A 112,835-nucleotide genomic window follows, 5' to 3' on the forward strand; every position below is an offset into this window, starting at 1 on the left:
CACAACGATCCCTGTTTTCTGAGTCTTCCCCATCCTCCCACTGCTCCACATATGATTCAAGACTTCCACTAACCCATACCTAATGCATTCCCAATAAACTCTATAAAAATCATTCGGTATTCCATCAATGCCCGGCGTCTTACCCTGACTCATCCCGTAAACCGCCTCCCCCACCTCCTCCTCACTAATACTACCCTCCAGCATTTCCCGTTCCTCTTGTCCCAATACAATAGTATTCTGCATAACCCCAAATACCTCCTCACTGACAACTTCCTTGTTCCTCCTCCATTTCTCCCTAAACCAATAATCAGTATAACCACTAATATCATCTGTATCAGTAAGACCTTGACCCACCACATATCCTCCCCCCCCATCAGCGACCACTAGATGCACTATGGTAGTCACCATCTGCCTTTCCCTAAATTTTCTCAGGACATAACCTGATGGTCGATCACCCTTTAACACCTCCTCTAATCCTGCCCTAACTCTAATCGCATTAAACCTTTCATTATGCAATCCTTCAATCCTACTCCTTAAACCATCCACCTCACCTCGCACATCTTCCCTTCCCCCCCCCGTCGTAAACAGCATTTAGCTGTCCCTCCAGGTAGTTTTGCAAACCATATCTCCACCTTGCCTGTTCCTTTCCACGTATCCTAAAAAACTCTGCTATTGCTGTCTTTGCCCGCATCTCCCACCAGTCAAGCAAATCCATCCCACCATCCCTACCCTCCCAGCAATGTCTCCACCATTCCTCAAAGGATGAGCCTTCATCCCTCTCCTGCAGAAGCCTCACATTCAATTTCCAATACCCAGCATATATGCGTACTATACCATCCACCCGCAGATCAGCTATCACCGCCCTGTGATCCGAAAAACCGACATCAAAAGCCCTCACTCTCTCCACACCAATCCCCTGCATCACATATATCCTATCTAACCTCGCCCCATAATTCCCACGAATGAACGTGTGCTCCACCCCATACTCCCCCCTACCCACCACATCTACAACTCCCACATCCCTTAACACATCCCTTAGCACACCTAAAACACATCCTGCCCCCCTCGGCGTCACATCACCATACCTAATCACACAGTTCCAGTCACCTCCAAGTACAGTTATAGAAGGTAAACCTCGCAAATAATACATCAAAACATCACGTACAAAATCAACTTTGACTCTAACATTGTTACATGCCGGCATATATACACCAATGAAACATACTCTCCCCACCCCCCAGTGCCCATCTACCCTTACATTTTTATCCTTTTTTCTAACCTGTCCACCAGCCCCTCCTTGCCCCCCCCCACTGATCTTCCCCGGTACACCCCCTCCCCTGCTTGCCTTTTCCCCTACCACTACCCATGACTTCTTCCCGGGTCTCTGCCCAGGTGTTAAAACCTCATCTAGGTCAAAAGCACCCGCAGTTCTTTTTCGTGAGCTCTCACTCACACACAAATCTACATCCTGCACGTCCTCCTGATGGACTTCCACCACCACTTCCATGTCCTCTCTGTCATTCCTCGGACCCTTCACCTGTCCCTGCTGCTCAGCCATCAGCTGCATCTCACATGACTTCTCAGGACCATCCTCCCCGGCCACCTTCTCTTCGAAAAACTCCTGCAGAACCGCTTCCAGCAGCTTCTCCTGGGTAGACTCTTCCACGTCCACCCGTCCCTCAGGCGATGGGGGCCCCTCCCCTGTCACCTCCGGGAGGGTAACACAGGTACCGACCGTCGATACTTCCCGTTCTACTTCTTCGCTCCATCTACCACTCGTCACTGCTTCCTCCTCTCGCAACTCAGGCATCAACTCACATGGTCTCTGCTCCACTGCCAACGTACCAGGAGCCCTGGTAGGCTGCTTTCTAGGACACTGTGCTGCCATATGTTCATATGAGCTACAGAGTCGACAGGTCTTTCTCTGGCCGGCATAGTGTACAAAGACTTGCGTCCTGGACTCCACCAGCATGACATAGGACGGTATAGGCCTAGCCAACGTCATTTTGAGGGTATAAGAACCCTCAGGTCTTCCCTTATATGGCCCCTCTGTCCATACTCCCATCGTTGCCGAATGGACTTTTCCGTAGTTATGGAATACCTCCTGTATACTATACGCCGTCGCCTCGAAAGGGACATTTCTCACCTTCACCCATGTGTAGTACCTGGATACATCATGCAGAACAACCTCCACTGCCGAGTTCACTGTCACCTTCCTCTCCTGGTACTCGTCAACAAGTCTGTCGTAGACGCCGGTATGATTCAGTTTCAGGAAAACTCTGTTCATCCCATTTAAGGCAACACCATAAACTTCCTCATTGGGGACACCATAGGCGTCCCTGATGATAGCAGGCAGCAATGTATGCATCGTAGTTCCAGTAAGTGTGCCACGTATCAGCTGTATACAAACAGTGTTAATCCTCTGTCCCACTCGGTACGCCATTTTGTCTTCTAGTTGCTAAAGGTCACCACCAGAGGGCAGGTGTAGCTACTAGGCGTGCGTCCTCTCTCCCCGGAGGTCGAGAGACGAATGTTCTTATTATTAATCACTTATACGTCCTTGTAAATACGTGTGATATTCTTTGGATTATATAGGTAGTATTTATGAATTTATTAAATCCACCTGTATGTTCGGGTGTGGGTTGCCTTCGTGTAGAACGTGGAATTGTTGTTTCATTTTTAATGGATAACATGTCTTAGTTTATGTAACGTATGCATAGCATACATTTAAATATGTATTGTGTTTTCTAAATAAAATATAAAAAAAAAAAAAAAAAAAAAACTGTGTTAGTTATGAGTGGGGAGGCTTTACGTAGGGTGGGAGAGGTCATTAGGAGCTTTGGGAATGTTTCAGGAATGGTAGTTAATTTAGCAAAGTCTAGGTTATTGGAAGTAGGAACATGGGTTGGGGGGAGATTGGGGGAGGAGATGGGATGGAGGGTTTGTGATAGAATTAAGGTGTGTGGGATATGGTATATGAAGCAATTGCAGGAATGTAGGAGGATTAACTCAGAAGCAGTCACGAGTAGGGTTATAGGCAAGTTAAAAGGTTTGAGGGCCAGTGAAGTGGCGTTACAGCAGAGGGTGTTGGTAATTAATTCGGTGGTGTATAGCAAGGTCTGGGGTGTAGCGGAGGTGTTCCCTTTGAGGGTGCAGGATATACAGGAAATACAGAGGAGGGTGTTGAGGTTTGTGTGGGGGTTTGGGAGGGCCTGGTTGTCCAAAGATGTGGTCATGACGGAGGTGAAAAGGGGGGGTCTAGGTTTGTTGGACTTAGGGCCTAGGGTAATGGTATTATATATTAAGCAGAGGTATTTAAGGGTGGGGGGGAGAGGGGTGTTAGGGTGGATAGGGTGATGAGGGATGCTAGAAACTGGTGGAGTGGTAGGGATTTGAGAAAGTGTGAAGATGTAATAAGATTCATGTTGGCAGTGGGGCAAGTAAAAAGGTTGAAGGTAAAAGCAGTGGTGGGTGTGGTGTGGGGAAGGGGTGCATTGCAGGGGGTCACAGTATACCCCATGTATAACTGGAGGGTCATATGGAGGGAGTTCAGGACGCTTCGGATACCAGCAAGGGTTAGGGAGTTGGTGTATCGTTTTCTAATGGGTGTGGTGGCATCTAAGTATATGTTGCATAAGATGGGGTTTGTTAGAGAGGCAACATGTTTATTCTGTGGGGAGGAGGAGACGGCATATCATGTGGTATATTTTTGTTCATCTTTGGAAGTGGTGAGAGTCTGGATGGCGGGGGTTATTAGGCTGTTGGTGGGGGGGGGGAGTTGGTCTTTTCTTAGATCGTTGTCAATGGATGTTAGTGGGGTAGCAAGTGAGGTGGGTAGGGCTTTGATGTATGTCATGGCAGATTATTTGCATGTTTCTTGGGGTATGAGGCAGGTTGTAGGGCAGTTGAGGATAAAAGCGTTAGCAGCGAGGTTTTATAGGACAAGGTGTAGGAATAGGTTAATATATGGGGGGAGATGGGATTCAAGTTTTTCGATAGGTTATCGTAATTTTTCTGTAGCACAGCTTCTAAGGGAACAGGGGGGGGGGCAAGGGTAGAGTCTTTTTTTGTGAGGGGGGGGTGTCAGGTTAGGATAGCAGTGTGGAAGGTGGTGTGAGGGTGAGATAGTGAGGGCATATATTTATGAAATGGTTATGTTCCAGTAGAGATATTTGATGTTGGCGATCAGTACCTTGGATACATAGTCATAATTGGAATGCCTTGCATTACATATTGGTTGGGTATATTATTGCACTCACTATCGAGGAGAGGTGGTTTAAGTGGCTGTTATGGCTTTTTAGGCCAAGTAGTACTGAACACGTGAAAAAATGATTTACCAGTGAATTATAGTATGTGTTTTTTATTAACGTTGAGAAGGGGTTTTAAAATATAAAATAAAGCAAGTAAAAACTGTAGTCAAGTTTTTAGTAGTTTTAACGTGTAGCTGCAAGTACTTTCCATATTACCCTTGATTAGTTTTTCTTTAGATAATTAGTATACAAGTATTTCCTTTATAACGGTACTTCTTTATAAAAGAAGGATTGTAATACCTTGGCACAAGAGAATGTGAAGAATATGACTTAGTCAAGGAGGTTTAATTGTGTTTCAGATAGGGAGATTAGAATTTTGTTTAGTCATTAACAAGTTTGCCCCGTCCTTGTGAGAACCCATTTGATATGGTTTATATTAAATATGTACATAGGTTGTTTAAAGAAGTGTATCCTCTAATTTATGTGTAAAATACATGTTATACAATGATGTTCTGATTTTCATGGTTGTTGTTTTTTATTATTGATATGGTATATTGTGATGTATATTCTTCCAATTATACAAGTGTGTCCATGTAGTAACATAATGTACATATCTGTGTTCTTATGTATTTTGATTGTTAGGTTACTTGAGGTTTTGTTTTTGTCAAAACGGTGCATGAAAATATTTTTTGTATGCACTGGTTTATTAATTTGTTAAAAAGGGGTTTGTAAATGGTGGTAATTCACCTAAGGGTAAAGTGTTATTTAAGTTCTGGAATGTGTGGTAGAGGAATTTTGATAATATCCAGTATAGTTCTTTTTATTAATCACTTATACGTTCTTGTATTCGTTGTTAAAATGAGGGGGTAGGGAACCGATTATATGGGTATGACTTTGTATATAGCCTTTTATGTATAATGTACTATGTGTGATTTTCTTTGGATTATATAGTCTTTTGTGAGTAAGAAACTGTATTTGAATTTATTAAACCATACTGTATGTTTGGGTGTGGGTTGCCTTTTGTGTAGTCACATGTATGATTGAATTTTTGGGAATGGCAATCATGTTAAATTGTAGTATGACTATTAAGTATAGGTTAAGAGCTGGGATAGGGAATGTGGAATTGTTGTTTCATATTTAATGGATAACATGTCTTAGTTTATGTAATGTATGCATAGTATACATATGAATATGTATTGTGCTTTTTAAATAAAATATAAAAAAAAAAAATTTTTACATTAGAAAGTTATATAAGATGTCTCCCTAATTGGGGGCGATGATTTTTTCAGTATACATAGAAGGGTTCTGGTGGTACCCAATCCTCTTCATCAGGGAGGTTGCTCAATATCATGGGTCGTGGGTAATCATCTTTATGAATAAAGCGACAGATCCTTTGTGGGAGAGTCATTCTTTGAGTCCTGTGAGGAGGAGTAGTGATGGTATAATCCATGGTATTAACCACTTGTATAGGATGTTCTCTATCTGGCATGTATAGTTCTTGCATTATATAAAGTTGTTTCTTTTTTAGAGTGTCAAGGCGTACATTTATGGCAGTAATATCTTGTTGTATGTGTAAATCTGCCATTTTAACTCTGTCTCTCCTCCTGGTATCGGTGATGAAGCGAAGAGCTCTATTCTGGACCCTTTGTAACCGGAGCATGTTGGTCTTTGTTGTTAGTGACATTGGGACACAAGGGTATTCGAGTATTGGTCTTATTATCATTTTATACAGATGTTTTTTGACATGTTGAGGGGCTTGATTAAATCGAAAGAGTCTGCTAAGACCGGCTTTGGCTATGTTGATCTTTTTAGTTACATGAGATGTTGAATGGAGCAGCCTGTCGATTTCATATCCCAAAATCTTGTTAGGGTTTCTAATGGCTACAGGTGTACCTCTGATGGAGATACCTCCTTTATCTTCAATTGTTGATGCAAAACATCCTATCGTGCTAACAAGGACCTTGTCAGGATTAGTTGTAATTCTCCATTTCTTTTCCCAATTAGATGTTCGACGAAGTTCAATATTCATTTTCTCTATGACTCTCTCATACTTGTATTTTCCTGTTACCGGAGTTGATGAGACGACATGAATAACATCATCTGCAAACTGTGTCACAATTGTGTCATTAAACTCTGGTTGAGGAAGGTCATTCACATAAATGTTGAACAGGAGTGGACTGAGACAAGATCCTTGTGGGACACCAGCTGTCGGTATAAAAGGCTCTGTCGACCTGCCATGAAAGGTGGGAATGATTTTTCTTTGAGTTAAGAATTATATATTAATCTGAGAAAAGTCCAGTTATGGTCTGGTAGGTCAATGAGTTTGTATATAAGGCCATCATGCCATAAGCTATCAAAAGCTTTATGAACATCTCTGGTGGCAATTAAGGCAAGATTGCCCTGATGTTTTAGACTTGCTACAGTATCGAAAATAACATTTATTGCATGATTGGTACCTCTATGTGTTCTAAAGCCAAATTGTTTTTCAGTAAAAAAGTGATTAAACTCCATATAGTAATTCAATCTGTTGGAAATGACTTTCTCAAGAACTTTTCCAGTGACTTCAAGTAAAGATATAGGTCTATAGTTCCCAGGTTGGTGGATGTCTTTATTGGGCTTAGCAAGAAAGATCATCGTAGCAGTCTTAAAAACAACTGGAAAATGTCCTGAGGCCAAGATGGCATTAAAGATATTGACCAAAGACTGTTTACAATTTCTAGGTAGGTACTTTATTTGTTTCATTGTTATTCCAGAGAGGCCAGGGGCTCTATTTCTCATTCTTCCAATAATCTGACTTATCTCTAGTAATGTAATAGGTCTAGTAAGCGGGTGGGTATCTTCAAGAGTTGAAGTATCGATGGAAGGTAGTGGTTGTAGATCGTCCAAGTTCTCATCTCTCCATTCATTTACTAACTGATAATGATTATTGTTAAATTGACGACTGTTATTATGGGAGAGAATTTTCTCCCATACATCACCCATCAAATTAGCCTGGTCCTGTGGATCGTCAAGTTTAATTTCAACATCTTCATCATCCTCATCAGTGAAGGTATGAACTAGGTAGTTAGGAGCCTTGTGCTTTCCCCCTAAAAGTTGTCGGATCTTACTCCAAAATTTTGCTGGTTCACGTTTATATTGATTAGCTTGAAGAACTAGAAGTTTCCATATGTCCCGTTTGTGATGACTAATCATGTTAATTAATTCGTGCCTTAATCGGTGCAGTGTAGCTGCTGGTGGTTGTCGCGTTTGAAGATGCCTTCGACATTCTGCTTGATAATTTCTTAAATTGTCTCTAATTTCCCTAGTAGGTTTATATTGTTGGTATATCTTTGTGGAAGCTAATTGACAAGTTGCATTAGTTGCTTCAATTATTCGATTGTGCAGGGACCTGATTGCATCATCAATTGCATTGGAAGGTAGATTTTCCAATGACACAATTTCATCATCACCCAGAAATGCCCTGAAGGGGTCAAATCCTAGGGTGTTAAGATTGGGTTTAGGAGTTACAGGTATTCTAAATGGAGAAGTTTGTAGTTGTATTATAACAGGGATATGGTCAGATCCTACATTTCCACCAGGAGATATACGACAGTGAAAGATGTCAGTCCCTGTTTGTCAGTACTATATCTGGTGTCCCTGGATGAGGTCCAATGTACGATTTAAAGAATGGGTCTTGAAATGACAAGTTTCTAGCTGTCATGATATTAAAGAGTTGTTTTCCTTTTAAGTCACCCAGTGGAATACCAGCTCCACAGTTAAAGAGGGCAGGGTGATGAGCATTAAAATCTCCCGCTAGAATTGTTGGAATATTCCTACTTAATATCCTATGTAGAGGAATTGACTCTATATATTGTTGTCTCGGGGGAAAATATCCAGTTACTATCACTAGTTGTCCATGAGACGTTGTCATTTCTATTGCAAGAATGTTATCTTCATCAACATGAACATTTTTAAATGTATAGCCTAATTTAACTAAGGTGGCTACTCCACTAAATGGTTCTCTCGATTTCTCCACAGTAGAGTAACCACGTAATTTAATATGTTGATGAACTCTTGCAGCTGTCTCATTCAGAAGTATAACATCGGGATTGTAATTATGTAGTTCACATTCGTCGCTCAACCTTTGGGACGAGCGGACGTGAGCTGAGCCTGCCCTCTGCTGTCAGCCGGTGACAACTTGGTTTTCTCAAAATGGCGCAGCCGGCAAGAAGAAGGGTAAACACTGTCGGCATAGAAGTGGTGCGTGGGGCTGTGCATGCCCACTCAGCTCAAGTTTTATTACCTGCCATCATCAGGGACACATACGGCATTGCCAACGAAGAGCTGTATGGTGTAGCCTTGAACGGGGCATATAGAATTTTTGTGAAATTTCTCAATGCAAGTGTATATGAGGACATAGTCGCCAGGTTCCAAGATCTTTGTGTACCAGTGAATCCTGCAGTGACGGTAAGGCTACATGATGTGTCCCGCCATTATACGTGGGTGAAGATAAGAAATGTACCCTTTGAGGCTAATGAGGCAGACCTACGTGCCGTCTTCGAGAAGTTTGGGACTGTTCATATGGCGACATTGGGGAAATGGAAGGAAGGATCATATTCTGGGATGCCTGAAGGAAGTTTTTCCTTAAAAATGACATTGAGGCATCCTATTCCTTCCTATATTTTCCTAGAAGACTTCAGGACTCAAGTAATGGTGACTTACGCAGGGCAACAACGTACCTGTCGATTATGTGGTGCATATGATCACATTGCTGCGCAGTGTGTTAAGCAACAGGGTACACAGGCGAAGGAGCAGCATAAGGAGGCATCAGAGGACCTTGGGACGTTGGATTTGGCACGACCTGAGTCGGTTTCCTTGAACAAGGCTTGGAGTGTGGAGGTCGAGGAGGCCTTGAGGGAGGAAGAGTGTGTAACTCTTCCGAGAGAGACATGCACTGCCGGGCAGGCACCGGCGACCAAAGATGTGGTGTCACTGGGTGAGGACAGGGCCGTGGAGGCTACCATTGATTCAGTCCTCCACGACCTGTTAGGGACCCCAGGAGAGGTCACAGTTGAGGGGCTTGTGGGTGCCCTGGATGCTGCTGGGGTTCCAGGTGGTGAGAGGGGGGGAGGCATGTCAGAGACCCAGGTTGAGGCTGGGTTGCAAATTGGCACAGTGGTGGCGGAAGTGCACGGGGATGGCTTCCAGGTGGAGGCGGGAAGAAAGGCTCGAGTGTCACGGAAGAGAGCGGCAGTGCCCTCGGACGTGGACGATGTGGATGTGCTCACTCCGGCACAGCGTTCGGGCAAAAAGGTTTGGGCTGAAGTGGTTGAGCATGGACCTGGGGGGTCCAGGGGCAAGGGGCATGTGAAAGCAGATCACAGAATGGTGATTGAAGATCAAGGGCGTATAAAGGGGAAGGGGGATAAAGGTGGTGCAATACGTAAAGGAAAACCTCCATTGACAAATTCAAGAGTCTCTCTATAAATGTTAATGGTCTGAAAAATTCTAGGAAGTGTGAATGGTTTCATGAGATGCTCATTAGGTATGGTGTAGATGTAGTGTTTGTGCAAGAGCACAACCACAAGCCGGGTTGTATGTTGATGATTGAGGGGTATACTGTATATGCGGCACACTCAACGAGATTGAAAGGAGGAGTGGCTATTTTGGTGAGGGAGGCTAGCCCGTTTACTGTACATCATTGTGAGGAGGGGGGTGAGGGGAGGGTTATAAGAGTGGATGGGACATGGGGAAGAGATAAGATGTCTTTTGTGTGTGTTTATGGTCCGGCGGAGGGGGACAGTCGAGTGAAGAATGAGTTTGTACGTGAAGTGTTGGTGTATCACTTAAGGTCGCTTCCAGCATTAGCTGTGGTGGGAGGGGACTGGAATTGCGTTATACGCCGCAAGGATGTGGAACCTAGGGGAGCAGGATATTGTTCTGGCGTTCTGAGGGACCTGTTAACAGGGGTGGGGTTGGTGGATGTAGAGGGGGGGGCGGCGTGGGAGGTGCAGCACACCTTTGTGAGGCAGGGGTATGCTGCACGGCTGGACAGGATATACGTGACAAGGAAAGCTGTGGTGCGGAGTGTAAGGGTTTTGGATGTCTTTTTTTCTGATCATAGAGGTGTTTTGGTGGATTTGGGATGGGAGGGTCGGCCGAACAGGTATAAGAGTTATTGGAAATTGAATGTTCGGTTGCTTCAAGATGTTGAGGGGAGGGTCCTATTTGCACAATGGTGGAAAGGCTTATGGGAAGGGATGGAAGTCAATGGGGATGTGTTGAGATGGTGGGATGTGACGGCGAAGACGAGGATTCGAGAGTTCTATGTCCGACAGGGAAGGCACGAGAATCAGTTGGCTTATGGGCTTATTAGGTATCTTGAGGGGCAGTTAAGGGAGTATTATGAGAGAGGAAGGGGGGGGATGGGAGCCCCTGTGGCTGACATACAAGGAGTGAAGGAACGCCTAATGGAAGTGCAAAATGAGAGGTTTGATGCGGCAAGGGTTTTAGGGGGGTTGGAGGAGGTCATGTGGGGTGATAGACCATCGGCGTGTGTCCTGCGAGGGCAGGGGCGCCGGCGCGTTGCAATGGAAATGGTGGGTTTGAGAGTTCTTGAGGACATCGAGGGGTATAGGGAGGGACAAGATTTGGTGACAACGGAGGGGATGGGAGGGTATGTTGATTCTTGGCTTAGTGCACATATGAGGAGTGTGGGTGTGAGAGAGGGGGCTTTAAGAGAGACAGGGGGATGGGTGCGGAGTGTGCTGGACAGGGACGACAGGGAACAGTTACAGGGGCCTATTGTGGAGGAAGAGGTGTGGACGGCTTTAATGAGTATGAGCAGGGGTAAGGCACCGGGGATAGATGGGCTGCCTGCGGAGTTTTACATACAGCATTGGGGAGTATTAAAAGATTTTTTGGTGCAATTATTTAATATCATAAAAGAGAGGGGTGCGTTGGGACCTTTGCAGGCGACAGCACTAGTAGTTTTGGTGCCAAAGGGTGAAAGTCAGTGCACAGTGAGAGATTACCGGATGATATCACTCATGTGTGCAGACTACAAACTTTTTGCAAAAATTTTGGGAAATCGTATAAAAAAGGTCATTGGAAAGGTAATAGTGAGGGGTCAATATGGGATTCCGGGGAGATCAATGTATGAGGGGCATGGGGTTATTAGAAGGTTTATTGAGGGTCCACAAGAGGGGGAACGTGGGGTATTGGCGTTGGATTGGAGAACGGCATATGACAGTGTCGAGAGGGAGGCTCTGTGGAGAATCATGGAGTGGCAAGGGTTCGGGGAGGACATTGTGAATTGGGCACGTACTTTATATCGGGGAGCTGGGATGTGTGTACAGATAAATGGGAGGGTGGGGTTGCATGTGAAAATGGGCAGGGGATTGAGGCAAGGTTGCCCGTTGTCACAAATATTATTTGCATGTTTACAGAATCCGTTTTATAGGGCAGTGGAAAGGTGCATACAGGAGGGGGTAAGGGAGGACATACGAGGTGGGAGTCCCAGTATCATAGGTTACGTTGATGACACAACTGTCCTAGTGAGTGGGAGGGAGGGATTGGAGGGTCTGGAGAGAGTTATAGATGTTTTTGGGATGGCAACAGGTATGGCAGTGAATGTGCATAAATCAAAGCTCATGATATTGGGTGAATGGGATGGGCAGGAGGGCGGGGGTGGGGGGGTGAGGTGGAGTGTCGTGGACCGGGTGAAAATTTGTGGAGTTGTGTATATGGGTAATGCTCAGATGGCGAGGGAGAATAATTCAAAGGGTGTGGTAGATAGGGTATTGGGAAGATTGTCAGGATTGAGGCCGACACATCTTACGCTACACCAGAGGGTCATTGTGGTCAATGTGCTTTTGTACAGTAAAATATGGCATGTGGCAGCTTTGTACCCTTTGGTGTATGGGGATGTCCGGAGATTGTTGAGCAGAGTTTTCCGTTTTATCTGGGGTTCAGGATGCGATTGGTTGAAAAGAGAGGTGGTAACACTTCCGGTGGCCTTGGGAGGGCTGGGGTTAATTCATTTGGAAAGAAGGTTGAAGTGTGTATATGTGAAACATGGGTTGCTAAGGGCTCGGGGGGAAGGGAGTGGAGGGTTGGGGATGCTGCAGGGAGATCTTCGGAGATGGTGGAAGGGACAAGATTTGAGAGATGGTGAGGAGTTGTTGCGTCTATTGATGATGGTCAGAGAGCCGAGAAACATGCGGGTAGGGTCCATGGAGAGGAAGATATGGCCTAGGGTGGTAGTGGCAACGGAAGGAGTGTACCCGATGTACGCATGGGAAGACATTTGGGGCCGATTAAAAGGGTTACGCATCCGGCCACGCGTGAGGGAGGTAATGTATAGGTTTCTTCACGGAATATTGCCGTCTGGGGTTGTTTTACGAAATAGGCGAATAAGGGAGGGTGGGATGTGTCAGGTTTGTGGGGTAGATGAATCAGCTTTTCATGTAGTTTATTTTTGTGAAAGCCTAGGGATTGTGCGGGAATGGTTAGGGAAAGTAATCCGGTATGTGGGGGGGAAAGGGTTGTCGGTTTTGAGAGCGCTTAGTTTAGATGTAGGTGGGGTTGGGGTAAAGGTTCAAAGGGCAGTGGCTTACTTAATGGTTGATTTTGTGTATATATCATGGGCAATGAGAGACAAAGGGGCGGAGGAACGTAGGATGGCCATAGCAGCATCCTTTTATAGAACAAAGTGTCGCAACAGGGAAATATATGGTAGGAGGTGGGAGAGGGATTTCTCGGAGGGCTACAGGGACTTTCTTTTGAGGGATTTATGGTCTTTATAAGCGGTCAGGGGAATGAACGGGCTGGCCTTCCCAGGGGGGCGGGGGGTTGCAGAGGACGATTGTGTGAGTGTGTGTGGAATTGTGTGAGGAAGGATGTTGAGGTGATATTCAATGTGATATTCAATGTAATGTCTTGGTGTTATTGTGAACACCGATGATTATAATTTATCTAAGGATTCCTTCATGTTTTGTAAGGATGTACATAAGCATGTTAGTATATAAGCATATTTTAACCTGTAATTATACATGTCTACCTATATATGAGCAATGTAACTTGTCATAATAATGAGGTTTCATACCTGTTTTTTAACTAGTGGAACGTTTTGGTATTGTATATAATGTAAGATCTTGCCTGGGGTGTTTTTGCTTATATATTGTTACAGATGTTTTTTTTTCACATTTTCATTATATATGTTCAAGTGAATGAGTTTTTGATCTTGTGTATAGCCAGGTGAAACTGGTCAGTTTTTCACTTGGGGGGGAGGTGGGTAGGAGTTTAAGTAATCTCTGCAATAGCAGGTCATGTGATACACATGTCATATTATTTTAGATGTCTAATGTTGTCCATTCTCTGTAGGATGTGATGTATAGATTATCTCCGACAGTGTAAATAATCTGTCTGCTGGAGGGAATAATGTGTAAATTTATTTATTATTGTGGTAGGTTTATGTGTGTAGCGTGTTTTTAGGGTGATATATTATAAGATGCTAATTACTATCAAGGACTGTTGGTGGTTATGAGTGGTGACGGCAGACACAGTTACTAGGCATGTGGGGGGGGGGGGTGTCAGCGGTAGTGTCTTAAACCCAAGTGTGCACGATATTAATTATTACCATAGGGTATATGAGGGTAGGGTGGATTGTGTTCTATGGTGGATGTGAGCCATCAGGTTCAGACATTCCTTGTATTATAGTGTCAGCCGTTTAGCTGGCTGGATTGTGTTTATATATATATTGTCATTGAAGTTTTTAATGCTTTTACAAATGTGTATGTATAAGAGATTTGTCACTGTGTATCTAAGGTGAAAGTGGCACGTTTTCATGGGGGGGGGGGAGTGTAAGCTTTACTGGGTGGGTTTGTATGTATGTATGTATATGTATATATATGTATGTATATATATATATATATATATATATATATATATATATATATATATATATATATATCTATATATATATATATCTATATATATATATATATATATATATCTATATATATGTATGTATATATATGTATATATATATGTATATATATAATATATATGTATGTGTGTATATGTATATATATACAGATATATATGTATATTTATGTATGACCACCTTTTCATGTGAAGCACAGTACGTACAAGCGGTGTTTGATTTGAGTGCAGCAGCCAGTTCTGTCATTATATATGTGCTTCTTCAGTACTGTGTAGTCACAGTTGATTATTGTTCACTGCCTGTATCTTGTTACATATTGATTATGTACCCATATATTTTGTACCTGAGTTTTAAATAAAATATAAAAAAAAAAACATTAGAATCGGTAGAGTCATCATCAGAAAACTGAGGTGTGTTATTCCCTGTTACAGGAAGCAGAGGCTCGTGAGAGTTAATGGGAGACTGTGGAGGCTCCAAGGGAAAAGTAGGCAGGCAAGGTGAGTCACCCTGGGAAAGTTCCTGTTCTACAGGATCAACTTCAATAGCGGGATAGTAGGCACCACTTTCTGGGGCATTGTTATGTTCAGGTGTTGACTTATCGGGTTGAGGGGAGTTGACAACCTGGGTTTGTGAGGTGGGCGATCCCTGAGCCAGGGATGACTTAGGCTTATTTTTAGATGCAGAGTAGGAAACATACTTCTTGTTATGAGAAGGCTGGGTCATAATAGCCTTCACATTTTCTGGGATAGTGATGGGAGTAATCCCATTAGCCATTAACAGATCATTTAAAACCTGAGAGCAGAGTTGAATGTCACCACCTGCTATGTCTTTGGCCATCATGTACATTAGTTGTGCTCTCGTCATATCCCCGGCTGTGGATACCTGAGACATAGGAGATGATACTGAACCTTGTTGTTGCGTTTGTGTATGGTGTAAGTGAGGGTTAGATTGGGGCGTTCCAAGAGGGGCAGAATTCCAAACATTGGAACCATTGGTAGAGACCTGAGGAGTCCCACTTGATCCAGGCAGAGCTGGGAAGGAAGTTTGGGACATCGTTGGCGGTGCCTGGGGAGTGGTCTCCTTAGAAGTGGACAGTTTTTTGGCTTCAAGAATTTTCTGCATTTCCTTTTTCCTTTCAGGACAAATAGCAGAAACAGCATGATGTTTTCCATTACAGAGGACACATTTAGGTGTATTTTTGTTGGTACAATCTCCATACGAATGTTGGCCAGACTACATCATAGTTACATAGTGTGGAACACCAACAGTGTTGCCAGACTACATCATAGTTACATAGTGGGAACACCAACAGTGTTGCCAGACTACATCATAGTTACATAGTGGGAACACCAACAGTGTTGCCAGACTACATCATAGTTACATAGTGTGGAACACCAACAGTGTTGCCAGACTACATCATAGTTACATAGTGGGAACACCAACAGTGTTGCCAGACTACATCATAGTTACATAGTGTAGAACACCAACAGTGTTGCCAGACTACATCATAGTTACATAGTGGGAACACCAACAGTGTTGCCAGACTACATCATAGTTACATAGTGGGAACACCAACAGTGTTGCCAGACTACATCATAGTTACATAGTGGGAACACCAACAGTGTTGCCAGACTACATCATAGTTACATAGTGGGAACACCAACAGTGTTGCCAGACTACATCATAGTTACATAGTGGGAACACCAACAGTGTTGCCAGACTACATCATAGTTACATAGTGGGAACACCAACAGTGTTGCCAGACTACATCATAGTTACATAGTGGGAACACCAACAGTGTTGCCAGACTACATCATAGTTACATAGTGGGAACACCAACAGTGTTGCCAGACTACATCATAGTTACATAGTGTAGAACACCAACAGTGTTGCCAGACTACATCATAGTTACATAGTGGGAACACCAACAGTGTTGCCAGACTACATCATAGTTACATAGTGGGAACACCAACAGTGTTGCCAGACTACATCATAGTTACATAGTGGGAACACCAACAGTGTTGCCAGACTACATCATAGTTACATAGTGGGAACACCAACAGTGTTGCCAGACTACATCATAGTTACATAGTGGGAACACCAACAGTGTTGCCAGACTACATCATAGTTACATAGTGGGAACACCAACAGTGTTGCCAGACTACATCATAGTTACATAGTGGGAACACCAACAGTGTTGCCAGACTACATCATAGTTACATAGTGGGAACACCAACAGTGTTGCCAGACTACATCATAGTTACATAGTGGGAACACCAACAGTGTTGCCAGACTACATCATAGTTACATAGTGGGAACACCAACAGTGTTGCCAGACTACATCATAGTTACATAGTGGGAACACCAACAGTGTTGCCAGACTACATCATAGTTACATAGTGGGAACACCAACAGTGTTGCCAGACTACATCATAGTTACATAGTGGGAACACCAACAGTGTTGCCAGACTACATCATAGTTACATAGTGGGAACACCAACAGTGTTGCCAGACTACATCATAGTTACATAGTGGGAACACCAACAGTGTTGCCAGACTACATCATAGTTACATAGTGGGAACACCAACAGTGTTGCCAGACTACATCATAGTTACATAGTGGGAACACCAACAGTGTTGCCAGACTACATCATAGTTACATAGTGGGAACACCAACAGTGTTGCCAGACTACATCATAGTTACATAGTGGGAACACCAACAGTGTTGCCAGACTACATCATAGTTACATAGTGGGAACACCAACAGTGTTGCCAGACTACATCATAGTTACATAGTGGGAACACCAACAGTGTTGCCAGACTACATCATAGTTACATAGTGGGAACACCAACAGTGTTGCCAGACTACATCATAGTTACATAGTGGGAACACCAACAGTGTTGCCAGACTACATCATAGTTACATAGTGGGAACACCAACAGTGTTGCCAGACTACATCATAGTTACATAGTGGGAACACCAACAGTGTTGCCAGACTACATCATAGTTACATAGTGGGAACACCAACAGTGTTGCCAGACTACATCATAGTTACATAGTGGGAACACCAACAGTGTTGCCAGACTACATCATAGTTACATAGTGGGAACACCAACAGTGTTGCCAGACTACATCATAGTTACATAGTGGGAACACCAACAGTGTTGCCAGACTACATCATAGTTACATAGTGGGAACACCAACAGTGTTGCCAGACTACATCATAGTTACATAGTGGGAACACCAACAGTGTTGCCAGACTACATCATAGTTACATAGTGGGAACACCAACAGTGTTGCCAGACTACATCATAGTTACATAGTGGGAACACCAACAGTGTTGCCAGACTACATCATAGTTACATAGTGGGAACACCAACAGTGTTGCCAGACTACATCATAGTTACATAGTGGGAACACCAACAGTGTTGCCAGACTACATCATAGTTACATAGTGGGAACACCAACAGTGTTGCCAGACTACATCATAGTTACATAGTGGGAACACCAACAGTGTTGCCAGACTACATCATAGTTACATAGTGGGAACACCAACAGTGTTGCCAGACTACATCATAGTTACATAGTGGGAACACCAACAGTGTTGCCAGACTACATCATAGTTACATAGTGGGAACACCAACAGTGTTGCCAGACTACATCATAGTTACATAGTGGGAACACCAACAGTGTTGCCAGACTACATCATAGTTACATAGTGGGAACACCAACAGTGTTGCCAGACTACATCATAGTTACATAGTGGGAACACCAACAGTGTTGCCAGACTACATCATAGTTACATAGTGGGAACACCAACAGTGTTGCCAGACTACATCATAGTTACATAGTGGGAACACCAACAGTGTTGCCAGACTACATCATAGTTACATAGTGGGAACACCAACAGTGTTGCCAGACTACATCATAGTTACATAGTGTGGAACACCAACAGTGTTGCCAGACTACATCATAGTTACATAGTGTGGAACACCAACAGTGTTGCCAGACTACATCATAGTTACATAGTGGGAACACCAACAGTGTTGCCAGACTACATCATAGTTACATAGTGGGAACACCAACAGTGTTGCCAGACTACATCATAGTTACATAGTGGGAACACCAACAGTGTTGCCAGACTACATCATAGTTACATAGTGGGAACACCAACAGTGTTGCCAGACTACATCATAGTTACATAGTGGGAACACCAACAGTGTTGCCAGACTACATCATAGTTACATAGTGGGAACACCAACAGTGTTGCCAGACTACATCATAGTTACATAGTGGGAACACCAACAGTGTTGCCAGACTACATCATAGTTACATAGTGGGAACACCAACAGTGTTGCCAGACTACATCATAGTTACATAGTGGGAACACCAACAGTGTTGCCAGACTACATCATAGTTACATAGTGGGAACACCAACAGTGTTGCCAGACTACATCATAGTTACATAGTGTGGAACACCAACAGTGTTGCCAGACTACATCATAGTTACATAGTGTGGAACACCAACAGTGTTGCCAGACTACATCATAGTTACATAGTGGGAACACCAACAGTGTTGCCAGACTACATCATAGTTACATAGTGGGAACACCAACAGTGTTGCCAGACTACATCATAGTTACATAGTGGGAACACCAACAGTGTTGCCAGACATCATAGTTACATAGTGTGGAACACCAGCAGTGTTGCCAGACTACATCATAGTTACATAGTGTGGAACACCAACAGTGTTGCCAGACTACATCATAGTTACATAGTCGGAACACCAACAGTGTTGCCAGACTACATCATAGTTACATAGTGGGAACACCAACAGTGTTGCCACACTACATCATAGTTACATAGTGTGGAACACCAGCAGTGTTGCCGGACTACATCATAGTTACATAGTGTGGAACACCAACAGTGTTGCCAGACTACATCATAGTTACATAGTGTGGAACACCAACAGTGTTGCCAGACTACATCATAGTTACATAGTGGGAACACCAACAGTGTTGCCAGACTACATCATAGTTACATAGTGGGAACACCAACAGTGTTGCCAGACTACATCATAGTTACATAGTGGGAACACCAACAGTGTTGCCAGACTACATCATAGTTACATAGTGGGAACACCAACAGTGTTGCCAGACTACATCATAGTTACATAGTGGGAACACCAACAGTGTTGCCAGACATCATAGTTACATAGTGTGGAACACCAGCAGTGTTGCCAGACTACATCATAGTTACATAGTGTGGAACACCAACAGTGTTGCCAGACTACATCATAGTTACAGAGTCGGAACGCCAACAGTGTTGCCAGACTACATCATAGTTACATAGTGGGAACACCAACAGTGTTGCCACACTACATCATAGTTACATAGTGTGGAACACCAGCAGTGTTGCCGGACTACATCATAGTTACATTGTGTGGAACACCAACAGTGTTGCCAGACTACATCATAGTTACATAGTGTGGAACACCAACAGTGTTGCCAGACTACATCATAGTTACATAGTGGGAACACCAACAGTGTTGCCAGACTACATCATAGTTACATAGTGGGAACACCAACAGTGTTGCCAGACTACATCATAGTTACATAGTGGGAACACCAACAGTGTTGCCAGACTACATCATAGTTACATAGTGGGAACACCAACAGTGTTGCCAGACTACATCATAGTTACATAGTGGGAACACCAACAGTGTTGCCAGACATCATAGTTACATAGTGTGGAACACCACAGTGTTGCCAGACTACATCATATTTACATAGTGTGGAACACCAACAGTGTTGCCAGACTACATCATAGTTACATAGTCGGAACACCAACAGTGTTGCCAGACTACATCATAGTTACATAGTGGGAACACCAACAGTGTTGCCACACTACATCATAGTTACATAGTGTGGAACACCAGCAGTGTTGCCGGACTACATCATAGTTACATAGTGTGGAACACCAACAGTGTTGCCAGACTACATCATAGTTACATAGTGGGAACACCAACAGTGTTGCCAGACTACATCATAGTTACATAGTGGGAACACCAACGGTGTTGCCAGACTACATCATAGTTACATAGTGTGGAACACCAACAGTGTTGCCAGACAACATCATAGTTACGTAGTGGGAACACCAACAGTGTTGCCAGACTACATCATAGTTACATAGTGGGAACACCAACAGTGTTGCCAGACTACATCATAGTTACATAGTGGGAACACCAACAGTGTTGCCAGACTACATCATAATTACATAGTGGGAACACCAACAGTGTTGCCAGACTACATCATAGTTACATAGTGGGAACACCAACAGTGTTGCCAGACTACATCATAGTTACATAGTGTGGAACACCAACAGTGTTGCCAGACTACATCATAGTTACATAGTGTGGAACACCAACAGTGTTGCCAGACTACATCATAGTTACATAGTGGGAACACCAACAGTGTTGCCAGACTACATCATAGTTACATAGTGTGGAACACCAACAGTGTTGCCAGACTACATCATAGTTACATAGTGGGAACACCAACAGTGTTGCCAGACTACATCATAGTTACATAGTGGGAACACCAAGAGTGTTGCCAGACTACATCATAGTTACATAGTGGGAACACCAACAGTGTTGCCAGACTACATCATAGTTACATAGTGTGGAACACCAACAGTGTTGCCAGACTACATCATAGTTACATAGTGTGGAACACCAACAGTGTTGCCAGACTACATCATAGTTACATAGTGGGAACACCAACAGTGTTGCCAGACTACATCATAGTTACATAGTGTGGAACACCAACAGTGTTGCCAGACTACATCATAGTTACATAGTGGGAACACCAACAGTGTTGCCAGACTACATCATAGTTACATAGTGGGAACACCAACAGTGTTGCCAGACTACATCATAGTTACATAGTGGGAACACCAACAGTGTTGCCAGACTACATCATAGTTACATAGTGGGAACACCAACAGTGTTGCCAGACTACATCATAGTTACATAGTGTGGAACACCAAGTGTTGCCAGACTACATCATAGTTACATAGTGTGGAACACCAACAGTGTTGCCAGACTACATCATAGTTACATAGTGGGAACACCAACAGTGTTGCCAGACTACATCATAGTTACATAGTGTGGAACACCAACAGTGTTGCCAGACTACATCATAGTTACATAGTGTGGAACACCAACAGTGTTGCCAGACTGCATCGTAGTTACATAGTGGGAACACCAACAGTGTTGCCAGACTACATCGTAGTTACATAGTGGGAGCACCAACAGTGTTGCCAGACTACATCATAGTTACATAGTGTGGAACACCAACAGTGTTGCCAGACTACATCATAGTTACATAGTGTGGAACACCAACAGTGTTGCCAGACTACATCATAGCTACATAGCGGGAACACCAACAGTGTTGCCAGACTATATCATAGTTACATAGTGGGAACACCAACAGTGTTGCCAGACTACATCATAGTTACATAGTGGGAACACCAACAGTGTTGCCAGACTACATCATAGTTACATAGTGGGAACACGAACAGTGTTGCCAGACTACATCATAGTTACATAGTGTGGAACACCAACAGTGTTGCCAGACTACATCATAGTTACATAGTGGGAACACCAACAGTGTTGCCAGACTCCATCATAGTTACATAGTGGGAACACCAACAGTGTTGCCAGACTACATCAGTTACATAGTGTGGAACACCAACAGTGTTGCCAGACTACATCAGTTACATAGTGGGAACACCAACAGTGTTGCCAGACTACATCATAGTTACATTGTGTGGAACACCAACAGTGTTGCCAGACTACATCATAGGTACATGGTGGGAACACCAACAGTGTTGCCAGACTACATCATAGTTACATAGTGTGGAACACCAACAGTGTTGCCAGACTACATCATAGTTACATAGTGGGAACACCAACAGTGTTGCCAGACTACATCATAGTTACATAGTGTGCAACACCAACAGTGTTGCCAGACTACATCATAGTTACATAGTGGGAACACCAACAGTGTTGCCAGACTACATCATAGTTACATAGTGTGGAACACCAACAGTGTTGCCAGACTACATCATAGTTACATAGTGGGAACACCAACAGTGTTGCCAGACTACATCATAGTTACATAGTGGGAACACCAACAGTGTTGCCAGACTACATCATAGTTACATAGTGGGAACACCAACAGTGTTGCCAGACTACATCATAGTTACATAGTGGGAACACCAACAGTGTTGCCAGACTACATCATAGTTACATAGTGGGAACACCAACAGTGTTGCCAGACTACATCATAGTTACATAGTGGGAACACCAACAGTGTTGCCAGACTACATCATAGTTACATAGTGGGAACACCAACAGTGTTGCCAGACTACATCATAGTTACATAGTGGGAACACCAACAGTGTTGCCAGACTACATCATAGTTACATAGTGTAGAACACCAACAGTGTTGCCAGACTACATCATAGTTACATAGTGTGGAACACCAACAGTGTTGCCAGACTACATCATAGTTACATAGTGGGAACACCAACAGTGTTGCCAGACTACATCATAGTTACATAGTGTGGAACACCAACAGTGTTGCCAGACTACATCATAGTTACATAGTGTGGAACACCAACAGTGTTGCCAGACTACATCATAGTTACATAGTGGGAACACCAACAGTGTTGCCAGACTACATCATAGTTACATAGTGTGGAACACCAACAGTGTTGCCAGACTACATCATAGTTACATAGTGGGAACACCAACAGTGTTGCCAGACTCCATCATAGTTACATAGTGGGAACACCAACAGTGTTGCCAGACTACATCAGTTACATAGTGTGGACCAACAGTGTTGCCAGACTACATCAGTTACATAGTGGGAACACCAACAGTGTTGCCAGACTACATCATAGTTACATTGTGTGGAACACCAACAGTGTTGCCAGACTACATCATAGCTACATGGTGGGAACACCAACAGTGTTGCCAGACTACATCATAGTTACATAGTGTGGAACACCAACAGTGTTGCCAGACTACATCATTGTTACATAGTGGGAACACCAACAGTGTTGCCAGACTACATCATAGTTACATAGTGTGCAACACCAACAGTGTTGCCAGACTACATCATAGTTACATAGTGGGAACACCAACAGTGTTGCCAGACTACATCATAGTTACATAGTGTGGAACACCAACAGTGTTGCCAGACTACATCATAGTTACATAGTGGGAACACCAACAGTGTTGCCAGACTACATCATAGTTACATAGTGGGAACACCAACAGTGTTGCCAGACTACATCATAGTTACATAGTGGGAACACCAACAGTGTTGCCAGACTACATCATAGTAACATAGTGGGAACACCAACAGTGTTGCCAGACTACATCATAGTTACATAGTGGGAACACCAACAGTGTTGCCAGACTACATCATAGTTACATAGTGGGAACACCAACAGTGTTGCCAGACTACATCATAGTTACATAGTGGGAACACCAACAGTGTTGCCAGACTACATCATAGTTACATAGTGGGAACACCAACAGTGTTGCCAGACTACATCATAGTTACATAGTGTAGAACACCAACAGTGTTGCCAGACTACATCATAGTTACATAGTGTGGAACACCAACAGTGTTGCCAGACTACATCATAGTTACATAGTGGGAACACCAACAGTGTTGCCAGACTACATCATAGTTACATAGTGTGGAACACCAACAGTGTTGCCAGACTACATCATAGTTACATAGTGTGGAACACCAACAGTGTTGCCAGACTACATCATAGTTACATAGTGGGAACACCAACAGTGTTGCCAGACTACATCATAGTTACATAGTGGGAGCACCAACAGTGTTGCCAGACTACATCATAGTTACATAGTGTGGAAAACCAACAGTGTTGCCAGACTACATCATAGTTAGTGTGGAACACCAACAGTGTTGCCAGACTACATCATAGTTACATAGTGGGAACACCAACAGTGTTGCCAGACTACATCATAGTTACATAGTGGGAACACCAACAGTGTTGCCAGTACATCATAGTTACATAGTGGGAACACCAACAGTGTTGCAAGACTACATCATAGTTACATAGTGGGAACACCAACAGTGTTGCCAGACTACATCATAGTTACATAGTGGGAACACCAACAGTGTTGCCAGACTACATCATAGTTACATAGTGGGAACACCAACAGTGTTGCCAGACTACATCATAGTTACAACTTGGCAGCGGCAGCGGCAGCAGCGACTTCCAAGCTCCGTACTTTTCTCCAACTACCAGAGCTACCAATGCTCCTATGATGACCTAGTTACAAGCAAAACTGCACTACCCAACGTAGCACCCAGAATGACCAAAGATTACCAACAGTGAAACCTACAAATCGAAAATAAGAGAAATCAAAGGAAGACTGCACACAAACCGAAAGCAACACCCCGCTGCCAGCCGAACAACGTAACCCTAAGCTTTGTATACTACAACTTCTTCTTAACAACAACAATTCCTGTAGTATTATGAGGCGGAATCTAAGAGGAAACAGCACCAAGGCCAGCAAGAAAACACCGAAAAATCAACTATTCAACAAGTGTAGTCAGGAGGACGCCGGCCCAGCAACCACCCCTCTCACCACAACTCAAGTTAGTTAGTTAGTTTAATATGTTTATTATGCACCCCATACCCATCCTGTGGGCGGTAGTCAAAAGATTACAGAGGTACATAATTGGTCCAGGGACTGGACTCCAAAGTTTTGATAGCTGAGCAAGTTACAGAGGTAACGAACTCACAATTTACAAAGGTAATGAACTCACAATTTACAAAGGTAATGAACTCACAATTTACAAAGGTAATGAACTCCAGGTAAGTCTGGTCACAATCATGACAAGTTACAAAGGTATTTACAGATTACAGAGGTACGTAATGGGTCCAGGGACTGGGCCCCCAAAGTTTTGATAGCTGAACTAGGTACAAAGGTAATGAGCTCACAAGTTACAAAGGTAATGAATTCTGTAGAATGGTTACTTACGTTTATACTTTGGCGACACCAAAGTATAAACGTAAGTAACCATTCTACAGAATTCATTACCTTTGTAACTTGTGAGCTCATTACCTTTGTACCTAGTTCAGCTATCAAAACTTTGGGGGCCCAGTCCCTGGACCCATTACGTACCTCTGTAATCTGTAAATACCTTTGTAGCTTGTCATGATTGTGACCAGACTTACCTGGAGTTCATTACCTTTGTAAATTGTGAGTTCATTACCTTTGTAAATTGTGAGTTCGTTGCCTCTGTGACTTGCTCAGCTATCAAAACTTTGGAGTCCAGTCCCTGGACCAATTATGTACCTCTGTAATCTCTTGACTACCGCCCACAGGATGGGTATGGGGTGCATAATAAACATATTAAACTAACTAAACACCAGCCCATCCTCCCCTCTCTTCCCCGGATTCAACCTACCAAGTAGTCTCTCAGGTATGACCAACGATCCAGATACCCTAAAGTCATGCATCTCCACCTTAGTTATTGAAAATATGAATCTTCGAGAGACGCTAACAAAACAAGACACCAGGATGACAACTCGAGAACAAAATCCTCAGTCTTGAACAAAAGTTATCAACACCAGGAATGACTAACTATTGCAAAACCATCCAAACAGTCATAGATAGCCATACAGAACAAATAAAATCTCTTAATACAAAGGTTGAAGAAGCAGTAAAAGAATGGAAGAACAACTTAGATAAACAGTTTAGTGATTACTTTGCTCTCCAAAAAGATAAAACTGAGCAAGATAAACTATCTGACGCAGTAATAGTTAACAGTTCACTTTTTCCCAGTGATATGAACCAAATGAATAGTAAAGAAATTACTCTCCAGATCATAAAGGACCAAACAAAAGTTACAGTACCAGAGTCAGAAATAAAGGAAGCCAGGTTGCTAGGATCCCATGGTAGAAAAAGTGTTATGCTTAGATTCCACTCACATGACAGGAAAAAAGACTTAATAATTGCATCTATTAAAGTAAAGAAAGGGGTATACATAAACGAGTGTCTTACCAAAAAACGCCAGAACCTCCTGTATAGAGTCAGACAACTTAAGCTGGAAAATAATGACAATACACCAATGCTTCACACGGGATGGGAAAATTCTAGTTAGGAAAACAAATGTAGGTCAACTGTACACAATCACGAACGAGAATGATCTATCACGATTTTTCAGGGATACTAATCTTACAGAGAATAACTAAACAATGTCCAACCTAAAAGCCTACTTAGTGTAGTGTATGTTTTGCTCCATTATTGTTCAAATTTCACAGTACAATCTCTAAGTAATTAAATAATCAACTACCTCATTATGTGATTTTACTTTTTTTTATATTTTATTTAAAACCAATACAGTTCAACATAAAAATAAAGAAACAGTATGGATCTCAATCAAATTAACTAACAAACAGATTGCACTTATATGCTCACAAGATATTGCTGCAAAACATACAATAAGAACTTACCGCAAGAACATAGCTAAAAAAAGAATTACTTTCATAGGGTCGTGAATTGACATATATACACATTCATTGATGCAAAACCTTACATATATATAAATTGTACATATAACATGACATCTGACAAAGGCTCAATACACTAGAACATAAAATATACAAAGAAGTTATATCAGTTAAATCCCATCCTTCACATTAATCAAAAAACCAAAACCTAACATCATAATCTTACTAGAACATCTACATATGTATCCCTAACAATACAGCTTTACATATACCAACATACGAATAAACATACAACATACGAATAAACAGAAAAAGAATACAGCTTAGAACTCAAAAACTGAAGCGCAATACTGTTACAATAAACCCATATACAAAATCTCTTACACAAATGGACTACGTCACTAAACTGTCTAGCTATATCTGTATACCATACAGACTAAAACTTAACATCAAGAACTTAGCAATGACACCAAACCGGTATCAGGGTACAGACCATAATTATAAACTTTAAAAAGAATCGAATCATACATATATAAAGTATTACATAACGTCTGACCCATGACAAAGGCTCAATACAATAGAAAGGGATATATATATATACATACATACACACACACACACACACACACACACACACACATACACACAAAAAGTTTCACAAAATCACATTAATCAGATGCACTGTATGCACAAAGAAAAACAGTATATAAGTATATCTCATCATGCAAAAACCCAGCACGTAACATAAATACAAACTATAACACACTTCATGTTGCAAAAAACTTATTACTCAAGAATAGTGTCATACAAGACAGATACACATCAAAATTATACATAAAAAAACCTACTATATTATACCTACATTCTGAAAAGTGTTATATCTATCATAACGAGACCTTGAGCTCTACTTCCACACTTGGATGCCATAAAGTCTCAATGAAAACCAGGAAACCATTCCAAACCCATATTCACAACACTCTCACGACCCCCCCAAGGGAGGCGAGACCGCTGTGACCCCCTGACTCCCTCCAACCTATGAAAACCCCTTCACTCACTCATTATCAATCACAGATTTACGAGAATCCCTAACATTAGCACTCTATACCCCTCTGAGAAAGCCTGATCCCACCTCCTCCCATACAAATCTCTGTTACGACACATCGTACGATAGAACGTTACCGCAAGAACCTTCCTTTCTCTTCGCTATCCCCTCTCCCCCTCATCACCCACGACATATATATATAATCTACCATGATATAATCTAAAGCTCTTATGACACCCTCGTCTAACCCACCCATATCTAGACTTAAAGCACGCAAAACCGACACCCCACGGCCCCCCACCCTCTGTACCAACCTACTTAACCAGCACCTAACCTCCTCTAGCCCTTCACAAAAGTAAACTACATGGAACGCTGTCTCATCCCCTCCACAGATACCACACCCCCCACCCTCTACAACCTGTCTGTTTCGTAATATCTCACCAGACGGAAGGATCCCATGCAGAAAACGAAACATCACCTCACGCGCCCGAGGTTTTAACTTCATTTTACTAAATCTAAACCAAATACTCTTCCACGCATACATGGGGAACAAACCCTCAACTGGGACAACGCACCTACCTACAAGTAACCTACACAAAACCCTTATACGAACCTTTCTCAGTTCCCTAACCAACATCACAGCCCTCAAAACTATTTCACATTCCCTCAACTCCATTCCTCGATACCACATACCCAGCCTGTCGTGTATCCTTCCCAACTGCCCCGCGTTCACACCCTCACGCAACACTTCCCATTTAATAAACACACATTTAGCCCTCCGTCTCAAATCCAACAACCCCAACCCACCCTGACTTACAGGTAACATTACAACCTCCCTCCGTAACCAATCACAACGTGAACCCCATAAAAATTTGTACACCCGTCTTTATCCCCGCAATCGCTGTCCCTGTAATTGGGAACACAGCTGCAACATACCAAACCTTACTATACAATAAAATGTTCACGACTATCACTCGCTGTATCAGAGTTAGGTGCTGGGGTCTCAGAACACCTCGCCCCACGATCCTTTCCAATAACCTATCTGAATTTTCCTCCCGCGCCGCAACCATGTCATCCCTATAAATAATACCACAAATCTTTAAAGACACCGCCCATTCTTTAACAACATTACATCTCCCCCCCACACCCCCCACCCAAGAACCCAACCCCATGCACCTTGACTTCGCACTATTTACCTGCATACCCGTGGCACTTCCAAATAATTGCACCACCTCGTCCAACACTCCCATTGACATCCCTGCACGAATGAGAACAGTGGTGTCGTCAACATATCCAATTAACCCCGGCCAGGCCCTCCCACCCCCACACTTCCCTCACATGGCGTACATAAGCTACGGTCAACCATTCTATAAAAGGGGTCCTGGAAACACGCAAACAATATTTGGGACATGGGGCATCCCTGTCTAAGGCCTCTTCCCATTGCAATTTCCCTCCCCATACACCCATTAATCTGTATCCTCATTTTCGCCCCCTTGTACAACGTATTTACCCACTCGACTATTTCCTCCCCGTAACCCTGTCTCCTAAGTATAACCTGCAAAGCTCCCCTTTCCACTCTATCATATGCTCCCTGCCAATCTAGAGCCAACAAAGCCGCCCCTCCACCCCCACCTTTATCTTCCACAAAACTTCTCAGTATCCCATGTCCTTCAATCATCGACCTTCCCGGCAACCCAAACTGAGATTTTGACACCACCCTCTCCACTACACATTTGAACCTATTACCTAAAATTTTTGCAAACACCTTATAGTCTGCACACATCAGTGATATGGCTCGGTACTCCCGAAGGGTGGGCTGCCCCTTGACCTTCGGGACCAACACTACAACTGCTGTTACCTGCTTCTCCCCCAACTTACCCTTCTCCTTCATACGATTAAATAACCTAACTATAAATTCCTTTATCAACGTCCAATGTTGTAAATAAAATTCTACCGGGAGACCAGTCAATACCGGGAGCTTTCCCCTTCCTCATTCCCCTTAACGCATTCTCTATTTCCTCTGCCGTAATCGTCCCACCTAAAGCCTTTCGATCACTATTTCCTAAATTACACGTCACATACGTACACACCTTGTCCAACCCATGTCACCCACCCCCCCACTGTTCCAGTACTTCTCGTACCAAGCCTCCGCATACGCACACATCCCCTTCGTGGTTCGTATCTCCTGCCCTACTCTATAATTCCCAACCATCTCCGTTACCTCTAAACATGGTATAGATGTCAGCGCCTGCCTTTGCTTTTGATGCCGCAAAACACACGCTGACGGCTTGTCGCCCCAAAGCACTTCCTCCACCCCTGCCTGCATCCTTACAGCTTGAAACCTTTCATTTTGCAACACCCTCAACCTCCCCTTTATTTCAGCTATTTCATCCATAGGAAAATTATTCCCACCCACCCCCCTCCCATAGCAACCTCTTAACCTATCCTCTAAATAGTTAGCCAGTCCATATTTTAAATTATTAATACGTTTTCCTTCTCTCACATAAAACTTTCTAATCCTTTCCTTTGCGACACTATCCCACCATGTCACAATGTCATCCACTCCCTGTTCTTCCACACTAAGCTCCCTCCATAGGACTGAAAACCCCTCCAACCCCTCCTCATCACCTAACACACTTATATTTAATTTCCAATAACTTCTATATATGTCCGCGAGCGTCCCCCACCCAACCTCCACCACCACTGCCCTATGATCTGACATTGTAGCCTCAACAGTACTGAAAGATTTCACGTCCACTCCCTGAGAAAGGTACACTCTATCTAGTCTCGCAGCATAACCACTCCTAACAAACGTATATTCAGTCTCCCACACCGCCCCCCCAAAGGCATCACGTAACCTAACATCCCTTAATAAATCCCTAAGAGCCACAGACATATATCCAGCCCCTCTTGGGTCCACATCAGCCACCCTGATTACACTATTCCAGTCCCCACCAACTATCGCCACCTCTGGCAGTGCACTTAAGAAAAACACAAGATCCTCACACACAAAATCATTCTTTACCTTTATGTTATTTTCTGCCGGCGCATACACACTCACAAAAGACACACGCTTACCCATCCACCACCCATCCACACGCAACACCCTCCCTCCCCCTCCTCCCTCGCTTCTCTGCAAAACAAACGGGCTCGTCTCCCTTATTAAAATTCCCACACCACCTTTTAGACGGGGAGATGGCAGGGTAACTACTCGAAATCCTGCCACCTCCAACACCCTACCCTCTTTAAAATTGTGCTCCTGCAGGAACACAACATCCACTCTAGATTTATTCAGAAAATTACGAAACCAATCTCTCTTCATACCGCTACATAACCCATTAACATTTACAGACATACACCTAAGGCCTATTAAAGTTTCCACCCCTGCTTCCTCTCATCACTCTTTACAACTCCAGAGCTTGAATTTACGTTTGACACCTTCAGAGTGCTCTCTTTCCCTCCCCCCTTCTTCCGGTGCCTCCTATCATGGCTACCACCACCTACACCACTACCTTCACACTTCACCTCAGTCTGTTTCCCAGGCCTTTGTGCAGGCGTAAGGACGTCATCAGAATCTGATGTAGCCGCCCTCTTTCTCGTGACAGTCATGTTACACATATCTTGGTCAGATGTTACCTCTCGATGAACCTCCACCTCCACCTGAGAATGGTTTAATGAGTCAATGGACGACTCCAAACCACCATCACGTCCCAAATTATCATGTCTCAGACTTTCTGGAAGCGACGATTCTCCAATGACACCACGCTCAGATGTAACATCCCTCTCTGGTGGTGACAACGTCTTCAACACCTCCACCAATTCCTCCTCAATCTCAAGAACCTTCTCTTGTACTTGCTGCTCCTCCTTATCCACAGGAGACGACACCTGATCAGGCAGTTGGGGGCGGGACTCCAACTCACCACCAGTCCTGTGTGCCCGATCCACTATCTCGCTCCACAAAACACCACGCCCTCCATCCGATGTTTGTTCCTCACCTGCCACCTTTGAAGCAGGGGCTGCGACGTCCACCACAGGTCCAGGCACATGTCTTCGCTTGTCACAGGTCGCCGCTATGTGATCATACTCACCACATAGGCGGCATGTACGTCGTTGTCCTGGGTACATTACCATTACCTGCGTCCTGAAATCTTGTAGGTACACATAGGATGGTATTGGGTGCCTCAAAGTCATTTTGAGGTTGAAAGAACCCTCTGGAAAACCAGCATAGGCTCCTGCCGCCCACGTACCATGTTGAGCATAATGCACCGTCCCATACTTCTCAAAAACTTTCCTTATATCCGCCTCGTCCGCCTCAAAGGGAACGTTGCGTAACTTGATCCACGTATAATACCGTGAAACATCTATCATTCTTACAGTGACAGCTGGTGTGACGTTAAGACTCACGTCCTGAAACCTGGTGATTAACGATTCATAAACCGTTGCTGATAGCAGTTTGACGAAAATTCGTTGTCCTCCGTTCAATGCTACACCATACAAGTCACTATCTTGTACTCCATAAGTCTCCCGTATGATCTTTGGCAATAAGACTTGCGCAGAACTGGTCGTTATCGTTCCTTTAAGTAGCTCGATGCCTACAGTATTTATCCTTCGTCTCAGACTAACCGCCATCTTGACGATCACAGTGCACCTAAAATTTAACAATAATTAATAATGCCAGTGCATACAAAAAATATATGCATGCACCGTTTTGAGAAAAAACCCTTAAGTAACCTAACAATCACGGTATGCCCTTACCTCATTAAACCTTAATGAGAATTACAGAATTTGGTTATGCATAAAACACAACAAAAATATAAAAGTACATAGCAACCCAGATATGTACATTATGTTACCATACACACACACTTGTATAATTGGAAGAATATACACCCACAATATCTAATATCAATAATAATAAAACAACAACAAAGAAATTCAAACTGTCAGAACATCATTGTATGACATGGATTTTACACATAAATTAAAGAATACACTTCATGTTACCTCAACTTTAAACAACCTATGTAAATATTTAATATAAACCAAACTAGAATTATCATTGAAACATATCAAATGGGTTCTCCCCTCACAAGGACGGGGCAAATAATAAAAAGAAACCCCTTCATGAAATACCAAACAGGTACACCCCTACCACTAACTAACTCCTAGCTTAAGATCAAACTTGTTAAGGACTGAACACAAAATCCTAATCTCCCTATCTGAAACACAATTAAACATCCTTGACAGTCATATTCGTCACATTAACGTGTGCAAAGGTATTACAATCCTTCTTCTATAAAGAAGTACCGTTATAAAGGAAATACTTGTATACTAATTATATCTAAAGAAAAGCTAATCCACAAGGGCAATATGGAAAGTACTTGCAGCTACATGTTAAAACTACAAAATAAGCATCATTCTATACTAACGTACTTGACTACAGTGTTTCCTTGCTTTATTTTATATTTTAAAACCCTTCTCAATGTTAATAAAAAGAATTACTACTATTCACTGGCAATATCATTTTTGCACGTGTTCAGTACTACTTGACCTAAAAAGCCGTAACAGCCACTTAAGCCACCTCTCCTCGATAGTGAGTGCAATAATATACCCAACCAAAATATGGAATGCAAGGCATTCCATGTATGACTATGTATCCAAGGTACTGATCGCCAATATCAAATATCTCTGCAGGAACATAACCATTTCATAAATATATGCTCTCACTATCTCACCCTCACACCACCTTCCACACTGCTAGCCTAACCTTACACTCCCCCCCTCACAATAAAAGAGACCTACCCTTGCCCCCCCCCCCTGTTCCCTTAGAAGCTGTGCTACAGTAAAATTACGATAACCTATCGAAAAACTTGATTCCCATTTCCCCCCATATATTAACCTATTCCTACACCTTGTCCTATAAAACCTCGCTGCTAACGCTTTTATCCTCAACTGCCCTGAAATCTGCCTCATACCCCAAGAAACATGCAAATAATCTGCCATAACATACATCAAAGCCCTGCCCACTTCACTTGCTACCCCACTAACATCCATCGACAACGATCTAAGAAAAGACCAACTCCCCCCCCCTCCAACAGCCTAATAACCCCCGCCATCCAGACTCTCACCACTTCCAAAGATGAACAAAAATATACCACATGATATGCCGTCTCCTCCTCCCCACAGAATAAACATGTTGCCTCTCTAACCAACCCCATCTTATGCAACATATACTTAGATGCCACCACACCCATTAGAAAACGGTACACCAACTCCCTAACCCTTGCTGGTATCCTAAGCGTCCTGAACTCCCTCCATATGACCCTCCAGTTATACATGGGGTATACTGCGGCCCCCTGCAATACACCCCTTCCCCACACCACACCCACCACTGCGTTTACCTTCAACCTTTTTACCTGCCCCACTGCCAACATGAATCTTATTACATCTTCACACTTTCTCAAATCCCTACCACTCCACCAGTTTCTAGCATCCCTCATCACCCTATCCACCCTAACTCCCCCTCTCCCCCCCCACCCTTAGATACCTCTGCTTAATATATAATACCATTACCCTAGGCCCTAAGGCCAACAAACCTAGTCCCCCCCTTTTCACCTCCGTCATGACCACATCTTTGGACAACCAGGCCCTCCCAAACCCCCACACAAACCTCAACACCCTCCTCTGTATTTCCTGTATATCCTGCACCCCCAAAGGGAACACCTCCGCTACACCCCAGACCTTACTATACACCACCGAGTTAATTACCAACGCCCTCTGCTGTAACGCCACTTCACTGGCCCTCAAACCTTTTAACTTGCCTATAACCCTACTCGTGACTGCTTCTGAGTTAATCCTCCTACATTCCTGCAATTGCTTCATATACCATATCCCACACACCCTAATTCTGTCACAAACCGTCCATCCCATTTCCTCCCCCAATCTCCCCCCAACCCATGTTCCTACTTCCAATAACCTAGACTTTGCTAAATTAACTACCATTCCTGAAACATTCCCAAAACTCCTAATGACCTCTCCCACCCTTCGTAAAGCCTCCCCACTCGTAACTAACACAGTTGTATCATCCACATAACCTACTATGCCCCCCATACTTCCCCCCCCACCTCCCGCAATTCGTCGTCCACAGCCTCAAAGAAAGGATGTTGCACGCATGCAAAGAGCAACTGTGACAGCGGGCAACCCTGCCTTAATCCCTGTTCCATCATCACCGCCCCCCCCAGCTTACCATTAACCTGCACCCTCATGACAGCCCCCTCATACAGAATGCGCACCCACCTCACGACCCCCCCTCCAAAACCCAATTTTTCCAAACAGCCCCACAAAAAGTCCCTCTTCACGCAGTCATATGCCTGAGCCCAATCCAAACCAAGGACGCCCCCTCCCTGACAGTTCTCTATAAAATCCCTTATCACACTGTGCCCATTCTTCATAGTCCGTCCCGGAATCCCATACTGACCCCCATGTACGCTACTCCCAATTACCTTCTTTAACCTGTTCCCCAATACCTTCGCAAAAATTTTGTAATCCGTACACATTAACGACAACGGACGATAATCTCCCAAACCCTTCTCCTCTCCTCCCTTCTTTGGCACCAAGACAACGACCCCAGTTCTCTGTGTTTGCGCCATTCTGCCCCATTTCAACATATAATTCAGAACCGCCACTAGGCATTCCCTCAGTACCTCCCAATGTGCTTTGTAAAAATCATTAGATAACCCATCTATTCCCGGTGCCTTCCCCTGACTCAACCCATTCACCACTTCCCCCACCTCTTCCCCCGTAATGCCTCCCTCCAACTCCCGATCCCCCTGCCCCATACCCTGCGAAACCCTTATCCCTCTAAATGTTTCTAACCCTCCCACCCCTCCCCTTCTCTTCCATGTCTCCGTAAACCAATAATCAGCATACCTACTGATAGAATCTGTGTCAGTGAGGCCCTGTCCCCTCACATAACCCTCCCCACCCTCCACAACAATATGCGCCACGGTATTCCTCAACTGTCTGTCCTTGAATTTTCTGAGAACATACCCGGTTGGCTTATCACCTTTTAGTACGTCCTCCAATCCTGCCCTGACCCTGAGTGCATCAAAACGTTCATTATGCATCTCTACTAAACGACTCCTAAGTTCCCCCATATCTCCTTCCACTCCCTCCCTACCCCCCCCCCCCCCGCATAACAATCATTCAACTGACCCTCTAAATAATTCTGCAATCCAAACCTCCAGCGTGCCCGTTCCCTGCCCCTCTTCCTAAAAAATTCTACAATTTTCACCTTTGCCTGCAACTCCCACCAATCTAGCAAATCCACCTCCTCATCCCTAGCCTCCCAAAAGCCTTTCCACCATGACTGAAAAGACCGACCTTGATCCTCCTCCTGTAAAAGCCTCACATTTAATTTCCAATAGCTCTGATATATTCTCGGAATACCATCCACCCTAAGGTCAGCCAACACTGCTCTGTGGTCTGATAAACCCACGTCTACTGTTCTAACTCTCTCCACTCCTATCCCCTGCCTCACATAAATCCTATCCAACCTTGCCTCATAACTCCCCTGTACATAGGTATGCTCAACCTGATACCCCCCCCTGCCAACCACATCTACCACCCCGACATCGCACAAAGCATCCCTTAAGACACCCAACACGCACCCCGCCCCCCTAGGTACTACGTCTACATGCCTAATCACACAATTCCAATCACCTCCAATTATCGCTATGGCAGGTAAACCCCTGAGATAATATAACAAAACGTCACGAACAAAATCTGATTTTATCCTTACATTACCAATCGCAGGCATATAAACTCCCACAAAACATACCCTACTCTCCCCCCACCACCCATCCACCCGAACAACCCTCCCCCCACCCCCCTCCTCCCACCCCATGACTCGCAATGGACTGGTCTCCTTTACTAAAACAGCCACTCCGCCCTTTAAAAGCGTTGCCATGCTTACAAACAACTTATATCCTCTCAATCTCAACTCACTACCTGACTTATAGTTATGCTCCTGTAGGAAACAAACATCAACGTCGTACCTTTTGAGGAACCACTCCAACCAGACCCTTTTTACCTCAGTTTTTAGGCCATTAGCATTTATCGTTACACACCTGAATGGTCAGGGAGAGGCGGCTTACCTCTGTGCCGCTGTGGCTTGCTCACACTTCCCTTCAAGCTGCTCACACTTTCCTTATTACTCTTTTTAATAGGACCCCCTACCCCCCCTTGTCTCTCCCCCGATTTTCCCTGTACTCCCCCCCCTGTAGGGGATTTGCGGACCACCTCTGCCCATGCCTTCTTACCTGGTCTTTGCCCAGGTGTTAAAACATCATCTAATTCAGTCAACCCCACTGGCCTCTTCCTAGAGCTGCCTACCAAAGCCACCTCTTCCTCAGGTACATCCTCCCTGTGTACCTCTGCCACTACAAGTATATCCTTTCCAGTATTCCCTGCTACTTCCGACTTCTCACTCAGCCCTTGCAATTGCTGCTTTTCACTGGTCCGTCCATCCATGTCCTCTCCTACCAAGGCCTCCTCCAAGAATTCCTGGAGCACTGACTCCAAGGACACCTCCTGTGTCGACTCCACCACTTCCTCCACCACCACAGGCGTTGGAGTAGGAACTCCCTCCTCCACCGGGAGTGTGACACACGTCCCCATCTGTTCACCCTCCTTCTCCACCTCCTCACTCCATAGAGGAGTCCCAGTCTTCGCCGCCGCCACCACACTCGTTTGCTGGACGTCCTCCACCGGGGCTGACACCCCCGGGGCAACTCTACGTGCACATTGCGCCGCTATATGATCATAAGAGCCGCAAAGACGACACGTTCTCCTTTGCCCCACATACGACACATATACCTGATTTCTGGTGCCTGTCAACATGACATACGAAGGTATAGGCGTCTTTAGGGTCATCTTGATGTTGTATGACCCTTCCGGGAGGCCCTCATATGGTCCATCCCGCCATACCCCACCTCTGGCTTCATGAATGACTCCATACTTGCTAAAAACTTCCATTATACCAAACTTAGTTGCCTCAAAGGGTACATTCCTCACTCGTACCCACGTATAGTAAGTAGACACGTCATGCAAGCACACATCCATCGTCGAGTTGAGGCACATTCGGCGTTCCTGGTACTCCTCCACCACACTGCTGTAGTAGCTAGTCCTCAGGAACTTCACAAATACTCGTTTCATCCCATTAAGGGCCACACCATACAGTTCCTCGTTAGGGATACCATATAAATCCCTAATAATTGCAGGAAGAACGACGTTCATCGTAGCAGGGCTCAGAGAACCCCTCAACAGCTCAATGCAGACTGTGTTAATCCTCCTGCCGGTGTACTCCGCCATGTCTGAACAGTGAAAACTGCGCAGAAACCAGGATTAGTGGGAGCTACTGCGCAGTGCGTCCGCACGTCCCAACAGCGATGCGAACAATGACCAGGTGCTAAAGTAGAATAAGTTCACATTTTTGCCATTATATTCCAAAGCTCATTTATTTGATTACCATTTTATTGTTCACCACAACCTATATTAGTCCCTTTTTATTATAATTTTAAACTATAATTCTAACTTTAAAAAATTACCTTTATAGTACTACCTACTATCATATTCCCAAGCTCTATTATATGATCATTACTTTATTTGTGTTAGTCCCTTAGCTCATTATTTTACATTTGTTAAATAATTCAGGTGCTCTTTTTTAGCTTAAGACTATTTACTTTGTTTTATACTTAATTCTAACCATAAATTCACTACAAATCTTATGATTACAAGCATTGATCCTGATACCAACCTCTTATTTAATGACTTAAATGAATCAAACAGTTACTGTAATTACTACACTGCAGAACAATCAAAGGCACTTCTCAGTGCCAATAACAACATAACTATCTTTAACTACAATATCAGATCTTTAAGCAAGCATTATGATGACCTCATAGCATTACTAAATTCCTTACATGCCAATATGTCCATCATTACACTAACTGAAACCTGGCTAAAGCCTGATAGTACAGATGTCTATGCCATTCCTGGTTACACAGGCATACACAACTGTAGGCCAGACCAACAAGGGGGTGGCACAGCCATATACTACTCAGACCAACTAGAATGTATCACTAATACTTGCACAAGGGATGAACATGGGGAATATATAATAGCTAAATTCAAATCCAAATACCTACAAAAACCTCTCACATTGATAAACATCTACAGAGTTCCACAGTCAAACATTAGCCAATTTAGTCAAAATCTAGGAAGTATGATAACTGATGGACACATGAACAAAGATCACTTACTACTCTCAGGTGACTTCAATATAAATCTCCTGCAAGACCAGGACCCACACGTTACTGAATTCACAAACACAATGAGTAACTGTATGTTACTACCAACAGTAACAAAACCTACAAGAGTTACAGAGACTAGTGTTTCCCTACTTGACCACATCTGGACCAACACCATATCCCCTTTAAAATCAGGCATAATTACAGATAATACCACAGACCACTACCCTACTTTCCTCATAACAACTCTTGGTAAACTACCCCAAGACACTACTAAAGTCACCTTCAGACTTCACAATGAGGCAGCCATTAATAACTTCACAACAGCATTAGCAAACATTGATTGGCACACTGAGCTAGAAATCTATACAGATATTGACGAATGTATTAATAATTTTCTAAAAAAGACCCAATACCTCTATAACAAGCACTGCCCTAAAAAAACTAAACAGATGACAGCAAAGAGACTGAACAGTCCCTGGCTAACACCCAGCATTCTCAAATCCATAAATACAAAACACCAATACGAAAAACAGTACAGAATGGGTCACATAACCAGAGACCAAACAAAACGTTACTCGTCAATCCTAACCAGCCTGATAAGAAGGGCAAAAAAATTGTATTATGAGAACAGATTATCCAACTTACGAGGTGATATAAAAAAGACCTGGAAAACCCTATCAGAAATTCTGGGAACAAAAAAGATATCACGAAATAGCGAAATAAAATTAGCAAAATCAGATGAACCCAAACTCCCACCAACAGAAACAGCAAACAGACTCAATGATTTCTTCTCCACTATAGGACAAAACCTTGCCAATAAAATCCCAAGCTCAGATACCCCACCAAATGACTACCTCACCGGCAACTACCCGAACACACTGTTCCTAGCTCCGACTAACCCATACGAAGTCTCCCTTATTATCAATGCACTAAAAAACAAGGCAGGAGATTCAAGTACCTTACCACCCTTTATATACAAAAAAGTGTCACAAGTGCTATCTCCAATCATTGCAACACTCTTTAACAAATCCATTGAATCCTCCACCTTCCCTACAGTACTCAAAATAGCAAGGGTCACCCCGATCCACAAAGGAGGAGACCAAACAGAGTTGAATAACTATAGGCCAATATCCAACTTACACCCTCTCTCAAAAATCTTCGAAAAATTAATTCATAAACGAATCTACTCCTACCTTATCTCCCAAAACATACTAAACCCCTGCCAATTTGGATTCAGGCCTAATAAAAATACTAATGATGCTATTATACACATGCTTGAACATATATACACTGCAATAGAGAAAAAAGAAGTCCCACTGGGGATCTTCATTGACTTACGTAAAGCTTTTGATACAGTTGACCATGACTTGCTCCACGTAAAATTGTCACACTATGGTATAAGAGGGCACTCCCTCAACTACCTCAAGTCATACCTCAGCAACAGAAGCCAATATGTGTATGCAAATGGGGCAAACTCTTCTGCGCAACCAATTACAGTTGGTGTCCCACAGGGAAGTGTCCTTGGCCCTCTTCTCTTTCTCCTATACATAAATGACCTTCCAAATGCTTCGCAATTACTCAAACCCACACTATTTGCAGATGACACTACATACGTCTTCTCTCACCCGAGCCCAGTCACACTAGCCAATACTGTAAATACCGAATTACAGAAAATATCTACCTGGATGAGGACTAACAAACTTACACTAAACATTGACAAAACCTACTTCATTCAGTTTGGTAACAGAGCTACAGATGTCCCTCTTAACATAATGATAAACGGATCACCGATCACAAAGCTAACTGAGGGAAAATTCTTAGGAATCCACCTTGATAATAGACTCAAATTTCATACACATATACAACAAATTTCTAAGAAAATTTCCAAGACTGTAGGCATACTATCGAAGATACGGTACTATGTTCCACAGTCAGCCTTCCTGGCCCTATATCACTCTCTTATTTACCCCTATCTCACCTATGGAATTTGTGCATGGGGCTCAACAACAATTAACCATCTCAGACCACTAATTACCCAACAAAAGGCTGCAGTTAGAATGATAACTAATTCTCACTACAGGCAGCACACTCCACCAATATTCAATACACTAAACCTACTCACCATACAAAACATCCATACTTATTACTGCACCTATTACATACATAGAACACTTAACTCTGATATTAACCCTCCCCTCAAACATCTCCTTGCCAACCTCAACAGAACACATGACCATAACACAAGGCACAGATCACTCTTTGATGTTCCTCGTGTCCATCTCACACTATGCAAAAACTCAATGCACATAAAAGGCCCTAAAATCTGGAATTCATTACCTGTAAATATAAAAGAAACACTACCTGTTTATAAATTCAAGTCTCTACTCAAAGATCACTTACTCACCCAAACCTAATAAATACTGAATAACTGAACCTTATAAATTGTAAATCTTAAATGTTTCTCACAATTATATCACATAAATGTTAAACCTAAAACCGAATCTAACTTTATTATTTTTTAAATACACTACCTAACAGAATCCTTCATATGACTGAATGCAACCATATGACCTGTCTTTGTAATACTCACTTGTGCTTTATAGTAATCTGTTTACATTAATGTTTTATCACTGATTTCATCATTGCTTAGTTAATCTTAAGTTAATTTTAAGCCAGCCCGTAATGCTATGCATAGTATAAGTGGCTTTGGCATGCTGCTCTTATCTGTATTTTTTTGTACCTCTGTATGTGTGCTCAAATTAATAAATAAATAAATAGTGGGAACACCAACAGTGTTGCCAGACTACATCATAGTTACATAGTGGGAACACCAACAGTGTTGCCAGACTACATCATAGTTACATAGTGGGAACACCAACAGTGTTGCCAGACTACATCATAGTTACATAGTGTGGAACACCAACAGTGTTGCCAGACTACATCATAGTTACATAGTGGGAACACCAACAGTGTTGCCAGACTACATCATAGTTACATAGTGGGAACACCAACAGTGTTGCCAGACTACATCATAGTTACATAGTGGGAACACCAACAGTGTTGCCAGACTACATCATAGTTACATAGTGTGGAACACCAACAGTGTTGCCAGACTACATCATAGTTACATAGTGGGAACACCAACAGTGTTGCCAGACTACATCATAGTTACATAGTGGGACTACATCATAACACCAACAGTGTTGCCAGACTACATCATAGTTACATAGTGGGAACACCAACAGTGTTGCCAGACTACATCATAGTTACATAGTGTGGAACACCAACAGTGTTGCCAGACTACATCATAGTTACATAGTAGTGTTGCCAGACTACATCATAGTTACATAGTGGGAACACCAACAGTGTTGCCAGACTACATCATAGTTACATAGTGGGAACACCAACAGTGTTGCCAGACTACATCATAGTTACATAGTGGGAACACCAACAGTGTTGCCAGACTACATCATAGTTACATAGTGGGAACACCAACAGTGTTGCCAGACTACATCATAGTTACATAGTGTGGAACACCAACAGTGTTGCCAGACTACATCATAGTTACATAGTGGGAACACCAACAGTGTTGCCAGACTACATCATAGTTACATAGTGGGAACACCAACAGTGTTGCCAGACTACATCATAGTTACATAGTGGGAACACCAACAGTGTTGCCAGACTACATCATAGTTACATAGTGGGAACACCAACAGTGTTGCCAGACTACATCATAGTTACATAGTGGGAACACCAACAGTGTTGCCAGACTACATCATAGTTACATAGTGGGAACACCAACAGTGTTGCCAGACTACATCATAGTTACATAGTGGGAACACCAACAGTGTTGCCAGACTACATCATAGTTACATAGTGGGAACACCAACAGTGTTGCCAGACTACATCATAGTTACATAGTGTGGAACACCAACAGTGTTGCCAGACTACATCATAGTTACATAGTGGGAACACCAACAGTGTTGCCAGACTACATCATAGTTACATAGTGGGAACACCAACAGTGTTGCCAGACTACATCATAGTTACATAGTGGGAACACCAACAGTGTTGCCAGACTACATCATAGTTACATAGTGGGAACACCAACAGTGTTGCCAGACTACATCATAGTTACATAGTGGGAACACCAACAGTGTTGCCAGACTACATCATAGTTACATAGTGGGAACACCAACAGTGTTGCCAGACTACATCATAGTTACATAGTGGGAACACCAACAGTGTTGCCAGACTACATCATAGTTACATAGTGGGAACACAGTAACGGTTCTTTCATTTTAGATGAAGCCTGATATACAGTGTTCTTAAGGGTCACTTTCCTTCTTTGTTAAGTCACGAAAAAAGCTTAAGACGCATGACAGGAGTAGAGAGGGAAACAAAAACAAAAATTATATATATACCGTGACGAATAGGTAAAAACTTTTAATTAGTAAGAACTTATTTAAAATTAAGTCCTTTTTAAAATTTTCTCTTATATGTTTAAAGATATATATTTTCCATTTATGTTAATATAAAAATTAATAATTTTTTACGAAAAGAACTTTAGAAAACTTACCTAACCTTATTATAACAAGCTCAATTTAATTTAGCCTAATCCAACTAAATATATTTTAGGTTAGTTTACAATAATTTACTAATAAACAAACACAATGAAATACATTTTTTTCGTTAGGTTCGGAATGATTTTTTGCGAAATTACTGCATACACGAATTTTCGCTTACCTTATTCGGCTTAAGTCAAAATAGCAAATTCCACCTATTCGGGCATGACATCATATATATAATATATATATATATATATATATATATATATATATATATATATATATATATATATATATATATATATATATATATATATATATATATTCAAACGGCTTCAGGAAGAAATCCAAATATTCTTCCTTGAAGCCTTTTTATCCACTTCTCCGAGGCTGTGGGTCCCACAATTTACACCAGAGGTGGACCCCATTATACATACATACATACATATATATGTCGTGCCGAATATGTATATATGGCAAGATGATATTTATATATATATATATATATATATATATATATATATATATATATATATATATATATATATATATATATATATAACGTATTTCTCACAGCTTGACGACCTAGACTTGTGAATTTCAGTGATAACATCGTCTTCTTTCCTGCCTTCGTGAATTCTGGATGTATGGAATAAGTGAGGCCTTTCCTTTTGGTCTGGCTTGAGTCTGACCTTGGCGCCGTGACTGATGTCTGGTGTGGCGTCTTCATTCTTCCTCACCCATCCTGCAAGTGTCACAGTGCCAGAAATGAGGCTTCGATTTTCTAGCGTGGATAGTGTGGCTCTTAGGGAGGAGGGGATAGCGTGACTCTTAGGGAAGATAGTGCGATTCTTAGGGTAGACAGTGTGGCTCTTAGGGGAGATACTGTGGCTCTTGGGAGGATAGTGTGGCTCATAGGGGAAGATAGTGAGGCTCTTAAGGGAGGATAGCGTGGCTCTTAAGGGAGGATAGCGTGGCTCTTAAGGGAGGATAGCGTGGCTCTTAAGGGAAGAGTGTGGCTCTTAGGGGGATTGTGGGGCTCTTAGGGGGGATGAGGATGGTGTTACAATACATGACGGACTTAACTTAGTGGATGAATGCACGAGGGTGGGTGTCACATGATGAGTAAATGGAGGAGAGTGCGACGGGAATTGTGGTACAGTGGAGAGATGGCTGAATAGTGGTTGTGGGTGGTAGTTGTGGTGGAGTGGGGAGGTGCATGAGCAGTGATGTATGGTTGGTGACTGGTTGTGAGGCTGTGCTGACAAGTAGAAAGAACACTACCAATGTAGTCAGTCCTCGTCCCAGCCTCTGGTGTCTTTAACCGATGTTGGGTAGGTGATGGTAGCATGGAATACGTTATACTGTTATGTAGGCGATATACTGAAATACGTGGCGGAGCCTGGCCTGTCTGCCTGCCTGTAACATAGATCTAGTCGAAGTGAGAGAGCTCTGAGAGGCGGCTTATGTGCGAAGTACAAACGAAGGTCACGTGACTTAAGGCTTGGCCAGGGAGCCTGCCTATAAAATGTAGTTATCACAGTATATAGTCTATTAGACTGTGACACCAACTCTCCCATCCATCTTCTTCCGCCTTTCCCCTCTCCCTCCACCTTTCCCCTCCACATATCCCTCCAACCCACAACCTCCAACTGCAAGTGATAACGACCACTTCTCTTCTAAATTACTGATTTTTTTTAACAGAATCTTAATTTTATTGGACAATTGATATTGATTAAAAACTTAAAAAAAGAACATGAACAATATTGAGAAATTTTTTTTCACATCAAACGATAAAATTCTCCTCAATTTTTCCCCTATGAAATTTGAATCAATACTTGAGGCTCGCTGAAAGGCAGCCAAAATGCGATAGTTTGTGACTTATTTCCTGACTCTTACCTCTAATATACCTTCGAAGGATTTCCAGAGTTTCCTGTACCCGAAGCCCGACTCTGGGTCAGCCTTGTCTGGTGCTTGCCTGATCAAGCAGGCTGTTGCGAGTGAAGGGAAGATTTACGCAGCTCTTTGACCTATGGGGTCAGTCAGCGTCGTTGACAGACAGATAAATACAGCCAAACACACTAACACAAGCCAAAATTATGATACTAAAATATACAAGTCATTCAAGCCAACAAGCACACAATAACAAGTATTATTACACCAAGTTACAGTAACCCTTACCAATTAAACTTTTATTTTATCAAAAGACGCTTCAAAATTTTCCTCGAGGCTCCTACAGGTATCTCGGTAATTATATATAAAAAAATCCCTACTTAGGCAAAGCTGTAAGCAAACTGTTAAAATGTGTTCCAAGGTTAGCAATAATCCCAGAGATGAAGAAATGAGCAGGAGCACCTGCAACTAGGTGGCTGGGGACGAGGTACATATTGCCTATCTTCACTCTATGCAGAGTTATCTGAAGGTGATGCCCTACAGACCTTGTATAACCTTCCTCCTCGTGTAGGGCTCACTTGCATCTTCCCAAGTACATGCCGACACAGTGTCTCTCATGAAGTCACTGAGAGACTGAGTCTAGTATAGCCGTGAGCCCAAAACAGCAGCCTTCTCCTCAGCATCCTCCTGTTCATTACCCAGAACTCAGATATTTCTCGCATCAACGCCATTCTGCGTTCTTGTGTCGGGTGCAGACTTATCTGTTAGGTGATTCTAGGGATCATCTTCCATACAGCCCGGTCTCAGACCAGGGCGTCTAGCTTGAAAGGAAATATTACAGGATTAAAAACTATTACGAAGGAAAGTAAACGTATGTGTAAATTGAATGCAAATAGAATTTTGCAAGATTAACCCATTGTGATACAGTTCAGATGGGCTTGTGAGGTCTCTAGGGAGACCTAATTATATGGTCACACCTGCCTTAGCAAATGTCGGGTAGTCATGCCCACGTCTGAGGTCTTTTGTTCTTGACGGCATCAGACCTCGGTATCAGGTCGTAACACGTGGTACATACCCCATTGGGGAGGGGGTACTTTGACTACGATATAAGCCCAGGGAACAGCTGACCAAGGAGGTTGTTGGTGGCAGGTCTGGGGAGCGAGAGCTCTGGACAGCCGCGTGTGTAGTGGACCACGCATTGGGAATCTTGGGTCAGCTGGTCGGTGAATTAAGAGTGAGTACTAGTCCGTGTTACTGATAACATCTACCTTTCCCCTGGTAATAAGTCTCATAGGTCAATTGTTATATTATTGTTACGCAGAGATGCAGTTATAATATATGTCTTTCATATTTGCTCATCGTTCTAATATTATATTGCGATTACTATCGTTAAATGCTAAAACGAGAGTAATCAGCTTTATAATATTAAATATTCATTTTCACCTTTCCCATTTTTAATTATTTTTTATTTTTTATTATCACACTGGCCGATTCCCACCAAGGCAGGGTGGCCCGAAAAAGAAAAACTTTCACCATCGTTAATTATATGTATATATTTATTCTGCTGTGGAAATGGATAACGACCAATTTGTTTGGCCTCACTTCTACACTACTCGCCTGAAGCGAGCTGACGTCAGGTGTGAGTGGGGTAGATTAAACAGTACAGCACTTCTCTCTGTGTAGAGAAGGTCTCCACAGCTTACTCATTTTACTCGCTTAAAGTCACCATAAATTGTGAAATTTTCCTTAAACAGAAGTTCTCGTCTGTGGAGACTTCGAGTTTGTTAAGCCATTAACCTAATCTCCTTAGAAAATAGGAAATAATGTAACTTTCGTCAACTGTATATGAAAGGTTCATACAACAAAAATTGAAGGTCTTCATTTTTAAGTAATATATAAAGTCTGTTTATATATTAAAGATACATTTTAAAATGTTTGTTGATCTCCCTACAACCTTATTACGGTAGAACTAGAGAACAATTCTCCTTGAAAAGTCCCCTAGACTAACAACGCCTAGGGTTTATAAAGTTTATCGTAATAATTATGTACATGTCCATCAGTATATGGATCAGAGAATACCTGACAGGGAGGCAACAACGAGTCATGGTACGTAATGATGTATCACAGTGGGCACCTGTGATGAGCGGGGTCCCACAGGGGTTGGTCCTAAGACCAGTGCTATTTTTGGTATATGTAAACGACATGATGGAAGGGTTAGACTCAGAAGTGTCCCTGTTTGCAGATGATGTGAAGTTAATGAGGAGAATTAAATCTGATGAGGACCAGGCAGGACTTCAAAGAGACCTGGACAGACTGGACACCTTGTCCAGCAAATGGCTTCTAGAATTTAATCCTGCCAAATGCAAAGTCATGAAGATAGGGGAAGGGCACAGAAGACCACAGACAGAGTATAGGCTAGGTGGCCAAAGACTGCAAACCTCACTCAAGGAGAAAGATCTTGGGGTGAGTATAACACCGAGTATGTCTCCGGAAGCACACATCAATCAGATAACTGCTGCAGCATATGGGCGTCTGGCAAACCTGAGAACAGCATTCCGACACCTTAGTAAGGAATCATTCAAGACACTGTACACCGTGTATGTCAGGCCCATACTGGAGTATGCAGCACCTGTTTGGAACCCGCACTTGATAAAGCACGTCAAGAAACTAGAGAAAGTACAAAGGTTTGCGACAAGGTTAGTTCCAGAGCTAAGGGGAATGTCCTATGAAGAAAGATTAAGGGAAATTGGCCTGACGACACTGGAGGACAGGAGGGTCAGGGGAGACATGATAACGACATAACTGCGTGGAATAGACAAGGTGGACAAAGACAGGATGTTCCAGGGAGGGGACACAGAAACAAGAGGCCACAATTGGAAGTTGAAGACACAAATGAGTCAGAGAGATATTAGGAAGTATTTCTTCAGTCATAGAGTTGTAAGGCAGTGGAATAGCCTAGAAAATGACGTAGTGGAGGCAGGAACCACACACAGTTTTAAGATGAGGTTTGATAAAGCTCATGGAGCGGGAAGAGGGCCCATAATAAATATATATTCATAAAACACACATTTGCATAAGCATACGAACAAAGGAGCCGCCAACCTCGATATAATGGCCCACTATAGCATAATTTTTTAACTTTTCTTTCATCAAATGAATCACATTTTCTTTTATAGGCTTAAATGCATAGATTTCTCTAAATCTAGTGCAGTGGTCGCCGTTGCCAGCGGTGAGAGTAGCCGCTCTCATTGCTGAGGTCCAGCTAACAAACCCTGGAGATTAACACAAAAATTTTTGATCTCTGTGTTTTGACACATTGCCAGATTCCACATTTGCTTTCAAAGCAAAGGTTTAAAATAAATAGGCCTATTGATGGAAACACACACACAATATCATTTTGTCTTATTAGCAAAACTGTTGGAATACAGTGCCACTGATATACAAAATATTCTAGTAAGCACAATGCATGGACTCTATTTCCCTCACAATGTGAAGGTGATCATTATCAAAATAAACTTTTCTCATAAATCATAAAAAATGCCATATACTAAATATACTCATAGAAAATATCTGTAACAGAATATCCTTTCATTATACATAATACTGTATATAAAAATATATATTTTTAACATACTGTAGCAAAGTATAAACAACATCACTTAACCACAAAACTTTAGCAAGATACTTTGTCCATATGGAGTATCAACAGTCTTTTATGTTTTTAGTTTGTTTTTTTCCTTCAACTTTAAGAGCAATGTATCAAGCTCTGAACCATATGTATCATTACATATAACTTAGTCCAAGCTTTGAGCTATGTGTATCATTACATATAACTTAGTCCAATTAATGCATAATTTAGCCCAAGCTCTGAGCTATATCATTACCATATTTCTTGGCACACTGAGCATAATACAACTATGAGCTGCTGTCTTGGAGGAGTACAATAGGCATTCTCTTCCCTCCCTAACTTACTCACTTTCACTTCACAAGTTACACACTTCACGACTTACAAATAACACAATAAGGCATCAATTAAACTTTTACAGCCACTAATACTATTTTCCATGTAAACAATTTATAAGTTAAAACAAAACTTGTCCACAAGTTGGGAGACACTCCTTTACCACACAAAATATTATCAATGTCCAATGCACATTGAGCTAACTTTGTATCACTTTAAATTCACTATTTTTCTTTTGCAAATCCTTTCGCCAAGACATTAGCAGCCAACATTTCTAGACTGTCATGTGGTAAGACATCACTAGTCAATGCTTCTGGTCTCTTGTGCAGTGAGACATTACTAGTCGATGTTTCTGGTGTCTCATGTGGTGAGACATTACTAGTCAATGTTTCTGCTCTCTCGTGCGGTGACTGAACCTTCTGAACTAAGGTGGAGTCTGACCATAACCTCAAACTACCTAACTCTCCAGTTTCTTTGAGTTTTTTGTGTCATTGAAAAACTTTTGATGATACTTGCACTACTGGCCCATGCTTAGATAAATCCAAGGGTAAATTAACAATGTCGAATTTACTCGAGGACTGGCTATGAAGTTCGGCTGATGCAGATGATAATGAAGAGACAAATGCTACTGAAGAAAAGTGTGAATTGCCTGCATCTTCTGTTACCTGGGGCCAAGCATGTATTTCGTTATTCTGAATGCTGACTGAACCATTAGGCTCTCTACCATTTCTCTCAGTGTCCACAACTCTCGCTTTCACGGTGGGAGTGTCTGAAGCATGTGATTGTAAATGATCTGAAGAACCTTCACTTGACAAATTAAATGAATCACTGTGAGTATCATCGTATACAAGGCGGTGCGGAGAATACCCATCAGAGTCCCAGGAGTTCATCTTAACCTCCTCTATGTTGCATTTGTCATCGCATCTTTCCTTCGGTTTTTCTCCACACATCTCTATTGTTGAACTGAAAAAAAAACAAAAACTTAAAATGGATGTGTGATGTACAGTGACAGTGTTGAATGGCCCATAAGTGTTTGGCACTTTTTGTAAATACACCTACCATCCGACTTACGACCATGTTTTGCATGCCTAATTTCTGGGAAATAAACAACTGTTTGTGTTGTATGCAGTGTTTATCCAAAAACCTAACAGTATAAAATACAGTACTAACAGCATAAAAAATAAAGTAAAAAATGAAATACCAAAATAAAACAATAAAAAATCATTACAAAAATGTGATGTTGATTTTCAGTAGTAAGGTTTGACTTACGTCCATTTTGACTTACGACCGGTTGGTCAGAACCAAGCTTGGTTGTAAGTACTGTGATTTCTACCACTGAACCTTTCATTGCTTGTTAATTTTAAGCCTGCCCATAATGTTTTGCATACAAGGGGCTTTTGGCATGTTCATCCAACTACTATAATCCCTTATACAACTATGTATCATGCCCAAATAAAATATATGAATATGAAGTCGGATGGTAGGTGTAATACTGCAATACTTACTACTACTACTACTAATAATAATAATAATAAACTACACAGTAGTTTGTTATACTCCTACTTACTCTGGTGTCTGACAATGCTTCGGGGGCTTGAAAATCTTCAGATTCAAAGTTTATTCACTATAAGGATTACAATGCCGAGTTTACAGAATTTGGTTGTTGTGTGGTTTACATGAGTAAAATAATAATTACAGAGTGTACCACTAGAACACCTAGCATGGCTAGGCATTTTGGGCAGACTTAAATTAAATCTTAAGTTTAAAATATTACAAAATTATGAGGTAAGTTGGTATTATGGCTAAGTGACTAAATACTAGTTTGTGAGTTTAGCAATGTGAATGCTTTTGTTTTGGCACTATACATAGTTTCAGTATTGGAGTATCACAGGCCAACTTATGACTAGTTAAGATTCATTATTTTGAGATTGAGATTGATATTTCTGTTTATGGTCAAATGGGTGAGTGAGTGTAAGTGTTAAGCACCAGGTGGTATTCAAAAATGGCCTCAAGAATCAATGGGGATCCTATAATATCCATGCACAGTACCACCAAAATACTAAACTTGAATAAGAGATGGACTTACTGAAAGAAATGCCTTCAATGGTATTAATATGGTCAGGTAAACATATTCAAACCCTTGCACTGAAGCCCTCTAAACTTTCCTCAGCACTGGTGAACACTCCTCAAAATCAAGGAATGACCACTGAATGAAATGATACACAGTGTATATGAGGTAAAGCAACAGGCACACTTTCCTGCACCACAGGGAACTTACCTCTTACCAAATCACTATCCCTCATCTTTCCTCAAAAAACATTATCAGATCATAATCAAAGCTTTGTCTTTATTCACAGAGCATTCTGCCTTACAATGTACATACCAGTACTCTACACATATAACCCACAAATGGGAGACTGAAACTTATGATGATGTTTGGTCCAACTGAGGTAATCAGTCCCTCAGCCTTGGAGTTGGTGTGGAGAGCACCGTGGTTGTGGAGATTCTGAAGCAAAGGCAAGGAGACTGGCGTTTATATAGGCTTCAGTGGATAGGGACGTGTAGCAGACGAGGGCATAGTCACTGGTAGGCAGGATTTCCCAGTGGAAGTAGGTCCTACCCAAAGGGATGGGTTAGTTGTAGCAGCCGTGAAGAAGGTCTTGTAGATATCTTCTGAACCAAGATTTCATGATGTTGCAGTGTCTGACAAGTCTGTGAATCTGTGTAGCAACAGAAGCCTACTAGCCACTAACGGTTTGACACTTAGAAATATTAAAGATTTCAGGCTTCCTCTCGACTTTTTTTAACTAATAACTCTGGTTATCACTCGTAGGATTGTTCACTGACGTTGTCACTACCACTGATTACTGCTAGCAGTTCACGACTTAAAAACCACTAAAGTTCTCGGAGCCTTGTGACCCACGTCTGCTGACTGACTGTGTGTGTGCGTGCGCGTGTGTGTGTGTGTGTGTGTGTACTCGCCTAATTGTGGTTGCAGGGGTCGAGACTCAGCTCCTGGCCCCGCCTCTTCACTGATCGCTACTAGGTCCTCTCCCTATCTGCTTCCTGAGCTTTGTCATACCTCTTCTTAAAACTATGTATGGTTCCTGCCTCCACTACTTCACTTGCTATGCTATTCCACTTCCTGACGACTCTATGACTGAAGAAATGCTTCCTAACGTCCCTGTGACTCGTCTGAGTCTTCAGCTTCCAGTTGTGACCCCTTGTTTCTGTGTCCCCTCTCTGGAACATCCTATCTCTGTCCACCTTGTCTATTCCCAGCAGTATGTTGTATGTCGTTATCATGTCTCCCCTGACCCTTCTGTCCTCCAGTGTCATCAGTCCGATTTCCCTCAACCTTTCCTCGTACGACATCCCCCTGAGCTCTGGGACTAGCCTTGTTGCAAACCTTTGTACTTTCTCTAACTTCTTGACGTGCTTGACCAGGTGTGCATTCCAGACTGGTGCTGCATACTCCAGTATGGGCCTAACATACACAGTGTACAGTGTCTTGAACGATTCCTTATTAAGGTATTGGAACGCTATTCTCAGGTGTGTGTGTGTGTACTCACCTAGTTGAGGTTGCAGGGGTCGAGTCCAAGCTCCTGGCCCCGCCTCTTCACTGGTCGCCACTAGGTCACTCTCCCTGAACCATGAGCTTTATCGTACCTCTGCTTAAAGCTATGTATGGATCCTGCCTCCACTACATCTCTTCCCAAACTATTCCACTTCCTGACTACTCTGTGGCTGAAGAAATACTTCCTAACATCCCTGTGATTCATCTGTGTCTTCAGCTTCCAACTGTGTCCCCTTGTTACTGTGTCCAATCTCTGGAACATCCTGTCTTTGTCCACCTTGTCAATTCCTCTCAGTATTTTGTATGTTGTTATCATGTCCCCCCTCTCTCTTCTGTCCTCCAGTGTCGTCAGGTTGATTTCCCTTAACCTCTCCTCATAGGACACACCTCTTAGCTCTGGGACTAGTCTTGTTGCAAACTTTTGCACTTTCTCTAGTTTCTCTACGTGCTTGGCTAGGTGTGGGTTCCAAACTGGTGCTGCATACTCCAATATGGGCCTAACGTACACGGTGTACAGGGTCCTGAACGATTCCTTATTAAGGTGTTGGAATGCTGTTCTGAGGTTTGCTAGGTGCCCATATGCTGCAGCCGTTATTTGGTGGAGATGTGCCTGGTGTTATACTCGCCCCAAGATCTTTTTCCTTGAGTGAGGTATGTAGTCTCTGGCCCCCTAGACTGTACTCCATCTGCGGTCTTCTTTGCCCTTCCCTAATCTTCATGACTTTGCACTTGGTGGGATTGAACTCCAGGAGCCAATTGCTGGACCAGGTCTGCAGCCTGTCCAGATCCCTTTGTAGTTCTGCCTGGTCTTTGATCGAGTGAATTCTTCTCATCAGCTTCACGTCATCTGCAAACAGGGACACCTCAGAGTCTATTCCTTCCGTCATGTCATTCACAAATACCAGAAACAGCACTGGTCCTAGGACTGACCCCTGTGAGACCCCGCTGGTCACAGGTGCCCACTCTGACACCTCGCCACGTACCATGACTCGCTGCTGTCTTCCTGACAAGTATTCCCTGATCCATTGTAGTGCCTTCCCTGTTATCCCTGCTTGGTCCTCCAATTTTTGCACTAATCTCTTGTGTGGAACTGTGTCAAATGCCTTCTTGCAGTCCAAGAATATGCAATCCACCCACCCCTCTCTCTCTTGTCTTACTGCTGTCACCATGTCATAGAACTCCAGAAGGTTTGTGACACAGGATTTCCCATCCCTGAAACCATGTTGGCTGCTGTTGATGAGATCATTCCTTTCTAGGTGTGTGTGTGTGTGTGTGTGTGTGTGTGTGTGTGTGTAATCTCTACTTTAGGAATATTTACACCTCCTGGGATGCAACCCACAACAGTGGACTAACTCCCAGATACCTAGTTACTGCTATGTTAACAGGAGCAATAGGTGTTTACCTGGAGAGGGTTTCGGGGGTCAACATCCCCGCGGCCCAGTCTGAGACCAGGCCTCGTGGTGGATCAGGGTCTGATCAACCAGGCTGTTACTGCTGGCTGCGCGCAAGCTGACGTATGAACCACAGCCCGGTTGGTCAGGTACTGACTTTAGGTGCCTGTCCAGTGCCTTCTTAAAGACAGCCAGGGGTCTATTGGTAATCCCCCTTATGTATGCTGGGAGGCAGTTGAACAGTCTTGGGCCCTGGACACTTACTGTGTTGTCTCTCAATGTACTCGTGGCGCTCCTGCTTTTCATCGGGGGAATGTTGCATCTCCTGCCCTGTCTTTTGCTTTCTAGGGAATGATTTTCGTGTGGTACCAATCCCTCCAGGACCTTCCAAGTGTATATTATCATGTATCTCTCTTGCCTGCATTCCAGGGAATACAGATCAATGACCTTCAGCCATTCCCAGTAATTTAGGTGCCTTATCATGTAAGTAAAGATGCTGAGCCGAGCCATGGGATACCAGTACATCTCCAAAAAGAGTTGGCAGTCTAGCCTGTGGACCTTCTCATAATCCTAGCTGAGACTTCTTGCTTTCAGTTGTGTGGTCTGCTGGCACTAGGGGTGCTGCTTGGCTTTGTCTATCACCATTCAATATGAACAGGCTGTCTCAGACTGTTGTCTAGTAGACAGGTTAGTATCCACTTCTGTTGCAGAGGTCTGAGCAAAGCTCAGAAACACACAAAGCAAATGCCATAGTAATTATGGACAAGGTAGATTATAGTGGAAAAATGAACATGTTATTAGAAGACGGGGGAACTTATGTGCCCCTTAAGCCAAACTTAAGACTACAGTAGGGTCCCGCTTTACGGCGTTTTGCTTTACAGCGTTCCGCTAATACGGTCATTTCAAATTATGACCAAAACTCGCTATACGGCTCCCCCCACCTGACTTTCTAATATGGTCACCGCTCCCCACCCGGTTTGTTTACATTCTCTGTGAGATCCGTAAGCCCTAAGTCTCTCCATTTTGTCTGGAAACTCCAAAATTTCAAGTGTTTTTAAAAGTTATTTCATATTTTATATATATACTCTGATAATTATACTTATGTATACCTGTACCTAAATAAACTTACACACTGTGCTGGCATGCAGGTACACATTAAAATCAGTAAGTGTGTCTTATGTCTCCAGACGTCATATTAGTAATGATAATAATAATCACCGAGTCATTTAAATGTTGTATATTATGTTAATATACACATTTTCATTAATCCATCTATGATATTTTTTCAAAATTATATAATAAACACGATGCATAACATATAAATATGATAAATACACCCCACAGTAGAATAAATAAACATAAATATGAGATGTTGTAGCAGACGACTTGCACATGTGATGCCATATTAGAAATGATAATAATAATAATCACCGAGTCTCATTAAATGTCGTATACAGTGGACCCCCGCTTAACAATCTCCTCCCAATGCGACCAATTATGTAAGTGTATTTATGTAAGTGCGTTTGTACATGTATGTTTGGGGGTCTGAAATGGACTAATCTACTTCACAATATTCCTTATGGGAACAAATTCGGTCAGTACTGGCACCTGAACATACTTCTGGAATGAAAAAATATCGTTAAACGGGGGTCCACTGTATTACGTTAATATACACATTTTCATTAATCCATCCATGATATTTTTTTCAGAATTATATAATAAACACAATACATAACATATAAAGATTCAAATTCAAATTCAAAGTTTATTCTCTATAAAGATTACAATGTTGAATTTACAGAATTTGGTTGTTGTGTGGTTTACATGTAGTTAAATAATGATTACAGAGTGTACCACTAGAACGCCTAGCATGGCTAGGCATTTCGGGCAGACTTAGTTTAATTCTTTATTTTAAAATATTACAAATTATGAGGTAAGTTGGTATTATGGCTAAGTGACTAAATACTAGTTTGTGAGTTTAGCAATGTGAACGCTTTTGTTTTGGCACAGTATATAGTTTCAGTATTGGAGTATCATAGGATTCATTATTTTAAGATTGAGATTAATATTTCTGTTTATGGTCAAATGGGTGAGTGAGTGTAAGTGTGAACCACCAGGTGGTATTCGTGTAGTTAGTTGATGGGGTTTATCAGGGAGGTAAGATGTTTTCTAATGGTAGTTTTGAAGGTGATGAATGTGTCTGCAGTTCTAGAGTTCTCAGGTAGGGTGTTCCAGATTTTAGGGCCTTTGACATACATTGAATTTTTGTAAAGGTTTAGTCGGACATGGGGAATGTCGTAGAGATGTTTGTGTCTGGTGTTATACCTGTGGGTTCTGTCACAACTATCAAGAAAGCATTTTAGGTCAAGGTTGATATTGGAGTTTAAGGTCCTGTAGATGTAGATTGCACAGTAGTAAGTGTGGATGTACTGAACAGGGAGTAAGTTTAGATCTATGAAGAGTGGGGGGGGTGTTGCCAGGGATGGGATTTAGTGATTATTCTTACTGCAGCTTTTTGTTGGGTTATTATTGGCTTTAGGTGTGTTGCTGCAGTTGATCCCCAAGCACAAATAGCATAGGTGAGGTATGGATAAATAAGTGAGTGGTATAGTGTGAGAAGGGCATTTTGCGGCACGTAGTATCGTATCTTGGAGAGGATCCCAACCGTTTTGGATACTTTTTTGGTTATGTGTTGGATATGGGTGCTGAAATTCAGGTTGTTGTCAAGGTATAGGCCTAGGAATTTGCCCTCATTATGTCTGGTAATTAGAGTGTTGTCGATCTTAATGTTAATTTGTGCATCTCCTGCTCTGCTACCAAACATAATATAGTAGGTTTTGTCAGTTTTAAGCGTAAGTTTATTGGCTGTCATCCAAGTCGATATTTTGATCAGCTCCTCATTAACAATGGTGTTGAGGGTGGCAAGATTAGGGTGAGAGATGACATAAGTCGTGTCGTCAGCAAAGAGAATGGGTTTCAGGTGTTGGGATACATTTGGAAGATCATTGATGAATATGAGGAAGAGCAGGGGACAAAGGACACTTCCCTGCAGAACTCCAGTATCAAGTGGCCGTGTTGTTGATGCTGTGTCTTTAATGGTAACATACTGATACCTATTAGTAAGGTAAGATTTGAAATAAGCAAGCGCATGGCCTCTTATACCGTAATGGTCAAGTTTGTGGAGTAGGATGTCGTGGTCTACTGTGTCAAAATCTTTTCTTAGGTCAATAAAAATTCCTAGTGGATATTCCTTATTTTCCAATGCTGTGTAAAGCAGATCTAGCATTTTTATGATTGCATCATTAGTGCTTTTATTTTTCCTAAATCCAAATTGGCAGGGGTTGAGTATGTTTTGTGCTGTTATAAATGAATATAGTCTCCTGTGCACGAGTTTCTCAAAGATTTTGGATAGCAATGGTAAGTTTGATATTGGCCTATAGTTGTTTAAGTCTGTAGGGTCACCACCTTTATGTATTGGTGTAACCCTTGCCATCTTGAGTAGTTTCGGGAAGGTGCTAGTTTCTAGTGACTTGTTAAAAAGTAATGAAATAGCAAGCGAAAGGATATGAGCCGCTCGCTTGTACAGTAATGGTGGGACATTAGACAGATTCCCTGAGTTGTTTTTAAGTGACTTTATAATCTCGGTGACTTCCGAGGGCTCAGTTGGTGCAAGATAGAAGGAATTTGGGAAATTCCCATCTAGGTAGTCCCCGGCATGGGCATTAGTATGTGGGATTTTATTGGCAAGATTAGATCCTATGGTTGAGAAGAAGTCGTTTATCTTGTTAGCTGTGTCAGTGGGATGTAGTGGTGTTTCATTAGGTTTAGTTAGGACAATATTCTTGGTTTTTTTCAGTTTGTGGGTCCCTAGAATCTGAGAGAGTGTTTTCCAGGTCTTTTTTATATATCCTCTAGTGTCTGTGAATCTACTGGAGTAGTATAGTTGTTTGGCTTTCTTTATTACTTTGGTGAGAACTGATGAATAGTGTTTAAGAATATCTTTGTGTATTAAGCCCTGTCTATATTGCTTTTCATATTGGTGTTTCTTGTCAATGGATTTCAGAATGGTGCTGGTTAGCCATGGGCAACCAAGCCATTTGTTTGTGATCTGTTTCGTTTTTATAGGACAATGTTTGTTGTATAGTCTAAGTAATTTGTTAAGAAAAATGTCTGTCCAGTCATCAGTACCATTGGCCTTGGAGAATTCTGTAGGCCAGTCAACAATCTCTAGGTCAGCTGTGAACTTCCTTATTGAGGCCTCGTCATGGAGTCTAAATGAGACTTTGTTGTATTCAAGTGGTGGTTTATTAATGTTTGTCAGGAGGAAGGTAGGGTAGTGGTCTGTAGTGCTATCTGTGATTATCCCTGATTTAAGCGGGGCTAGTATATTGGTCCATGTGTGGTCTATTATGGTTGCACTTGTCTCAGTGAGCCTGGTTGGTTTAGTTATTGTTGGTATGAGAAGTGTGTTGTTCATATTGTTGATGAAATCAGTTACAGGCTGATCATCTAGTAAGCCAAGGTTGATGTTGAAGTCTCCAGCTAAGAGAAGGTGGTGCTTATTCATTTGTCTGTTTGTTATTAGTGACTTTAATTTCTCACTGAAATTTGGGATGTTTGTGTGAGGTATCCGGTAAATGGCACCGATTGTTATAGGTGTCTTAAGGTTTTTTACAGTATGATAAATACACCCCACAATAGAATAAATAAACATAAATATGAGATGTGGTAGTAAGATAACTTGTACAAGTGACGGCAAGAATAACATTTTCTCTAATCTAACATAAGAGAAAATGTGTTACTGGTGGTAACTGTAGAAAATTAATTCCTTTCGTATGTAAGTTTATTCAGGTATACACAAATACAGTTACATAGATTATCAAACATAACAACATATGTGTAGTACAGCAGGGCCCCGCTTTACGGCGTTTCGCTTTACGGCGTTCCGCTAATACGGACATTTCAAATTATGACCAAAACTCGCTATACGGCTCCCCCCACCTGTCTTTCTAATACGGTCACAGCGGCCCACCGAGTTTGTTTACATTCTCCCTGAGCACATCTCCTTATTATGTCTGGAAACTTTCCAAAATTTCAAGTGTTTTAAAGTTATTGTATATTTTATATGTATTGTACTTGATAATTAAACTTGTGTACACCTGTACCTAAATAAACTTACACACTGTGCTGGCATGTAGGTACACATTAAAATCACTAAGAGTCTCTCTACTCTTGATGCAATAATAATAATAATAATAATAATAATAATAATAATAATAATAATAATAATAATAATAATAATAATAATAATAATCTCTTGGGCGCATTAATGTCGCATATTACGTTAATATAGACATTTCCCTTAATCTATCTATGATATTTTTTTCAAAATTATATAAGAAACACATTATGTAACACACAAACATGATACATGCACCCACAGTATAAAAATTTATACAAATATATATGAGATGTTTACCAAACGGTTTGTAGAAGTGTCGGAAGAATTACGTTTTCTCTAGCCCGTCACCTGTTACTAGGGATAACTGTAGAAAAATATTCCTTTCGTATGCCTTCACTTTATAGCTATAATTCTGTACTAACTTGTACACAGTGTAAGAGTATTTGTTTCGTGATTTAATTATTATAATAATAATAAAAATATTATAAGGTAAAAGTTTCACAAACTCTTACAAATGTACATGAATGAACTAAAACTGGACACGTATTAATACCGTCTATTTCGCCTGACCGAGTGATCGTCCACAACCTGTTCAGTTTGTTTGTTTACGCTGTCTGAGCTCGGTGTATCATTAAATGTTGTATATTACGTTAATATACACATTTTCATTAATCCATCCGTGATATTTTTTTCAAAATTATATAATAAACACGATACATAACATAAATACATAACAACATATGTGTAGAGAACCTAGGATAACCCAAAAAAGTCAGAGTGACTTACTTCCATTGCCTTCACTCAGAGCATCATTTCTTCTCAAAATGATGTTACATGAGAATGGGAGTGTTCTTCTTTATTTATTCTACCGTATCAATGTAGAGACAACCTGTACACAATGTAACTTGTACACAAACCAGACGTGTACACTGTTTACAAAACTTACCTTCGCCTGGTTTGTTTACATAACTCTGCGCCTGTCCTCTCTCATGCACTCATTCTTTCTCTCTGGTATGGTAGCCTGGCTGACTACCATACATACCACACTTGATTTTTTACAATAAATACTACTCATCTCACCCTATATTTTAAGGTAAGTAATGAGTGAACTGTATATACATTTTATCGCTCTGGGATGCTTAAATATCATAGAATAGTATGTGTGGGTGGGTTGGCCTGGTATGGTAGCCTGGCTGACTACCATACATACCACACTTGATTTTTTACAATAAATACTACTTGTCTCACCCTAGATTAAGACTATAAATATTTTAAGGTAAGTAATGAGTGCACTATGTGTGTATTGTACTTTTTTATTGTTTTTTGATGCCTGGTTCTATTGCTAACTTAATATATGTTAGTGTAAACTTGTTATCTAGTGTTTGTATGCATTTGTAAGTGGAAAAAAAGGGTGTTCCACTTTACGGCAGTTTCCGCTTTACGGCGGTAGCCTGGAACCTAACCCGCCATATAAGTGGGGCCCTCCTGTATACATTTTATCGCTCTGGGATGCTTAAATATCATAGAATAGTATATGTGGGTGGGTTGGCCTGGTATGGTAGCCAGGCTGGCTACCATACATACCACACTTGATTTTTTACAATAAATACTATTCATTTCACCATAGATTAAGACTATAAATATTTTAAGGTAAGTAATGAGTAAACTATACACATTTTATCGCTCTGGGATGCTTAAATGTAATAGAATATTATGTGGCCTGGTATGGTAGCCTGGCTGACTACCATACATACCAGACTTGATTTCTTACAATAAATACTACTTGTCTCACCCTAGATTAAGACTATAAATATTTTAAGGTAAGTAATGAGTGAATTATGTGTGTATTGTACTTTTTTATTGTTTTTTGATGCCTGGTTCTATTGCTAACTTAATATATGTTAGTATAAACTTGTTATCTAGTATTTGTATGCATTTATAAGTGGAAAAAAAGGGTGTTCCACTTTACGGCGGTAGCCTGGAACCTAACCTGCCGTATAAGTAGGGCCCTGCTGTACAAGGGAAATAAACATTATACAAATGTATACAAGGGCCTTAAGGTATGTGCACTGAGCTAACACACACTGAGGTCCGTGGTTCAATCCCTGGTACTAGAAGAAACATTTGGATGGGTTAAGATACCTACTGTCTCTGTTCACCCAGCAGTAAATAAGTACTACCTGGGTACTAGCTGACTGGTTGAGGGTCGCATTCTGGGGACAAAATTAACGTAATTTGCCCGAAATGCTCTGCGTAACAGGGGCTTTTTATATAGTATGTCACTGATGTCAGCTAGGTCTGTATATGTACATTGTATCATGTACTTGTAGAAATAAAGATTATTATTATTATTACTCTTCTTATTATCACAGTGGAACCTCAATATTCATATATCTCCATCTTCATACAATTTGATATTCACCCAAATTTGACTCGGTATTCGGACACTGTCCTGATAGTCGACCTAAAGAAAACGGTCCATCTGGACGAAGTCCAACAAAAACAAAGTATCACACACTCATTCTCTTGTCAGCTTTCATTCATTAACCCCTTAACTGTCCAAATGTAGATCTACATTCTCTCACCCAGTGCTCCAAATATTTAGAAAAACAAAAAATTAAATAAGGACATTTTTTTTACATAAAGTAATGTAAAAAAAAAAAAATTAAGTCAGTACTTATGGAGATATAAGGCCGCAAAGTCTGCACTTGTAGCTCACCTGATGGCAACATGAATCACTGCCACTTGCAGAAGTGTTGCCAATATACCTTTTTTCTCATTTTTTTTTAATTTGAATAATTTTTATGTTCTGATAATTACAATTTGTAGTAGTTCTTGTGATTTCATAGCCAATCTTTGTTCTGACACTAATATTAGGTACTGAAATAGTACTCAGTCACAAACATAGTGACTGTTGAACATTTTCACCTACCTTAAGTCACATACTATTGTCTAGAAATATATACAAAGTATTTACAAGTCCCAGCAATGTTTGGATATGCAGAAGTATATAATAATAATAATAAATAATAATGAGAGGAGAGGAGAGTTATTAAATGGAGAGTTAGAGGTATTGGGAAGATGGAGGGAATATTTTGAGGAATTGTTAAATGTTGATGAAGATAAGGAAGCTGTGATTTCGTGTATAGGGCAAGGAGGAATAACATCTCGTAGGAGTGAGGAACAGCCAGTTGTGAGTGTGGGGGAAGTTCGTGAGGCAGTAGGTAAAATGAAAGGGAGTAAAGCAGCTGGGATTGATGGGATAAAGATAGAAATGTTAAAAGCAGGTGGGGATATAGTTTTGGAGTGGTTGGTGCTATTATTTAATAAATGTATGGAAGAGGGTAAGGTACCTAGGGATTGGCAGAGAGAATGCATAGTTCCTTTGTATAAAGGCAAAGGGGACAAAAGAGAGTGCAAAAATTATAGGGTGATAAGTCTGTTGAGTATACCTGGTAAAGTGTATGGTAGAGTTATTATTGAAAGAATTAAGAGTAAGACGGAGAATAGGATAGCAGATGAACAAGGAGGCTTTAGGAAAGGTAGGGGGTGTGTGGACCAGGTGTTTACAGTGAAACATATAAGTGAACAGTATTTAGATAAGGCTAAAGAGGTTTTTGTGGCATTTATGGATTTGGAAAAGGTGTATGACAGGGTGGATAGGGGGGCAATGTGGCAGATGTTGCAGGTGTATGGTGTAGGAGGTAGGTTACTGAAAGCAGTGAAGAGTTTTTACGAGGATAGTGAGGCTCAAGTTAGAGTATGTAGGAAAGAGGGAGATTATTTCCCAGTAAAAGTAGGCCTTAGACAAGGATGTGTGATGTCACCGTGGTTGTTTAATACAGTGGACCCCCGCTTAACGATCACCTCCCAATGCGACCAATTATGTAAGTGTATTTATGTAAGTGAGTTTGTACATGTATGTTTGGGGTTCTGAAATAGACTAATCTACTTCACAATATTCCTTATGGGAACAAACTCGGTCAGCACTGGCACCTGAACATACTTCTGGAATGAAAAAATATCGTTAACCGGGGGTCCACTGTATATTTATAGATGGGGCTGTAAGAGAAGTAAATGCTAGAGTCTTGGCAAGAGGCGTGGAGTTAAAAGATAAAGAATTGCACATAAAGTGGGAGTTGTCACAGTTGCTCTTTGCTGATGACACTGTGCTCTTGGGAGATTCTGAAGAGAAGTTGCAGAGGTTGGTGGATGAATTTGGTAGGGTATTTAAAAGAAGAAAATTAAAAGTGAATACAGGAAAGAGTAAGGTTATGAGGATAACAAAAAGATTAGGTGATGAAAGATTGGATATCAGATTGGAGGGAGAGAGTATGGAGGAGGTGAATGTATTCAGATATTTGGGAGTGGACATGTCAGTGGATGGATCTATGAAAGATGAGGTGAATCATAGAATTGATGAGGGGAAAAGGGTGAGCAGTGCACTTAGGAGTCTGTGGAGACAAAGAACTTTGTCCTTGGAGGCAAAGAGGGGAATGTATGAGAGTATAGTTTTACCAACGCTCTTATATGGGTGTGAAGCATGGGTGATGAATGTTGCAGCGAGGAGAAGGCTGGAGGCAGTGGAGATGTCATGTCTGAGGGCAATGTGTGGTGTGAATATAATGCAGAGAATTCGTAGTTTGGAAGTTAGGAGGAGGTGCGGGATTGCCAAAACTGTTGTCCAGAGGGCTTAGGAAGGGTTGTTGAGGTGGTTTGGACATGTAGAGAGAATGGAGCGAAACAGAGTGACTTCAAGAGTGTATCAGTCTGTAGCGGAGGGAAGGCGGGGTAGGGGTCGGTCTAGGAAAGGTTGGAAGGAGGGGGTAAAGGAGGTTTTGTGTGCGAGTGGCTTCCAGCGGGCATGCGTGAGTGTATTTGATAGGAGTGAATGGAGACAAATGGCTTTTAATACTTGACGTGCTGTTGGAGTGTGAGCAAAGTAACATTTATGAAGGGATTCAGGGAAACCGGCAGGCCGGACTTGAGTCCTGGAGATGGGAAGTACAGTGCCTGCACTCTGAAGGAGGGGTATTAATGATGCACTGTAGTGTAAAACACCCTTTTGGCAAGACAGTGATGTGAATGATGGTGAAAGTTTTTCTTTTTTGGGCCACCCTGCCTTGGTGGGAACCCTTCTGGCAAGACAGTGATGGAGTGAATGAAAAAAAAGTAATTTTCTTTTTCGGGCCACCCTGCCTTAAGTTAATCTCTAAGTTTGCCTGAAATGCTCAGCATACAGAGGGGCTTTTGGCATGTATACACCCAACTATTATATTCTTCTGTACAACCAAGTAATTTGTCAAAATAAAAAATCTAACTCTAAGTATGAGAGAGGTGAAAGTGTATAAAGTAAGGGAGGAGGACGTTAGGGTGAGATATAAGCAACTATTGGCAGAAAGGTGGACTAGTGCAAGTATGAGTAGTGGGAGGGTTGAAGAGGGTTGGGATAATTTAAAAAATGCAGTATTAGAATGTTGGACAGAAGTTTGTGGCTATATTAGGGTGGGTACAGGAGGAAAGAGGAGTGATTGGTGGAATAATGAAGTAAAGGGTGTGGTAGAAGGGAAAAAGGTAGCTTATGAGAGGTTGTTTACATAGCAGAAGTGTTATAAGAAAAGCAGAGTACAGTAGACCATCATTTAACCCTTAAAGACGTCAAACGTAGATCTACGATCGCTTACGTAGTGCTCCGAATGTAGATCTACATTTTTTTACATGCTTTCTTATGGAGAAAATCAAGGTCGGAGCGCTATGTGCAAAAGCGTAGATCTACGTTTGGACAGTTGAAGGGTTAACATGGTAGTTACGTTCCTGAAAACTCAGTGTTAGGTAAAATCACGTTAGATAAACTGAAGAATTTATGGAAACAATAAGGTTCAGTTCCTGAGAGCCCCAAGAAAGCCAAACAACTTTTTTTAGACCTCCAGATCTTACAAAAATAAAAGTGAATATGTAATTGTAGTTCATTGTCAAGATGTTTTATGTTATTTTTACTGATTAAGACTATAAATGCAACAGAAATAATAGTATTTCTTACCTTAACCCTTTGAGAGTCGACAGGTACTCTCAGAGACTCGTTCTCAGGGTCGGCCAAATTTAAAAAAAAAACAAAAAAAATTCTTATGAAAAGTTTTTTTTTTAAATATTATAGGCTAAACAAAAAATTTTTACCATCAATACTTACCGAGATATAGAGGCATGAAGTTGATGAAAAAGGGGGACAATGTGGCAACATCACCGACTGCCGTATCTCGGTATTCTTTTATTTACTTTCTTATGTACTAATTTCTATTATTTTTTAATTTTTCTTTTTCCAAGTAACTTTTATGGCCTGCAAGACCAATATGATCAGTATTTTGTAAGTTTTTCTTTTTCAATACTACACAATAAGGGCGTAAAAACTGTTGTCATTTTGTTTATAAAAAATATTTACACAAACAAACGATATGAAATGTTGTTTATTACTATTTTTCTATATTTTATATACACATATACAGTCACAGGGAATGTTTCTAGAAGTTCTGCAGCCTGTGGAACTCTTTGAAACATGGTGTCATGCACAGTGCTGTTTTACACTCCTCACACATAAAACGAGTGTCTCTGCATTGTTGTGAGCGTTTCCTTGTATATGCACAGACATAACACCTCTTCTGAGCCTTTTTCTTGAAAGCAGTAGCAGGCAGTTTTACCAAGAAGTGATCACCATACTTCAGACGAGATGGTAGTTGTTGATAATTTGGTGGGTGGTCTATTGCAGCTGTTCTTCCTTGGTACTTGAATACTATTTGTCTGATGACAGACAAACAGAATTCGCCGTATTGTGGTTTGTTTCTGGTCCTCATCTTATACATATTGTAAGCATTGAGCATGGAAATGTCCAGAAGATGGAAAAAGAGTTTTATGTACCACTTATAACTCTTGCGAACTCAATCAGCAAACACAATCTGCATGTCACATTTGTCCACTGAACGCTTGTTGAAGGTGTAATCAATCACAGCTGCAGGTTTTAGAATGGGTTCATTGCTCTCTCTATGCTGCCTGCCAGTGTCTGCCATTTCATTAGGGTGAACTGATGACAACAGTGTGACATCTCGTTTGTCATGCCACCGAAATGCCATGATGTTATTGGCAGCAAACGCCTGCACCTCGCCTCTACGAGTGCCAGCGTCAAACCTGGGCATATGTTTCTGATTTACACGCACTGTGCCACACACATCTGTCATGTTCACTCGAAAAAAAAATCACTGAGTGTGGGGCTTGTGTACCAGTTATCTGTATATAATATATTCCCCTTACCAATGTATGGTTCTATCATTGTTCTAACCACATCACCAGAGATGCCCAATAACTTCCTGGTATTTTGCAATGTATAACTTCCAGTGTACACAATAATATCCAATACCAGACCACTGTAACAATCACAAAGCACAAACAACTTTATACCAAAGCGTTTCCTCTTGCTTGGTATATACTGCTTGAAAGAGAGTCTTCCTTTGAACAGAATCAAAGACTCGTCAATTACAAGCTTCCTGAAGGGATAAAAATACATAGTGAATTTCTCTTTCAGATACACAAACACATGCCTAATCTTATATAACTTGTCGTTTCTGTCAGGCCTGGTTTTGTCTGAGAAGTGAAGCATACGTAACAGTAGCACAAATTGATTCACTGGCATTATATCACTGAAACCTGGGGTTGCAATCAGGCGGTCTGTTGGCCAGTATGATTTCACTTTGTGCTTATACACATGCTGCATAAGCATTATTGTTGCAAAGAACAGATACATCTCAGCTACAGTTGTCTTTAAGTCATTCAGTCAGTAAGTCAGTCAAGTAACTTGTTCAGCAAGTCTGTGAGTCATTCAGTCAAGCCAGTAAGTCAGTCAGTCAAGCCAGTAAGTCAGTCAGTCAAGTCAGTAAGTTAGTCATTCAGTAAGTTAGTCAGTCAGTCACTCACACATACTAATATTTACCTCATTTTATGTGCACAAAGTGATGGTTCATTAAGGCCACAGGTTATCTCTTGTCTAATATCTCTGTTTTCTTTATTAATTCTAAGACTTGAATGCTTGTACATTTCTTGCCACTTTCAGCGACAATGGTATGCCTACTGGGTGTCATGATTGTTTGGCAGATACAAGATATGGTAATTAAAAGACCAAAACACAATTCACAAACACAGCTAGCTTGTAGGAGTGAAGTGGAACTAGACACCTATGAATGAATGCTGGGATGGTGCCAGGAGTGTCGGGGAGTGGCAGGGGATGGCGGGAGGTCTCCCCCGCTGACCCACAACAAGGCGGCCACTTGAGGCAGGGAAATTTTTTCCACACCCGCAAATGGAACCATGTAAAGTTAATTTTACGAAGTGCTGTATAAAACTGTGCGGCAATTCTTCAATTGCGCTATAACCGAATCAAGCCATATAAACTCATGTTAAATAACTGTCTACTGTATATGGAGAGTAAAAAGCAAGGGGGGATACAGTGTTGGAGTGGTTGGTATCTTTGTCTAATAAATGTATGAAAGAGGGGAAGACACCTAGGGATTGGCAGAGAATGTGTATAGTTCCTTTATATAAAAGGGGAACAAAAGAGATTGTAAAAATGATAAGGGAATAAGTTTACTGAGTATACCAGGTAAAGTGTACAGTAGAGTTACTATTGAAAGAATTAGAGGTAAGACAGAGCAGGATTGCAGATGAACAAGGAGGCTTTAGAGTGGGTAGGGGATGTGTCAATCAAGTGTTTATATTGAAGCTTATATGTGAACAGTATTTAGATAAAGGTAGGGAAGTTTTCATTGCATTTATGGACTTAGAAAAGGCATATGATAGAGTGGATAGGGGAGCAATGTGGCAGAAGTTGCAAGTGTATAGAATAGGTACTAAGTTGAGACCAAAAGCAATGGAGGAGGAGGAGGGGGAGGAGGCGAGGAAGAGGAGGAGGAACATCTGATAAGAGCTGACTTTGATGAGCGTAAACGAGGGTAGAGCTGATAAGGAAATATTACATGACCATCGCCCTCCCTTTGTTTTTGCTGGTACACAAACATTTCTGTCTGTCTATTTGTCTGTCTGTCAAGCTCCCTGTCTGTCCATCTAGCTCTCTGTCTCAGAGAGAGCCACAAGACTGTGTCATCACGTTTACTCACATCTTCAAGCAGAGTATAGCACTTTGTCTGGATTTCTTGTGTTATCCTAGGTAATTTACACTATGTATACTTGTATTTATGTGTACCTGTGAGACAGAGATAGGCAGACAGATAGAAAGAGAGACAGATTGAAAGATATAGAATGAGGGAGAAAGATAATTAGATAGAATGGAGGAGGGGAAGCAGCATCCGACCCCATTGTTTTGACAGGCGGGAGGGAGAGTGAGTAATGAGACAATATGTCACTTTGACAGCTGCCAACTTCTGACTCAAAACAATTATAAGCCACACAGAAATAGCAAGCATCGAACTTAAGCTAAAAGAATCCTTTAGGAGTCAGGAATCGCGGGAAGAACTAAAAGCCATAAATGAAATCGAAAGAAACCCAAAGTATTTCTTCTCCTATGCCAAATCAAAATCGAGAACAACGTCCAGTATTGGGCCCCTACTTAAACAAGATGGGTCCTACACAGATGACAGCAAGGAAATGAGTGAGCTACTCAAGTCCCAATATGACTCAGTTTTTAGCAAGCCGCTAACTAGACTGAGAGTCGAAGATCAAAATGAATTTTTTATGAGAGAGCCACAAAATTTGATTAACACAAGCCTATCCGATGTTATCCTGACGCCAAATGACTTCGAACAGGCGATAAATGACATGCCCATGCACTCTGCCCCAGGGCCAGACTCATGGAACTCTGTGTTCATCAAGAACTGCAAGAAGCCCCTATCACGAGCCTTTTCCATCCTATGGAGAGGGAGCATGGACACGGGGGTCGTCCCACAGTTACTAAAAACAACAGACATAGCCCCACTCCACAAAGGGGGCAGTAAAGCAACAGCAAAGAACTACAGACCAATAGCACTAACATCCCATATCATAAAAATCTTTGAAAGGGTCCTAAGAAGCAAGATCACCACCCATCTAGAAACCCATCAGTTACACAACCCAGGGCAACATGGGTTTAGAACAGGTCGCTCCTGTCTGTCTCAACTATTGGATCACTACGACAAGGTCCTAAATGCACTAGAAGACAAAAAGAATGCAGATGTAATATATACAGACTTTGCAAAAGCCTTCGACAAGTGTGACCATGGCGTAATAGCGCACAAAATGCGTGCTAAAGGAATAACAGGAAAAGTCGGTCGATGGATCTATAATTTCCTCACTAACAGAACACAGAGAGTAGTCGTCAACAGAATAAAGTCCGAGGCAACTACGGTGAAAAGCTCTGTTCCACAAGGCACAGTACTCGCTCCCATCTTGTTCCTCATCCTCATATCCGACATAGACAAGGATGTCAGCCACAGCACCGTGTCTTCCTTTGCAGATGACACCCGAATCTGCATGACAGTGTCTTCCATTGCAGACACTGCAAAGCTCCAGGCGGACATCAACCAAATCTTTCAGTGGGCTGCAGAAAACAATATGAAGTTCAACGATGAGAAATTTCAATTACTCAGATATGGTAAACATGAGGAAATTAAATCTTCATCAGAGTACAAAACAAATTCTGGCCACAAAATAGAGCGAAACACCAACGTCAAAGACCTGGGAGTGATCATGTCGGAGGATCTCACCTTCAAGGACCATAACATTGTATCAATCGCATCTGCTAGAAAAATGACAGGATGGATAATGAGAACCTTCAAAACTAGGGAGGCCAAGCCCATGATGACACTCTTCAGGTCACTTGTTCTATCTAGGCTGGAATATTGCTGCACACTAACAGCACCTTTCAAGGCAGGTGAAATTGCCGACCTAGAAAATGTACAGAGAACTTTCACGGCGCGCATAACGGAGATAAAACACCTCAATTATTGGGAGCGCTTGAGGTTCCTAAACCTGTATTCCCTGGAACGCAGGAGGGAGAGATACATGATTATATACACCTGGAAAATCCTAGAGGGACTAGTACCGAACTTGCACACGAAAATCACTCACTACGAAAGCAAAAGACTTGGCAGACGATGCACCATCCCCCCAATGAAAAGCAGGGGTGTCACTAGCACGTTAAGAGACCATACAATAAGTGTCAGGGGCCCGAGACTGTTCAACTGCCTCCCAGCACACATAAGGGGGATTACCAACAGACCCCTGGCAGTCTTCAAGCTGGCACTGGACAAGCACCTAAAGTCAGTTCCGGATCAGCCGGGCTGTGGCTCGTACGTTGGTTTGCGTGCAGCCAGCAGCAACAGCCTGGTTGATCAGGCTCTGATCCACCAGGAGGCCTGGTCACAGACCGGGCCGCGGGGGCGTTGACCCCCGGAACTCTCTCCAGGTAAACTCCAGGTAATTAAATGCTGTAAAGAGTTTTTATGAGGAAAGTTAGGCTCAGGTTAGGGTGTGTAGAAGAGAGGGAGACTACTTCCCAGTAAAAGTAGGTCTTAGACAGGGATGTGTAATGTCACCATGGTTGTTTAATATATTTATCGATGGGGTTGTAAAAGAAGTAAATGCTAGGGTATTAGGAAAAGGGGTGGGATTAAATTATGGGGAATCAAATACAAAATGGGAGTTGACATAGTTAGTTTTTTGCTGATGATACTGTGCTTATGGGAGATTCTAAAGAAAAGTTGAGAAGGTTAGCGGACGAGTTTGGGAGGGTGTGTAAAGATAGAAAGTTGAAAGTGAACATAGATAAGAGTAAGGTGATGAGGGTATCAAACGATCTAGATAAAGAAAAATTGGATATCACACTGGAGAGAGGGAGTAGGAAGAGGTAAATGTTTTCATATGCTATTTGGGAGTTGACCTGCCAGTGGATGGGTTTATGAAGGATGAAGTTAACCACAGAATTGATGAATGAAAAAAGGCGAGTGGTGCACTCAGGTATCTGTGGAGACAAAAACGTTATCCATGGAAGCAAAGAAGGGAATGTACGAAAGTGTAATGGTACCAACACTCTTATATGGGTGTGAAACTTGGGTTGCAAATGCTGCAGCAAGGAGGCGGCTGGAGGCAGTGGAGATGTCCTGTCTAAGGGCAATGTGTGGTGTACATATTATGCAGAGAATTTGGAGTGTGAAAATTAGGAGAAGGTGTGGAGTTACTAAAAGTATTAGTCAGAGGGCTGAAGATGGGTTGTTGAGGTGATTTGGTCATTTAGAGAGAATGGATCAAAGTCGAATGACTTGGAGAACGTATAAATCTGTAGGGGAAGAAAGGCGAGGTAGGGGTCGTCCTCGAAAAGGTTCGAGGGAAGGGGGTAAAGGAAGTTTTGTGGGCGAGGGGCTTGGACTTCCAGCAAGCATGTGTGAGCCTGTTAGATAGGAGTGAATGGAGACGAATGTTTTTTTGGGACCTGACGAGCTGTTGGAGTGTTACTAGGATAATATTTTGTGAAGGGGTTCAGGGAAGCCAGTTAGCAGGACTTGAGTCCTGGAAATGGGAAGTACAATGCCTGCACTTTAACCCTTTGAGGATTTCGGCCGTACTAGTACGGCTTACGACCCAGGGTTTCTGACGTACTAGTACGCCTAAATTCTAGCGCCCTCAAATCTAGTGGGAGAAAGCTGGTAGGCCTACATATGAAAGAATGGATCTATGTGGTCAGTGTGCACATTATAAAAAAAATCCTGCAGCACACAGTGCATAATGAGAAAAAAAAAACTTTGTTTTTTTTGGAATAAAACAGCGACTTTGCACTGTATTTTCGTATGGTATTTATTGTTGTATTCTAGTTTTCTTGGTCTCATTTTATAGAATGGAAGACATATTACAGAAATTGAGATGATTTTGAATAGTTTTACAATGAAAAGTACCTTGAAATTGAGCTCAAAGTAGCAGAAATGTTCGATTTTTACCCAAGTTCAAAAGTAAACAAATCATGCCAAGCGTCCAATACATGTCAACTGGTGAGTCTAATATTCTTCCGAAAGTGCGCCAATATTATTTATACCATTTTTTACACTAATGCAGTAGTCTGCATAACAGTATATCTTCTATTTTTTGTGAGAATAAAAATTCAAAGTGGAAAGCAAAAGAATGTAACAGGGGCCTTGAGACGTGACTAACGAACAGAGGAAATGTCATTTTAGTGCCAGTAATGTCTTTCTTGTTTATTCTGGACCCTATTCGGAAATTGGCATCTTTTGAAATTTGTGTGAAATTGGCAAAATTGCTAAATTCTGACCACTGTACTGAAAATTGGTAAATGAGTGGTTTCTTGCACTCACTCAATAGAAAAAATGGAGTTCTAGCGAAATATTCATGTTTTTTGTTGACTAGTACAGTGGAATTGGCTGAAAATGGGGCTCAAAGTGGGCAAAATCGCCGATGCATAAACATCGCCGAGACTGCTAACTTCACAAGAGCATAATTCCGTAAGTTTTCCATCAAATTTCATACTTTTGGTGTCATTATGATTGGGAAAAGATTCTCTATCTTTTCATAAGAATTTTTTTTTTTTTTAAATTTGGCCGACCCTGAGATGGTAGGTAAGACACATAGGCAACAGTTAGGCAACTTTATTCCGAAACGTTTCGCCTACACAGTAGGCTTCTTCAGTCGAATACAGAAAGTAGGCAGGAACAGTAGAGATGTGAAGACGATGTAATCAGTCCATCACCCTTGAAGTCGTAGAATTTGAGGTTGTCAGTCCCTCAGCCTGGAGAAGTTCAGTTCCATAGTCAGGAACTATCTGAAGATCAAGCGACAGTGCGGAGACTTAAATACTGTCGGAAGGAGAGGTGCAGAGTAGTAGTAGTAGTAGTGAGAATGTAGCCACTGAGAGGTCAGGTCCCTCTCAGATCCAACAGTTCTCACTTGAAAGGGTTGTCCAAGGTGTTTTCTGTACCAAGAGGCCATGTGTTGCAGTGTCTGACAAGATGAACATCAAAATGGTATACAATACCGACAGGTTGGTAGGTAAGACGCATAGGCAACAGTTAGGCAACTTTATTCCGAATAAAGTTGCCTAACTGTTGCCTGTGTCTTACCTACCAATCTGTCGGTATTGTATACCATTTTGATGTTCATCTTGTCAGACACTGCAACACACGGCCTCTTGGTACAGAAAACACCTTAGACAACCCTTTCAAGTGAGGACTGTTGGATCTGAGAGGGACCTGATCTCTCAGTGGCTACATTCTCACTACTAATACTACTACTCTGCACCTTTCCTTCCGACAGTATTTAAGTCTCCGCACTGTCGCTTGATCTTCAGATAGTTCCTGACTATGGAACTGAACTTCTCCAGGCTGAGGGACTGACAACCTCAAATTCTACGACTTCAAGGGTGATGGACTGATTACATCGTCTTCACATCTCTACTGTTCCTGCCTACTTTCTGTATTCGACTGAAGAAGCCTACTGTGTAGGCGAAACGTTTCGGAATAAAGTTGCCTAACTGTTGCCTATGTGTCTTACCTACCAACCTGTCGGTATTGTATACCATTTTGATGTTCACTAGTCCCTCTAGGATTTTCCAGGTGTATATAATCATGTATCTCTCCCTCCTGCATTCCAGGGAATACAGGTTTAGGAACCTCAAGCGCTCCCAGTAATTGAGGTGTTTTATCTCCGTTATGCGCGCCATGAAGGTTCTCTGTACATTTTCTAGGTCAGCAATTTCACCTGCCTTGAAAGGTGCTGTTAGTGTGCAGCAATATTCCAGCCTAGATAGAACAAGTGACCTGAAGAGTGTCATCATGGGCTTGGCCTCCCTAGTTTTGAAGGTTCTCATTATCCATCCTGCGAACTACGCCACCGCCAAGAACCTCAACGGAATGGGATGGACCCCGGTGTCCTTTCCCCTACCTAGGAACTAGCGCGCCTGTGGGAGAAATCCCAAAGGCCAAAAAGAGGAAGGGCAAAAGGGAGGGGTGGGGAGGAGGAGGAGGAATGGAAAAAGGGGAGGATGGGGAGGATGGGATAGGGGAGGGGAGAATGGGGGGTAATTAGGTTCGGTCTGAGGAAGAAGACCGACAGGGCTAATTCCTCAGACCAAGAGCCTCTTCACCATGCCACGGAGCCCCCCTTGAAGAGGGGGCATACCCAAAAACACTTCCCTGTTTTAACACTGCTTGTAGCTAGTTCTTGGATATCTGCACAAGGGGCGTGACACCAATTTCCACAAAAATGACAATTTACCCATGTGGAAGCCCGTTTGTTTGATTGACCACAGACTACACAGAGCTTCATAATGATTTGAATGGTTGATTTACTGTAATTCTACTAGCAACCTCTTGAATATTCTATTAATAACCTCCTTAAAAGAAGCTCTAGCTATTTGCATTTCTGTTTCTAACTGTTTTTGTAAATTGGACAGCTTACCGTGCACGTTCCTGATTTATATTTATTGTTTGTGTTTGATAAGGGCGCCTACAACCCCATCCGTTTACAGTCTGCTTTATTGTCCAACGAATCCGTTTGAAACCAGTCAAGGGTTCGGACCAGTCGATCTGATCTGATCAGTGGGTCACTTATTTAAAACATACTGGTGGGTGATTTGAGCTAACACATGAAGGATCTACTGGAAATTATCTACCCGAGTAATATGTGATTTGATTGATACAAAAGTATAACTTGCGTGTTGAAGAAACCGGTGACTGCTGGCAACTCCTACAATGACGAACGGTCGAGCCTCAACCCTTGTTTATCAATCGCTGTATCTAGCTTTTCTATTTTTTTTTTGTCTCCACCACAATAAATGCTATATTATCACTATAGTTGACTGGTGGAAATTTTGGAGGAAGGACGCTTTTTCTGTAGTAATAATTGCTTCTCGTTGTGTATATTGCGACCACTGGTAGTTGCCCCGGGATCTGCTGCATGCAGGAGCGCCATCGACCCTCCCCAAGAGGTCCAAGAAACCAGTGACTCCGTTAGCAGCCCAATGGAGAGCTCCCCTAGGGACATGGCAACGTCCTGGTGGACGCCAAGTTGACTGAAGATCCCAGGCCCTCGTGTGCATGGATGTTGAAGCTTGAGGAACTGAGTACACACTGCCTGTGGCACACCTGACAGCTGCCTCGCGGTTGAACTCCACGATGCTGTCCCTGTAGTGGAAGTTCCTGTGAGCCCTGCAGTGCCATCGCTGACATCGTGGGTTAGGGGAGAAGTACCCACTACAGATGGGGTGGCGCTGGGAGTTGGGTGGGTGAGGTGGGGGAGACGGGCAGGGGTGAGGCGTTATGAGAGGGTCACTGTTTACTACACACGCCCTCCCCGTCACCCCCAGCGGAGAGGGGGGGGAGGCGCTGACTGGTCCTGACTCAACAACACCAAACCATCTAAAACTGCACAATACTTCAACTATTTACGCTGAAACGATGCACTGGGATGTCCGTTCGCTGCTCTGGTATCCTCTCAAAGCATTCACACTGAGTTCTGTTAAGTAGGGACCTGGTCAGCCTCTTTGACCAGGAGGTATCCTTGAAAATCCCGCAGCTAGCCCGCTGCACAACCTGCCGCGTCGGCCATGTTGAGCCCTGCTGCTAATGGAAGTCACTCCACTCCACTAAGTACCATTATAATACAGTGGACCCCCGCATACCGTCGCCATCACATAACGTACAATCCGCATACCGCTCGCTTTTATCGCAAAAATTTTGCCTCGCATACCGCTCAAAAACCCGCTCACCGCTCTTCGTCCGAGACGCGTCCAATGTGCGCCCTTAGCCAGCCTCACATGTGCCGCTGGTGGCATTGTTTACCAGCCTGCCTCCGCGGTAACATCCAAGCATACAATCGGAACATTTTGTATTATTATAGTGTTTTTGGTGATTTTATCTGCCAAATAAGTGACCATGGGCCCCAAGAAAGCATCTAGTGCCAACCCTACAGCAATAAGGGTGAGAATTACAATAGAGATGAAGAAAGAGATCATTGATAAGTATGAAAGTGGAGTGCATGTCGCCGACCTGGCCAGGTTGCACAAGAAACCCAAATCAACCATCACTACTATTGTGGGCAACAGAAAGGCAATCAAGGAAGCTGTTCTTGCCAAAGGTTTAACTTTGTTTTCGAAACAGAGATCGCAAGTGATGGAAGATGTTGAGAGACTCTTATTGGTGTGGATAAATGACAAACAGCTAGCAGGAGATAGCGTCTCTCAAGCGATCATAAGCGAAAAGGCTAGGAAGTTGCATGAGGATTTAATTAAAAAAATGCCTGCAACTAGTGATGATGTGATTGAATTTAAGGCCAGCAAAGGTTGGTTTGAGAGATTTAAGAAGCGTAGTGGCATACATAGTGTGATAAGGCATGGTGAGGCTGCCAGTTTGGACCACAAAGCAGCTGAAAAATATGTGCAGGAATTCAAGGAGTACATAGACAGTTCAACTGAAACCTGAACAAGTGTTTAATTGTGATGAAACAGGCCTGTTTTGGAAGAAAATGCCAAGCAGGACCTACATTACTGAGGAGGAAAAGGCACTCCCAGGACATAAGCCTATGAAAGACAGGCTTACTTTGTTGATGTGTTCCAATGCTACTGGTGATTGCAAAGTGAAGCCTTTATTAGTGTATCACTCTGAAACTCCCAGACCGTTCAGGCAAAAGAATGTCCTCAAGGAGAATTTGTGTGTGCTGTGGAGGGCAAACAGTAAGGCATGGGTCACTAGGGACTTTTTCTATGACTGGTTACACCATGCATTTGCCCCCAATGTGAAAGATTACCTAACTGAAAAGAAATTAGAACGTAAGTGCCTCCTGGTGTTAGACAATGCCCCTGGTCATCCTACAGACGTGGCAGAGCGACTTTATGGGGACATGAAATTCATTAAGGTGAAGTTTTTGCCTCCTAATACCACTCCTCTCCTGCAGCCCATGGACCAGCAGGTTATTGCAAACTTCAAAAAACTGTACACAAAAGCTCTGTTTGAAAGGTGCTTTGTAGTGACCTCAGAAACTCAACTGACTCTAAGAGAGTTTTGGAGAGAGCACTTTAATATCCTCAATTGTGTAAACCTTATAGGTAAGGCTTGGGAGGGAGTGACTAAAAAGACCTTGAACTCTGCTTGGAAGAAACTGTGGCCAGAATGTGTAGACAAAAGGGATTTTGAAGGGTTTGAGGCTAACCCTGAGAGGATTATGCCAGTTGAGGAATCCATTGTGGCATTGGGAAAGTCCTTAGGGTTGGAGGTTAGTGGGGATGATGTGGAAGAGTTGGTGGAGGAGGACAATGAAGAACTAACCACTGATGAGCTGATAGATCAACTTCAACAGCAAGAGGCCAGACCTGAGGAAACTGGTTCAGAGGAGGGGAGAGAGAAATTGAAGAAGTTGCCTACTACAAAGATTAAGGAAATCTGTGCAAAGTGGCTTGAAGTGCAAACCTTCATGGATGAAAATCACCCTCACACAGCTATTGCAAGCCGTGTTGGCAACCTGTACACTGACAATGTTGTGAAACACTTTAGGGAAGTCATAAAGGAACGAGAGGTACAGGCCACTATGGACAGATATGTTGTGCGAAAGAAGTCCAGTGACTCTGAAGCTGGTCCTAGTGGCATTAAAAGAAGAAGGGAAGTAACCCCAGAAAAGGACTCGACACCTCAAGTCTTAATGGAAGGGGATTCCCCTTCTAAACACTAACACTCTCTCTCCCCTCCTCCCATCCCATCAATCATCACCAGATCTTCAATAAAAGTAAGTGTCATGTAATTGTGCATGCCTTTTTCAGTTTGTGTGCATTAAAATTAACATTTCATGTGGTAAAATTTTGTTTTTTTCATACTTTTGGGTGTCTTGCATGGATTAATTTGATTTCCATTACAGTGGACCCCCGGTTAACGATATTTTTTCACTCCAGAAGTATGTTCAGGTGCCAGTACTGACCGAATTTGTTCCCATAAGAAATATTGTGAAGTAGATTAGACCATTTCAGACACCCAAACATACACGTGCAAACGCACTTACATAAATACACTTACATAATTGGTCGCATTCGGAGGTAATCGTTATGCGGGAGTCCACTGTATTTCTTATGGGGAAAATTCATTCGCATACCGATCATTTCGCATAACAATGAGCCCTCTTGCACGGATTAAAGTCGCTATGCGGGGGTCCACTGTACTGGTTAGTTGCTACTACAGCACTGTATTCTGCTATTCACTGGTATCACTAGATTATATGCGAGTACACTAGCAGGCCAGGAAGATTATTAAAACAGCTGACCTGTGGTAAGTTTCTGGCGACTTCTGGCACCTGCCTCTATAGGCTTATCACTTCATTTACAAATTCACCTGTTTTCAAATGATACTTTAGCCTTTATCATCTATATACTAGGGAGCCACTGCAGTATACACTATACACTATGTATACACAATGTTATCAGGGAGACTTTCTTTCCTCTGACAAAGAAAAGTTCAATTATTATTATTTTTCACACGGCACCCAGGCCTATGATTGCCCTCTGGCAGTAAACTCTGCTAGGTAGTGCACACTAATTCTCCTTTTTTGACTCAGTATATAATGTTTTCCGCCCAAGATTGGTTCCAGGCGCTAGAGGGATGTATCGTATAGGATTGATGACACAAATTAAAGTTGTAGCAGGTAAGAGCGACCGTGTAAATACGAGAAAACCCGGAGCACAACGAGGCACGCTGACTATGCCAGTATGCAGATATTTAGATAATGAAGGTCATATAATGAAGATATTTAGATAATGAAGGTCACATAATGAAGATATGTAGATAATGAAGGTCACATAATGAAGATATTTAGATAATGAAGGTCACATAATGAAGATATGTAGATAATGAAGGTCACATAATGAAGATATTTAGATAATGAAGGTCACATAATGAAGATATGTAGATAATGAAGGTCACATAATGAAGATATGTAGATAATGAAGGTCACATAATGAAGATATTTAGATAATGAAGGTCACATAATGAAGATATTTAGATAATGAAGGTCACATAATGAAGATATGTAGATAATGAAGGTCACATAATGAAGATATGTAGATAATGAAGGTCACATAATGAAGATATGTAGATAATGAAGGTCACATAATGAAGATATTTAGATAATGAAGGTCACATAATGAAGATATTTAGATAATGAAGGTCACATAATGAAGATATTTAGATAATGAAGGTCACATAATGAAGATATTTAGATAATGAAGGTCACATAATGAAGATATGTAGATAATGAAGGTCACATAATGAGGATATTTAGATAATGAAGGTCACATAATGAAGATATTTAGATAATGAAGGTCACATAATGAAGATATTTAGATAATGAAGGTCATATAATGAAGATATTTAGATAATGAAGGTCACATAATAAAGATATGTAGATAATGAAGGTCACATAATGAAGATATTTAGATAATGAAGGTCACATAATGAAGATATTTAGATAATGAAGGTCACATAATGAAGATATGTAGATAATGAAGGTCACATAATGAAGATATTTAGATAATGAAGGTCACATAATGAAGATATTTAGATAATGAAAGACAAACAATGAAGATATGTAGGTAATGCGAGACACAACATCTGTTTTGCAGCTTTAAATGTCTTGGTCATTCTTAAAATTGTAATAGGCTTATTAAAATAATTGTCTTTTACTATTTTTTGTTATTTTCTTTGTACAAAAAAATAAAAAGTAGAAAGTGGCTACATATAAAGTAATATATTTCAGCATTGTCTGTAATGAGAAGTTTTCATTTCTGGCAAAAACATGTTTCCTCCATTACACTAAATATATTACAGTATCTCACAAGATATCAAAATTAGAACAGATTGGATTAATGGAACAATTGATACAAAACTGGATAAACAATTGAATAAATGTGAGTAAACATGAAAAACCGAAGGTTGATTTACATGACATTATTTCAACCTTATTATTATTATAATAAAAAAGAAGCCCTAAACTACAAGGGCTATACAGCGCTGCAGGGCAGTAAGGAAGCGAGGGTATCAGGAGGCAAAAGGGAGATGGAAGAGTAATAGGTTACGGAGAACAGCGGGGCAGTGGATGGTGAAAGGGTAGAGGGCAGCAAGAGATTGAGGTAGAAAGGGCTGAGGGGAGTGCGAAAGGTATCATCATCAGAGTTTGTGGAGTAAATCAGTCGTTGTCAAGAAGTCAATGAGAGAGTCAGGATTAAAGGAGGGTCCATCAGCAAGAAGGGAAGGTAAAGAGAGAGTAGTAGAGCGGAGACGACGTTGGAGGTAAATTCTGCGTGCTCGTTGATAGAGAGGGCAGTCTAACAGAATGTGGCTAATCGATACTGGAACTTGACACTGCTCACAGAGAGGAACAGGGTGCCTCTCCATGAGATACCCATGAGTAAGACGAGTGTGGCCAATGCGAAGGCGGGAGAGAGTAGTCTCCCAACCTCGGCACTGATGACAAGAAGACGGCCAGTAACCTATGCTCGGTTTAATAGAATGAAGTTTGTTACCGAGTAGAGTTGACCAACGTTGTTGCCAACGGGTGTGAAGGTGGGTAGCTATTACAGCAAAATAGTCCGGAAATGGAACACCTCTATATGAAATTGGTAGGTCATGTACTGCTGACCGTGCAGCAGTGTCTGCCTGTTCATTGCCCTGTACGTCAACATGACCAGGGACCCAACAAAAAACAATATCTTTATGCTTGGTAGAGATACGGCGTAGCCAAAGTTGGATACGGAGAACTAGGGGGTGAGGTGTATCAAATTTCCGTATAGCCTGTAGAGCACTAAGGGAGTCTGAGACAACCACAAATGATGACACAGGCATAGATGCGATACGAATAAGTGCTGCAAGAATGGCATACAATTCAGCAGTAAAAATGCTAGCCGAAGATAGTAAATGCCCTCGCACGACGCTGTCCGGAAACACTGCTGCGAATCCGACGCCGTCAGAAGACTTAGAGCCATCTGTGTACACTGCGATGGCATGAGAATGAGAGTGGAAGTGGTCAAGAAAAAGAGAGCGGGAAGCCACCGTAGGCAGTTGGGCTTTCGAGCAAGGGAGTGAGAAAGAACAGACCCGAACAGCTGGAACTTCCCAGGGGGGTAGGGAAAAGTGAGATGCTACATGAACATATAAAGGTGGTAACTGAAGGGAAGACAAGAGCGAATGTAGGCGAAGAGAGAAGGGATGGAGCAAACAGGGGCGGCGAACAAATAAAGAATGTCTACTAATATCGGTGACCATTCTATAAATGGAAGGATTGCGGAGATCGTGAGAGCGTACATAGTAGCGAAGGCAATGGGCATCACGGCGATCAGACAAGGATGGAACATTCGCTTCTGCATAGAGGCTCTCAACAGGGGAAGAGCGAAAAGCACCAAGGCATAAACGTAATCCTTGGTGATGGATGGGGTTAAGGCTAGAGAGAGTAGCAGGAGAGGCCGCTGAATAGATCTGGTCACCATAATCGAGTTTCGATAAAATGAGGGCTGAATGTAGGCGAAGGAGAGTTCGACGATCAGCTCCCCATGAAAGATGAGCAAGGGTTTTAAGAAGGTTCAGCCGGTTGTGACAAGTTGCCTTCAGAGAGGTAATGTGAGGTTTCCAGGATAACCTACGGTCAAAGAGAAGGCCTAGAAACCTGACTTTATCACGTTCAGGGATACAGGAGCCACAGAGGTACAAAGGATGATCGGAGATGACAGAGCGTCTAGGGAAAGTAATTTGGTGAGTTTTGGTACTGGAAAATTTAAACCATGTGTGGTGGCAAAATTGGAAACACGGTCGACCGCATGCTGGAGAGAAACTGTAATGAGGTGACAGTCAGCGCCTGCACAAGCAATAGCGAAGTCATCAACATAGAGTGATGACCAAATATTGGATGGAAGAACAGAGGCCAAATCATTTATAGCAAGGAGAAAAAGTGTTGTGCTCAGAACACATCCCTGAGGGACACCTTCAGCTTGGACAAAGTCCGGGGAGAGCACATTATTGACTCGAACACGGAAATGTCTGTCAGTTAAAAAGTTCTTAAGGAAGGATGGTAGATTGCCTCGGAGGCCTAAGGAGTGGGCTTGGGCCAAAATATTATACCTCCAAGTTGTGTCATATGCCTTCTCAAGGTCAAAAAATATGGCAATAACTGAGTGATTATTCGCAAAGGCATTACGAACATACGTATCCAAGCATAGTAAGGGGTCTATGGTAGATCAGCCCTTACGAAAGCCATATTGACTAGTGGAGAGACTGTTGCGAGTCTCTAAATACATTAAACGTCGATTTACCAGACGTTCCATCACTTTGCAAACTGCACTAGTAAGAGCAATGGGACGATAGTGGGAGGCATCATGTCCCGTAGTACCCGGCTTGCGGAAAGGGAGAACAATGGCAGATTTCCACAGCTGGGGAAGAACTCCTTGTGACCAAATAAGATTGAAGAGGTGTAAGAGGACTACAAGGGCTGACTGATGTAAATGTTGTAACATCCGAATATGAATGTCGTCAGGCCCAGCTGCCGATGATCGGCAAGCTGAGAGTGTTGCCTCCAGTTCCCGAAGTGTAAAAGGCACATTATACTGTTCTTCTCTGAGAGAAGAAAAGTCCAAGGGTACTAACTCTCTGGCAGACTTTGAGGAAAGAAACGAGGGGCATAGATGGAGCCCCCGGGAAATACGGACCAGATGAGTGCCAATTTCAATGGCAACGTCAAGAGGGTTTGCTATATCAACACCGGTGACCCGTAGAACGGGAGCCGGGTCAGGAGAGTATTTACCACTCAATTTCCTCACTTTTTTCCAGACTACACTCATAGAGGAAGCAGAGGTGATGGTGGAAACATAATCTCGCCAGCAAGTGCGTTTAGCGTCACGAATGACATGGCAAGTGATCGCACGCTTCTGCTTAAAATCAAGAAGTCTCTCATCGGTTCTATTGTACCGGTACCTGCCCCATGCAGCGCGTTTCAAACGTACTGCACGAGCACAAGCAAGAGACCACCAAGGCACGCACTTCTGAGAATGCCTGCCTGAGGTTTGGGGTATAGAATGAGCAGCTGCAGTGAAAACTGACGTCAAGAAGAGGTGTAGGAGCTCATCAATGGAGGATGAAGAAGGAACCTCACTAAAAGCAGTGAGTTGCGAGTAAAGGTCCCAATTTGCCCGATCAAATTGCCAGCGAGGGCTACGGAAAGGTGGTGAATATGAAGGAGAAGTAAGAATGATTGGAAAATGATCGCTGTCAGGTAAGTCTGGTAGAACAGACCAGGCGAAGTCTAGTGCAGTGCAGGAAGAGCAGACCGATAGATCGATGCAAGAGAGAGTATGAGTACGAGGATCAAAATGGGTGGGAGTACCCGTATTTAAAACATGGAGGGGGTGAGAGGCGAGAAAAGCCTCCAACTGGATGCCACGTGAGTCACAATGAGACCCCCCCCCCAGAGGAAATGGTGGGCATTAAAATTGCCAAGTAACAGAAGTGGTGGTGGTAAGGATGAAACAAGAAAGGCAAAATCTGGGATAGAAAATGCTCGAGAAGGAGAGAGATATAAAGAACATATTGTAAACCACTTATTCAAGTGGATACGGGCTGCAGTGTAATGCAGCGAGGTATGGACAAATAGTTGACAGTACGGAATATCATTGCGTAGAAGAAGGGCACTTTCATTAAAGGTCCCATCTGAGAAAGGATCTGAAGAATACAATAAATTATAGCCTAAGATAGGTTGGAAAACAGCTGAGTGTAATTTTGGTTCTTGTAAGCAAGCACCAACAGGGGAAAATCTGGAAAGCAACATCTGAAGCTCACCTCTATTACCCCTGAGGCCGCGGATATTCCACCGTAAATAGGCCATGATTGGCAATGAAGAAAATACCAGGAATCCGTAGGGAAGGGCACCTACGGACTAGAGGGGTTAGAAAAGTCAACGTGCGGTGGCAACGGAAGACGTTCAAGCAGCGAAGGAACAGAGCGTTGAGAAGAATGGAGTTGTGGAGATGGAGGAGAGGGAAGAGAAGGAACAGAAGGTGGATCAGTGTCCATTGAAGGTTTAGTCTCTGCAATATATTCTGAAATGGCTTCAAGTGTTTCTGAATTCAAAGATGTATGGGAGACAATATTGGAGGTAGAAGGAGGAGGGTGAGTAAAGATTGGGACAGTAATGGACTGTACCAAAGTAGGGGGAGACGAAAGAGTGTAGGGGACTGGAGAAGAAGTGTGGGAGGGGACAGAAGAGGCAGAAACCTGGAAGGTGGCAGAAGAGGGAGAAACTTGGGAGGGGACGGGGGTGGAAGGCATAGTACGAGGAGGAGGGTGAACCTCCACACTTGTTATAGAGCCAGAGAGGGGGGAAGAACTAGGCACAGAGACCGGAAAGGTAAAATGTGGAGGTGGAAGAAGGGAAGGAGGGGGCAAAGAAGATTTGAGCAATGGGGATTTTTTGGACTTCTGAGAAGTAGAGGGGCGATTGGTATAAGGTGTCGTATGAGGTTTTGTCGATACCGGGGCTTGTGAGGAAGGACGTGAAGATGTGAGAACAGACTGAGGTGTTGTAGGAGGGACGTCAGAACCCAGGACAGCAAAAGAATTAGATACTGGAGTGGCTATGGGAGGGGTAACCACAGAGGAGGCTGCAGAAGATGGGACCCCAGAAGTGGGGGGACGTTTTGAAACACGAAAATAAGAAACACGGGGTAGTCTCCCTTGGAGGCGGAGATGAGAAACTGCCATAGCATAAGGGAGACCTTCTGCCTCTTTGAGGCAACGGATTTCACGCTCATTTAAGTAGACCTGGCAATGGCCAGAGTACGAAGGGTGAGCCTCATGACAATTAAGGCAAGAGGGAGGTCGACTGCAAGACGTATAGAATGGTTGTCGGCACCACAGACTGGGCATTCGGCTATAGATCTGCAATATTTCGCTGGGTGACCAAAACGCCAGCAATTTCTACACTGTTGCGGTGTAGGGATCACCTTTCGAACTTGTAACCGATGTCCTGCGACATAAACAGAGGACGGGAGTTCACGGCTGTCGAAAGTTAATCGAGCCACATTGCAAGGGTATCGTCTCTGCCCGCGGGCAGGAAGGACATAAGTGTCTACTTTGAGGATTGGGAGATCCTGGAGTTCCAGCTGTTCAAGAATGTCATTGCCACATGTCTGGAAATTCTGTTGGACTATGGTATGGGGCAGAATGACAGTACCACTACAAGAATTGAGAGAAAGATGTTTTTCAATAGTGACAGGAGTAGTATCGATATGAGAAAGGAGAGAAAGATCATGAGCTTGGGTAGCATTCTGGAGAGTGACAATGCCTGTACCGCTCTTGAGAGCATGAAATGAAATATCTCTACCAACATGGCGTAGGAGCGCTTTGCCAATACTATGGTCGGAAAGATAGGCAGTAGAAGAAGTCGGTCTTAAAGTAAAGAATTTAGTCCATTGTGTGGTCCGAAACTGAGCGTGGAGAGGGAGTGCATGACGTGTCGGTCTTTTCCAAGTAGAATGGGAAGGTAACGAAGTAGCATCATCAGGAAATTGTCGTTGGTGTTTAGGAGCAGGACCAGAGTTGGTCCGATGCAAAACGGGCTGGCGATTTGAAAATTGCTGCACTGTAGAGGGAGAGGTCAGAAGCATAGTCAAAGGAGAGCAGAGGTCAGATAAATCGAAGGAGCCAGTAGAAACCCTGGTACCTGAAGTGGGTGAGGAAACAGCACCAGCAAGAGATACAGGGGCATCAGGAGGGTCCAAAGAGTGGTCAAAAAACAAGGCAGGGTCAGAGTGGGGTGCCGTATCAAGAAGGGGCCTTGGGGTAGTAGGTTCATGGACTGGGTTCTCCATGGTTAGGTTACTCCTTTTCTTTTTGTTTTTAAGAAAAAGAAAGAAAGAAGAAAATAAAAATAAAAAAAGAATAAAAAAAAGGGGGCAGGGAGGAATAGTTCCCAGGAGGAATGAAAGGGCCAGAAATCTCCCTTTGCACCCAAGAGGACCTCAGCACCGCAAATAGCGCAGATGCAGCATGGAACCCGTGCCATACCCTACCCTTCATGCCAGTAAACCAGCAATCCGGGATAGCAACCTCACATCTGCCGAGCTACCTCGGTGGACAAAAGAGAGGGCGGCCGGATATCCGCCACAAAGCATACCTCCTTCGGCCACCACCCACGGAATCCAAAAGGTGGCTTCCACAGATACACCCATCGCCCGAAAGACACCCAAAGCCACCCTCTGGGATACCGGAGAGGGACTGGGACATCCCCAGGCGATCCAGATTCCAAGGCAAACTACACCGCTGCCAAGAACCTCAATGGAATGGGATGGACCCCGGTACCCTTTCCCCTACCTAGGAACTAGCGCGCCTCTGGGAAAAATCCCAAAGGCCAAAAAGAGGAAGGGCAAAAGGGAGGAGGAGGAGGAAAGGAAAAAGGGGAGGATGGGGAGGATGGGATAGGGAAGGGGGGATTGGGGGGTAATTAGGTTCGGTCTGAGTAAGGAGACCAACAGGTCTAATTCCTCAGACCAAGAGCCTCTTCACTTAGCTAAGGAGCCTCCCTTGAAGAGGTAAGACAGAGAACAAGACTGCAGATGAGCAATGAGGCTTTAGAATGGGTAGGGGATGTGTAGATTAAGTGCTTACTTTGAAGCATATAAGTGAAGAATATTTATATAAAGGCAGGGATGTTTTCATTGCATTGATGGATTTAGAAAGGGCATATGATAGAGTAGATACGGGAGCAATGTGGCAGATGTTGCAAGAGTATGGAATAGGTAGTAAGTTACTAAATGGTATAAAGAGTTTTTATGAGGATAGTGAGGCTCAGGTTAGGGTGTGTAGGAGGGAGATTACTTCCCAGTATAAGTAGGCTTTACACAGGGATGTGTAATGTCACCATGGTTAACATATTTATAGGTGGAGTTGTAAAAGAAATAAATACTAGGGTGTTGGGGAGAGCGATGGGATTAAATTATGGAGAATCAAAGACAAAATGGGAGTTGACACAGTTACTTTTTTGCTGATGATACTGTGCTTTTGGGAGATTTTAAAGAGAAGTTGGAAAAGTTAGTGGACGAGTTTGGGAAGATGTGTAAAGGATGAAAGATGAAAGTGAACATAGGTGATGAGGGCATCAAATGAGTTAGGTAAAGAAAAATTGGATATCACATTGGAGGAAGTACAGAAGAAGCGAATGTGTTCACATATTTAACAGTAGATTTGTCGGCAGATGAGTTTATGAAGGACAAGGTTAACCATAGAATTGATGAAGGAAAAAAGGTGAGTTGTGCATTAAGGTATCTGTGGAGACAAAGAAGGTAATGCACGAGAGTATACTGGTACCAACACTCTTATATGGGTGTGAAGCATGAGAGGAGTGAATGCTGCAGCGAGGAGGAGGCTGGAGGCAGTGGAGATGTCGTGTCTAAGGGCAATGTGTGGTGTAAATATTATGCAGAGAATTCGTAGTGTGGAAATTAGAAGGAAGTGTGGAGTTACTAAAATTATTATTCAGAGGCCTGAGGAGGGGTTGTTGAAGTTGTTTGGTCATTTAGAGAGGAAGGAGCAAAATAGGATGATTTGGAGGGTATAAAAGTCTGTAGTGGAAGCAAGCTGTAGTGTGTCAGACAGGAGTGGAGACAAATGGTTTTTGGGACAATATTTTGTGAAGGGATTCAGGGAAACCAGTTAACCAGACTTGAGTCCTGGAGTTTGGGATACTGGCTGTTTAGAGTGACATCTAAACTGTTGTATCTGAGTGCCTCTGCAAAGCGATTATGTATGAATGATGGTTAAAGTGTTGAATGATGGTGAAAGTTTTTTCTTTCTTTTTGGGTCACTCTGCCTCAGTGGGAAATGACCAACATGTCAAAAAAAAAAAAAAAATATATGATGTATACTGTTTAATGTAATATTGTATTCCAAAAACAAATCCTGATAAAGGTGTGTTTTATCACTGAAACATTTTACTATACTTCAATAAATGTTCTGAGAAGTTTATAAGTCTTTTCCACCACAATCATCTATACATTCAATACAGTAAACCCTCACTAATGAACTAACAGAAGCTGTGGCTGGTAATGATGATTGTGGTGAGTAGTGATGCAACTGCTCTGCTTTGATTGTAACAATAATGGGCAATTTTGTAATAAGCAGATTTTGGCTATTGTTTCCAAATCAAGCGACCCAGCAGATTTTGTTCCATATTTCCAAGGTCCATTAAATCGAAGGCTTACTGTATATTAAATTTTATGTTAAGACTGACTTCACAAAATTGTTGCAATAATGAACTTATACTCAGCAAGCTTGGTAAAACAATTGTTGCTTTGTAAGCCAAGATCGTAAGGTGTGCCTAAACAACACTATTTTACTGTGGTCAGCCTCTGCTTATTAATTGGTAAATACAGTAAATGATAACAGAGTATGAGTGTCACCTCCTCACATTTTTCCTATTTAGAAAACTAAGCAACATGATGCAATAAAATTTTGACGAACCTCAGTTGTAACAGCATTATGGTTTTCAAAGCAATAAAAACAAAGGTTACCATATATTCCAGACCTGGTATAATATTGTAATATATTCCAGACCTGGTATAATATTGTAATATATTCCAGACCTGGTATAATATTGTAATATATTCCAGACCTGGTATAATATTGTAATATATTCCAGACCTGGTACAATATTGTAATATATTCCAGACCTGGTAAAATATTATAATATATTCCAGACCTGGTATAATATTGTAATATATTCCAGACCTGGTATAATATTGTAATATATTCCAGACCTGGTATAATATTGTAATATATTCCAGACCTGGTACAATATTGTAATATATTCCAGACCTGGTATAATATTGTAATATATTCCAGACCTGGTATAATATTGTAATATATTCCAGACCTGGTATAATATTGTAATATATTCCAGACCTGGTACAATATTGTAATATATTCCAGACCTGGTATAATATTGTAATATATTCCAGACCTGGTATAATATTGTAATATATTCCAGACCTGGTATAATATTGTAATATATTCCAGACCTGGTACAATATTGTAATATATTCCAGACCTGGTAAAATATTATAATATATTCCAGACCTGGTATAATATTGTAATATATTCCAGACCTGGTATAATATTGTAATATATTCCAGACCTGGTATAATATTGTAATATATTCCAGACCTGGTATAATATTGTAATATATTCCAGACCTGGTATAATATTGTAATATATTCCAGACCTGGTATAATATTGTAATATATTCCAGACCTGGTACAATATTGTAATATATTCCAGACCTGGTATAATATTGTAATATATTCCAGACCTGGTATAATATTGTAATATATTCCAGACCTGGTATAATATTGTAATATATTCCAGACCTGGTATAATATTGTAATATATTCCAGACCTGGTACAATATTGTAATATATTCCAGACCTGGTAAAATATTATAATATATTCCAGACCTGGTATTGTAATATATTCCAGACCTGGTAATATATTCCAGACCTGGTATAATATTGTAATATATTCCAGACCTGGTATAATATTGTAATATATTCCAGACCTCCAGGTATAATATTGTAATATATTCCAGACCTGGTATAATATTGTAATATATTCCAGACCTGGTATAATATTGTAATATATTCCAGACCTGGTATAATATTGTAATATATTCCAGACCTGGTATAATATTGTAATATATTCCAGACCTGGTATAATATTGTAATATATTCCAGACCTGGTATAATATTGTAATATATTCCAGACCTGGTATAATATTGTAATATATTCCAGACCTGGTACAATATTGTAATATATTCCAGACCTGGTATAATATTATAATATATTCCAGACCTGGTATAATATTGTAATATATTCCAGACCTGGTATAATATTGTAATATATTCCAGACCTGGTATAATATTGTAATATATTCCAGACCTGGTACAATATTGTAATATATTCCAGACCTGGTATAATATTGTAATATATTCCAGACCTGGTATAATATTGTAATATATTCCAGACCTGGTATAATATTGTAATATATTCCAGACCTGGTATAATATTGTAATATATTCCAGATCTGGTATAATATTGTAATATATTCCAGACCTGGTATAATATTGTAATATATTCCAGACCTGGTATAATATTGTAATATATTCCAGACCTGGTATAATATTGTAATATATTCCAGACCTGGTATAATATTGTAATATATTCCAGACCTGGTATAATATTGTAATATATTCCAGACCTGGTATATATATTCCAGACCTGTTATTATATTGTAATATATTCCAGACCTGGTATAATATTGTAATATATTCCAGACCTGGTATAATATTGTAATATATTCCAGACCTGGTATAATATTGTAATATATTCCAGACCTGGTATAATATTGTAATATATTCCAGACCTGGTATAATATTGTAATATATTCCAGACCTGGTATAATATTGTAATATATTCCAGACCTGGTATAATATTGTAATATATTCCAGACCTGGTATAATATTGTAATATATTCCAGACCTGGTATAATATTATAATATATTCCAGACCTGGTATTGTATATATTCCAGACCTGGTAATATATTCCAGACCTGGTATAATATTGTAATATATTCCAGACCCAGACCTGGTATAATATTATAATATATTCCAGACCTGGTATAATATTGTAATATATTCCAGACCTGGTATAATATTGTAATATATTCCAGACCTGGTATAATATTGTAATATATTCCTGATATAATATTGTAATATATTCCAGACCTGGTATAATATTGTAATATATTCCAGACCTGGTATAATATTGTAATATATTCCAGACCTGGTATAATATTGTAATATATTCCAGACCTGGTATAATATTGTAATATATTCCAGACCTGGTATAATATTGTAATATATTCCAGACCTGTAATATATTCCAGACCTGGTATAATATTGTAATATATTCCAGACCTGGTATAATATTGTAATATATTCCAGACCTGGTATAATATTGTAATATATTCCAGACCTGGTATAATATTGTAATATATTCCAGACCTGGTATAATATTGTAATATATTCCAGACCTGGTATAATATTGTAATATATTCCAGACCTGGTATAATATTGTAATATATTCCAGACCTGGTATAATATTGTAATATATTCCAGACCTGGTATAATATTGTAATATATTCCAGACCTGGTATAAATATTGTAATATATTCCAGACCTGGTATAATATTGTAATATATTCCAGACCTGGTATAATATTGTAATATATTCCAGACCTGGTATAATATTGTAATATATTCCAGACCTGGTATAATATTGTAATATATTCCAGACCTGGTATAATATTGTAATATATTCCAGACCTGGTATAATATTGTAATATATTCCAGACCTGGTATAATATTGTAATATATTCCAGACCTGGTATAATATTGTAATATATTCCAGACCTGGTATAATATTGTAATATATTCCAGACCTGGTATAATATTGTAATATATTCCAGACCTGGTATAATATTGTAATATATTCCAGACCTGGTATAATATTGTAATATATTCCAGACCTGGTATAATATTGTAATATATTCCAGACCTGGTATTGTAATATATTCCAGACCTGGTATATTATAATATATTCCAGACCTGGTATAATATTGTAATATATTCCAGACCTGGTATAATATTGTAATATATTCCAGACCTGGTATAATATTGTAATATATTCCAGACCTGGTATAATATTATAATATATTCCAGACCTGGTATAATATTGTAATATATTCCAGACCTGGTATAATATTGTAATATATTCCAGACCTGGTATAATATTGTAATATATTCCAGACCTGGTGTAATATTGTAATATATTCCAGACCTGGTATAATATTGTAATATATTCCAGACCTGGTATAATATTGTAATATATTTCAGACCTGGTATAATATTGTAATTTATTCCAGACCTGGTATAATATTGTAATATATTCCAGACCTGGTATAATATTGTAATATATTCCAGACCTGGTATAATATTGTAATATATTCCAGACCTGGTATAATATTGTAATATATTCCAGACCTGGTATAATATTGTAATATATTCCAGACCTGGTATAATATTGTAATATATTCCAGACCTGGTATAATATTGTAATATATTCCAGACCTGGTATAATATTGTAATATATTCCAGACCTGGTATAATATTGTAATATATTCCAGACCTGGTATAATATTGTAATATATTCCAGACCTCCAGACCTGGTATAATATTGTAATATATCCAGACCTGGTAATATATTCCAGACCTGGTATAATATTGTAATATATTCCAGACCTGGTATAATATTGTAATATATTCCAGACCTGGTATAATATTATAATATATTCCAGACCTGGTATAATATTGTAATATATTCCAGACCTGGTATAATATTGTAATATATTCCAGACCTGGTATAATATTGTAATATATTCCAGACCTGGTATAATATTGTAATATATTCCAGACCTGGTATAATATTGTAATATATTCCAGACCTGGTATAATATTGTAATATATTCCAGACCTGGTATAATATTGTAATATATTCCAGACCTGGTATAATATTGTAATATATTCCAGACCTGGTATAATATTGTAATATATTCCAGACCTGGTATATTATAATATATTCCTTGTAATATATTCCAGACCTGGTATAATATTGTAATATATTCCAGACCTGGTATAATATTGTAATATATTCCAGACCTGGTATAATATTATAATATATTCCAGACCTGGTATAATATTGTAATATATTCCAGACCTGGTATAATATTGTAATATATTCCAGACCTGGTATAATATTGTAATATATTCCAGACCTGGTATAATATTGTAATATATTCCAGACCTGGTATAATATTGTAATATATTCCAGACCTGGTATAATATTGTAATATATTCCAGACCTGACCTGGTATAATATTGTAATATATTATAATATTGTAATATATTCCAGACCTGGTATAATATTGTAATATATTCCAGACCTGGTATAATATATATATTCCAGACCTGGTAATATATTCCAGACCTGGTATAATATTGGTAATATATTCCAGACCTGGTATAATATTGTAATATATTCCAGACCTGGTATAATATTGTAATATATTCCAGACCTGGTATAATATTGTAATATATTCCAGACCTGGTATAATATTGTAATATATTCCAGACCTGGTATAATATTGTAATATATTCCAGACCTGGTATAATATTGTAATATATTCCAGACCTGGTATAATATTGTAATATATTCCAGACCTGGTATAATATTGTAATATATTCCAGACCTGGTATAATATTGTAATATATTCCAGACCTGGTATAATATTGTAATATATTCCAGACCTGGTAATATATTCCAGACCTGGTATAATATTGTAATATATTCCAGACCTGGTATAATATTGGTATAATATTGTAATATATTCCAGACCTGGTATAATATTGTAATATATTCCAGACCTGGTATAATATTATAATATATTCCAGACCTGGTATAATATTGTAATATATTCCAGACCTGGTATAATATTGTAATATATTCCAGACCTGGTATAATATTGTAATATATTCCAGACCTGGTATAATATTGTAATATATTCCAGACCTGGTATAATATTGTAATATATTCCAGACCTGGTATAATATTGTAATATATTCCAGACCTGGTATAATATTGTAATATATTCCAGACCTGGTATAATATTGTAATATATTCCAGACCTGGTATAATATTGTAATATATTCCAGACCTGGTATAATATTGTAATATATTCCAGACCTGGTATAATATTGTAATATATTCCAGACCTGGTATAATATTGTAATATATTCCAGACCTGGTATAATATTGTAATATATTCCAGACCTGGTATAATATTATAATATATTCCAGACCTGGTATAATATTGTAATATATTCCAGACCCAGACCTGGTATAATATTGTAATATATTCCAGACCTGGTATAATATTGTAATATATTCCAGACCTGGTATAATATTGTAATATATTCCAGACCTGGTATAATATTGTAATATATTCCAGACCTGGTATAATATTGTAATATATTCCAGACCTGGTATAATATTGTAATATATTCCAGACCTGGTATAATATTGTAATATATTCCAGACCTGGTATAATATTGTAATATATTCCAGACCTGGTATAATATTGTAATATATTCCAGACCTGGTATAATATTGTAATATATTCCAGACCTGGTATAATATTGTAATATATTCCAGACCTGGTATAATATTGTAATATATTCCAGACCTGGTATAATATTGTAATATATTCCAGACCTGGTATAATATTGTAATATATTCCAGACCTGGTATAATATTGTAATATATTCCAGACCTGGTATAATATTGTAATATATTCCAGACCTGGTATAATATTGTAATATATTCCAGACCTGGTATAATATTGTAATATATTCCAGACCTGGTATAATATTGTAATATATTCCAGACCTGGTATAATATTGTAATATATTCCAGACCTGGTATAATATTGTAATATATTCCAGACCTGGTATAATATTGTAATATATTCCAGACCTGGTATAATATTGTAATATATTCCAGACCTGGTATAATATTGTAATATATTCCAGACCTGGTATAATATTGTAATATATTCCAGACCTGGTATAATATTGTAATATATTCCAGACCTGGTAAAATATTTATAATATATTCCAGACCTGGTATAATATTGTAATATATTCCAGACCTGGTATAATATTGTAATATATTCCAGACCTGGTATAATATTGTAATATATTCCAGACCTGGTATAATATTGTAATATATTCCAGACCTGGTATAATATTGTAATATATTCCAGACCTGGTATAATATTGTAATATATTCCAGACCTGGTATAATATTGTAATATATTCCAGACCTGGTATAATATTGTAATATATTCCAGACCTGGTATTGTAATATATTCCAGACCTGTAATATATTCCAGACCTGGTATAATATTGTAATATATTCCAGACCTGGTATAATATTATAATATATTCCAGACCTGGTATAATATTGTAATATATTCCAGACCTGGTATAATATTGTAATATATTCCAGACCTGGTATAATATTGTAATATATTCCAGACCTGGTATAATATTGTAATATATTCCAGACCTGGTATAATATTATAATATATTCCAGACCTGGTATAATATTGTAATATATTCCAGACCTGGTATAATATTGTAATATATTCCAGACCTGGTATAATATTGTAATATATTCCAGACCTGGTATAATATTGTATAATATTATAATATATTCCAGACCTTATAATATATTCCAGACCTGGTATAATATTGTAATATATTTGGTATAATATTGTAATATATTCCAGACCTGGTATAATATTTGTAATATATTCCAGACCTGGTATAATATTGTAATATATTCCAGACCTGGTATTGTAATATATTGTAATATATTCCAGACCTGGTATAATATTGTAATATATTCCAGACCTGGTATAATATTGTAATATATTCCAGACCTGGTATAATATTGTAATATATTCCAGACCTGGTATAATATTGTAATATATTCCAGACCTGGTATAATATTGTAATATATTCCAGACCTGGTATAATATTGTAATATATTCCAGACCTGGTATAATATTGTAATATATTCCAGACCTGGTATAATATTGTAATATATTCCAGACCTGGTATAATATTGTAATATATTCCAGACCTGGTATAATATTGTAATATATTCCAGACCTGGTATAATATTATAATATATTCCAGACCTGGTATAATATTGTAATATATTCCAGACCTGGTATAATATTGTAATATATTCCAGACCTGGTATAATATTGTAATATATTCCAGACCTGGTATAATATTGTAATATATTCCAGACCTGGTATAATATTGTAATATATTCCAGACCTGGTATAATATTGTAATATATTCCAGACCTGGTATAATATTGTAATATATTCCAGACCTGGTATAATATTGTAATATATTCCAGACCTGGTATAATATTGTAATATATTCCAGACCTGGTATAATATTGTAATATATTCCAGACCTGGTATAATATTGTAATATATTCCAGACCTGGTATAATATTGTAATATATTCCAGACCTGGTATAATATTGTAATATATTCCAGACCTGGTATAATATTGTAATATATTCCAGACCTGGTATAATATTGTAATATATTCCAGACCTGGTATAATATTGTAATATATTCCAGACCTGCAAACGAAATGTAAACTTTGCCAGATGGACTATTGTCACACCCTGCGTCATTATGTACTGGAGTGTGATAAAATTAATGAATTTAGAAACAACTCGCTCATAAATGTTCAAGAAATGGCAAAGTACTTTATCCACAGTGGTATATTGCAGACCATTCTGGAGAAATACCCTGTCTTTGCTAGCTGTAAATAAAGCATTACCACATGTGTGCATGTGTGTGTGTGTGTGCGCACTCACCTAGTTGAGATTGCAGGGGTCGAGTCCAAGCTCCTGTGTACTCACCTATTTGTACTCACCTATTTGTGGTTGCAGGGGTCGAGTCACAGCTCCTGGCCCCGCCTCTTCGCTGATTGCTACTAGGTCCTCTCTCTCCCTGGCCCATGAGCTCTATCATACCTCGCCTTAAAACTATGTATGGTTCCCTGTGTGTGTGTGCGTGTGTGTGTGTGTGTGTGTGTGTGTGTGTGTGTGTGTGTGTGTGTGTGTGTGTGTGTGTGTGTGTGTGTGTTTGTGTGTGCGTGTGTATGTGTATGAGTGTATATGAGTGTGTGTGTGCGTATGAGTGTGTGTGTGTGTGTATGAGTGTGTGTGTTTACTCACCTAATTGTACTCACCTAATTTTGTTTGCAGGGGTCGAGTCCGGCTCCTGGCCCCGCCTCTTCACTGATCGCTACTGGATCCTCTCTCTCCCTGCTTCCTGAGCTTTATCATACCTCTTCTTAAAACTATGTATGGTTCCTGCCTCCACTACTTCACTTGCTAGGCTATTCCACTTGCTGACAACTCTATGACTGAAGAAATACTTCCTAACATCCCTGTGATTCATCTGTGTCTTCAGCTTCCAGTTGTGACCCCTTGTCCCTGTGTCCCCTCTCTGGAACATCCTATCTCTGTCCACCTTGTCTATTCCCCGCAGTATCTTGTATGTCGTTATCATGTCTCCCCTGACCCTTCTGTCCTCCAGTGTCATCAGTCCGATTTCCCTTACCCTTTCCTCGTACGACATTCCCTTGAGCTCTGGGACTAGCCTTGTTGCAAACCTTTGTATTTTCTCTAACTTCTTGACGTGCTTGACCAGGTGTGGGTTCCAGACTGGTGCTGCATACTCCAGGGTGCAGTGTATGAGTGTGTGTGCGTGTGTGTGTGTGTATGAGTTTGTGTATGTGTGTGTGTGTGTGTGTGTGTGTGTGTGTGTGTGTGTGTGTGTGTGTGTGTGTGTGTGTGTGTGTGTGTGTGTGTGTATGAATTTGTATGTGTGTGTGTGTGTGTGTGTCTCAACAATCAATATTTGCACCAATAACTCACTACAGTTGTGACCGGGTGTGGAAGTGTGAATTGCTCATTACACTATAATTTGTTCATGATTGTAGCCATGTATAAACGTAAGTAACCATTCTTACAGGATTCATTACCTTTGTAACTTGTGAGTTCATTACCTTGTACCTAGTTCAGCCATCACAACTTTGGGAGCCCAGTCCCTGGACCCATTACGTACCTCTGTAATCTGTAAATACCTTTGTAACTTGTCATGATTGTGACTAGACCTACCTGGAGTTCATTACCTTTGTAAATTGTGAGTTCATTACCTTTGTAAATTGTGAATTCATTACCTCTGTAACTTGCTCAGCTATCAAAACTTTGGAGTCCAGTCCCTGGACCAATTATGTACCTCTGTAACCTTTTGACTACCGCCCACAGGATGGGTATGGGGTGCAATAATATATTCCAGACCTGGTATAATATTGTAATATATTCCACAGACCTGGTATAATATTGTAATATATTCCAGACCTGGTATAATATTGTAATATATTCCAGACCTGGTATAATATTGTAATATATTCCAGACCCAGACCTGGTATAATATTGTAATATATTCCTGGTATAATATTGTAATATATTCCAGACCTGGTATAATATTGTAATATATTCCAGACCTGGTATAATATTGTAATATATTCCAGACCTGGTAATATATTACCTGGTATATTGTAATATATTCCAGACCTGGTATAATATTGTAATATATTCCACCTGGTATAATATTGTAATATATTCCACACCTGGTATAATATTGTAATATATTCCACACCTGGTATAATATTGTAATATATTCAACACCTGGTATAATATTGTAATATATTCCACACCTGGTATAATATTGACCTGGTATAATATTGTAATATATTCCAGACCTGGTATAATATTGTAATATATTCCAGACCTGGTATAATATTGTAATATATTCCACACCTGGTATAATATTGTAATATATTCCACACCTGGTATAATATTGTAATATATTCCACACCTGGTATAATATTGTAATATATTCCACACCTGGTATAATATTGTAATATATTCCACACCTGGTATAATATTGTAATATATTCCACACCTGGTATAATATTGTAATATATTCCACACCTGGTATAATACTATAATAACCTGGTATAATACTATAATAACATGGCATTTTAGTACATATACAGATTATTTAATTATGTAAAATATCATGATATCATTATCCTAAATAAAATAAAACCTAGACTATCAGGATAAAAAAATCTAAGATATTACAATTATCCACATGCTTACAATTTCATTTTTCTTTAGAACACTAATAAGTGTCAGGGGCCCGAGACTGTTCAACTGCCTCCCAGCACACATAAGGGGGATTACCAACAGACCCCTGGCAGTCTTCAAGCTGGCACTGGACAAGCACCTAAAGTCAGTTCCTGATCAGCCGGGCTGTGGCTCGTACGATGGTTTGCGTGCACCCAGCAGCAACAGCCTGGTTGATCAGGGGCTGATCCACCAGGAGGCCTGGTCACAGACCGGGCCGCGGGGGCGTTGACCCCCGAAACTCTCTCCAGGTAAACTCCAGGTAAACTCTTGCAATATTGTGTTGTGGATGGGGGTACCCACTTGAAACATGCCATGCCTCAGTCACTAGATAATCACACTTAAAGTTATTAAGTTTAATGAAAGCATATCTTGCTTATTTATAGATGAATGGTTCAGAGAACCGACATGTTGATGAATTAGACACATGGAGCTTTCCTCAATAAAGATACCCAAGAGTTGCACATGTGTCTAATTTATCAACATGTCGGTTCTCTGAACCATTCATCTACAAACCTGTCAGACACTGCAACTTCTTGGGATCTTAATACTTGGGAATTCTTCGCTTGCCTAATTCTTGGGCACGACCTACTTCCACATTGAACAAATGTTACACGACCTATGACTGCTTCACCTCTCCTGCCAACGGTTTATAAGCTCCTTCTCAGCACGTATGCTGTATTCTATTCAAGATTGATGGAATACCCAAGAGTTGCACATGTGTCTAATTCATCAACATATGTTGCTTATATTATTGAAGCTATTACATCAGACTTGAGAACTGCTGCTGACCCTCATAGACTGACAAACTTGTGCTGTTGGGAAAAAAGTCTCTTCATAATTATATAGCTCCCAGTCTGTTTAATAGGTTATGAGTCAGGAATATGTTCATACTTTTAAATCTCAGTTGAAAGTGCATCTTTTTAATAGTTTATGATCTTGATGATCATCTGTTATTCTTATAGTCATGTCTCACTTGCATCTAAACTGTAGTATTTCTTCTTCGTAGTTGTTACATTTATTGTTTGATGTTCTAGTGTTTGTGGACATCTTGAAAGAACAGCCACTCAAAAATAACACACAGATAACCCGCACATATGACAATGAAACATGTGACGACATTTTGGTTCAACTTGGACCATTAACTAGTCACACTAGTTAAGGGTTGTACTAGTTAATATTCAGGTCATGGTATTGTGCTTTTTTTGCTCAAGAATAACAGTCTTACATCATTATTATTATTATTATTATTACTGCTCTCCTAGAACCCCTGTTCAGGATGGCCACTCACTCTGCCCCATTAGCCTTGTAATGGTTATACAGCCCGCCCTGACTTCTCTGCTTGCCTGGGTTGACTTGTTCACTAGCATGACTAAGAGTGTTGGATGGATCGACATTTGTTAGCTGTATGGCATCAAAAGTCCCTTCTCCTGTGCTGAGCCTGAAGCAGCTGTCACTTCCATCAGTGGGCCCAGTACCCATCAACGGGATGCATGCCCTGGCTCCCTATGCCCGTGTTGTGTTGCCTACTTTCTTCAGATGAGACCTTGGGGTGCATGTTAGGATCTCTTCCACAACTTTTCTTGATGTTCATCTGTTTCTTTAGTGGCTGATACAGTTGCTGGTATTTCTGCTGCCAAATAATCCATTATTTAAGTGACTGATACAGTTGCTGGTAATTCTGCTGTCAAATTAGAGGTTGGCAACCCAGAGGCTCACTTGATGTCACTCTGCTATACCTGCAAACCCCAACCTTCCAGTACTCAGAAATCATCAGTGCTCCAGTGCTTTCTCTGGAGAGCCTGGCTTTCACAACTCTGAAGGACTCATTCCTGGCTCTCATCTTCTTGTTTCTAGGCTGCAAGGATTTCCTATCTGCAGGACCTTACTAGGGCTTGCCCACCATGGGAGAGCTGTCTTTTTTTCCATCAATAACCATGGAAATTGTTCTGGTGGATCTTTACCCTTTGTTCCATCAGCTTTTCTACCTTCATTCCATTATATTTTGTCAACCTTTTTCCTAGTTATTCCATCAGATGCCTCATCTCCCTGCCTGATTTCCACTGTCAGACTTTTCTCTGGATGATATTATGAAATGGAAGCTAGACAATTCTCACACTTCTTCCCCAGGATCATCCTCATGGAGCAGCGGGAAAAGTGGTCTCATCCTGGATTTCAAAGAAGTGAACCCTCACATGCCTTTGATGAAGTTAAAGATAAACCTCATCTTCAGAGTTCACTCCTCCCTGGTTCTGTGAGTGGGTTGCCATGGATGATCTTTACAAGGCCTTTCATCATGTTCATCATAACTTCCACAAGTTCTTTTCCCACTTGAATAACATGAGCTACCAGTGTGTGGCTATATACCTTTTGGGTTTAAAATGGACCTGTTGGTCTTCACTTATGTCAACTAATTCACGGCCTCCATTTTTGGGTAGTGACATTTTCATGATTGGCTTGGCTTCTCTTTTCTTGTCGCCGTATCTTCAGAAAGTGTATTACATGTTTCAGCTGGCAGACTTCCTTATTAATCTTGAGAAATACTCACTAATTCATCCAAACTCCCTACAATCATCCTGTGCTGTTTGATCTTACTCCTTTACACCTCTCCATTCTACTAGACATTCAATTTCTCCTATATCAAATCTAGGACTTCTGTCTCAGTCACAGACTTCCAAGCATGAAAAAAAGGCCATCACAGCTTGTTTGTATTTTGTGGTTCCAGTCCCTCAAGTCTGGCTGCATTCCTATTTTGGATAGTATGGTCATGCACTGTTGAAGACTCTTGAGAGAGAGCTCAACCCCAGTCACACTCCTGGATTGTTACTTTTTTCTCCTTTCAAAGGATGCCTCTCCTACAGGCTGTGGAACTACCTCCTTGTCCTTTCAAACTCCCATTCCTATTTAAATGAAAGAAAATTAAGGCATTTTGCTTAAAGGTCAATGGGGATGCATGGAATTTAACCTTGGCAACCTTTTTGATATCATATAGCTTTCACTTAGCACTGTATGTTTGGGGATCCATTTCTTGTGACTATGCCTAGAATTTGCTCATTGCTGCCTCTTCTGGTGCATGTTACACTTGCAACAGCAAGGCCAATATGTTTATTAGCAGTCTGAATAAATCCATGGTGCTAATGGTACAATTCCAGATGGTGCTAATGGTACAATTGTAGATGGTGCAAATGGTACAATTCCATGGTGCTAATGGTACAATTCCATAGTGCTAATGGTACAATTCCAGATGAGAAAAGAGCATTTCTGCACAAGGGTCTTCAGAGGATCAATGGTTTACATGACTCATGAAATCGTAATGACACGATTGCAAACAAACCATACCACGGGTGGGGGTTTGAACCCGCGGTCAGAGAGTCTCAAAACTCCAGACCATCGTATTAGCCACTGGGCCAGCTAGCTTCATTAAGATTCATCCAACTAGGTATATTTCTACACCATAGGAAGGTTAGCATAGGCACCACTGTGACCACAAATGCAAGTTTTAACAGACGAATCTCCCGCTAGCATGGCCATGACAAACTATAGCTCAAGTCCCCTCAAAGCCGTCAACATGACTCACGAAATCATAATGACATGATTGCAAACAAACCATACCACAGGTGGGGTTTGAGATTTGTCTGTAAAAATTTGCATTTGTGGTTGCAGTGGTGCTTATGCTAACCTTCCTATGGCGTAGAAATGTACCTAGTTGGATGAATCTTATTGAAGCTAGCTGGCCCAGTGGCTAATGCGACAGTCTGGAGTTATGAGACACTCTGACCGCAGGTTCAAACCCTACCCGTGGTATGGTTTGATCAATGGTTTTCTCTGCCTCTCCTAGCTGTGATGTTTCAGAGGATGACTGGGGCTTGAGGCTGTGATCAGCTTATATTAGCAGTAAGTGGTAGACACCTTATGCTGAGTGTAACGCATCATCTTACATCATATTTATACAAGAGTCAGGCCTATACTTTAACAAGTGTCTTACAACAACTTTTTTTTCTATAAGTACAAGCTCAATATTTTCTATTTTCCATTAGTCCTCCAGTTTATTTTCATGCAAAAATAATGATCAAAAACTTGTAGAGCACATGCTGTAGTTTAGTTGTGGTGTAGTGTACACACTTTCACAAGCCAGGGTGATACCTTCTTCATCTGTGACTTCCCCCTATGTCACAGTGGTGCACACCACCCATCACAGTGGTGCACACCAATCCTATGTCACAATGGTGCACACCAACCCTGTGTCACAATGGTTCACACTAACCCTGTGTCACAGTGGTGCACACCAACCCTGTGTCACAGTGGTGCACACCACCAATCACAGTGGTGCACACCAACCCTGTGTCACAATGGTGCACACCAACCCTGTGTCACAATGGTGTACACCAACCCTGTGTCAGAGTGATGCACAGCATCCCTGTCACAATGGTGCACACCAACCCTGTGTCACAATGGTTCAAATATTATGCACAAAATTTGGAGTGTGGAAATTAGGAGAAGGTGTGGAGTTAATAAAAGTATTAGTCAGAGGATTGAAGAGGGGTTGTTGAGGTGGTTTGGTCATTTAGAGAGAATGGATCAAAGTAGAATGACATGGAAAGCATATAAATCTGTAGGGGAAGGAAGGAGGGGTAGGGGTCGTCCTCGAAAGGGTTGTATATATATATATATATATATATATATATATATATATATATATATATATATATATATATATATATACGTGTATATATATATACATGCATATACATGGTATATTGGCAGTTTGGAGAGACATGTAAACTGTCATATCTGAGCGCCTCTGCCAAGACAGTCATTACATGTGAGTGACGGTGAAAGTGTTCCTTGTTTGGGTCACAGCTTATGTGCTAAAATAAATAGTACTAATTTTTTTTTTTCCAACAAATCGGCCGTCTCCCACCGAGGCAGGGTGACCCAAAAAAGAAAGAAAATCCCCTGAAAGAAAATACTTTCATCATCATTCAACACTTTCACCTCACTCACACATAATCACTGTTTTTGCAGAGGTGCTCAGAACACAACAGTTTAGAAGCATATACGTATAAAGATACACAACATATCCCTCCAAACTGCTAATATCCCGAAACCCCTCCTTTAGAGTGCAGGCATTGTTTTTCCCATTTCCAGGACTCAAATCCGGCTATATAAAAATAACCGGTTTCCCTGAATCCCTTCACTAAATATTTCCCTGCACACACTCCAACAGATCGTCAGGTCCCAAATACCATTCATCTCCATTCACTCCTATCGAACACGCTAATGCACGCCTGCTGGAAGTCCAAGCCCCTTGCCCATAAAACCTCCCATACCCCTTCCTTCCAACCTTTTCGAGGACGACACCTACCCCGTCTTCCTTCTCCTACTGATTTAAATGCTCTCCATGTCATTCTACTTTGATCCATTCTCTCTAAATGACCAAACCATCTCAACAACCCCTCTTCAGCCCTCTCACTAATACTTTTATTAACTCCACACCTTCTCCAAATTTCCACCCTCCGAATTTTCTGCATAATATTTACACCACACATTGCCCTTAGACAGGACATCTCCACTGTCTCCAACCGTCTCGTTGCTGCTGCATTCACAACCCAAGCTTCACACCCATATAAGAATGTTGGTATTTGTGGCATGCAAAGAGTACGTAACCTTTATTCGGCGCAAGTACACACCCTCATTTACAGGCTATCTCCCCCAACCAGCGAACCAGGTTGCTAAGAGTTGATGATGGGGCCCCGTCTTTCATCTAGTGACCAGGTTCTAGCCAATAAGAAGATGGTTTTGGCAATCGCAGAGGTTATGTGGGTACCACTCTCCTGTCTGCCCTTGTCATTTCCATTCTAGAGCTGGTTGAAGCACGGTCTGCTATCTTTTGGCTTCTATTTCTGCCTTGCTTACCGTGGACTGCACTATACTTATCACTGTACATAGTGTACAAATTGCTGTTCTAAATTGGTGAAGGATAATATAAGTCTAAACTTTTTCTGCTGTGTTTATTTTGCTCCCATTACACCCGGGATAACAGGCCATTTGGAATCCTGGGTTGTAATAGTACTACTATACTTTCATACATTCCTTTCTTTGCCTCCATAGATAACGTTTTTTGACACCACATATACTTCAATGCACCACTCACCTTTTTTCCCTCATCAGTTCTATGATTAACCTCATCCTTCATAAATCCATCCGCCAACACGTCAACTCCCAAGTATCTGAAAACATTCCCTTCTTCCATACTCCTCCTTCCCAATTTGATATACAATTTTTCTTTATCTAAATCATTTGATACCCTCATCACCTTACTCTTTTCTATGTTCACTTTCAACTTTCTACCTTTACTTTACACACACTAGTACTAATCTGGTATATAAATAATACTAATATAGTATATAAATAATACTAATATAGTATATAAATAATACTAAGACCAATATGGTGTATTACTAATGGTAATACCACACTGGAACTGACCTGTTAATATCATCATCAGGGCATTTTGCAGCATATTCTGGATGGTTGTAGTAGTATACAGCCTTCATATGCATGAGGAAGTTGTACAGTTTTCGGCCACGTACCTGGGAATATACACACTCTCATACTCTCTCTAGTCATATCCAGGAATTGTAATTAGCTTACACATAAAATTGCAAAAGCCTGCAGTTCATGTAGGCTTATGAGGCTGCTCTTATTGCTACCAGGCGTCGTAAGAATCAGCTTCGCTTCCTACGTGACTGTCTTGCTGAACAAGTTCTGCCCCCTTCCTTCTCCCACTTCCTGAAAACCAACCCACTGGGCACTCCCTTTCCTGACCATGCCCGTCTCCTACTTCAACAGCTCATTCTTTCTACTAAATCACAGGTTGAAGATGCCTTCTTTACTTTCCGTCAACGTCACCGTGCTCTCTTTGCGGCTCTACCACAGGATCTCTGTAACCTTCTCTCTACCATTGCCTTTGACACTGCTCGCCTGAATGCACAAATTCATTCTTCCAAACTACAAAATAAACTTCAACGTCTCATCTCAGCTAGCCCTTGGTCTAAATTCTCCCTCACTGACTGTGTTACTAATCTGTCTTCTGTCTCACTCTCTCAGTATGAGCTTGAACTTCTAGGTTTTGGTCTTTCCTTTGCCACTTCGCCTACTCCTCGCGCTGGTATTTCCCTGATTAGCTCTTTTGATTCCTTTTGTCAATCTCGCTTCCGTAATCTTCCTGACTTGTCCACTTTTCGTGGTGCTCTCCTTCCTGCTCTTGTTAGTCTGTTTTCCAAGAATCACCACCTTCCACGCCGTTAAGTCCCTCTTCACCAATGTCCCTCTTGATGATGTCCTTGATTTCCTTAGAGAGAAGGCCCATGAAGGCTTTCTTCTTCTCCCTATCCCCACTGATGTCTTTCTTGATCTGATCCGCCTCTGTGTGGACTCTAACTCCTTTTCCTTCCAAGGGAAATATTATTCTCAAACCTTCGGTGTCGCTATGGGTTCTCCTCTCTCTCCTGTCCTTGCTAATCTTTACATGGAATACTTCGAGACTGTTCTTCTTCCTACCCTCGATGTGCAACCTTCACTCTGGCTCCGCTATGTGGATGACATCTTTGCTCTGTGGCCTCATGACTCCAGTCTCTTCCACCCTTTTCTTGAAGCTCTTAATAATCTTGCCCCTTCCATTAAGTTTAAAGCTGAATGGGAATCTAATTCCTTGCTTCCTTTCCTTGATGTCCATGTCCACCGCTCAGATACAGGTTTTTCCTTTTCCATTTACCATAAACCTATGCACAGCGGCATGTACATTCACTACTTTTCCCATCATGCTTCCCCTGTCAAGAAAAGTGTTCTTATCTCCCTCTTTCTCCGTGCCCTCCGCATCTGTGATCCTCAGTTCCTTCCAGCAGAAATTTCCACTCTTCATAATTCGTTCTCCCATCTTGGCTACCCTTCCCATTTCATAGACTCTGCCCTCTCACGTGCTAAATGCAATTTCTTCTCTCCCAAACTCTCTACTCATGGGAACTCTTCTATCCTCTGCCTTCCCTACATTTCCGGTCTTTCTAATCTCAACAATTCTCTCCGTCCCTTAGACATTAAGCTTACCTTCCGCCAGACTAACACTCTTCGCACTAATCTCGTTCATACCTCTCCTCCCTCTACAGATGTTCCTGGTGTCTACTCTATTTCTTGCTCCTCCTGTCCTCTTCAATACTTCGGAGAAACTGGTCGATTTCTTTCTGACAGACTTAGGGAGCACAAAAATAGTGTTAGGCTTGCCGACACTAACAATGCTCTTTTCTGTCACGTCAGAGATCATAGCCATCCTATTGACTGGTCTTCTGCTAAAACTGTCTTCCCTACTTCCAACTCGAACAGTCGCCGTCTAGTTGAATCCTCTCTAATACACAACTTTCCTTGTATGAACCTTAGCCCTGGCTTTGTCTCTGTAAATGCCTTCCTCTCCCACTACATTGTAAAATGCTCCAAACTTCAGAACACCCGTGACTTAACCTGAATCCTCATTTTTTCTTTCTCTTCCCCTTTCCTCTTTCCTTTTCTCCTCTGGGTTGTCTTTCTCTCTCCTGTCTCGTGTTTCTGTTCCTTCTTCATTTATTTTATTTCACCACTTCCCCTTTCACGCACCTCTGTGCGCTTGCTCTCACTCTGTGGGCATCTAGCTCTCTTGCAGTGCTCCTCTTCCTTTGTTTTTGACTGGCTCATCATCCTTATTTCCCACTTCTACCACTACAACTTCTACTACTACCTCTTCTTCTTCTACTACTACTACAACTACTGATGAAATAAGACACATGTGCGGCATCTGGTTGTCTTTGTTGTGGATGTTTTGCCATCCAGTGGCTGGCTGGATGGCGAAACGTCTACGATGGGGATGCCCGGGTGTTGTGCATGTGTCTTAATTTCATCTTGTCGGTATTATATACAAATCTTGTACTACTACTACTACTACTACTACTACCTCCACCTCTTCCTGCCTATATATAGCCGTCCTGCTCCACCTCTGTTAGTGTGACTTTGTCAATGGTCCAAGTCGGACCGAAACGTCGTCGTAAGCTTCTCTCTTTTATGTGCGGGTTATTTGTGTATCGTTCCAGTCACGGTATTGTGCCTTTTTGTTATTTATTGGATTATTATGAATGGTTACCTGCCTTCCTCTCCTCTACATGCATTATTCATGTGTTATTATTCTCTTACCTCTACATTTTTTTTACATGGCTTTGAAATAAAAAAAAATGCCTTTCATAAATCCCTTTCCTAAGTTAATTTATTGAAACATTTTTTATAACATGTAAATCCCACACTGTAAACTATGCAAAGAAATAAAAATCTGAATTTGAATTTAAGTGGAGCATTTTTCTTATAAGCTATTATGGTTAATTTCAAAAACACAATACTATTACAAAATTTTCATGGCTACTATAGTGTACAAATAACTACAGCAGAGTACAGTAGGGCCCAACTTTATGGAGTTTCGCCTTATGGCGTTCCACTAAAAAAGACATTTCAAAGTATGACCAAAACTTGCTATACGGCTCCCCAACTGACTTTCTAATGAAGTCACCGCACACCACCTGGTGTGTTTACAAACCAGGTCTCCGTGAGCATGACTCTTCATTATGTCTGGAAACTTTCCAAAATTTCAAGTGTTTTAAAGTTATTTCATATTTTATACATATTCTGATAATTATCCTTATGTGTACCTGTACCTAAATAAACTTACACATTGTGCTGGTGTGTAGGTACATGTTAAAATCACTAGGAGTGTTTTATTAGTCTTGAAAATGCCATATTAATGATAATAATAGCACAAACAATAATCACTTTGAGGCGCATTAAATGTCAAATACATATTACGTTAATATAGACATTTTCATTAATTCATCTATGATATTTTTTTTTAATTATATAATAAACATGCTTACTAACATATAAACATGATAAATACACCTCACAGTAGAATAAATTAACACAAATATGAGATTTTTCCAGTTGTTTTCTCGGAGTGTCAGAAAGAATAATGTTTTCTCTAGTTCAACATCATAGAAAATATGTACACAACAGTATTACTGGGGGTAACTGTAGGTAGTAGGTTGGTAGACAGCAACCACCCAGGGAAGTACTACCGTCCTGCCAGATGACTGTGAAACAGAAACCTGTAACTGTTTTACATGATGGTAGGATTGCTGGTTTTCTTTTTCTGTCTCATAAACACGCTAAGATAACAGGGATATCTTGCTACTCCTACTTACACTTTGGTCACACTTCACAGACACGCACATGCATATATATATATACATACATCTAGGTTTTTCTCCTTTTTCTAAATAGCTCTTGTTCTTTTTTATTTCTTCTATTGTCCATGGGGAAGTGGAAAAGAATCTTTCCTCCGTAAGCCATGCGTGTCGTATGAGGCGACTAAAATGCCGGGAGCAATGGGCTAGTAACCCCTTCTCCTGTATACATTTACTAAAAAAGAGAAGAAGAAAAACTTTATAAAACTGGGTTGCTTAAATGTGCGTGGATGTAGTGCGGATGACAAGAAACAGATGATTGCTGATGTTATGAATGAAAAGAAGTTGGATGTCCTGGCCCTAAGCGAAACAAAGCTGAAGGGGGTAGGAGAGTTTCAGTGGGGGGAAATAAATGGGATTAAATCTGGAGTATCTGAGAGAGTTAGAGCAAAGGAAGGGGTAGCAGTAATGTTAAATGATCAGTTATGGAAGGAGAAAAGAGAATATGAATGTGTAAATTCAAGAATTATGTGGATTAAAGTAAAGGTTGGATGCGAGAAGTGGGTCATAATAAGCGTGTATGCACCTGGAGAAGAGAGGAATGCAGAGGAGAGAGAGAGATTTTGGGAGATGTTAAGTGAATGTATAGGAGCCTTTGAACCAAATGAGAGAGTAATTGTGGTAGGGGACCTGAATGCTAAAGTAGGAGAAACTTTTAGAGAGGGTGTGGTAGGTAAGTTTGGGGTGCCAGGTGTAAATGATAATGGGAGCCCTTTGATTGAACTTTGTATAGAAAGGGGTTTAGTTATAGGTAATACATATTTTAAGAAAAAGAGGATAAATAAGTATACACGATATGATGTAGGGCGAAATGACAGTAGTTTGTTGGATTATGTATTGGTAGATAAAAGACTGTTGAGTAGACTTCAGGATGTACATGTTTATAGAGGGGCCACAGATATATCAGATCACTTTCTAGTTGTAGCTACACTGAGAGTAAAAGGTAGATGGGATACAAGGAGAATAGAAGCATCAGGGAAGAGAGAGGTGAAGGTTTATAAACTAAAAGAGGAGGCAGTTAGGGTAAGATATAAACAGCTATTGGAGGATAGATGGGCTAATGAGAGCATAGGCAATGGGGTCGAAGAGGTATGGGCTAGGTTTAAAAATGTAGTGTTAGAGTGTTCAGCAGAAGTTTGTGGTTACAGGAAAGTGGGTGCAGGAGGGAAGAGGAGCGATTGGTGGAATGATGATGTAAAGAGAGTAGTAAGGGAGAAAAAGTTAGCATATGAGAAGTTTTTACAAAGTAGAAGTGAGGCAAGGAGGGAAGAGTATATGGAGAAAAAGAGAGAAGTTAAGAGAGTGGTGAAGCAATGTAAAAAGAGAGCAAATGAGAGAGTGGGTGAGATGTTATCAACAAATTTTGTTGAAAATAAGAAAAAGTTTTGGAGTGAGATTAACAAGTTAAGAAAGCCTAGAGAACAAATGGATTTGTCAGTTAAAAATAGGAGAGGAGAGTTATTAAATGGAGAGTTAGAGGTATTGGGAAGATGGAGGGAATATTTTGAGGAATTGTTAAATGTTGATGAAGATAGGGAAGCTGTGATTTCGTGTATAGGGCAAGGAGGAATAACATCTTGTAGGAGTGAGGAAGAGCCAGTTGTGAGTGTGGGGGAAGTTCGTGAGGCAGTAGGTAAAATGAAAGGGGGTAAGGCAGCCGGGATTGATGGGATAAAGATAGAAATGTTAAAAGCAGGTGGGGATATAGTTTTGGAGTGGTTGGTGCAATTATTTAATAAATGTATGGAAGAGGGTAAGGTACCTAGGGATTGGCAGAGAGCATGCATAGTTCCTTTGTATAAAGGCAAAGGGGATAAAAGAGAGTGCAAAAATTATAGGGGGATAAGTCTGTTGAGTGTACCTGGTAAGGTGTATGGTAGAGTTATAATTGAAAGAATTAAGAGTAAGACGGAGAATAGGATAGCAGATGAACAAGGAGGCTTTAGGAAAGGTAGGGGGTGTGTGGACCAGGTGTTTACAGTGAAACATATAAGTGAACAGTATTTAGATAAGGCTAAAGAGGTCTTTGTGGCATTTATGGATTTGGAAAAGGCGTATGACAGGGTGGATAGGGGGGCAATGTGGCAGATGTTGCAAGTGTATGGTGTAGGAGGTAGGTTACTGAAAGCAGTGAAGAGTTTTTACGAGGATAGTGAGGCTCAAGTTAGAGTATGTAGGAAAGAGGGAAATTTTTTCCCAGTAAAAGTAGGCCTTAGACAAGGATGTGTGATGTCACCGTGGTTGTTTAATATATTTATAGATGGGGTTGTAAGAGAAGTAAATGCGAGGGTCTTGGCAAGAGGCGTGGAGTTAAAAGATAAAGAATCACACACAAAGTGGGAGTTGTCACAGCTGCTCTTTGCTGATGACACTGTGCTCTTGGGAGATTCTGAAGAGAAGTTGCAGAGATTGGTGGATGAATTTGGTAGGGTGTGCAAAAGAAGAAAATTAAAGGTGAATACAGGAAAGAGTAAGGTTATGAGGATAACAAAAAGATTAGGTGATGAAAGATTGAATATCAGATTGGAGGGAGAGAGTATGGAGGAGGTGAACGTATTCAGATATTTGGGAGTGGACGTGTCAGCGGATGGGTCTATGAAAGATGAGGTGAATCATAGAATTGATGAGGGAAAAAGAGTGAGTGGTGCACTTAGGAGTCTGTGGAGACAAAGAACTTTGTCCTTGGAGGCAAAGAGGGGAATGTATGAGAGTATAGTTTTACCAACGCTCTTATATGGGTGTGAAGCGTGGGTGATGAATGTTGCAGCGAGGAGAAGGCTGGAGGCAGTGGAGATGTCATGTCTGAGGGCAATGTGTGGTGTGAATATAATGCA

At 41.1% G+C, this 112,835-nt stretch overlaps 1 protein-coding gene across 1 annotated transcript; it reads right to left on the reverse strand.

Annotated features, from left to right (window-relative positions):
• Nucleotides 1–48,879: 48,879 nt before the first annotated feature.
• LOC128703035 (uncharacterized) lies at nt 48,880–106,859 on the reverse strand. Its single transcript, XM_070080808.1, has 2 exons — nt 106,178–106,859; nt 48,880–50,488 (listed from the first exon to the last, which is right to left on the reverse strand). The coding sequence occupies exons 1-2, from the start codon at nt 106,249–106,251 to the stop codon at nt 50,014–50,016; spliced, it is 549 nt and encodes a 182-aa protein (XP_069936909.1). The 5' UTR covers nt 106,252–106,859; the 3' UTR covers nt 48,880–50,013.
• Between the last annotated feature and the right edge of the window lie 5,976 nt (nt 106,860–112,835).

The sequence above is a fragment of the Cherax quadricarinatus genome, unplaced genomic scaffold, assembly GCF_038502225.1.
Source record: "Cherax quadricarinatus isolate ZL_2023a unplaced genomic scaffold, ASM3850222v1 Contig1028, whole genome shotgun sequence".
NCBI classification, from domain to species: Eukaryota; Metazoa; Arthropoda; class Malacostraca; order Decapoda; family Parastacidae; genus Cherax; species Cherax quadricarinatus.

Bases quoted from the DNA above. Each gene is read 5' to 3' on its own strand.
- LOC128703035 (XM_070080808.1), bottom strand. From the start codon at position 106,251: ATGCATATGAAGGCTGTATACTACTACAACCATCCAGAATATGCTGCA. The intron at 50,489-106,177 runs GTCAGTTCCAGT...TTTTTTTTTCAG, and splicing joins CCTGATGATGATATTAACAG to TTCAACAATAGAGATGTGTG.